Below are 132,065 nucleotides of genomic sequence, written 5' to 3' on the forward strand. Positions count from 1 at the left end.
TCTGACTTGTGTTCATTACAGCGCATTTCATATCACGGTCGCAAATTAAAATCGCGACTTTTCTAAAATATTTAAAATATGAATCAAGTTGTAAGGGCTTCTAACATTTAAAGACAAGCACGGAACAACTCCCAGTATTCTCGTCGTGCTAACTGCGATAAAAAAAAATATTTTTAAATGTTAATGAAGTACACCGGCGTTTTCTTTATTGTCCGCGATTTGTCTGAACATTTACTAAATACACAAGCACATCATCGCTGAAATAGTACCCCAAACTTAGGCCAAAATATGTTTCCACGAAGCTATAGAATTCACAATTTTGGTTCTCATCGTGTTTTTTAAACTGAACGTGTAGTTGCAACAACACAAAAGTGACGCCAGTAACAAGCAGGGGTTCACTCTTGGAACTGTAAGATCTGTTTCCAACTGAGAGCAAGCAGTTCCATGATAACAAATAAATCCTTTGAAAGCTCGCTCCAGCACCGGCACAGCAGCACGAAATAAATACGCGTAAAGTCCATCTTTCAGATTGCCCGCTCAACTGTTGAGCCTCCCTGAGGCTGCCACTGACCTCACAGTACTCAAAAGCGCGGGTTTATTTTAATGTAGGTGACTTAAAAGGTTAAAAGCGCAAAACAAGACAAGCACGAGGAAGAAAACGCACGCGACACAGAGAGGCGTTACTTTGTAACTTATATTTTATCAGTTGCAAGTCTGACTGGGACAGAATATACGTTGTAACATAGCATCTCTCTGTGTCGTGTGTGTTTTCTTCTTCGTCCCCTTCTTGCGTGGCGCGTTTAACCTTTTAAGTCACCATGAACCAACCAGCTCAAACCAAGGTCTTAATTCAGCTGAATGGCGGTTTTCGCATCGTTTTCATCTGCCGATTTCAGATTAACAATTCTGAATTTCGCGAGGGTTGCAGATTCAGAAAATATAGTTAGTTGGGGTAGCTCAAGAAATCGCCGGTGTATCCCACTAAGGCACTATCTAAACATTCTTCAAGATCTTTGACAAGAGCAAAGGGGCTTCACTGGCATGCTATCAAGATAACATGTGTAGTCTACAACACTGTGAAGTCGGTACAACGAAGTCACTTTTCTTTTTACGGGTTCAGCTGGAAGTCACTGTGTTGGCACCGTAAAAACATGCATGACACATCGCTTTGCGATATATTTCAATCTATTAGGGACCGAAATTAATTTCAACTTAATATTAACAGCCAAAATGGAGCACCCCGGAACGTTAAATTCATGCTTGTATACCATTCAAAACGTTTAAAAATAAAAGGGGGTCCTGAACTTAACTCTGAGAAACGCAAGAGTTTTAGGCAATGCTCTGGGACAAACTTTTGAGAACGCAATCTGTGTTCGTACGCAGTAACATAAAGGATAGCAACAAGCACCAATAAAGTTTTAATTAGCATTTCAGAAACACGCAAAACACTAAAAAGATAGCAGGGGTGCTAGCTCAAATTAGGCAAATCTGTTTAACCTAGATTTTTTTGTGTGAAATGTTTTTAAATGGTGAGCTAACTGGGTTTGTTTCCGCATGTGATATCGATTTTTTCCGTGTATTGGAGGACCCAATTGTCCACCATTTTCTCATTAAAACTTGAAGGACGCTTGAGCAACGGTTTTAAGACTGAAATGTGATAGCGTTATGCAGGCCCTGTTAACCCGCGCTTCTTCCCAAGCCTTGCAAGTTTGTGTGCATGGCCTAGTCGGTAGCGTCACCTGTCACGTGACGTCACACGTAGCTGTCACGTCATGATTCTTTCGACCCGCTATATTTGGCATAAACAGTCTCCGCTAAATTTTTCGGGAGACTTTTAAGGAAAATTTTGCCGCAATATTTTGTGCTATATTTAGGGGAAGCTTTTTCAGCCAAATTTAGCACGTCAGTATGGACATCACGTCACAACCACGTATGACGTCACACGTGACTGTGCGCGTTGCATTATGGGATTTTTCGGTTCAACCGACGCCGACGCCGGATTTTTTGCGATACGAGCTCCTAAACGCTTTCGCCTTAAAAATTCTTCAATACTGCATTTAACTTTTGAATTAGAATACAAAAAAATGATTTGTGGCATATGGTCTGGACCGTTAGCGCTATATGTAGGTGGAACTGGCAATTGAAAAGTTATCTAAATCAACATTTGAGTTTATTTCCGTCACCATCCTTATATTATATCCTCGTATTCAAGCTCTAACAATCTATACGAAAGACACTTCGTATTCACAAGCACTCAACGCATTACTAATAAATCGAACAGGAAACACACGAAAGCAGAGGAAACAATTGTATGCAAAACTATAGCTTCTTTCTAGTTGTATGGTGCCTGGAACGCGTCTCCGACTGGAGTGTTTACCGCGTCCAAAAAAGTGGTCCCTCAATTTCCGCCTGATAACGTCATACAAGTGTCATGCTGTCGCCGGTCGGGATCCTGGCGGCGTCCCAACAGTTGTGGTGTATACGGCAGACGCCTGGTTCTGCTGCAGATCGCTCTCCACTGTGACAGTCCACGGAAGGTAGAGCAGCCGGAAGTTGGGACGCCTAAAGGGACGCCGTGACGACAGCGACACTCGCGTTCGATCGTGCTTATCGCCAGCATTTCTACGCCCAACCGCCTGGATCGCGACAGGCAACAGCATGACACTCCAGTTTCTGTGACGTCATTTGTCGCCACTTGGGGACCGCTTTTGACGTATGGGTCGGATAGGACGTTAAACACACCAGTCAGAGACGCGATCCAGGCACCACAGTAGTAGTAACAGAAAGGACACCTTCTTCCTTCCATCGAAACGATAAGAGTAGAATATTACTGTAACGATTCCAAAATATGTGCACGTTATTGAAATAGAGTAACTAAATACCGTTACTCGTTACGCACCCAAAACGTAACAAACTATGTTGCACGTTGCGGCAATTCACAACGAAGCGTTACCCAGCTCGAAGGTAATTCCTTGTTTGTCTTAATGTGCCCCTTTTCTGAAAGCAATAGCTGCTTCCAATTTTTGTTGTCATTAATATTGCCATGTTTTTTTTTCATTTAGACAGAACTGTGGATATACTGGCATAACTTGCACATATCTTTGTATAATCTATCCAGTGTTTTCTTGTAATGTAAACTAGAGGCGCGAGCTGGGGTGAGAACTAGCCTGGTTTTGCTGTATTCGTTTCCCTAAAGAAGTAACTAAATACAATTACTTGTTACTTCATCAAAACGAAATGAAAATGCGTTACTCATTCCTTTTCTTAAAAGTGGTTTCATCGTTAGCTGAAGATTAACTAGCTACAAATAGTGCGTTACTTGTAATCCACAAGTCTGCTCTTGGTGCATTAGTAGAAGTCTGGTAGCGGCATAAAAATAGCATTACAAAAAACAACCGGGTACCCCGTTTTTTTTTCGAATCTGCACGAGTATCATATGAGACCTTACTCCAAATTGCGCACGCATCCAGGTCATGGTTTAAGCACCCGGCCTTTGGAAGCTGGAATTCCAATTTGTGTTTTCAGGCAAAAAGTGTGAACCGAATATTATTTTTCACCAGCCGTTTATTTACGCACCGATATGTTTCAGATTGCGTGGCCAACAAGCTATGGATTTCTAAAAAATTAGCACACATTAATTTCCCTGTCACTTGGCGTTTGACTACCTGGTTCTTATTGGCGACATCAACAAAAGTTTCCACCAATACAAAATAATGCATTTTATTTATCATTGCGTTGGATACAGCGAAACTGTGAGAACATAACTCTGAATATAAATGTATTAAATTTGTTTGTTGACGCAAACGGCTTCCCACGCAAAACTTTAAATGACCGGTTAGTAACCGGGAAGTTCAGTCAGGAACGTTTTAACAAATACATCAAGAAAACAAATCTGATTATTTACCGCCCACGAGAGTTGACGTGGAGTAGAAAAGGTTAAAAACATAAGTCATTTCATCTACGTCAAGGCTCCGCAGATATTGCAGCTTGAGCTATGACGAACACAACCGGAATCGCGCTTTTGATGACGTCAATCGCTTTTCTTGAAATATCTGATATTTCTCTATGTGTTCACAAATAATTGTCCTGGTATTTACACGCATATGGAACCAAGTAGTCCTTGCGTTTGTTAAGAAAACCATGATGGAAATATTTTGCTTCATTGACTTATCGCATTCAAAAATGTTATTTGATATAAGGGCTGTACACAAGAAGATTCGCCAAATAAAATTGAATAAACGCACAGTGAAAATATTATAAAAACATGTTTTAATCTTTAATGCGTCCGATATAAGTGGCGCTACACAAGAGAATTCACCAAATAAAATTGAATCAGTGCACATTGAAACTATTATATGAACATGTTCTAATCTATAATGCGTCCGATATAAGGGGTACTACACAAAGGATTCAATAAATAAAATAAATGTGTGCACGCTCAAACTGTTATATAAACATTTTGTAGTCTTTATGTAACGTGCCCAGAAACATATTATGATAAGGGTGGTACATAAGAAGATTCACATTGTAAAATAGAATTCAAGCACAGTAATAATATGAAAAAAATATTTTGGAATATTTATTTAACGGGTCCACAAACATAGTACGTTTAAAGGGGTGTAAAGTACAACAAGCTTCACTAAGTAAAGCAGAATAAATCAATGAGCACACATGAGAAACAATTCTGTTATCGGCAATTGAGAGTTAGGTAAAGACCCTTGATAAGTTGCAGCTGGCAATTTCAACCACTGCTTGTCTTTTTTAAAGAGATAATTAGATTTGTTTGGTGTGAATAACTATTAATTTGTTTGTTCTTGACTGTTATCTAAATGTAAATATTTGAGACACCTCGTCTGCTTCGTCGCGACCTCACGACGCCTATAGTAGTAGCGGGTTTTCCAATGTCATTTCGCGTCCCACTAGAATCACACATCCTACATCAGCTGTCGTTTGTGTTTTCATTACAAATACAAACACTGTTGTTGTTAGGGCAGGTACAATAAGTATAGTGTCTCATAAGCGACCATTTACCTAAATTTTTATGTTTTAAAACTTACCAATTATCCGGCGGCGCTAGTAAACATTTCAATTTTCAACCTGCGACCGACCGCGGAGCATCGTATTTTTTTAAACAGTGCGTGAACAACGCATATGGCGAGTTCATAAGTTCGTTTAACTCTGTTTATGTTGCGTCATTTTCGTAGAAGACGGTCAAGGTTAAAAAGCAAATAAGGAAAGCTACACCAAATATTTTAGCAATGACATGAAAAAACAATCGCTTGTATCAGACCTACCTTTCTTCTAGAGCTGACCGCGATATTACTGCCTTCAAGAAATATTGTAATCAACTTACATCTACACTTAAAAAAGTTGGGGCTTCAATCCACGCTCTGAAGATGGTTAGACAGCGAAGCTGTGGTATCACCAGCAACGATTGCCCCCTGCGCTACAGACTCTTTTTATGGCAAATGCCACCAGGTGGTGCTCCAGCCTTTGACGTCCCAGATAACTTCCGGTTTATAAAGAGAAGCAACAAAGGCGAGTTAACACCGCTGCTTAAAAGGTAGATCAAACCTTTAACCACCTACTCGTCAGGTGAACGTCAAAAGAACGAAGGAGCGCGAGATCTGCTACGAGTATTCTTGTAAACCAACTTGCCTCCTTCATGGTGTAACTGTACAGCCGCAGGCCCTCGTCAAATCTCCAACTTTGTTGCTCTGTAGTATTTTTTTTTTCAGCACTAGTGACATAAAGAAGCTCAACAGGCTTTCATAGACGGTACGGCCGGAGATCGCTTGGGACGCAGGGGACAGTTCATGCTTGAAGACAGCAAAAGGTTCTATAGGCCCTTTTTATGGCAAACGCCACAAGGTGGTGCTCCAGTTTTTGACGTCCCAGAGAACTTCCGGTTTATAAAAGAAATTAACAAAGCCCACCTTAACACTGCTGTTTGAAACGTAGATGAAACGCGTAGCCACCAATTCTCCAGGTGAGCACCAAAAGAACGAGGGAGAGCGAGATATGCTTCGAGCACTCTTGTAAACCAACTTGCCACCTTCAAGATGTAATATCGTACAGCCGATGGCCCTCGTTAAATCTCCAGCTTTGTTGCCTGTGTAGGATTTATGCTTTCTAGCACTGGTGACACAAGCAGGCTCAACAGGCTTGCAAAGGCGGTGCGTCCGGAGCTCGCTTGCCGCAGTTCATGTTTGTAAAAGCAAAAGGGTCTATACGAAATGATTGACAAAAGTGAAGTAAATTCACTGTACCAAAACTATATTATATATAAAAGGCTAGTGACGTCTCTCCCCTCGTCGCAAGCTACCGTCACCCCGGCACCTTGTGCAACAGTAATCTTTAACGGGAAACATTTGCGGTGAGCGCTACGTTCTTAGGATTGTTACCAGGAGCGCATTATCATCAATTATCTAGTCCGCATTCTTGTTTTGTGCTGCTACTTATTGAAACGAATTCTGTCCTCTATGTTGTATGCATGATATGCACTTTTAGCTTCAACCGCTGAAGGTTTTCTTTTCCGTGAGGGCAACCACTCTAAAAGTCCAGATATCCAACCAAGGAGTATTGTACAACTTCGCTGTAAAAATCAATATGAAATTAGCACAAATGTCTTTTTCATCACACACACAAGACGCGCCCCACCATTGTATGGCAGTCCCTAAACAAAGTTTTTCAACGCACCCATCTAACGGAATCTCTATATACGATTTTAATATCAGTTGACAGAGTGTGAGGAATACCGATTTCCTTGTTTTTTTAACAGCCACTTCACCAACGTATATTCCAGTGCTCACTATGAGTCTGCTTTCTAGTTTCTCTCTAGTCTAGAAGACGAATCAGTTTTTCTGGCCCCTATGGACGAATCAGAAGTGTTTAATGTATTTATGGGACTTAGTAATAGCAGAAGTTATGAAACTTATGCCATACAAAAAAGCCCGTTAAATTTGTGATTGCTGTGATTGCCCCAATGTTAGTAAACATATTTAACCTTGCCTTGCCAAATGACAAGTTCCCAAATACCATGAAATGCGCAAACGTTTCCGTTTTGCATAAGGTAGGTGAAACAAACGTAGTCACAAATTATAGACTATAATATCTGTACTAACCATATAGGGCTAGAAAAATTATTTTGTGTCGTTTAGAAGATGTTTTTTTTATTAAACATTCAATGTTAACTGACTTCGAGTTTGGTGTCCGCATGGGAGAGTCCACAGAATACGCTTTGTTATTTTAAAATGAAATAATATTAAGAAATACAAAGAAATGACAGGGGACTTTTCATGGACTTTAGCAAAGCTTTCAATTCTCTTGACCATAAAACGCTGACTGATAAACTTTCCCCTTATGGTGTACTGGGCACGTCACTAGGACTTATTCATTCGTACCAAGAACATCGCAAGCAGTGTGTCTTAATAAATGGTTTTATTTCTTCGTTGCAACTATTGAAGTCTGGTGTTCCACAGGGGAGTCTACTTGACCCACTTCTGTTCAATGTGCATATTAATGACATCGTAGACATCTTTCAACACTCACGTTTCGTATTGTAGGCAGATGATTCTAGTATTTTTATTACTGGCACAAATATTGCTGACAGAATAATTAAAGGTAATGCTGTCTTGTAAAAGTTTTCCTATGGTAAGAAAAAAAAACGCCCTTGAAATAACTACTGTTTAAACGAAAGCGATTGTATTTAGACCAGTAACTAAGCGTATTAATACTTTCCAACCGGATCTCGCCTTCTCCTCTCCCTCGGTTTCTGTCCGCATATGTGAACGCCGTAGCTTAATTTCTTCCGAAAACATTAAAATCTACAAATTGTGTGTGGCGACAAATACAGCCCAAATGAATTGCGTGTTACGCGGCACCATCATTTTCTTCTTACAGTTTCCGAAGTTTAAAAAAACTTTAGTGCATACACAAAAAGTATGTATCAATTGGAAACAAAACCACTCTATGCATATGAAAGAAAAAAAAACTACTCTCCTATTTCCTCAGCGGTCAAAGCTAGCGTCAATCTCTTTTCTCTAAAAGAGAAACTAAAAAACAGCCCGATTTTGTTTTTTTACGTTGCATGTTATACCGATTTCCATTTATCACAATTTATTGATTCTTTGCCATATTTTGATCATTTAGATGATGTTTTTTTCTTCAAGATAGAACCATATGAGTGCAGCAGCTTGCAAAATTTACATGGTTCTATTAAGATATTTTATAATAAAAGCTACTGAATAAATGAAAAGTTTAGTATATCATTCCTATCTCTCTGTTAACGATATGAATGATATACTATATGTCAGCGCTGTGTGAGTGTATTTTTTGTGTGTTTGGATTTTTGAATAACTGCCTACGTGTGCGCTGGTTTGTAATGCTGTTAATCACGTTCGAAAGCGATACAGTGCATCTGCAAGGGTTCTCACGCAGTATTGGGTTTGTTATAGTAGTAATAAAAATGATCTACTAAAATTTCTTTTGAAAAAAGTGAACTGGCTATTTGGGCTAGTTGGTTCATAGTGATATTTAAAAGCTCTAAAAAAAATTCCAAAGACCGAGACGAGCGTAGAGAAACACAAGGCGCACTTGCAACTGCAAAAAAAAAAAATATATAAAAAATGACATTATATAGCAGCCAGCCAAAAAAATATACAGTCATCTTGACGTCGGTTTAAACCGTTTTGAATATAATCATACTGTTTCCCTGATCGAGCGATAGAGGCTACGCGTACCTCTCTGCAAATGTGGTGTTAATATAAAACCAAACTTCTGATCTCAAGCAGAGCGGGTGTGCACGGGAATCTGCTTTAATGGCGAGATTACCAAAAGGACTGACTCGCGTGGCTACTGCATGCTCACGGGCACGATCATTGGCCCAACTGCCTGTCTGGCCAATGTACACAGAACCGCAGGCCCCTGTAGAACCGCTGTAGCACACTTAAAAAATTTAATGTGGTGCTTTTTATACTCTTCCTTGTCATGTGTGGAGGTATTTATTTTACTGCACAACCCCACCATCTTGTTAGCGGCTGAGAATGACACATATTTGAGGTAACTGCTCACAGCGCATGCCCGGAAAGAGTTTCCGGTCAGCTCTCGGGCAACCGCAAGAGAAGAGGGGAAGAAGAAATCCTCTTATCACCGGGACTCTCCTTTGTGGGTCCCAGGCTTCCCCAAACGTCGCTATTCTCCCTCTAGAAGATTATAGAAGATTAACTTGCCTCTCAAAATTCGTACAAAAGCATCTTTCCCCTCTCTCTCTTCCCCCGTGGTCAGGAAGCAGCAGCGAGCTCAGCTATGACGGCCAGTGAATACTCCCTATATTTAACCGGTGGGTCACTTTCTTTAAGCTATAAGAAACTGCTGTAATTACAGAATTACTGCCGGTCTCACATTTGGCATTTCCCATGCTCCGTGGTTGGCCCCTTTACACTATTTTTAAAAGATCTTCTGCAATCTCAGTCAAACATCAGTGTCGAATGGTCTTATTTGTAGTTCAAAGATTTTATGTACCGAGTGTTTGCAAGACTTTTCTGGAGAATCCTCAAGGCTCGTGTGAGCGATGCCCCTTTTTAATATCTTAGAGTGGGAAGCTCCGAGAGACCACATGCCCTTTTTTGATCTAGGCCCATACGCCCAACCGATGTGGTCCTCGAGCAGACTATGTTTGAGCTCTAAGAAACTACAGGCTCCCTTCAGATGGCTTCTCGCGCGTGAACCTCAAACCGTTGGGGCACGTGAGATTAAGGCCAAAGGAAAATATTCTGTCAGTGAAGCCTTCATTGACCTGTCAGGAAAACACTACATACGATTATATTTAAAGGCTTCGAACCGACGTTATAGTGACTAGATATTTTTGGGTGACCTATCTATTGTGTGTTCTTTTAAGCAAACCTTCAGATGCTAGAGCACTTTTTCTTTTTTTTCTTCCTTCGTTTCGGCGTTTTTGCAATTTCGGCACTTTTCAATACACATATTTTTCAATACCTATCCCACAAGTTGTTATCTTTATATTATGAAATAACTTTTAAATTTGTATGTCCGAATATCACTTTTTGTCAACTTTCCTAAACCTTTTACCGATGCAACCTAATAAACCACACTCAAGTTTTGATTATTCGTGTTTGTCTTTTTTTATTTGTTTTTTCGTACGAGTTATGATAATGATCATGTTCATTTGTCTGGCGCCCCAAAACGACCAGACGACCAGACAACGAAAATACAAAACAGAAAAAGCAATCGGGCACTTGCTTTATTCACACAACCCCAATTCGAAAAAGAACTATTAACAAACTAAGAACTTGAGGATGTGAGCACAAGCTCACTCAGCGTATGGCAATACCTTGAATTGTAAGTCCATATGTCAGTGCGAGATGGCACAATTCTGTTATATGTAGTGTCTGTATACCAGAGAATGGTGAGGGTATATATGACGAACGAACATCGAAACAAGTAAAATGCCTTATAGGGCGAAAAGTAACGGGGAAATTAACGCTGGTAAGAAGCTGAGCTGTCACCTATATCAAGGAATTCTAGTAGACCGTACGTTAAGATTGCGGGCCTAGCAGGGGTGTGCTCAATTCACGCTTTAATCTGTCGACAGGCTATCAATGCAGTTCTAGCGTACAAGGCTTCTAAAATATACTAGTATCACGTTTGCCGACCATGAATTTCTGGATGGTAATCTGGTTTCACTAGTTCCTGATTCTATTTTTTAATATTTTCTTATAAATTAAATTATCTGTTTACTACATTTCTTCAATCCCCTCTCTTGTAATGCACCCTCCGGATGCGCTCGATGTAAATTAAACTGGATCTGTCTTGAAAGCAATAAAAGATTTGAAAAAAAGTTCGGAATATACCCATGTTGAAGTTGCCTGTTTACGCAGCATTCATCAAACTCTGAAATGAAAGGTTAACAATGCGGAAGCTAGGAAGCTAATGAGGCGATTTTTGCAAGAAGAATTACGCCCAGAAATGTGAATAACCAGCGTGTACGGAAACAGACGCCAAGTAGGAATAGTTAAAAGCTTAATAACTACGTCTATTTCATCCGGGTTGCAGAAACGGCATCTGGCGCTACATCAGACGCAATAAAGACATGCGTCATTTAGGAAGCGAGTCCTGTTGCTTCCCCTAGTCGGTGTTTTGAAATTCAGTCATCAATTTTCATTCTCGTAACACCCTTAATATTCTGGGCAAACAATTCCTGCGTTTAAGAAAAAGGAACATTATAATACTAGTGCTGAGACTGTGGTGCAGAGAAGGAAAAACGTTAAGTTGGAGGAACAGGCACGAAAGGAAAAGTTTCGAAGTCAGCTAACTTGTTTATTTCTCAAGCACCCCATACATTCCCACACAGCCACTCTCAACCACCTTCTGAACTTCGTTCATCCCTAACATTAATAAAAAAACATCTACACCTGTACAACTAATCACTGATGATCAGCTGCCATTAAACGGTGATCAAAACACGAACAGTCTTAATGATTATTTCACCTCAGGCTTCACAACAGATGACCAGAGTAGCACCACGTTCACGTACGCTCTGAATATCTAGGTGCTTTGTGTGTTTGAGTTTCAAGATCGCGACCCAATTTGAAAAAAAAAAAAGCTGGGCTGAGGACAAGGTACCTGCTGGGAACGTTCCCCAGAGAAAACGTTACGAAATACCGTTACTCGGCCGAAAGGTCATTATTTTACGCCATTCCTGTGTTCTCAAATGGTTACCTTGGTAACAAAAATATATTAATGTGCTAGAAACGCGTTCCTCCTGATGCTTTGAGTACATGTATATGTTCCAACTTTCTTCAAAGTGCATGTATATGTACCAATTATACTTGTATCTCTCTGACTTGCAGATTTATACACTTCTTCGCATATTGTTATCTTTACAGTCGATTTATACACTTCTTCGCATATTGTTATCTTTACAGTCGATTTATACACTTCTTCGCATATTGTTATCTTTACAGGTTGGGATGATGTGTGCTACTAACCTCTGCCGAGGTTAGTAGCACACATCGCCCCCAACCTCGGTGGCAAATTGTGTATGTCAAAATCGTGGGAAAAAACAAGAAATAACCAAGTGTGATCCAAAACGGTATTCAAGAAATTCCACCGTAAAAGAGCGGACAGATAGATTTCCGTACCATTTTTTTTTTTCAGGAATGAGTACTACTGAGGATAGAGCACTCTTAATGGCTGTAACAATCCAGCCTTATGATGAAACACTAAACCTTACCAAGCTCACATGTGGGCAGAAACAAAATGCTAACATGTGTATGCCGTGTTTTATTTTCGAAATGCAGATTCGAGTCAGTCATTGCAATCTTTAGCATATCATGTCAAAATAAAAATAACGAATTCAGAAAATGGTGAATATGTAATTCAAAACTTTAGTGTGTTTACGTTATTCTGCGCGTAAAACAGCATGCTCAATTCTAGAGCGCTGTTATATCTTTGGGAAGAATTTTTTGCATTATTTTTTAGGGTGTATTACACTGTAATGACTAGCACTCCACATATTTTAATAAAAAGTTTTTATCCACCAGAATTGGTCGGTGGTTCATGTTATATTCAAATACAAACAAGAAAAGCCCGGAACGACAAAAATAGCCTTCAAGAGTTGCCACTTAGACCGCGGTGCTCCAACGTGGGTCAATGATATGTTAGCAGATAGATGCATTCACGTTCATTTATATTCCACTAATCAACTATACCAAGGCAGTACTACTGGCCAGAAACAAGGAGCCTGCTGGTAAGAAATGAAATGATATTTCGTTAAAAAAAATAAACTGCAGGGCGAACAAACCAGATTGATCAGATGACTGTCATGGAGCATAAGGCGACCTAGATTTGTAACCTACGCAATAGCAAACTTGGAATGGCGAAATGTGTACTTAAAAAAAAACTGCGTGGGTATTTTTGGCTGTGAAACCTGTTTAAATTAGTAGTGTTAATATGTTTATGCGCATTGGTTACTGCTCAGTTTCTGAAACTGTCCATGTTGTGTAAATTTTAGATAGAACAAAATTGAAAACATCCCGTGAATCATTACTTTACCGTACTGAAGAATGAAGCATGTGTGCGTGTGACTTTCTTTGTGTTCTAATTATCAATATTGCTGTTGTTTAAGAAACATTAGATTGATACGATTCTTTCTTTGTGTGTGTGTAATAAATGCGTTATGGAATGTTTTACTTTGTATCATTAAATTTAGTATCCTTCTCCCATAAAGCCCTAACCAAATAATTTAAAGTATGTAAAATTAGAAAAAAAAAAGATATCTAATACTTTTTTGGCTATTTTGTACATTGAAATAATTCACCATATTCATGCTTTGATCAAAAGTATATTCTTCAGCCTCTGTGGGGTGTGCACGTTAAAATTGAACGCAGTTTGTTAATTCCTGGGCCTATAGTGGGTGCGATCACAGATGTATTTACAGTTATATTAAATTTCGTATAACAAATACCGATTCTACCCATCCAAAACCGGTTAAATTGATGAACATTCCAATCATAATGATAAGCACTAAACGCATAAACCGTAACTGCAGAGCAAACGAGCAAGATTGGTTTGTTGAATGTAGTTTCATTTGAGCCGAGTATCCAGCCTGAAATATATAGAAGGCATCTAAGTCCCAGAAAATATTTCGTCCCGAAAGAGTTATTAAATTCTACCATGCAGCAATTCTTGAATACATTTCTTATTTCTCGAGTTCCGATTTCTCTTTGTTTACATTATCGATGATTTTCTTGGCTCATGTTGCATATTGATATGATCTGTCCCCTGCATGCTCTGATGAAGAGCATATTTGCCTCAGCGTGTTGACTGTGCACAGTAATAACGAATGAAAACAGACATCGTCCAAAAACACGAACGGAGGATAGAAGTGCACTCCCTACCTTATTTTCTGAAGCATCGGGTTTAGATCATTCAAATCAAAACATGCATTCGCATTGATTTCCGTTCCAGAAAACAATACCGAGCTTGAACCGGTCCCATCGATTGGGGGTGGCGATATTGCTAGTCAGTAATAAATCAAAAAGGCAAATTAAAACATGCGTACCAAACAGACCAACAGTATTAATTCGTTGGCTTTTATATTGGGCGTGCCAAAAACCAATCCCACAAATCTATGGAAGGAACCTAGCAAAATGTGAATTTAAAAGAAATGTTCGTTGCAATAGCGTTAGTTGCCGCTGCATTGGAACATATCAAACAGAAATCTTAATTTTATTTATATTGCCCCCCTAAATAAACTATAATTTACTATCTTGGGTAATCAAATGAAATTAAATGATGTCTCATCTACATGCTTTTTTAAATAAAATATTTGGCCGCTTTGGTCTGCTGTGAAAATAATATGGAGCACCAACAATAAAACGTCGAGCCCACAGTATCAGATTTTATTGGTTACAATTTTTATGGCAGTCCTTGAACGTCTGTGCCGACACTATTCTAATTTACAAAAGTATTCGCATAAATTTTATTTCAGAAAATGATTCTGCCGGACCTGCAGAGTTTCAGCTATCCCCTGAAAACGCAAATGGTAAGCAATGGTTATACAGCATTAAAACCTAATTTAAATTCCTCATAGTTACCTTAAATAAAATGTGATTGTGGCCGATTATATGACAAAGGAAAGTTAGGAAAAACATATCTGCTGCAAGCATTGTTTTTTATTGAAAAAATATTAATATGTATTTATTTCAACATAATCGTAGAAAACTGTTAGTTGAAAATAATTAAGCGGGTGCTCAACCTCTCAATAACACACGCAGGCAGAACGAACGAAAATAATGTGTCCATCTACATTCACATAGACTATGCTAAGAGCCAAGGTTGCCAATACACTGAAATTGCGATTTTCAAAAATAGTTTCCTTGCAAAATTAATATTTGTCGCTGCTTGTGCATTTCAAGAGCTCTGTTTCAGTTGGGAGTTTTTATTTTAGTTTTAGCTTATTATGCTTTATGACTTCATATGATTTATTTATGGAGTTGGATGATCGCAATCATTAGAATTATACCTTCGAGCAAACGACCAACCGTTTCTGGCCGTATGCTGTTTAGGTTTCCATCTTGCAAAGCATCCTGAACATCATAAAACGACAGCCCAAAGACTAGGTTATATAAACTTATCTTTCAACAGCAGCCTATAAAAGTTTGTTCTTGATGTACACTAAATATGGATGGAACAGACGAAATTGCTAGCATAATTAAACATTTAAGAAGCTGTATAAAGGTTGGGAAGTGTTTTTACTCGCCCAGTAACATATATACATTTTTACGCAATTTGTAGATTATACGTATGTCAGCTAACAAACGTATTCATATTCATTTTTATTCCAGATTCTGATATCGATGACGATGTCAGGTTTTATGGTAAGCAACTATATTGCACTTTGCTAAATCAAACATTCTGGTAACATACGGCACTTTTGGAGTGCGTAAGCGGCCCTTGTGACGGAAAAAATGGACAATTGATTAGGAATCGCTAAATGTGTGTCAGGTATCTTCAGAACTTCGAGTGAAGCTTGCATTCCTTACATGGACTTCCTCCGCACAGATACGTGAGAGCGAATAAAATTCCTCATGTGAAGCCAGAAAGTCTGATATTGTAAAAAAAACATTTGCAATTTGTATATTTACTCATACTAGTTGGTATTATAGTTTGACAAAATGTATTCAGAACGTTGCGATGACGTCTAGGGACGTATTAAAATAACTAAACTAGTGCATTTTTTTCTAGTTAAGTTGCTGAAAAAAAACAAGAAATAAAAAAAAAGATTATAATTTCTGTTTTGGTTACTATGTTTAATTTTTATTCCTTGAATGCCCCCTGGGCCTTCAAAGAATAATAAATGATGATGATGATGATGATAGTTGTTACGTGCTCTGGAAACGTTTTATAAAAAAATATTTTTTTATATTAACCATTTTCAGCACATTTATTACACACGCGCAGGCACTGTTGTGTACTTTACTTTTGAAAACAAATCACGAAATAATATTAGTGCAGCTGTGTGCTCCCTCAACGCAAACAGGACTCAAAACATTTTATTTGTATGTTGCATAAAAAAGAATATGGCTACTTTCATATACGTCATGATGAAAACAAAAAAGCTTAAAGTGACAGTGTTCTGCGCCTGCGCTAGTGCGATTTCTATAATATAAATACTCCTGCACTTCGTTGCAGGAGACATCTTCGGCCTTTTACGTTTCGAGGCTTCAAAAAGTCGAGTTACTTGTCACCGGCAAGCATGATGCAGAAAATGATGCAGTTTATTTTTGTGGTGTGTTTCCTCATTATGGCCTGCAGAGCGTTGAGCTATGACGGTAAAGTACAATCCTATTTTATTTTACGTTTATTCGTGAGCTCCTGTAATAAGCTATCTTCCAATGATGCTCTAGTATTGGGAACATACAATTTTTCGAAGTATTTTGTTTAGCTTGTTTAAGCAACTGCATCAGTAAATTTAAAACACGTATGCTTATCCCTGCAGTTAAAAAGCTCGGAAGTTTCTGATGAAGAATAGTATCCAAAATCAAGTACTTTACAAGCTATCTTTTTTTTATTTTGATTAAAATCATCTTGGAAACAAAAATATTTTTTGTTGGGTCGAAGTTGTTATAGAAGATAACTCTACTTCCAATTCTGCATAAAAATGTGATGAAAAAGCACAAACAAAAAAAATCATATTTTGATGAAAATTTGTTGTTCCGGAAGAAACCATTGGCGTCGCAGCCACGGCATCTTAATACTGGCTCCCTGAATGACTCTTCCATAATTATTAGTTCATAAAAATAACATTGCAATATTAAGTTGCCACATCGAATAAAAATTGTTTTTATTTAATTTACAAATTATTCGTTACAACAACCTTCTGACCTACTTGGAAAAGAATATTACATACGGAGTGCGCTACGTCGGGTCCAGGGAAGTGGCTGCGGCATAGAGATGCTTCAACAAACACTACCCTCACTATTGCAGTTTTTAGACGAGTAGGGCGCTCGCTTTGCAGTTGCGAAGAGAAAAGCGTTGTAATAATTGTTTTTCTTTTTAACTGCGTATTATTTTATGCCGATAACGTAATAATTCCTGTTTAAATATTTTGTTGCTAAGTCTGCCCACCAAGCTTGAAAATGTAAGGGACAGTGGCCCTGTCAAGCTACAGCATTACAGATTTTCCACCGTCCCCTTGCCCTTTCTTCTACACTGGGTGTAGAATACATTAAATTTAATTTAATTGACAGTAATGTGTTTCAGTTTTTTACGCTTATATTGGCATTTAATTTTATACTCACATTAAAGTCTTAAAAGCAAAATGTCTATGGTCTGAAGAAAAAAAATATAAACACGTATGTAATTGCCCGCTGAGCATTTTGAGGAAAGTGAATCAATGTGATATATGAAGAAAACAAGCACGACAACGAGACTGCAAAGTAAACTTGTCTCAACGGTTTTGTTGGTTTAATATTAAAAGAAGTACCAAAACCACAGCTATAAGCATTTCGCTCCCTTGTTGTGTAGTACCTTTTGCCTTTCTTATTCAATATTTTTTTTTAAGTTTCTTCTTTTTTCAAACATGAGTTACTCGCTCACGGTTCATTCGTTCTAAAAGAAAACTTTTACGCGGAATAGCAAAATATACAACATCTTGAAGTGTCACACCTGCTCAGAATGACTCAATAAAAACCTTTATAACTGAGTTAGGTTCTTTCTCGCTTTCAACTGCGGAAAAAGAACTGCTATCAACTCCGGCCCGTTGTCTTAGAGATTCCATACTTGCTTCACATCGAAAAGGGCTTCCGCGCCAATCTTCGCGAATTCGATTGCATAATTGCTAATTCGCCGGATTTACGGACAAATTTAGAAACACATCTACCAGAACACCGCTTAGTTGCGGGAATTCTCATAAAAAGGGAAGTCTTAAAATACAGCTGTCTTTCACTCTAAACACATAACCTCACTACTGATATTAAAAATATTTATAATGAAATTTATCTTGCTAGTAAATGGATACCTAGGATTATCTGTGCACTTTGTGGCTTCGGTGCAAAAACGAATTTTATATATATTTACCAGTTTATTTCTAAAAATCTGTAAAAAAAACTTAATTTTGCACACATTTTGTGTTAAACAAAGTAAAGGTCCGAATATACTTACTGAGGTGGACTTTAGTTCATAGGCCTATGAGAGAAGACTCTCACTTGTCCTACCTGGTTGAATTCTTTTATGTATAAGGGTCGATTTCTAATTAAATGTGTATGTGTCAATGTTAAGTTAATAAACCTTTAAAATATGTTTGTGGTACTGCATGATTTGTCTTACCTAAGAGTATTACGCATAACATTCTTTTGGGCTATTGCATGTGCTTTAGCATGCGAATCATGGACAACTTTTAGAATTGCGCTCTAAGAGAATTCTTTCTTAACTCGTGTTTATCGGGAAAAGGGAAATCCCTTTCATTATAACGTGCTGCATATTTCTAGAAAGTGCATGTTTCATTTGATTGCCTTTGTTAAGGAATTAGAACATTTTGAAGAAGTACATAAATTGTCAGTAGTTTATATTAGTAGCAAAAACGCAAATAAGCAAGAAAAAAAGGGGAACACACATAGAAAGGCAAACACAGCGCTGAATATCAACTCATGTTTCTTATAATTCTTTGTATAAAGCAGGGTCAGTGTATAAAAAAACAGCTAAAAAGCACCCTGAAATCTTCGCTTATTACACTGACTACTTCGCCGAATAGTATAGGTGTTTGCTTGGTAACGAAATGGAAGTAACGCTGACGTGCCAGTAGGGATTAGAGTTCAATTGATATGACTGTACCTGTGACAGCAATATGTTAACATGTAATATGACAGTGTTTGATCGTAGATTTCCAAAAATCGCTAAAAATAGGGTGATTGAGGAAAAAACAAGAAACTTCCGAGAACACACTGCCAGCCAGGGCGGAGGCCAGGAATTAAAAAAATAAAACACATACAAATTAGATAAATATCGAACAAACATTTACTAATCAATTTTTAATTACTGAAGCTGGACTTATGGTTTCTAAATAGAATCCTGCTGAGCTTCATCAAAAACCACTATATCAACTCATTTAGAAAGATATAAGGCAGGTACAGCCTTTTACGGCGTTCCGAAAGCATGCTCAATTTAAATGCGTTACTGGGTTTCAGTTTTTTTTTTTTTTTTTTTGAGCGGATATTTTTGCGAGTGGTCCTCTATCCCGGTAGCCGAGGTGCGAAACGCACGTATGCGCCGTACTTTCTTTCATCCTACAAGGGAGGCGAGGCGGTAGCTTTGCGCCTCCGTCACATGGAGGCAGAACCGCTTGCGCATAGATGCACGCTGATAAAAATCCAAGAGCTACAAAGAATTGAGCATTTTTTTATCGCTGTAAAATGCTGTACCTGTCTATATCTTTCTAAATTTAGTTGACTTAGTTCTTTTGGTGATGCCCAGAAAGTGTGTAATTAGAACCCTATGTTTATTTGCCCTTATTCAAAAGTTAATTAGTAAATTTAGGTACTTATTTAGCAAATTAGTATTTTTCTTGAAGTCCCTAACCTAGCCTAGGCTGGCTAATTGTTCCCGGAAATAAGTTGCTTTCCTCGACCACCCTACTTTTCTCGATGTACGAGTTTTTCCTGAAGCCCCCGTTATTCAAAACCTACAGCAATGGCTAGTAAACCGCTCCACATTACTTATCAAAGGCCGAGATGTGGCATATAATTTATTTTAGTCTATTTACCGGCACCACGGCCTTGGCATATAATTTATTTTAGTCTATTTACCGGCACCACGGCCTCGGCGTTATTACTTGTCTCATTTTGAGTGTGAACGAATATTAGTTTAGAAAGCAATTCAACTGCATGAGGAAGATGACATCCTTATTTAGAATTTACATTTCGTATTGAGCACGTTTAAAGTTTACGTCAGTCCGTCCGTATGTGTTCTCTCCTCTGATGCGTAAATTCCCTATCTACATTTCGCAAATAAAACCTAGTAACTTTACGCGTAGAGGTTAACGGGGATCGTAAAAACAGAGCTGCGTTCTGCCTTTTAATATGTGCGAGCGATTAACTGCGAAGCAAATATTGATTAAACCATTATGAGCACGTCCAGGGTTAGATTGGGGCAGCAGTAGTACTTTCGCGGGTGCGTGTAATCACAACTCTGAGTCACGCTACGAGCTGTGGCTCAGAGGAATTCGGTACTGCAGTGTTTTTGTTTCTTTGTGGGGCAACTATGCGGTATATCTGTTTATCGCCACCGATTTTATTCTACCGACACCAATCTGCGGCAACCAAATATATAGACTCCTTTTGAAAGACTTCCCTCTGTTGGCAGCTGTGGAACCCCTGCAAAATGGCGGAGTAAAACCGCAACGTCACGGCAAACTTTATGCCTTTACCTGAGTTATAAGGCAAGGAGAGACGCACAGAGAAAGGTGATGAGCGCATGACGTTGTTCTTTCGACGCTGTTTTTTGGCTCGTCGCCTCCTGGCGTTGGCCGCGTTCCGACGTTCGCTATCTTATGGAATGATTTGCACGTTCCTCGATGTCGGTTGTACCGCCATTGTGCAGTGGTTCCGACCTTCTAATAATCGGCACGTGACTTTCCAAAGGGGTCTATTATTCGATACTACAAATACACGCAAATGTTTGATGAGCAAGCGGCCGTGATTAAACTATACTGTGCAGATATTGTGGCACGCATTTTTTAATGAACCACTGGTATTTTTGTAGATTTGCCAGAGAGATGCTTTGGTCCTGAAGAAGACCCACGATGCAGAGCATATAGCGGGCGTTACATCTACGACCCGAGCAGCAATGGTTGTGTGAAGGAATATACTTGCTGGGACACCGAGCACGGATATTTTGATGAGAGCGACTGCCTCCGCGATTGCAAGGTAACAATTATCAAGCAATTTATAGATAAGCCGTCAATCAAATATGCATAATTTGCACCACTGCTGTCAAAATTATGGCATGATTTGCGTATAAAAAACTTTACTCTCATTCTAAAGGAAGTAAGTAGAGCATAGCTTTTTTAATCTGAAAGAATTAGCATTCCATAGTTACACGATATAAAATGTCACAAATAAACTCTCTGTTTTAGTGAACATCGACGAGCTGGCTTTGCTTAAAAGAAGCCGACATAAATATTGCAAATACTGTATAATGTTGAATAATTATTCAAATAATTAAGCCATCAGTAATTGATTAATTACTTAATTGACATTATTATGGTTAGTTACGCAAATAATATTAAATAGTTAATTACTTAAATTTATACTATGTTATTATAGGCCTGGCGCTGAGCTGGTTGGTTTGACATGCTTCCGAAGGTTTCCGGCTGAACATAGAAGGAAAAACGAAGGGGAGAAAAAAAAACACTGCTCGACTATTACTTATTTACTAAAAATATTTTCTTTTTCTTTTTATCGGCATGCATGCATTAAAACGTAGCGTTCCCAACATAACTCCTTTTTATCCTTCTTCGGTGTGATCCGCCCCTGATAGATAGCTTTCAATTACTCCCGACTTTGTTGCTTACATGGGGCGCTCATGCAGATACGGCTTTTCTTTGGGAAACAACGTAACGGAGGCGGCGCTTACGCAGTCTTTTCCTTTCGCCTCAATCGCCAAAAACTTTTTCTTTCTTTTTTTCCCCTTTTTTGCTTTTCCCTCTACGTTCAGCTGAAAACGTTCAGAAGCCCAGATCGCGTCGTATGCAAACCTAGTCTGTTGTCCCCGGTCCAACAGCAATTTCGGTCTTGACCAAGCAGCTTCCTTTCCTCGCACTGTTCCTCGGTGTGCCACGTCATAGTAGCTTTTCGGCCCCCAGGATTGCGCTCCCATAAAAAAGACGCAATTCACGTGTTCCGGATAAGTTTGGTGGCTACTGCACATTTTCTTTCTAAAATGTTGCATAATGCTGAGCAACGCGAGAATTAAAAATAACAAAAACAACTTTGCAGTTTACAGTTAAAAACATTTCATTGGAAGCAAAGATTATGTGCCTTTTTTAAGTATCTTGATGAGGCGAAAGTAGATCTCTCTATTTCACCTGAATTTTTTTTTTCTCAAGTTCCATGCAATTGCTACAAGCACAGTTCTAGTTTCTGAGTAGGAGGCTGTATCTAAACTACAAGTTGTTGACGTGAATACAACTGGATCAAGGAATTGATCAGATTTTTATAAATTGGAGAACAAGGAGATATTTTTTTCTTTATATCACGTGTAAAAGGCCACAAAGAAAGAAACTTACCCTATCACCCTCAATTCCTCCTTTCTATTCGAGAAAGAGGAAGTCCCATCTTCTTTCTGCGTCTTTAACTCAGAGAACCGCTCCCGTGCAGAGAAGAGGACAGAAGAGTGAGAGAGGGAATGGAGAGAAGGAAACTGGAAACCGGTTTTCTGCCCGACCAAAGATGATTCTGCAAGTCGGCCTTTAACTAGGAAAAAAGGAAAAAACAAACGCCGGGATAGAAGGCAGGAAAGCAGAAATTTACATTTTGTAGCATATTGATTATAATTATAATTCCATCTTTCTGTAATTCTTCTTTTGGGAAAATTCGGAGGAGCTTTTATTGAACTTAATTCTTTACCATCATATTGGTGCTTCTCTGATTTTACTTTTCTTAGACTCCCAATTATTAAAAGTACAAAGGTTAATTTTGATCTATTGGAGACTTCCGTGAAATCGATGGCACCTAGTGGTTAGAGCAAAAAGCTGTCACGGCAAGTTCACTCTATAGCTTTCTCGAGCTAATCGTACTTTCAAAGCGCTGACGGTGTGAAGGCAAAGTTGTGAAAGTAGGTAAAATAAACACCTAAAAAAAATTGCCATTACCCAAAGTTTCAAGCTCATACATAAATTAAAATTCAGGGATTAGATGTCAAGTTCCTTAAAAATATCCATGCCTTTAATTGGTACATACCAAAGTTCATTATATTCATGGGTCGCCTGAGCTGTACCTTTGACACATGGGAAGATGGGAACTGCAGGAGTGCGTTAAAGTTACCGCTTATGCGACCGGCAGAAGGCTAGAAAAATACAGTTGATAATCTCATTATCCGCGCTTTTGCACCGAATTCCTTGCGTCTCTTCCACGAGTCGTACTTTTAGCGCTCCCCGCGCTTCCCACGTACTTGAAGTATTTTTATGATATACTAATTTAGTGCTATTGTATGACTCTCAGCGAGCTTCTAATTGGAGCCATATTTCTATTTTCACCAATGAAAAAGTTATGTAAAATGTTTTAGTTAATTATTTGACTTATCTCTACGATAATCCTACTATATTCTTCCCCCTTCGGCGTAACTCACGATCAGCGTACCTATGATCTTTTTTTTTTTTTCTGATGTGTTAGAATTAAAATCGAACATCGTATATATTTTACTAGAACGTACGCGTCCATGGTCAACTTGACAGAACACGCGGCTACCACGTGGATGGACCCGGTTCGAGTACCGCGAGCCTAATTTTTATTTTGAGACTCGTTTCACTACAGTTGAAATTAATTATCTTCGGTTATGTTGCCCTAGCTTAGAACCGTTTGGGGTCAAGAGCATGCATAAAAGCATTTCTAGCACGCTGCATCGTGTTTGTGTGTCTCCCAAGTTCGATCCTGCTTTTACGCTGCCATTGGCGTCCGCGACGCCAATTTTTTTAAAATTGTTTTAGCAAAAGTTCGACTCATTATACGCTGAGCTGTTTCAGTAATTTCATTCCTCGTCGTACGTCATTCGTGACAAACAACAAGAGAGGAATTATCGGAAACAACTAAACCAGAATGTCAAGAAATGAAAGACGCTTACAAAAGCTGTGTTCAGTTTATTGGGATTACAATATTTATATTATGACATTTTCCCTTCCGCAGGTTGATGAAAAATAACGAAGCTCAAAAGGATGAACCTCTAATATACTACGAAGAGGTCTGCGTTTCGCCAAATATTCATATTTGAAATAAAGAGCTCGTTGACAATGATACCGCTTATTATTTATGCTCACTGCCCACTATCCCAGCTCGTTGCTGGCCCTTCCGCGGCGGAAAGAGGAAGCGCTCTAGTGAGGGTCCCCCGGTTCTCCTACTCAGCGGGCACGACGGAACTGCTCGCGATCATGCCTCGCGAAATGTCATTTCCGAATGAAAACAACATACTTAACTTCCCAATGTTGTGCTGCTGCCTGTATGGGTTTGTGCCTTGTTAAAGAGTTTTATCATTGTGTACAGAAGAAAACTCAAGCGCTGTGCGCTTGCGTTATATCATATACGATACAGCTTCGCCAATACTGGAAACTTCTCCGTAAACCTATGGGAGCGGCGGCGAACGTGACAGTAGCGCCTCTAGCGGACTCGGAGTCTACGGAAGCAGACGACGCAATGGAAAAGTATAGGCTCTGTGACGTCCTCGATCTTTGCAAGCCCCGTTCTTTCCCCAAACAGCTGAAACAATTCATGACGGTCGGTCCGTTTGCACAGCGGAATACACTGATCGCAACTACAACGACAAACAAATAACAACGCGCTCATAAACAAAGACAGAGCAGTTTATTTTGAGGTCTCAAAAGCAACTTAGGGGGATCACGCGCGTTTGAAGCGCATCTGGGAAGCGGAAATTGGCGTTTAGCTGCTGGAACTACGTCGTAAGAAGTTACTGTTTATCTGTCACAAACTGCGTTGTAACAACATCTTACCTGAATAGGCGCTTATCAAAACGTGCGCAAACAATATGTTAAAATTACCAGAGCAGGCGCACCAGCCTCTGCAGCATTACAAAAACAAAAAGTAACGAGAAAAATGAACGTGCAAACACTTTCCAAACTTTGCAGAAATGATGGGGTCGCCATCCCACACGGAAATAAAAAGAAATGGGGAACAGTCGCGAACAACGGCGAATGAAACGAAGAAGTTAGCAGACGATAACGACGACGATCGCACGGAGCGTCGATCGGAGCATTGAAAATGAGCAGGTGGTGCTCGCCGTTGGTGTTGACTCCACAACAAACAAAGCAAAAGCAACACGACGAAACTATTAAAAAAATAGCTTATACTTTTTTTTTTCTTTTTAGCTGCACGTTATACGTTTGTTTATTTGCTTTCGCGGCGTTGGTAGGAAGTAAGAACAAAAGAAAAGAAAGGAATAACATAGTCCCCAGCTCACACTGCCCGGTAAATAAGAGTCGAACGCTGCAATCTGTTTCGTGCTAGCAGTATGTGACCTGCATTTTGCTTTTGCATTTCATTTCCCAGTGACTTGGCAGGTTTTGCTCGCTTGCTCGCCTGGCGCAGTAGTCCAAAAGTACATTCCAGTACTTGTTGGTGTACATGTCCAGGCAATCTTGCACACCGTGCTTTTATTTTGAGTGTCGATCAGCGGCCTCAAGTGCGTTTTCAGCTGAACTCTTGTTTTGCAAAATTGTCAGTGGCGATTTTGAAGCCAGACTTGGATAGCTCTTCCAGTTTAATTTGAAGTAACTTAATTACTCACGTTTGTTCGGTCTTTGGGAAGCGAAAGATGGATTCTAAACCACATCACAAAACTTGTGTCTGTAGTAGAGATGGCAGGCACATGACATGCCTGCTATCTCCAAGTATATGCGCTGGTGTATGCCCGAAGGCGGCCGGTTGATCAATCAACGATGGCCCATATCATGACGTGACCGCGTACTCAAATGCGATACGAATAGAAATGTATAACGATTTGTAGAAATAAATGAACTGCGCAAAGGACGAGGACAGAGGCAGAAACGAGTACGACACACGGAGCGCAGACTTCCAACTGTATATTTGGCGCAGACACAGCATTATATATAACAGCAGCAATCAGTTTGCGGCGAAGCAAGGTTTAAACATGACCATCCAAAAACGAGAATTCCTTGTCTGATAGTGAAACAGATTGCATGCTTATGCAGTCGTGACCTTTCTTTTTAATGAAGTAGGCTTCTACGAGTTTTCTTTCCGTTGCTTCATTTGCTCTTGCGAGAACACGTGTCCTTTGCAAATCACGATGACAACCGCATTTCAAACAACGAACTGGCAGATGTCCGCCTGTGTTGTTTTTTATCGACAGAAAGTGTTCACGTTCCCTCAGGCTGAAACAAGGTCCAGTTTCGCCAATGTATACTCGCCCAGGAGAAAGCGGAATTTCATAGATAACACCGGATGCGCATTCCGTGTAGCGCGTGCTGTGCTCCTTTTTGCATTTGTTGATGGTCATTCTTGGCTTCATCATAGGGCACACTTTACTGAGTTTGCAGGGCGCTGAAAAGACGACCGAAAGACCATACCTGGCCGCCACCTTTTTCAGGTTATGGGACAGGTCGTGGTGGTACGGGATGACATGCACGCGCATTTTTTCTTTTCGCCTCTGCTCATTACTACCAGTTTTCTGCTTCTGTAGCAAGCGCACACATACAGCAGAGACCAAGTGTTGGGGGTACCCTGCGGCAGTAAGGCGGTCACACTGATCGCGGAAACTGGACGCCATTTCGTGAACACATGATTTTCTAATGCTGATGTACAGCTAGACATAATGATGGCTCTTTTAACAAGCTTTGAGTGAGCACTGTCATAGGGCAAAAGGCCCTTCTTGGTATAGGGTGGTGTGACCAGCAGATGTGGTTGTCATTAAACGTTATTTTTAGATCTAAAAACTGGATGGAAGCGTTAGCGATCAATTCGTTGGTAAAATTGAGGCCATCGGATGCTGATACGAGGATGGATAGAATGCTAGAAACAGCCTTGTGAATACAATCAGAACCTTCGATATCTAAAAGCACAAGGTAGTCATCGACGTATCTAAAAACGCGCACTACATGCTGGTCGCAAAGGTGTTGCTGCAAGCGCCTGTCAAAGAAGGACAAATACATATCACATAGCACGGGGGCAACCACTGATCTCAATGACAATTGCTGGATCGCGCTTGCCGCTCCCGCAAGTGAAGCCACTGGACGCAACCCCGCTGGGATACGATTTCCCGTTTTGCTAGCCTTTTGCTGCGGTTTTCCAGCGTGCTGTAGACACGTTTTCTACTCGTTCGTCGTCATTCGCCGAGGAAGTTTTTTGAGACTCTGTGTATTGTTGAGACTTTGCCGTTGTAAACACGTGGAAAATTTTACGAAAGTGCAGTGTCGCAGGAAAAAGGCACAACGCGCCGAAAGGAAGGGCTGGCAGCGTGTTCAAAGCTTCCTTGGCACGCCGAAGTGCCGTGTCTCTGTGCCTTCGCGCGCTTGGATACCGACCAAGAACCGACGCCGTGTGAATGTGTATAGCGAGTGCAATGTGCGTGAAGCCGTATCAAAAGGTACAACTCGTCGAAAACGTGTCGCCGGTGTCGCGGCGTGATCAAAGCTTCCTTGGCACGCCGAGTGATGCATCTTTGTGCCTTCGCACGCTTGGATACCGGTCAAGAATTGACGCCGCGCCAAAGTTCTGAACGTGTGTCGCGCGTAGATGCCTTTAGATCATTTATATATATCGGCCACGGAGTTCTGGATCGTCCAGCTCTTCCGGTGAGTTGCTATTAATAAAAGGGGGAGATCTGTACGTGTTCTTATGTACTATGTTAACCATGGCTATGTCCCAAATCTACTCTAATAGATTCCGTGGGAGCACGAATAGGGCAACGTTGTGGAGCCAGGGGGGTTTTCGAAAGCAAAAGTACAAGACGGCGAGAATGAAAATCTTTGAAGCGCGGCCGATATGGTCGTGTGCAATCTGTTGACCAATTACAATTAGGCGAGCCGCGCTCAAACGTCAAGTGCAATTAAGTAGGTTGATAATAAGCCAGCACTGATCAGTGATGAGGAGCTGTTGTGCACGGTATTGTGTAAATCGTCTCAGGACGAAAAAAAGACGTACCTTCCCCCCATCTTCCGTCGCTAGTGGACGCTGGATTAAGCTCGTTCCTAAACCGCGAGGGGAAAATACGCTGATCCAGAGGCACGAACAGCTTCACGCACATTGCACTTGCTAAACACATACACACGGCGTCGGTTCTTGGTCGGTATCCAAGCGTGCGAAGGCACAGAGACACGGCACTTCGGCGTGCCAAGGAAGCTTTAAACACGCCGCCAGCCCTTCCTTTCGACGCGTTGTGCCTTTTTCCTGCGACACTGCACTTTCGTAAAATTGTCCACGTGTTCACAACGGCAAGTCTCAACAATACACACAGTCTTCAAAAAACCTCTTCGGCGAATGACGACGAACGAGTAGAAAACGTGTCTACAGCACGCTGGAAAACCGCAGCAAAGGCTAGCAAAAACGGCAAATCGTATCCCAAGCGAGTGAAGTCCGGTGGCTTCACTTGCGCTGCAGCGAACAAGCGGGGAAGCGCGATCCAGCAATTGTCATAGAGATCAGTGGGGGCAACCGCGGACCCGATACAAATGCCGGTCTTTTGAACATAAAACCTCTCCTCGTGCGCAATTACTGTAGAGCTCAAGTAAAACCGCAACAGTTCAAGGAAACTCTCAGTGCTAATACCGCTTGCACTCTGAAAACTAATTTCACCAAACTCCTCGATGCTGTCCCTGACGGCTGCAAGCAAGCCCTCATGTGGCACCGAATAAAACAGGTCCTGAATGTCCACAGAGAAGGCAGTCTTTGCAGACGGAAAACCGCTCTCCGACTCACGAACCACTTCACTGGAACTTCGAACCAGGTAAAGGTCCATTCCCACAATCTTGTTAAGATGGCTTTGGAGGTACGAGTCAATAACTTTTTGCCAACAACCCTTCTCGGAAACAATCGCGCGAAGGGGGTAATCATGTTTGTGGGTTTTTCCCGTGAAGAAGACCTCCAGATGGTCAACTTCTGTTTTCTTTACACCCTTACACAGTGCCTCTAGGTTCTGGTCCCTCAGGAGCCTTAAAGCTATCCCTTAGCGAAAAGTCGCTCAAAATAAGTATACTGAAAGTATACTAATAGTGAATTTAGGGTGTGTACTGAAATCGTACTAGTTTCACACTTTTATGAAACAAAATAGCATAGTTTTAGTACACCCCAAGCACATATGTAGCATACCATAAGTGCACCTTGAGTGTACACCTTGCATAGTATAAGTGTACAGTTAGTACACTACATGTATGCTTTTAGTGCACTATTTGTACACTACCAGTACATATACAGGGGTGTCCCAGATAAATTGCACCAAACTTAAAAAAAAAAACCGGAGCGTTCTGCGGGAGTGAAACCAACTGTACGCTTTTAGCAAGTCTCTTGCGACAGTGCTCGAAATTGTTTTAGTGCGCCTAGTTATTTAATTAAGACTAACAAGCTAACTTTTGAAATCTTCGTTTAAAAGCCGAGGTGTGAATTGGAAAGTTGTAGAGCGCATTAAAAAACACCCAATTAAACTATTTTCAACAAGGTGCACTTTGCAGGCTCCTTTTTCCTAGCCTTCAAAAAACGCCCGCGAAATACAAAAAAAAGAAAAACCGCGTCACCACTCGCTTCCCCAATCACGGCTCGCGGGGCGCCCGTGAATGTGCGTTTTTTGAAGGCCGGAAAAATCACGAAAGCGTATTGTGTTTAAAACACCTTAATTGGGTGTTTCTCTGTGCGCCCTGCAACTTTACAATTGACATCATGTCCGTTAAAAGAATATTTGAAAGGTTAGCTGATTAATCTTAGTTATTTAGATAACCAGGCGCATTAAAAAAATCTGGGCGCTTTCGCAAGACGCTTGCTAACGACAGTTGATTTCACTCCTGTAGAGCGCTCCGGTGTCTTTTAAGTATGGCGCAAGTTATCTGGGACGCCGTGTATGTCGGGCGTTCTGAATGGAAAGAACGGTCTAAAATTGGCCAGAGAAATCGGCGCCTGCACTTAAAAAGCTGACTTTTCAAAGGAGTTTCTTTGAACGGCTGGATTCCAACTTGTGAAATTTCCTGACATATAGCTCCATTCTCGTGGAACGTTAAGAAACACCGTTGACAACTTAGTTGATAATGCAGAGGCGCCACCATCGAGAGATGCACTCCTAAAAATGAGTCAGGAAATTTACGAGGAAAGTATTGGCAGCTGTATTTCCAAACATTCCTCGTCGAAATAACGTACAATCATGTTACAAACTTACGTGGGAAAAGTTGTAAAAAAAAGAGGCACTGCATTTTTAAGTTGCGAGCATGGACGTGAAAATGACAATTGAATCATTTCCAAATCTTCTCTCGTGAAAATAATGTACTGCCGTTTTCCAACATTGACTAGGAGAGACGTCCTTTTGATTTGTGGCTATGTACGTGAAAATTACAAGGAAATCTTTGGCAGCTCTATTTCCAAACATTCCTCGTGGAAATGACGTACCAGAGTCTTCTGACACTGAGTGAGAAAAGCCATAAAAAAGGTGCATTGCATTTTCAACTGAAAGTATGTATGTGTAACATACAAACATTATGATCAGTGTTCTTCACGTAATTGATAAGACAGAAATTGAAATCCTACTTATCACTTTATTCAAGTTTCCGAGCCTGCCTCACTGTACACTCTTCTTTGTGATGATGGTGTGCCCTTACATCCTGCGTAAAAAGAGAAGAGAAAATTACCCAATGCCACCCTATGATATAACATGACATAACTCGCTCAAAGGACCACTATGTGACGAAGGCAAGATGGTACCAACTTCATCCTGACACAAGAGTGAGGAAAATCGAATAATAGCATTTCTGAAAGCCTGATATGTCAGACATTGGTGGTGTGCCTTCTTCACATGCCCAGGGCTATGCTACAGGTAATAGTGTTCACTGCAGGGCACAACAATTATTACCTCAAATCTTAGGCACCATAAAGAAAAGGTGTGTCAAACAATAGGCTTTTCCAGATTGAGGGTTGCAGCTGCTACATTTTAAGTACTTATGTATTGATGAAGGCCACAACGAAAACAGTTGAGAATGGCCATTTTCAAGACTGATAATATTAAAATTTCATTTCAGAAGTTTAGTATAATACCATATTCGATATTGGTTTCGTGATTAATTGTGCTACTGTAAACGACTTAATGTTTGTGAAGGCTTAGTTTTAGCGAGTTTATCGAAATTGTTTAACATTGGTCATGCAAAAAGTAACCCCAGGAATACCAATGCATTGAACATTATTCCTGATTGCAGAACTTTGTACCTGCAAAGTATCCCCAACACTAACACTTCATAAATCGTATGAAATATTGAGCTCGCGATAAAAAAGTTGTTTATGCCATTCAAACCTTTCAAAGCGCTCGCAAAGTCCCCATTGCGATAGATTTGCTTTGTTCAGTGCGCTTCTCCGCGTGTGCCAGTGCGCTGCAGAAATTAGTTCTGGATGAAATCCTAAAAATAAGACATTTGAACGTGGGACATACATACTTTTTGATAAAAAAGAATCTCAAAATTTTTTCATTGAATGGCTTCCCAGTAGACTTCTCGGGTCCGCATTCTTACTCCGCAAAAAGCAGGCTCTCTTGGGATGGCAAAAAAAACCCAGCGCCCTCAACGTTGTTCGAACCAGCATTCGGGAGTGTTAAAAAGCCTGTCAAGCGCTCGCTATCGGGACAGGCCGCTTACTTCCCGTGGCTTCATACCTGTCTGCTCGATGCATCATCCAGCCACCCATAATAGAGATCAGTGGGCAGACGTCACTTTTACTCCTGTGATGCAGTTCCGTGCAGGTTTCCATAGGTTGCAAACTGCTAGCCAAACTGAGTCAGGCCTGCAGCCCTGCGGGAAATGTCAATTCCACTCTTTCAGACACCCACATTTTGCGTCCGCCTGAAAGAAGCTACAACACAGAGGAAACAAAATTATTGGCCCTTTTTGAATGCATCCTTTTCTTTTTCTGAGAACATACATACAAGTCCCACGCTATTACACATTCAGTGGTGCGGCTTAATTTATCATGAGCACTTTCTTTTATACAACTTCGGGCTTTTCGATAAATTATTCAATATAATAGGTCGGACATAAATGGTTGCCATGAACTATCCTATGCATTTACACATTACGTGATATCATCAAAGCACTAGAGCAGGGTAGGGCTGTACTGCATCAATTACAAATTTGTATCTAATTAAAAGTTGGCATTTATTTAATTTATTATTATTGGGTATTATTCTTTGACAAAGAATAACTGGGCGAGTTGGCAGTCTTTCAACCCCAACAAATATTCAGGTCCTTTTCCCATTTTTTTTCTTGCTTTGCTTTTTAGTACCGGCTTTCGCCGCCACTAAAAAACGTGATATCCAAACACACTTTATTTACATCACACAATCGTAAACTCGGAAAGCGTGCCGCTTCGGCATACGCAAAGAAACCGCGCGTCTCTACGGCACAGGCATCAGCACGGGCAAGAGATCATGCTGCTCGCTCTTGTAACGTTTTTCTCGCTCCCGCTTTATGAAACAAATCGTTGGCGAGCTGTTGGGACCACACATCAGAACTAGCATAACCTGCGGTTGCTTGAACTGCCGTCAGACTGAACTTGAACGCTCCGCAAAAGCGTCGTCTGGCGACCGTCGTAGGGACGGCGCCCAGAACAGGCCCTCGGTTCCGCCGCGCGCGAATCATTCTCACTCTGCGAAAAGAGCCATAAATTTTGAAGATACGCACTTTTAGAATAACAAAATAAAACCGGCTAGAGCATAGTTAGAATCAAGCATAGCTTAGCAAGCACACGGTACAAGACAAAGTTTGAAACAGCGGCGCACTTCGCAGAAACAAAAGGAACTTCCTCACCTTCGCTTGCACCAGTCGGCCTTGACTGTCCGCCACTTGCGACGCTGCGTCTCACAGCTCTCAGTAATCGCTTGCTATTCTTGAACACGGTATTCGTAAGTAGGATATCTAAATTATTCGCTAAAACGGCTAAAACGTAAAAAGGAAGCGATGCCCGAAGCCTCCGGAGCTCAATCGGCCCCGAACGGAACCTGATTGCAATAGCGATGGTCTTGCGCAGTTTTCAAAAATCTATTCTTTTGTTCTTCTTTTTTTTTTTTTTTTTTTTTTTGAGGACGAAACTAAGCAAATTAATATATATATATATATATATATATTATTAATAATAATGCCTCTAAATTTATTTTGTTAAAATTTAAGAAATATTTAGTCAATCTTATGTTTTATTTAAACTTTAGGTTTTCTTTTTCAGTGCAAAACCGAAACTATCTCAAGCAATTTCTCCTTCGTCGCCAAGGCTATTGTGGTTCATGTGCGCATGCTTGCACTCCTGGAATTTCGGCTTTTCTGGAAGGCGCGGATCTCGCGGCAAATAAATAATGAGGGCAACCTCGTATTTTGAAACAATGAGCGTGCCCGTCTTTATTTGGCGAGGGAAAGACACGTAAAATTTACATCGATTTTTCACAGTGTGGAACTCTCAATCGACTGGGTTGGCGTGTTCGTTGTTGCAATTGTCAAGTTTTTTTCACGTAAATTGAGATGTCTTAGAGTTTTGCAAGTTAAGTCTACACCGCGAAACACTTTCGGTGAAAGCTTGAGGTTGTTACATGAAGGCGCCAATTTCTCCAGCCAATTTCAGAGCGAGCTTACATTCATAACAACACTTCACTTATGCGGTTCAGAACTTGATTTGCGCTGCATGTGACTATGCAAGGTGGAGAATCTTATGTCCCAATTATTAGCCGTTGTTTCCTTTGCCTCGTGAACTTTTGCTTGCTGTGGATGCAGTTATCTGAAACAGCGTATAGTACGCTGAGACCTGCATTACAAAAACACTGGGTAATCCTGCAAACGTAATTTGTCTACTAGACTATGAGGCAGCACGGAAGTGGCGGTGCACTTTGAAAACAAAGACATGTGCATGCTTTTGCATCAGCAGCATCAAACACTTGGTGCGATTGCCCTCGATCGTTTATAGCTTCCGAATAGAGCTAACAGTTTTTTACAGTAAACTTTGATTCTACAATAAGGCCACAAATACAGTTCAGGGAAAATAAAATATATTTTTGCACTAAAAGTAGACTTTTCAATTGATAAATATAGTATATATGACTAGCTAAAATAATTATTGACAAGTTAGGTAACGCTACTTTCCGTGGCGTACAATGCAGCTAATTTTTCTATTTGTGTTTTTTTAAGCCGTATAGTTCATGTCGCATTTGCGACGTAAGTATGCTATGACAGTGCCGGTCGTTTCCCCGTTAAACTTTTGAACCACATGGTCTGCACTGAAATGAGAAATGAAGCATCCCTTTGTCACAATATGTCAGTTATATCCGGTGCTATTTTTTAATCACCAGGTTTTTAGAAAAAGGGGGCTCACTGCCAACGTTGATTCACTCTTCACTGTGTCGTGCGACTCGGCGGACATTACATGGGTGAATAACCGTGGCAACATTTTTATTAATAACTAAAAGCCGTAAACTACCTTTTTTACTATTGCTGTTTTAGAGGCAGTCATTATTAGAGCCTAACTTAATCAAAACTGTTCACGAAACAGCAAGGGGCTTTCAAATATTTATTTATCAAATTTCGCACTTTTTCCCTCGATTCAAGAACCACGCGCGGGATAGGCGGGGAAAGTGGAGAGTGACTTAGCGGTTTTGACATGGCATGTCGGTGATGGCACGTTTGTTTGTGTTAGCGAGAACTTCTCATATTGGAGTTCCATGCATTATTTAATTTCTTAGTGAAGTTACAAACCTCATAAAGTGCTGTCGCATTCAGGATGAACAAACTTGCACACTTTCGACAGCGTGCCTTTGATGGGTGCTCCAGCATCACACCTCCAACGGTGCGTCCGAAGCGACTTCGTAAGCATAACATCCTGCACTCTGTACAGCGCACTGTTTTTTAATCAGGCGACGAAAGGCAGACTTTTATTTATAAATAACCCAAAACTCGTCGCCTTTTCGCAAACTGCTTCAGTTGGGCTAGAGTTTATTCATAGCACTTTCAAAATTGAAAGTTCAACATGGTCAATTACGCTGTAAATTAAAAAAGTTAATTAGACAACGTACTGTGACGTTTATTTACTCATCTAATGTTCGCTGAGCCCCGCAAATATTTTGTGAAAATGGCATCGGCCTATCTATCGCGTTTTTAATGTGTTGATGTTAACAATCGCACTATATATATATATATATATATATATATATATATATATATATATATATATATATATATATATATATACCAGGGTGTCGAACCGGAACCGAACCGAACCGAAAACCGGAACCGAACCGGTATTTTTTCCGGAACTGAACCCGAACCCGAACCGTTATATTGTTATCGCGATGAACCCGAACCGGAACTGAACCGGAAAAAAAATAACGGTTACCGGCTCATGTCAAAACGGTTCGGCCACGCGCTGTTTACAATGAATGTGCTATCGATGCCATTTGTTTTTGAAGTACCGTCAACTGACACACACCTCGCTTACATATTTTTCTTCTCCACTCAGTCTTAGGAATATAAACGCTGCATCCATGAATCTTGACATAGGAACCAGTATTGCGCTGGTCGCGGCTTGCACGGAAAAAAAATTGGAAGGCTGTGCAAAAAAAAACAAAAAAAACAATCGCGTCACGGGATTTTATTTTCCTACAATCTCGTAAAACCTAAATGCTGCTGTGTGCTCATTTCATAACACGTTTCTAGAACGCGCGAGTTCTTGAAGCTTGCTTCCATCGGAATGAGAAAAGAAAAGGCTGTGGAGTTTGATAATAATGATTCCGGTTTCGTATAGGCACTTAGAAGCTAACATATTTGTGAGACAGCGAACTCTTCTTTTTTAATATTTATTCTATTACGTCCTTCTGGCGTTGCGTTCGGTGAAGTGTTTTTTATATTCCGTATCTTGTTTAATGAAAACTTCTGTAAGGGTCTAATTTGAGTTACCGAAGGCTAGTTCAAATAAAGAAAGCTGTATTTTCTGCCAACTGTTCCTTCATTGCTTACACGCCGAGGTGGCGGGATAGTTAGCGAGTTCTACTTGTAAGTGGGTTTGTAAGGAGGTCGCGGATTTTACAGCTACTGCGTCGGACCCAATTAGATGAAGCCCGAATGCGTAAACGTCGGTGAGGTAACCTTCGAGTGCACATAAAGAAACCATTCCTGGTAGAAATCCCAGAGCCTTACACTACGATGTATCCCGTTTCGTATGTGCTGATTTCAGATGTTTTATTTGTAATTTATTTTGATGTTGCAATTTGTCATTTATAATTTCCGAACCGGTTCGCGAACCGGTTCAGCGCCCCGAACCGGTTCGCGAACCGGTTCGCGGATCAAATTAATCGAACCGGAACTGAACCGGAACAAAATTAATTTACGTGAACCTGAACCGTAACCGAGCCCGTATTTTTTTCGGTTCGACACACTGATATATACCCATTACTATAATTTGAGTACGCCGGCTGCAAGCACTGAAAGTAGACCTTTAGTATACTTGAGTGTACTTCTTGTATACTGATTTTGAACTACTTTTTACCGTGAGCACTACGATTCTACTACATGTACTAGTTTTGTACGGACGAGTATACTTTCAGTCCACCGCCATTTTTACTGGAAGTATACTTTAAGTACACTTAAAGTATACAATCAGTACAAAGACCGTACTGAAAGTATACTTTTAGTATACTTCAGTACACTTCGAGTGTACTGTCTTTGAACGACTTTTCGCTAAGGGTAATTTCTTTTGTTTTTTCGGAGAAAATTCCACCTGCTTAAAGTGCTTCTGAACAGCTTCGGTGGCCTTAACATCGAACATCCCAGAGGGCATGACGACAAATCCTCCTTCCTTATCTGATAAGGAAGGAGGATTTACATGCTACTGGCTTACATGGTATTTGGTTGTATGCTCCACTCTGCGGATGCGCGTCGTCGCCATGCATGAACCCGAAACCCCAATTTTAGGCTTGGCGCACGCAAAGCGTCGAACACGCATCGGTAACTTGAACACACAGTTCTTGTGTTTCCTCGTATGCGTAATACTAAAACTCATGACGGTTTCACCGGTTTCCAACGCCAATGAAATATGCTGCAGTGAGCAGACGTGCAAGTGGTTGGGCGTTCCTTCGCTGGAAAGGCTTACCTTCGCAAAACAACGACGCGTAAAAAATTTAAGAAAATAAATGTTCTGGGAAGGTTTGCAATTAAAGAAAACCAGAACGGAATCAGTTTTTTTCTTTTATTTTTTTTATATATATACATACTTGTCAGGGAGTGTGGGGGGGGGGGGGGTATTTCGTCGGAAGGATTGACGGAGACTTTGAATGTTTAAAGAATTGTCAAAATTAACGACTTTTACTCTTTACCGACAATACCATATGCTTTTCCCACAATAAATGTAATTTTACATGGAATTTACGGATTAGCTAGTGTTTTCATTGCTTTTAGACTATTTTGATTTTAAACATTAAATAAAAAAGCCGATTCGCGCCAGCGACGATCATTTTGACAGTTTTGGTTGGAATACCTATTTGCGCATTTGAAATTAGATGAAAAGCAACAAATTATATAAAAGCTTGAAAAACTATGTAATCAAATATCTCAGTTCTATTATTAATATTAATGCAAATTGCGGCAATGTAGGCCCACAATAAACACCACGATCACAAAAATACGCCATTTAACCATAATAGTATTTCCAGAAAGGCCTAATTTTGTTTTCTTTTCAGAATATGAGAAGCTCTAACCTCGTTATCAAGACCTATAATCAGACAAACACTGTATGCAAATTAGTCCTATTCGTCACGAGTTGCTTTAAAAAACGCACATTTCTGCTGTCTGACTCAGATTCCGTCTTTGGGATTTTGTAGCGAGAACAGCGTTTCTTAATCTGTACATTTCGTAAAAATATTCTCAACTCATCACCCGTGGAAATATTTGTGAAATTTTGATTGATTCTTGCATTCTTGTGCTGGGAATAATGTTAAAGCAATTAATCATGTAAACACCAAAAAACCCACTAAAAGACCCACAGTTCACAATTATCTGAGCGAGAAAAGTTAGCAGAAACATGCAAATACCAGCTCTGATTTTTTTAAACAAATAAAATATTATATGTTACCTCTAAGGCGTATGAAAACGCTGTCTTTAAGGGGACACTGAACTCTCCCAATATTTTGAAGTGCCTGGATCGTACACCCCTAATAAAAAACAAAATTTCCGAGAACAAGTTTTTATATCTCAATAATTACACTGTGAGACATATCTTGAGTTGTAAAATAATCCGAAATATACACCTATTACGAGAAATTAAATCCAAAATAAAAGTTAGTTTCGGTTTAGAATTAAAACATGCCTCCTGGCATAAATACTACGCAAAACACTGTTTTGTTTTCAGGATAAAGTGGTGACCGGTGCTCAGTGTTGACGGTAATGCGTTACAAGCAACGTCGCCACCGGTAACGCGTTACTTTTTTCGCTAACGTAGTAACGTACCCCTTACATTTTCAAAACAGTAATGGGTAACGTACTTACATTACTTCTTTCGAGTAACAAGTTACTTCGTTCCAAATTTAAAAAAAAAAAATACTTCAATTTCTTTTTTTTTTCTTCTTGGCGCCAAGCCACGTGAATTTTTTAGGTTTTTTTTGCGTTTCTCTTTGCGTTTCTTTTTGTGAGTATTTAGGTGAAACCGTAAAAAACGATAAAATAAATTTGCTCAGTTTCTGCATGAACATGTTTCTTGAAATATTCCGCTTATGCATACCTGTACCGACAAAACAGTAGATCGTGTTAATTCGTCATTTAAAAAAGTGACGCAAAAGTAACGTGCCTTACATTTTATCAGTAGCAGTAACACGTTCCTGTTATTTTGAGGTAACGTAGGTCGGTGACGCGATCCTTTGACTTGCAAGTAGCGAGCAACGTACTTCGTTACCATTTTACGGTATCACTTAGAACACTGCCTGTGCTAATAACACCCTAGCTTCCTCGTATGAGTAGGAATGATTTGTGCCGCTCAGTGAAGCTAGCACAGTAGACAAGCTCAGCAACTGGCATCCCGGCACGGATCTACTACCCGTACTATTACCGCTATTTTTGAAAACGAGTGGCGCCACCTATATTGAATTGGAGTGGTGAATAGGCCTTCTAGCTGGGAAGCATACATACTTAAAACTTAACGTGCAAACTCTTCCTTGAGAGCCTAGATCTCCTTGGTCTGTCCATGCTTATGGCCTCTATGTTCTATCACCTCAGCCCTGACCTCATGAATGGCTTGGTCATTAGCCGTGACGCTGCCAAAAGATTGTCGTATTCTTCAGAGAAAAAATCCATTGAGGCGTGGACTTCCCCGATCATCACTTTCATCCCCTCAACGACGGGCCTCAATGCCAAAAGGCTGCCCATTTTCGAGGGAAGCTGCTGGAGCGAGTCCATGCTAGCCCTCATCAGCTGGAGCTCCTCCAGAATGGGGAGAGCTGTAACGCCGATACGCCACCGCCTACCACTGCGGATTTCCACAAATTCGGTGTCCCCGGTGTGGTTTTTCCTGCAGCACGACAGAAACGACATTGCCATGGCCCCCGCTTTGTCTCTCTCATGCCCGTAAGTGTGCAGTGCACGATACCCGAACGTGTCTTCCAAATGTGAAACAGGCCGAGGAGGAGGCGACCCTCATTATCCTGCCATCGCTCGGAAGGGCCTTCGAGCACGCTGAACATTCTCAATTTCCAGACATGCTGGACGTTGACAGAAACATAAGAACGTAAAACAACCCAAAGTCAAACAAAACCAGACCGGCCAGCTGGTTAGTGCCCCTGTGAGAAACAGAAATCAACAGATGGCCAGCAAACAAAACAAAAAAAAAAAGGCATTCGGCCACCTGGATTTACTTTACCCCGTGTGAGAAACAGGCAGCGCTTATGTGCGCCGGTGCAACAAGATAGTCCACGCGCTCCTGCGCGCTTCTACACGGACCGCGCGGCCCTCACTGCGCGGCGCGCGTGTTCCGAGGCGAAGAGGCCGCCGTAGACCGTAAGATGCGAAGGGTCCGGCCGAGTAGCGCGTCACTCACGACAGCCACTGCGTCGATTGATCCCCGAGGCGTGCGCCTCATGTGGCTCTCGCGGGCTCCTTTCGCCTCAGTGGTATCCACCAGCGCCGTCGGTAGATTCCCGAAATGCCGTACTCGTGACGAATCCTAACCGCTGGCTCCGCCGATCACCGTTGGTCGCGATGCGTCCGGTCGAGCCCTTTTACGTTGCCGCCGATTCAAAGAAGGCACGGGACGATGCGCCAGCTGCGGGACCCGCGTGGCTAACAATTTGTCCTTCTTTCGCACTTCGTGATTTCTTTTTGGACCGTGATGAGTCAAGTGCTGCTTGAATTCGCACTTTCGGGAACGACTTTTAGTTTCCCGAATGGCTTACCACTCCTCTCTTACGTGCGATGCTAACAAGGGAAATGTGTCGCGGTTAATTGCAAAGGCGAGACGTGACGTGCATGTTATGTCCGGGTTCCGGTTGTCTGCGTTTAACATCGCAGTGATGAAAACAAGACGACTGAGGGGCTGCTTTCGAAACGCGTTTCCTTACCTGGTCGTAAATCCGCCTACGGCAATAAACACAGTTCGTGTAAAGCTCGCGTTTTGTTTTCATTTTATACAGCTCTCGCTCGGAAGGCAGAGACTTACATGGATGAGTGCGAAGCGGTTCAGTGTGTTTCTTGCGATAGCTGCTTAGCAGTCCTGGGGGGCCGCCGGTTGTGTCAGGTAAATTGCTTGTCCGAAAACTATACCAACTCTTTTTGGTTGAATCGCGGCAGCGTTCAGCGTAAAAACCGACGCTATGCGTAGCGTCCTGAAGTCCTCGTTAAGCAGTACTCAGCTCGATTCACGAAATTTGGAGCCGCCATATTGCTACGCAGACGAGGCAGGAACTTTTCTCCCTCTTCGCAGGGACGAACGTTGCTCCGTTTCTAAAGGAACATAAAGGACAAGATCGTTCCTCCCATTATGGAGGAATACATATACCCTTTCCTAAGAGTGTATTGATAACCACGCGCAAACACAGAATTTATCAAAAACACCGACTATTGAAAGAAGCATAATTGAAACATTTCAAGCAGTCTACCATAGCTGAGTAGGGAATCCGTCCAAGCTATCGGTAAATGCAAATGACGATATAGCTCTTTCGAGCACGTTCTATTAAAACAGTGGTTCTCAACCATCCATGTTTCGCAGACCCCTTGTGGATCGGCGGTGATGATGGAGGACCCCGTTCGTGGTGAGAGGAGAAGAGAGGTATAGGTTTAATATAATAATGATTTGATAAATGGATATAACTAAGGGCTAGTGTGAAGAAGGCGTCTCTTATTGACGTACATACAAGAAAACTCGCCCCAAAACTGAAACATTTCTTCTCGACCTGAAAAAATACAACTTGTATTGAAGGGCTTGACTGATGAGGAAGGGCTTCGCGGACCCGTAGAATACCTTCGCGGGCCCCCATTTGAGAACCGCTGTGTTAAAAGATTAATTTATGATTACGTGTTCTCGGAAAGATTAAAAACAATGGAACGGAAAGCACTCGCCTGTTAAGGTTTTCGTTAATTCGAATTAATTCAAAAACAAATTTTTTGTGTGTGTGTTCATAATGAGAAAAGAAAAATAAAGAAAAATCCAGTATATTTTACAAATATTTTGGTCAGAGTGCCGGATCAGGAGTTCTGAGCTTGCTTTCAAAGCTGTGACAATTCACGAAGAGAAGCTTTATTTTGGCAACAGCAGGTCAGGACAGCAGCTTACTGTAGTTCTGAGTATTTTGCAATGGCTATACGCTTTGTAGTTTTTATTATGACATTTCTGATTGTTACAGGTAAGGGGGAGAATAATTCATAGTTAGTCTCCAACTTAAGACAGCTGGATATAAAACACACGCTTGCCAGCCACTGCGTCCGTGAGTTGAACAGAACAAAACTTAACGTCTTGTGAAGCAACCATTTATGCAGAGCTGAAGTTTGTTTCTTCTTCCGCAGGGGTTGCGGCGACGCCATATCGCCGGGCTCTGATTGGCTCTGATTGGAAGGAAAGTGGGTAGACCTCAATGCTAGCTGCCTTGAGGCCTACCCACTATCCTTCCAATCGGAGTCAACCAGAGCTTGGCGTTTTGATATCACCGGAATCCAAGCCCAAGTAGCAGACGAGCTTACCCATTCCATTGCATTGTCAACACCACATCTAGCTAGACTATAATTATTCTAGCTATGCACTGGGGTTTGCACTTTGCGTTTTAATTGTATATACAGTCTGCGGAATACGCAGACTTTACGTAGCGTAAAAACTGATAAACTTCAGAATAATATAAATTACGAATAAAATTATATTGAATGAAAGGCAGACATCGAATTTCACAAAACATTGATTCCGCGAACACAAAACCGCAAATATACGGCAGAGTAACTATAACTTTTATACTACAGATACAAACGAGTTTTGTACAAACAAGGTAACAAAGGAAGCGAGCACGACATGCATGAAATAAACTTGTTTTGGTGACATTGCTCTCAAAGTTCGAAGGTGGAGCAAACGCGTCGGGATTAAAAATCAATCTTCTATCTACCAAAACTATACAAGATCACGGATAAAGCTTCTACGAGAAATTGAATTTCTACCTATACAGCGTAGTCAAAATGGATTGAACGCAATTTAAACTGACTGTGTATATCGGTTTCTAAACTTATCACGCTGAGATTTACTACGGAGGCCCCTGAAGGTGGTGGAAGCTTTTGCTAAAATTGTGGAAAGATTGGCTCACCTGAATAAATCCAGTAAAATGAAAATATATGTTTTTCCCTATACTTTGCATGTGCTCTAAAACAGTATGTTATTATGGCACTTATTTGGGTAAAATGTGGTGAACAATTGGTAAGCCAATTCTATATTTTTTTTTTCCATTTCACAAATTCTGTAATCGCAGTAAACGTCAGGATAACCCACAGTGATGTTCTGATGACTTTAGAATAAAAGTCTTAGCGATATTTTTCAATAGACATAACCAGTTTTTATATCATTTATTATGACTCCGGAGGTTTCATGTATTCGTAGTCTCAATTAATGAATGCACCATCTTCGATCACATCTGTATTAAATCCCAGCGCGATAAACTAAGAAACCGATTTATGCGGTCAGTTTAAAGTGTGTTCAATTCATTTCTCTCACGCTGTAGAACATAACTGAGCGTAAGTCGCCCCCGCGTCCTCTCTCTATATTTATAGTAAAAAATGTCACAATAAAATATTAAAAAAAAAACTACAGGCTAAAATGGTTTGCAAAAATAAAAGAAAAAATAAAAAAGCTTGACGGATCTTGTAGCAACCTTTCTCGAAAATTTCTTTTACTGGTCACATTGTTGTGCTAAAATGTTTACTGGGCGCTAAGTGAACGCGCGGAGTGAAAAAAGCTCACTTTTTCACTCGGTGCGTTCAGTCAGCGTTTATTGAATCCGTGGCGCCATCTCTGGATGAGGCAAAGAAACATGGCCGTCTTCTCGGTGTCTCCCCGAAGCTGCCGCTCCGCCGTTGAAAAAATAACTTTTTATTTTCTTGTTTTCTTTTTTACTCTGAGAACCGACTTGACATTTTAGCACAACAATGGGACCACTTAAGACATTTTCCATAAAAGTTGCTATGAGACTCGGCAAGTTTTGTTGTTGTTGTTGTTGTTTTTTGCGAGCTACTTTAGCTTTAATTTTTTTTTCTTTTTTGTGACGCCCTGTATTTATTTTAAATGTATTAAGCTGAATGTCCACTTTCTTCTTAATAAATTTAGCCATACCCCTATTAGGAAGTGAGCACTCAAAGTGAAAAGCAACTGAACGAAACAGTTTTATTTCATCGAAAAATATAAGCACCTGAGAAATTTAAAGCGAAACTAAAAAGTTATTCAAAATTTTGGAAGCGAAAGTAAGCCCAAACTTCTCACCTGTGTACGCTAGGGCTCTAGAATATATATTCATGTAGAAATTTCAGAATCGACACATTTTTTACTTCACTAAAACATAGGCCAATATGTAGTGTAGAACCCATGGTCTTTGGTGAACAAGCTTTCTTTACTGTAGAAAGCCTGTTTTGCAACAAGAAGTCAAAGGTTAAGCTACTGCGCTACAGTAACTGGCAGCCATTTCGGGCATCAGCGAAAATTTGCAGAGTCGCATATATTGCCGCGCGCGCAGCTGGCCAAGTAGGCAGCGCGCGAGTGGCCTAACGGTTATCGCGCTTGCTTTCCAAGCTGAAAGCCAGAGTTCCATTCCTGGCCGCGGAGGCACATTTTTTGTTGACTCTGTAAAGTAATGTTCTGGTAAATTCAAGAACCATCTTGCTGATTCGAGGATAGAATGTTCTACACACCGAACCTTCCACGCCGATTAATCCAGAAACCCACGAGAGTACATAAGGGATTCCGCAAGGCGAGAGGAGTCAGTCTCGCCCCAGCGATCGACCCTGCTGCCACGCCGACTTCGACGCCCGCGACGCTTTGTTATTATCTTTTGTACTCTTATATTCTTGGCACAAGTTCGACGCATTAAACGTTTATTTCTTCCTGTTCATCTATTGTTTTTGGTCACCACCCGTGACATATTGGTGGAGGTGCGGGGTACCGCATGCCCGTGCAGCGTTCCCCTCCGAGGGTTCGCAGTGCAAGTCCGACGCCAAGCCCACGAAGAACCGACGAAGGCACTACCGAGATCCGGTTCAGTCGTCGCACCCAAGGCCTACACCCGGAATTCGGACTTCTGCCGCCCAGGACCAAGCAGCCAACGAAGCCGACGATGGCCGACCAGTCGCCGACCCCCGCCGCTCCTGCCGTCGTCTACCTGCCCGCCGCTCCCCGTACGCCGACTCCCTTCCACGGCGAGATCCATGAGGATGTCGAAGACTGGATCAAGCACTACGAGCGTGTGGCGCGGCACAACGGATGGACTGCGGAGCAGTGCCTCCAGAACCTCTACTTTTCGCTGGAGGGTACTGCGAGGCATTGGTTCGAGAATCACGAGGCTTCGCTTACGTCGTGGGACATCTGTGTGGCCGAGTTGCAGCGGACGTTCGCCACCCTACACCGACGGAAGAAGGCAGAAGATCTCCGAATTCGAACGCAGGGCCCCGACGAAAGCGTCATAAGCTTCGTAGAAGATGTCCTCCGCCTGAGCGCCCGTGCCGACCCACGAGCCACAGACGACAAGAAGCTGCGGGTCCTCATGCGCGGGGTGAGAGACGACATCTTTGGAGGCCTCGTGCGCAACCCGCCGGGCACCGTCGAAGCCTTCGTCACCGAGGCGACAAACATCGAGCGCGCCCTCCAAGCGCGCGCTTCCCACTAGCAGCGACATCCAAGTGTCGCTGCAACCGCGCTGCTTGGCGGCGAGAACGCTCCCGGTACGGACATCCGCGAAATTATCCGGGAGGTCGTCCGGGAGGAACTCCGCCAGTTGCTGCCAGCCGCAAGTCGTCCAGTGACACTCTCCATTGCCGAGGCTGTGCGCGAGGAAGTACAACGGGCGCTCCAACCAGAGGTTCCCGTCACCACGGTGGCACCGGAGGAACCGACGTTGAGCTACGCTGCCATAGCCCGACGACCGCCACAAGCTCCCCGCCAAGCCGCGGCGCCACCCCGAAGAGACGCCCCAACGCCGCAGTATCCCCGACGACAGGAAGATCAGGCGCACGTTCACCCAGACCGACCTGCGCCGAGGAAGACAGACGTCTGGAGGACGGCCGACCGACGCCCGCTGTGTTACCACTGCGGGGAAGCTGACCATGTGTACCGCCGATGCCCATACCGACGACTCGGGCTGCGCGGATTCCACCCAAGCGACCCGCGCCCCAGGTATGGTGAACGCCCTCGGGAGATCGACGAGTACTTGCGACGACCCCAGTCCCCCGAGCCTGCGTCCCGCCGAGAGTTCCGATCGCCTTCACCACGACGTCCAGCTTCGCCGATGCACCGACCCCGACGTGAAAGCCTGTCGCCCCTCGCTCCAAGCCGGGGAAACTAGGCGCGGCAACCCCTGGAGGTGGAGTTGCCGAAGACGACCGACGTCAAGATCCTCCACGAACGTCGGAGGGCCCCCACTCGAACGCTACCGGAGACCGAAACGACGCTCCTGAAATGGTGTCCAACAACCTAAACGTCATCATCGACGGCCACGACGCATCGGCACTCGTGGACACCGGAGCAGACTACTCAGTCTTGAGTGGGAGGCTCTCCCGCCGCCTTCGAAAAGTCACGACGCCGTGGGATGGACCTCAAATACGAACCGCCGGAGGGCACCTCATCACACCAGTCGGGAGGTGCACTGCTCGCGTCGAGATCCTTGGTGAGACGTGCCCTGTGAAGCTCGTCGTTCTGCAAGACTGTTCAAGAGACGTTATCCTCGGAATGGACTTTCTCTGCGAGTATGGCGCCGTCATCGACCTCGCTGCAAACCAGTTGACGCTTCGAAAGCCCGTCGTGCCGCCGGTGGAGATCAACATGACGTCAACCGCGATCCGTGTTATCACCGACCATGTGAACCTACCGCCGCGGTCGAGTGTTTTCGTCACCGTTATAACCGACGCAGCCATGCACGGTGAAGCTCTTCTGGAAGGCAGCGTCCAACTGCTCCTCGAAAAAGGAAATGGTGTCGCAAGAGGCGTGACGGATCTCCAAGAAAGACGTACAACTGTTCTTGTGACGAACTTTCGAGATGAGCCGCAGCACCTAACGAAGGGTACCACCGTGGGCCACATCGAGGAGCTTCAGGCGCCAGCCGTGGTCACCGCAATCTCCGAGGAAACCTCGTCGCCACAGCAGAAGAGTATGACGCCGCCGCCGCTAGACATCGACCCCGAGCTCCCAGCTCCGAAGCGCCGGCAACTGGTTGACCTCCTCGCCGAATACAGTGACTGTTTTGCCACGACATCGAAAGTTCGCCAAACACCAATGGCGAAACATCGCATTATTACTGACGACGACGCACTCCCTGTCCACCAGTCACCGTATCGAGTCTCCTTAAAGGAAAGGAAAGTGATTCAAGATCAAGTCCAGGAGATGCTCGACGACGACATCATTCAACCCTCAAGAAGTCCATGGGCGTCCCCAGTCGTCCTTGTAAAGAAGAAGGATGGGACCCTGCGGTTCTGCGTGGACTATCGTCGACTGAACGCTGTGACGAAGAAGGACGTCTATCCGCTCCCCCGCATCGACGATACGTTAGACCGACTGCGCCACTCCCAATATTTTTCGTCGATGGACCTGAAGAGTGGTTACTGGCAGATTGAAGTCGACGAACGTGACCGAGAGAAAACTGCCTTCGTCACTCCCGACGGACTGTACGAATTCAAAGTGATGCCGTTCGGACTTTGTACAGCACCAGCCACCTTTCAGCGCGTCATGGACACCGTGCTGGCAGGTCTGAAATGGCAGAGCCGCCTCGTCTACCTGGACGATGTCGTAGTATTCTCACGAAATTCCGACGAACACCTCAGACGACTTCGAGCCGTGCTTCAAGCCATCAAGACCGCCGGCCTGTCACTCAAGCCAACAAACTGTCGGTTCGCCTATGGGGAACTAAAGTTCCTCGGCTACGTCGTGAACAACAAAGGTGTTCTACCTGACCCCGAGAAAACCCGCGCCGTAGCTGCATTTGCGCCGCCGTCTGACAAAAAGGCAGTAAGAAGATTTCTCGGACTCTGTGCCTATTACAGGCGCTTTGTTCGCGACTTCGCCAAACTATCCGCACCGCTGACACACCTCACGAAGGACGCCGTAAAGTTCGAGTGGACAGAAGAACACCAAAGGTCATTCGACGAGCTCAAACGAAGACTCCAGACGCCCCCGATTCTCGGCCATTTCGACCAGTTTGCTGAAACCGAGATCCACACCGACGCCAGTAACACCGGACTGGGTGCGGTACTAGTCCAAGTGCAGGACGGTGCAGAGCGAGTTATCGCATACGCAAGTCGGACGCTGTCTAACGCGGAGACGAACTATTCAACGACTGAAAAGGAGTGCCTTGCTGTCGTCTGGGCAATAACAAAGTTTCGCCCATATTTGTATGGCAGTCCTTTTCGCGTGGTCACAGACCACCACTCACTCTGCTGGCTGGCGAATCTGAAAGACCCCTCCGGACGCCTCGCTCGGTGGAGCCTACGACTGCAGGAGTTCGACATGACCGTGGTGTACAAGTCCGGCCGGAACCACAATGATGCCGACTGCCTGTCGAGGGCCCCAGTCGAGGTCGGTCCTTCCTGCACCAAAGAAGACGGCGATGAGTGTTTTCTCGGCGCTCTGAATGTCAACGACATGGCAGCACTCCAGCAAGACGACCCTGAGCTGCGAGCACTCATCGAGCACCTAGAGGGACAAGGAAACACCGTTCCGCGCGGTTTTGTACGAACACTGCCAACCTTCTCCATCCGACAAGGTGTGCTCTACAAGGAGAACTTCAGCGACAACAGCACGGCGTGGCTGTTGGTGGTCCCTTTCAGTCTTCAAGAAGAAATTTTTCAAGCCTGCCACGATGACCCGACGGCGGGACACCTTGGTTACAGCAGGACTTTTGCCAGGATACGCGAAAAGTACTACTGGCGCAAGCTTGCGAAGACTGTGCACCATTACACCCGATCTTGCCACGAGTGTCAACGACGGAAGAAGCCACCGACGAGACCGGCAGGACTTCTTCAGCCTATTGCGCCGCCATTTGCCCCATTCCAGCAAATCGGTATGGATTTACTCAGACCTTTCCCACCGTTGACGCAAGGAAACCGATGGATCATCGTCGCAACGGATTATCTCACGCGGTACGCCGAGACCAAAGCCCTTCCATCAGGAACGGCTGTTGAAGTCGCTAAGTTTTTCATCGAGTCCATCGTCCTCCGGCACGGCGCTCCCGAAGTACTGATCTCAGACCGTGGATCATCATTCATGGCCCAGCTGACGCAGGAAGTCCTTCGTCTAGCCACACCAGCCATCGTCGCACCACGGCGTACCACCCGCAGACCAACGGGCTAACGGAGAGACTCAACAAGACCATCGCCGACATGATCTCCATGTACGTCGACGTGGAGCACAAGACATGGGACGAGGTGTTGCCGTACGTCAGATTTGCCTATAACACGGCCGTACAAGAGACCACCGGAGTGACAACCTTTCAACTGGTGCATGGGCGCAAGGTAACGACAATGCTGGACGCTATGTTACCCCACGAACCGGCAGTCGACGCAAGCGACGACGCCCAGGTGGTTGCCCAAAGGGCAGAAGAAGTCCGTCAGCTCGCCAGACTCCGGATTAAGGCTCAACAACGTGTTGACACTGGCCGCTACAACCTTCGACGTTGGGACGTCCACTTCCAGCCCGGAGAGAGGGTGTGGGTATGGACACCGATCCGCCGCCGTGGTCTCAGCGAGGAACTCCTTAAGCGCTACTTTGGACCCTACAAAGTGCTTCGTCGACTCGGGGATCTGAACTACGAGATGATGCCCGACGGAACACGGACTTCCTCACACCGCCCTCCACGACCGGAAGTCGTCCACGTCGTGCGACTGAAGCCGTACTACGCTCGATAGGACTGTGGACCCTAGGTGTTCCAAATGACTCTTTAGTTTACCGTCCTTTTTATTTGCTTTGTTTTGTTTTTGGGTTGCATCGGGACGATGCACTTTTTTAAAGGGGGGAGTAATGCCGCGCGCGCAGCTGGCCAAGTAGGCAGCGCGCGCGTGGCTTAACGGTTATCGCGCTTGCTTTCCAAGCTGAAAGCCAGGGTTCGATTCCTGGCCGCGGAGGCACATTTTTTTGTTGTAATGTTCTGGTAAATTCGAGGACCATCTTGCTGATTCGAGGTTAGAATGTTCTACACGCCGAACCTTCCACGCCGATTAATCCAGAAACCCACGAGGGTACATAAGGGATTCCGCAAGGCGAGCGGAGTCAGTCTCGCCCCAGCGTTCGACTCTGCTGCCACGCCGACTTCGACGCCCGCGACGCTTTGTTATTATCTTTTGTACTCTTTTATTTTTGGCACAAGTACGCCACATTAAACGTTTATTTCTTCCTGTTCATCTATTGTTTTTGGTCACCACCCGTGACAATCTCGTGACTTCGATTTGCCAGTGCGCTGATTATTGTTCCCAACTAAGGATCTCAGATAGATCTGTCGAATATAAGCCAAGAAAACAAACCCGATAAGATATTTGTGCGTCACAAATCAAAAATGAGCCGTAAATAAATATTAAATTTTAGTTGATTGGCCCATTAAGCTCAGAGGAAATGCAAGCAACGCGTTTCATTGGAAAAAGCGCGGTGCGTACTCGGACGTTGTGAGTACTCTTTTTTCACGTAAAACCCACGGCCGTGTCTCCGACAAAGCCACAGACCGACCGTTTTGTGCTTTTTGTTTTCCATGGTCTTCAGTTATTGGAATGTTTGCAATGCGTCGGCTCGGCGGCGCACTCAATCGTTTTTTTTTTTTTTTCTTTCTTGATGTTTTGAATATAAACATGTCTTTTTGTCGCGCTTCAACAATCTCTTTTTATTTTGGCTTGATAATGCGTAAGGCAGAAGCATAGCGGTATGATGGAGGCGGCCAGCTCACTTTAAGACGAAGCGAACGTACTTGACAATCGAAAATCAACAAAATGCGTGTAATCCAATAAGCCTGGCTTGCCTCCTCCCCCCCCCCCCCCCCCCCCCCCCCCCACCCCGCCCTCCCACTCACTCTCACCGTCCCGGTCAGATGCTTGAACGTGCGCGCACTCGTCCGTATCTTACCTCTATTTCTAACACAAAATTCATTTTATAATCCGAATTCCACACGAACACCGTCACAAAGAAGAGTCACGTCAATTTTTTTTCCTTAGATTTAGCGGGAAATTTCGGGCATTTGTGCTCAACGATGTTCCAGGAAATTACTATAAAAAGCTTCAGCTCATCATGTTTAAGGTTCGGAGTGTCAAACGTTGGCATCAGTCACAGCTTGGGGCTTGGGGGGCTTGGGCTACGGGATCTTATATGCAGGTAATATTAACTTCTGCAAAGAATTAATTTTAGAGGCCACTAATTACTTGTACCAGAAAGAGCGCTGTGGTATATTAGTAGGAAAGCGCAATATCTAATACCTTGGTCGAACGGGCACATACATGGCCTTCGAAACGGACTCCTAGTCGCCGAATTAGCTCGCGGTCTTGCGCTGATCAGTGTGCGCGCTGGGTCGCCGACCCTTTAAAGAAGTTCGTTCTGAAGGTCTTTGACGTGTGCCCGTCTGACCGAGGTATAAATGTCGCTTGGTTTGCTCTCGAGGCTTGACCCAAGCACAAAAAACGTGGTTAGCTTCACGAAAATTCCCACGTCACCCGCGATTTCAAAGTTACTCTGTCCCATGTTCACATTCAAACTAAGAAACATGTAATCCATTTTAATTCTACGGATAACGTCGGGAGAAATAGTGTGCAGTGGAAGCCACGTGCGTGTTTCTCTTATCTTAGTTTATTAATTATGATTATTTATATGATCATTCGAAAAGATATGCATACTAAATTTACATAACTCGAGGGGCCTTTGCATACATCCCGCTGAATGTACCGGCCGTGTTACGGTTTCTTTTAAACCTCTTTTGCAGCGTTTCACTAATTTCATGGTAGCTAGCCTATCTGCTAATGCGTCGATAGCGCAGTATGCATAGCACGATAATACAACAAATTGAATGAGGACTCAAATCCGAGAACTTACAATATTTAAGGCAACCTTTTTGAACAGCGTGGCAGTTCTTGTTTAACAGTACCTCAACGGAGCCAATTCAAATGAAATTTAATACACCCGATCAAAAATAGAGCCGCGGTTTTAAAACAAGCACTAGGTTGGACCTGTGAAACCAGATGGCGCGCCCTACCTCAATTTCGGAATCGTTAACACGACGCTCAACAGATGGCGCCTCTGCCCCAAGCCGGCAGAAATATATCGACGTATTTGAGAGCAATCGGGTACTGATCCTCTTAGTGATGCTAAAGAATAAAAAAAAAAAGTACTATCGATATTTTCAATAGTTTTCCGAGAAGTATCGATAGTGGACTATCGATAGTACAATTGATAGTCGGATATCCATGGTACTATATAGTGTACCATCGATAGTATTTTTGATAGTTGACTACCGATAGTACTAGAGATAGTGCAATCGGTTGTTGGCTTTTAGTCGACTCTCAATATCATCGAAAGGCAGCTTTCAGGAAACTATTGCGTTGGGAAAATTAAAGCACCACTCAAAAAGCGAATGAAGACAGATATATACGGGCAGATAACATGTGATTTTGGGAAAAACATGAAATTGAAAGGAAACAAAGCATAACTGCATTCTTGTACAATTAATATAGACGTAAAACAGAAATGGCGGCTTGCTAGTTGTGCTGAGGACATGCTTTGTACATTCATCTTTTTCAGATATCAAGCTTCACACGCTAGCATGTCCGCATTTTAAAACTATTCAGTATATTCAGTATTTTTTAGTTTGTCTTGGGGTTAAGAAAAACACTCGCTGAAGAAATTTAGAATCAGGGTTTTCACAAGTTGGTTTCCCGCTTGCGTTTCCTTTACTGTTCAATTGACACATCCCTTTTCATTGCCTTGACCACTGACAGGTGAAAATAAGCACTCTGCCGGGGATCCTTTTTTTGTTTTTTTCTCCTGATGACCATTTATAGCAAGTTCCCGAAAATCGAGAATAGCGGTTGACGAAAGCCCTTCGGCTTGTATGGCATAATATGTTGCAACTTCATGTAGGTTTTTTTTTTGTTTTTTTTTTTTTGGCAGCGTTTAATAACGGTGGCTTGGAAACCATTTAACGGTTGGTATAAAAACCAACTTCATTATACAGAAACCGTCACATAATCTATAAATATATATATTTGAATTAATAAATGTAACAGAGATTTTGTTGTGCAGACTTCAAATTGAACATTACAAGATAAAAAGCTTATACAAAGAAAACATAGTTTCTGATGCTTATAGTTTTTCCCCCCATTCCTCAAATACAATAAGTTCGAGAGAATTACTTTAACTGGATAAAAAAGAAATAATAAAAATAAAACTTTCTTGTGATCCGAGTAACAATATTGTGTTGGTAATTAGAAATATTTCCGTGAAAAAGTTTGTGAGTACGAAAGGCAATATTGTTTTCTTTCTTTCTCCCCCCAACCGGTTTGTTTCAGAAAAACGCCCCATTCGTCTTTTACTACGCGCAAAGTCATGTTCCCATACATGGGCGTCTATTTTGACCGACTAATCATATGTCTCTGGTATTACAGTTTAAAGCCTAGCCGATCCTGTTTGGACGGTAACCATTGACACAAGGGATTCCCATCTTGTACGCTTCAAAACGCAGAGGCGGTGTACAATTTGTAAAGGCCGGTTCACGCATGCATCGCAGGGCTGATATAACGCAAATTCAACGCTGCATTTGCACTAGTGTCTGCGCTCACCCAGTGCTGACCCAGCGCTGCGTTAGAGCTGCATTGTACGCCGGAGCAAAAAGAGGAAGGGCCAGATGTAGCGAAGCGCTGATGCATTACTGATTTGTGTTTTTGGTGTTGGTTTAGCGCGGCGTTGTATGTGTAAAGAGGTCTTAAGGCTACTTATGGTTGCTAGGATAGCAGTTCGATTAGAAGGAGCCAGTGTTCATGTGTGGACCTTGTATTTGTTTATCGATTTTGTTTAGATGTACGTTTACATATCACGCACTCTAACAAAAAGAGTGCGTGATACATAAAGCACTATATACAAGCACCTACACACCCATAGAGTGTGTAAGTGCTTGTCACATATACTCTACCCTTTGGGGGAATATTTATACACTTAAAAGATGGGTGTTGTGTACACCCGTTGGTGTGGTGATCACGTACACCTTTTTCTACACAAATCTCACTCGAAGGAAACACAGGTGCACCGCATTCAATAATGCACGGCTACACGTCTTTCTACACCCAATTAATTGAAAGGGAACACAGATGCCCCCCATTCGAAGTTGTACCATTGCACCGCTTCAAAAACCCGCCTCACTCATAGGGAACACAGATGCATCCCGCTCAATAGTGAGCCATTACTCCCCTTTCTACACCTACTGCCTTTGAAGAAAACACAGGAGCACCCTATAAAATGGTGCACTGTACACCTCTTTCTATACCAACTGAATTCAAAGGGAACACGAATGCACCCCTTTTAAAGGTACACTGTCACACCACTTTATGCACCCGCTCCATATCTAACTTCATAAACCTATATAAGACGTCAAAGAAACCCTTTAAAAGATTATGTGCGTAGGTGATTGCAAAAAGGCAGATAAACGGACACAGGGGATTGTTTTCACATCTCCTACGAAGTTTATTAGATAGCTTATTCCGTAAACAAGTACAAACGTGCAAGCAATTCGTGATATGTGTAAATGTTCGAAGAAGCGGTTACACAACGGAGGAGATTACTAAGCCAACAAGAACCGCGGTATTTCTTAGGTAGTGTATCATCTCCCAGCAGCCGGCAGAATTATTTCTCCGAAATTCTATCGGCAGTCGCCACCTATTGGCGGTACAATCACTTCATTGAGCCACGTTTCAGCGAGACGCGATGTTTCATTGACAGCTCAGATTTTGCTTTCTTATATTAGCTTATCTTTGTCTTTTCTTGTCATGAGCCGCCCCAGACTGTATCCGCAAAGCAGACTTGTACGTAATTCGTTACAGGTTACGCAATTACTTCTAATCCCTTACATTTATCAGTAATTTAGTAACGGGATAATTACATATTTTCTAGAGCAATTTTAAAGCAATTCCCTTACATTTTTTACGTAACGGATTCCTTGTAATCCGTTACTTTTTTTTTAAACCAACCCCCCCCCCCCCCCACCCCCCTTTTTAAAGGAAGGGTTGCCTTTATTTTGGTAAAGTCGAGCGCAGTGACTGTCATGCGCATAGGGAGGCTTGGCACCCTTCAGTTCCGCAAAGCCTTTTTGTTTGCAACACCAAGCCCCTAAATCTATTTTTTTGGACCTTGACAACAATGTAAAAAAAAAAACAAATAAACATTTCTAAAATAAAAAAAGGGGGGGGGGTCATATCCGCTTTTTTAGTCCTTTTCTTTTTTGTGATCGACAACGGGAAGAGGAGGACGCGAAGTGATCGTGTACCTCTTCGAGAAGCTCCAGATGGTAAGTGCACCGACAAGAATTAACAATGTCCTTCTTGTTTATAATGACTACGACCATTTTTCATTATGTCACAACACCAGACGACGCTCCGTATACCCTAAAATCTACTAAAAGAGATGTGATAATATGTGACATTGCTATAGCCACAAGCATCCTCGTCCGTAGCTGCATACTTACCATCTTCTCGAAAACGGGATGCATTTTTTTCTGGTTCTTTTACCTTATTTTTTTCCTCTTTTAAAAGCTACTTACTTTTTTGTAGTCCAACTTCTAGAATTGGCCCACTTTATGTGTGAATTCCAGCCAGGTTATCTGCCTCTCAGTCACGCTTTTTGTGAGCCAGCTTTTTGCGAGCACTTTGAAAATGGTAATAGTCTTCCTTTCTTTTTCTGCCTGTTTTTCCCCCAGCAGGACGCATGTTATGTGAAGCAGATATTTTTACAAATAAACATAATAGTGGCTGCCATAGACTTGATATTTTGGGCTTGGGGAGAGAGTGAAACTCGAGAGTGGGGTCATAGCGCGGCTTACTTATAGTGCTCTGCCCTTCGCTGCCCGTGGCATCAGCGGACGTCTATCTGGAGAACACCGATGTCGATTCGTGGTCCGTGCGTTTTTGAACGGCACCAAGAAAGGTACACACGGCAAACGTGCGTTTACATTTCATTTTTTTTAACCGACGTTCTAATTAATTGCTGTTATGAGTGCCCTTTTTTTTCGATTACAACTATATTTATTTACTGTAAACTTTTTTTTTATTCACCAACGTTTCAACCGAGGCTTGACCTGTTCAGAACCAAAAGAAGAAGAACATCGAGCCGAACCTTATTTACTGTTTAATTACTACCTTACTGTTACAACTATTTTTTGCTATTGTCTGGCTATATAGGCCGGTATAGCAAGATGGACGTAAACCAAATATTATTCTAGTTTTGGCTAGATGTATGATGACTTCTACAGCTTTGCGATTTCAAGAATGGAGAATTTTAGTCGATCGGTCCGGTGACTCCATTAACGATACCCGATACTGCGCCGCCACCTGTGCGCAAATGTAATAGTTTGCAACAATAAGAACTTGAATAACCCTCTTCCTTTTGCTTCTTAATTGAAAACAATATTGTTGAAAGTAACCCCACGAAAGTAACGGATTAATTTGTGGGGTAACGGTCACTTACTTTCATAGAAGGGTAATTGTACTTGTAATAAATTGCAATTTAGCCTTGACTAATTGTAAATGTAATTCCTTACTATTTTTCAGTAACGCGTACAAGTCTGCCGCAAAGTGACGTGTAAGGGTGGTTTAGGTGGGTTAGCATTTTTGTAATGAGCCGCCGCAGACGGTCGCCCCGAAGCGGCGTGAACGGGAGGGCTGGTTCGGTGAGCACGCGCCTCAGAGACACACGCGCGACGAGATGTCCCTACAGCGTGCATTTCGCATAACGAGTGACGATGAAAAGTTAATTAGTGCCGACAAAACGTGTCTACAAAACGTGTATCAACGAAAAGGTCTCCATAAAACGTGTTTTCGCAAAACGCCGGGAAAATAAGAAAATCAGTACTCTACCTGCAGTACTCACATGATTATAGACAGCTAATGGCAGGCGACTGCTGCTAGAATTTCGGGGAAATTATTCTCCCGGCTGCTAGGAAATGGACACTGCCTAATTCTAGAGGTCATCCGGAAGGGAATGGTCAATTGTTGCAGAGGAATAGGTTGCAGCGCACTTAGGATGAAAATACCGAACTTGAAATATGTTATCCGAAATATTTATTTATTTATTTATTTATTTATTTATTTATTTCAAAATACTGCCAATCCCGGAAGGGATTATTGCAGGCATTGGTACATAATAAAAAGATACATGTGAGGCACTTAACAACGAATGAACAACACTTCTCGTCATTTAAAACATCCAATAATTACGAAAAAAGTTCATCTTCGACTGCATTGATAAATGATTCAACAGTGCCGTGACTGAACACGTGTGGATCAAGGCTATTCCAGATTCTAATGGCAGAGGGAAAAAATGAGTGTTTAAAAGTGTTATTATGAAACGAGTAGTCAACAAGTGTATGGCTGTGCTTGTGTCTAGTCGGTCTTGTGTTAGACAATTGAACGTACTTGGATGAGTCAATCTTAAAGGCGCCTTGTAAAAGAAGGTAGAGAAATTTCAGACGATTTAATGTTGCGCGGTCAGTAATGGTCTGTAAACCTGCTCTTTTCAGAAGCTCTGTGGGGGAGTCAGAACGACCATACTTGTGGTAAACAAACCTAATTGCCTTTCTCTGAAGGCTTTCAAGTGTGTTTATGTTTATATTCGTGTGAGGGAACCAAGCAATATTTGCGTATTCAAGCACTGGACGTATAAGGGTTTTATATGCTAGGAGTTTTGTTTCACAAGACGAACATTTTAAGGTTTTCTTCAGAAGGAATAATTTCGTGAGAGCTTTATTAAATACATATTTAACATGTGCGTTCCAGTTAAGATCAGATGTTATCAAGACTCCTAGGTACTTATACTCGGTGACTCTATGCAAGGGTTCATCTTTAAGGCTATATTGAAGCTGGGAGACATTCTTTTTCTTTCTCGTGAAACTCATGGAGACTGTTTTTTCTTTGTTAATCACCATTTGCCAGTCATCGCACCAGTCGGAAATCTTTTTAAGAGATTTGTTTAGTAGGATGTGATCGTCTTGGTTCTTAATTTCTTGATATATGATACAATCGTCAGCGAATAATCTTATGTTAACATCAATGCCATCGGCTATGTCATTTATGAAAAGAAGAAATAAAAATGGAGCTAAAACGGAACCTTGTGGGACGCCGGATACTACAGCAACTGGTCGCCTACTTTGTCCCTCGTGATAAACAAATTGGAAACGATTTTTTAAGTAGTCTTCAATCCATGCAATTATCGGTCCTTCGCCCATAACATGTTTAAGTTTTATTATCACTTTGTCGTGGGAAACGCGATCAAACGCTTTCGAGAGATCCAAGAACACTGCATCTACCTGACTTCTGTTGTTTATGCACATCGTGAAATCGTGAAGAATCTCAATTAGCTGTGTAACGGTCGATAGTCCACTTCTAAAACCATGCTGATGTGGGAATAAGATATTGGTATTTTCTACAAATGATGTCATGACTTTGAGAATAATATGCTCGAGAAGTTTGCAGCAGGTGCAAGTAAGTGATATGGGCCTAAAATTTGAGGCTAGAGTCTTATCGCCAGATTTATGTATAGGGATTACTTTCGCAACTTTCCATTCGGCGGGTACCGAAGAAAGGAAGAGACACTTGTTAAAAATTAACACTAAATACTTGCTAACCCATTCAGCGTATCTTTTAAGAACCATATTCGGAATTTCGTCAGGACCGTTACCTTTTTTGGTGTCTAAATTGAGTAAAAGTGCAAATATGCCTGGTTCCGTAACTATTAGGCTTCCAAGTTTTTAAGCAGTGTTGCATTGCGGTAAAGTTAAACCGTCATTGCCATCATCAGCTGTAAATACCGACTTAAAGTAATTGTTAAATTCATCTGCCATTTTTTGTTCCTCTATGGAGCTCATACAATTCATTTGAGACTTTTTTGGGTTAAAGTGGTTCCAAAATTTCCGAGGTGACGTTTTCATGAACTCGTGGAGGGTCACGTTATAGTACTTATGTTTGGCTTCTTTAATTTTTAATTTAAGAAGTTTAGAGTGCTCTGAAATCTTTGCTTTGTAGTCGGTGTTATCCTGGATGGAGTGTATTTTAGATGACTTCCTTAGCCGCTTGAGTTTGCGTTTCAGGTGGATAATTTCTCGCGTGATCCATGGGTTGTGCTTTCTTGTTATTTTTTGTTTTTTTGGGATGAACTGTGTAACACAGTGCGTGATAATTGATTTAAACTCGTTCCATATGTCGTCAATACTGACATCTATCTCGTCACAAAGTTCACGGAAATCATAAAATCTATGAGCAAGGTACTTAATATACACGCGTCATCGGCACTGTTGAAATCAAGTACAGTTTTGATGGTACCATATGAGAACCTAGATGTTCGTATAGGTATGGTGCATATAACTGCTTTATGGTCGGATATGCCCGTTACTACTTCAACACCGACTTGGCTCTGGGGGAAGTGGTCACTAAGAAATACAAGGTCAAGCAGACTGCTGGACGTTCCCTGCACCCGTGTTGGCTCTCTGACGATTTGTGACAGATTAAACGCAAATAAAATGTGTAATATTGCATCGGAGGTAACAGTGCCAAGTTGTAGCGAATTCCAGTTTACCTCAGGTATATTAAAATCGCCAGCCATAATAATCCTTTGATTTTTAATGTGTTGTTGCATGTAATCATATAAGTTGTACAGACACTTGTGGTCGGAGTTTGGAGGCCGATAAACGACACCTACAACAACAGAATAATAATCGAATGACACTTTGCGCCATAAAGATTCAACATCTTTCACATCAGGCATATGTTCGTAGGGGATCCCTCGTTTTAGAAGTATTGCTACTCCGCCACCTCTAGTCGTTCTGTCTTTTCTCAGAATAATGTAATTTGGTGGGACAATTTCGCTATCAAGTATTAAGGGATCGATGTAACCACGTTTCTGTGATTGTAACTATGTGTGGATTAAATTCTAAGAGAAAGGACTCCAAGGAATATGCTTTATTTTGAAAACTCCTTGCATTTATATTACGACTCTAAGGTTTGATGGCAGATATATGTCGACACGGGCACTGCGGAAAAGACACACAAACTAAAAAACGAAAAGAAAGGGTTTAATGAAGATTCAACACGATATTGCAGAAGCAGTCATTTGCCGAACCGCATCATATGCATTCCTTGCACTTTTTTTAAGAAATCGCTTGTGGCCGATATACGACTTTTCAAACACAGGAAGCCTTGGTGCGCTCGAATACGTTGTCGCGGACGAAATCTACGGCAGCCCCGCTGGTCGCAGCACAACACAAAAGGAACTAGGCCGGGAAACAAACATTTCGGGATAGGAAAGAGCTACTCCGTCATCCGTGAAACCTTTACCAAATGATCACGCTCCTGCCGTTACCCGCGCCTAGAGAGTGGAGTCAACGGATAGAAAAAGACACCGGTTGATTAGTCCGGCGACTGCGCACCTTCTTCCATGATTTAAGCTTAGGGAGAAATAAAAAGAGAGGAGTAGGAAAAGAGCAGCTTCTTCAAGGCCAATTGTCACTTATATGCTATTGAAGGTTCGACCCAAAGTTAGCAATGCAGTGGACGCTATCTATGGCCATCGCCTTCAGGCATGTGCCGTGCTCTGCCTTATCTCTAGCTTAGAGACTGTAGTCACGTGATCCCACACGGAGACCCGATTGGCCTAAAACAAGCATAGCATCTACTTTGCTGTCAATACGGAGTGAACAGGACAGCTTCATACTTCCAAAGAAACTGCCCAACCCAAAAGGGACACCAAAAATGGGAAGTTTGAAGATACTATGTTTTACGCCGTTTGTTCGCATTGTAATATAAAATGAAGAATTAATCGCGACTATGTTGACTTACCGCGTTCGCTATTCTAAAATTTGAGCGTGGGACTCTCGGGCAGCGTTAGCTTGCTCATGATGCAGAACGCTGCTTTATCGTTGAGAATCCTTTGCCGTGCGAACGCGAAAACGTTCTGGTGTTCGGCTTGCCCTCCACATCACCGCCTGTCAGCAACCGCCCGCGCAGCATCGCCAACCTTTTTGGCGCCTGTTGGCAGTCTACGAGCGCCGGCATTTCATTGTCGTGACTTGAATACCAGCATTTTGCTCACTCTAGTACACCGAGCATCACTGACGTCAATCGCTACGATAGCGTCAAAAGCGTCAAGGCGCTGCCCGCCATCCGCCAACAACCACAGTGCTAACAACAAAACCAGCGCTCTGCAGATCTACGTCGCCATGTTAACTTCTCTCTTCTAGTACGCGTGGTTTGATTTCGAACGATTCCGCTTCGGTTTTAACCGAAGCTATTAGCTTTCGTGCGCACAGAAATAATTATCCTAGCACATATTTAAAACATTTCTGAGACAATCCTAATTCTAATCAATATATAAAAGCTGTCATGTTTGGGGTCCACCAAAACAAAAAGCCCTAAAAGATCCAACCTTATCCGATCCAAGCTCAAGCTGATCGGGGAGCGTGGATAGCGTGGCGGTGTACTAAGCTGGGTGCACTAATACACCTAGAGGTTTTTAAGGGAGAGGAGGATGCTCATTGTCGGTGTACAAGTACACTGGCTGGGTAACGGAGGGTACATCTTCAAGGAAAAGGGTGCATGTGCGCCTGATGCACCCGACTACACCCTTTTTTTTAAAGTGCGACTTCTTCAAATGTCTTGCTTTCACTTTCATATAATGCATGGTTAGATTCCCTTCGAGGTGACACAAATTGAATTAAATGTAATCCTGCGCTGACTACGCACCCAAACTTCTTACCTTGCTGAATGCCACCTATTCCACCCACCAATGGACTCTTAACAAACGACAGCGCAAACTGCTGGTAAGTGGTTAGTGACAAGTAATTATTGCAGCTTACATTAAGCCATCACACTCCTTTGAACTAATATTGTTATATATAAAGAAAACTTCACAAACATTATAACGTTAGAATGAGCTGAATAAAATGAATCAGCTACTGTAATAAACACCTAGCCCCACGCGTGTTCTGGACAGACATTCACCAAAATAAAAACGTATGCATACGCGGCTCTTCAGGAACTTCAAGGGAATGTTTCCGTTAGGCATTGTGATATCCCAACAGATGGATGTGGTCTTTCGTGCAACCGAAACACTAGTAAATGTGCACTATACAGTGACTCAGACAAGAATGGGGGTTCTCCTGGATAAAAATAACGACTTTAATAGTACATACAAAGAACAACAAATTCGGACACTTCACTTTCATTATTTTGATGTGAGACCTGTGACGCACGATGCCACTGGCACTGCTGCTAAACGTGTGCTTTCAGTCCTTGCTGAGTTTTCGTAGTGTAAAAACACTTTTGTTCCGTCGCCTCATAATACATAATACTGTTCAAACCAGGGGCTGGATAGAAAACGCGTACTAAATGAGAGCTGTAATATAACGGCATCTCTTTCCAGCTTCTTTTGATATAGACGGCTGCTCACATCAATGTACATGATGTGACAGACACTTTTATTTTGAAGATTCTGCCATTTTTATGCGCTCCGATTTGCATGATAATTTTCTTGTCAAGACTTTCTTGTCAAGAAAAGATGCGTTTGTTCACAGAAAACACACGCCTCTTTTGTTCTCTGTGCTATTGCCAGCTTATGCAACTCCCAATCACGAAGTTCTCGATTCCAACCATAAGTATATGCTAGTCCACTTTAGACCATCCTAATTTACCTCAGAATGCCCGCTTCCTCATGGCCACACTTCCGCAGACCTCCGCATTGTCAATGTCTCTAAAGACAGGGTATCCTTTGCTCAAGGCAATGAGGTAAGCTCCGTTAAACACGAAGTGTGAAAGCAATGCACATTCTGTGTAAAACGGCATTTGTTGTAGCTCTTTCTTTAAGAAAAAAGTGATATGATGTTTTGCTCTGGTGCAGAAATAGTTTCATGTGGTTTCTCTTCTTGAGACTTGGCACAAACTTGTCAGTGCTTCAAAGTCGATCTTCATTAGTACCACAAATATTTTATTACTTTCGTCTTCAATATCAGAAAATGTGGGGTTGTATGGTTCGGAGAGCTCCGAAAACGTACTTGTGCGTGATTTTATATCTAATGCTCATGAATGACGATTCTTATTCTCGCTTAGTTTTATTTTTCCCCATCTGTACATTTGCCGGAAGGCAACGAAACCATCCTGCTACCTTATTGTGTATTTGACCACACCGAAGGAAAGCACTTCCATGCGGTCAAAAATTTAAAGCATCTTAAAAAAAAAAAAAAAACTTTGCAGGGCCCAGCCGGAACCCAAGCCTTACTTCAACCTATGGTGTTATTTGCAACTGCAACTACTGAGGTTTGTTTTCGTGGTATAAAATTGACAAGCTGCACCCTCAAACATTTGAAACTTATTTTCTTTTTGTGTCATTAATCTGCACAAAAATGTTTCCTCCTTGCCGAACTGTTCCTCTGTTCACTGTGACTTCGATATATATCGCTAAAATTTGTATCTTTTCCCTTCAGCAATGGGCATCAAATATTAGTTTCGATTCACACTTCTTGATGCTGCAGAATCTTTCTAACCTCCGCACCTCCGTCACGCTCGTTGTCTTGCAGCGGATGAGCGCTTGCAGACCGCGAGAGCTTAGTTCTTTTGTGGCTATCTAGTAGAAGTCCAGAAGCCTGCAGCACAAAAGGCCAGCACAGCCCACTTCGTCTTCAGGCTGTCTCGGTCGCAGCTCGTGTCCGTGCTGCTGATGCCAGCGCTGGACGTGCCTGCTGAGTCCCGGCATGGGCGGCTGCCGACGCACGGGAGGACTCTGCGGGGGACTGCGGCCTGGTGCTGAGCGGCTTCTGGCGCTGACTCCTGCACTAGAGCAAGGCACTGCTAAGAAACCACGCCCGCTGAACCAAAGCGCTAATCTTGGTAAACTATCGCATAAGATATGAACGTATTTGAAAACAAGGGTATCTAAATAGAGTTTGTCATCTGTTCACTGATAATTTAGTATCATAACGCATGTTGTAGAGCTTTGCACCTGATAGTCTCCTCTTCCTTTATTATCTTTAAAGTGATTTTTGTTTTGTTCCTTGTAAATTAAAGCTACAAAAATGTACTTCATGTATTTTAATTTATATGTCAAGACTGTGCTCTCGTCGTTTTGCGGTGTAGTGTTTCAAAAGTTTGACAGAGGGTTGGATACGTGCATCGAAGTAGTCTTGTAGTGGCGACTGATTGCACCAAGCAGCGTGTCATGCTGTCAGGTGTTGCGATCCTGGCAGATGATCGTAGTAACATTATCAACACTAGAAAAGACGAATGAACTCAAATTCACAAATAAATTTATATATTACACGGAGTTTTTCTAGGATGTACACTTTTTTTTTTTAAAAGCCGTGAAAGCTACACTTATGCGGTTTATCTAGGTGAGCTATACGGCCAGGTGGACACAGTACACGGGGCTAATCATAACGATCCGTTGGCTACTGATGTAAAATTTGTTAATGAACTCTTTAATTAGTGACAATAGACCTATATTCCCGACTAGAAATTTGGTGAGCGTCATTCAAAACCACCAAAGTAATAACTTTTAGACGCACTTTGCACGCGTGGGGAGCGTAGCAGTGTGCTAAAGGCTCTGCTTTACTCCAACGTTGAGCACAGCAAATGTAGTGAAGCACAGAACGCGGGCCTTTGATTGACCGGCGACCAGGAAATCGATATCTGCGATCAATCAGTATCTCTGTGCGCTGCGCTACGCCGCGTTTGCTACGCTCGACGTCGGAGTATCACAGAGCCTTAAATGTACCACTGGTTCAACAGGCACAAGGCTGGGGCTATAAGAGACGGAAAAATCGCGCGGGCGCCTTATTGCACTACTGCACTCTGTGCATGAGCGTCTACTTACCGGCAGAACACTCAAAGAGTCAATGTTTCCGATCAACGAAATCAGCTTAGCGAATTATGGGGTGAAACATCCATTTAGACCTCAAAATTAAGTCTGCGCTGTGGTACTACGCAATGCAATTGAGCGTCATGCTTGCATTGCGTAATGCCACCGCGCATACTTAATTTTGAGGTCTAAATAGATGTTCCGCCTCATCCGCTGAGCTGATTTCGTAGATAACAGAGGTTGGTTCTTCGAGTGTTTTTGCGGGTAAGGAGACGCGCAGGCAATTCTTAAAGTGTAGCCTTGCTCCAGCTGCACGAGTGGTAACTTTAGCGCAGAACTGCGCTTCTTAAGTGCTCAGATCGAGTCTTCCTGAAAAGTACTGATTTGGTGGTTTTCGATGACGCTCAGCAAGTTTTGGATTGAAACCATATGCATATGTTTACTACTTAAAAGGTTCATTGACAAATTCTACTTAATTAGCCGACTGATCGTTACAATTAGCCACTTACACTATGTCTCCCTGGCCGTATAACCCATCTGCACAAACCACATAACCCTATTGGAAAAACGTACAAGAAACAAACCTGCTGCTTGTACAGTCCTGGTATGACACCACCATAATTTATTGTTATTATACATGCAGCTAGTTTGGTTTTGCGTTCTCCATAACTGGAGATACCGGCACCGCTATGGCTCCGGGTCTGTCTATACTGGCAGCCGGTTTGCTCGCCGATATGACTCGGTATGGCTGGTATGATTTTGCGTCCGATGACGTAGGCGACCGCCATCTTTCCAACGAAACGCCTATACCACAAGACCACCGGTATAACTAAACCATACATGCAGAAAGACGACCGCCATCTTCCAACAAAAACGTCCATCGTTTACCACCGGTATCGTTACATACATCATACATGTCGAAAAATAACATAAGCCGCGTTTACATGAATGCGACTTAGTCGCATTGAATCCAGTTGCCGCATTCAATATGCGGTCATGTAAACGGCATAATGCGCAAAGCGCATCGCATTAAAGTCGCTAGACAGAGGTGGATCGAGATGGCGAGTGCGCATTCATTCAGCCCATGTAAACGAAGATCGCATCGCATTTTGGAACGGGGAGGATTATCGGAAGGCGCTCGCTGCGGGAGCGAGTGAACAGCTGAGAACATGGTGGCGGCCAACCTCGTCGGCGGCGCGGAGAGCGGTCCCGCAATTTTTTTTCCCGAGAACAAACGCAAGCTTTTATTGCGATCATAAGTAAGCGGAATTTAGCGGAGCTGCTCGGTGAGGGCGGCCCCGTCCAAACCTTTGCGAAGTACGACTTGCGCGTCCGAAGGGGTCACAAAGGCTTCGGTGCAAGCACGCATGACACCGAGAGCTCCGATCACTGTAGAGCACTGCATGGTTGCGCAGAACGAGCAGCTCCTACCTCGCTGCCGTTCCTGGCTGCGCAAGAGCCTCTCGGACTCGGGGTCTGGTCGCGATCGGCGAGGTCTGGCGCGGCGAAACGTGGAGGCTTCCTCAAAGCGTGCACACACACGTCGCCTCTCGTTCAGAGTGGACCGGCGGCCCGGACTGGAGTCCTAAACGCCTTGGTTTTGATGCTTCTTCCGTCTCCCAACTTCTTCCACAGCACCGAAGACAGCGGGCGCGATCTTTACGTTCACTGAATGCGTCGAAAGGCCTCCACGTGCGATGCACCGGAAAACGTGGTGCGGCTGGTGCCGGAACGGAACTGACGGAACTGCATAACTTCGAGCTTTGAGTCAACGTGCACGGCAACAAACCGATCGTGACACTAAGCCGCGGATACCGCATCGCCGGTCGACAGGGGCAAATGGCCCGTTGCTCGTATCGTGGGCCGTGACTCGTACTCGGCCAACTCGGCGTCTTTTCGTGGCCCCTCGCGTCGTCGCAACCAACCGCAAACATACCAGCCCGCGACCGTGGCCGATGTCGGAGAAAAGCGAAACCGAAACGTAAAGCTTCCGCCCAGTGGCTTCCGCTGCCGCGCCTTTTCTAACTTCCCGGCCAGTCCCGGTTTACACACTTCCGGTCGTCGCGGAGATGGCGACGCAGCCAGACGTAGCGGTTTTGGCGCTGGCTCCTTCTGCGTTTTACGGGACAGATGTTTTACGGTCCGTTTCTACTGCGTCTCTGGCTCTCAACTCGACGACGCCTCTCATGGTTCAACCAGGCGTGGTCAGCCGGGGTCAGCACAGCGCGGCCGGCTCAACTCGTCCGATCGCCGGACCGCAGGCGACTTCTGATTTCGGCCGTTAGGCCTAGGATCCGAAGGACTGTTTCCGTGAAGCGGTAAGCGAATCTCGTCCCGTTTTCGTTCTACTTTTAAATTACGTTAGGTGCGCTACAGTGTAAGCATGCGTGCCAAGTGTTCGTGACAATTTTGAACTAGAATAATTGTGCTTCATTGCGGTTTGTCATTTACGAAAAAGTAAATCGAGCAATGAACGAGGAGCCATGCTTGAAAACGATGTATGTATGTACGATGTTAACTTCTACCTGGGCGGCTTAAAAAAAAAGTCAAGACTGGTTACGGTTGGATGCGAGGCTGGTCCCAATGCAATGGTAACCACTTAGAGCACCTTTCTGAACAGCATGTAAGCAATATAGCGATCAACGAGACGAGCGACGACGAGAAGCTACGAGTGCCGGCGCCGAGCGACGAAGATTTCTCACTCTCGCTGCTTGCGCCGCTCGGTTCCTGGGCTTCTAGAAAACGTCGCTCATCACCTTGATCGCTCGCACCAATCGCTTTCATAATGTGTGTCTCGTCGCGCAGCTGACTACCGTGTTTATTCAAATATATGTCGACCTTTTTTTTTTCTTTTCTTTTATTTATTTTTTTTTTTTTCGGAAATCGTGACTAAAGAATTTCGACCTACATTCGCGACCAAATTTTGCGACCGTACCGGAGGCATGAAGCTATCGAGTCACCGAGCCGGCGTTGCCGTAGAGCTGCGCCGCTTCTTGTTTCCAAAAGCTTTTGTTAAACAACCGAAAACAACAGCGGTGGCCGATGCCGCTATCGCGCGCACCTCTTGGGGCATTGGATTTCGCCATCGCACCTCTAGCGTTCCCCTTGCTGGGCAATGGGGAAGGAGAGGAACGCGATGCGCCATGCACTTTGTCCTCCATCCTCGCAAACGCGCACAAAAAAAGAAAAAAAGAAAGATGTTACTTTTGTTAGTTGCTTGAGGCGGCTCGGCTCGCGTGTTGCTCATGGCGACACGGCGGCTTTGTTTGCGTCTTTGTAGTTTGTCTTCCGTCGCTTCGCACCTTCTTTCGTTTCTTGTCGTCATTTTACAACGGTGTCAGTGAAGTATTGTGGCGGATTTGCGAGGATGTCTACCAAGCTGTGAAGTGATGTAAATAAAGGTTTCTTTCTTTTGCCCAAAATTTCCCCTGTTCTTAAAAATAAAAAAAAAGTCGACCTATATTTGAATTTTTTTCTTTTTTTTTTTTTTTTTTTATTCTCGGTGGGTCCAACAAATAGAGTTCGACCTATTTTCGAGTAAATACGGTAACTTTAATTTTTATTTTGGGTTACGTCGGACGTAACTCGAATGCTTGACAGTTACGTTGGGCGTAACTTAAATTTTTATTTCGGGTTCCGTCGGACGTAACGTTAGACACTGCGTTACACTTAAGAAAAATAGGGGCTGATGGTTCATCATATAAACCAACCATTTGTGTTTAAATAAAGCGAGTCACTGGCCTAAAAAAAATACTGCTGTCCTATAGGAATGTAGCGCTTCAGATAAATTTGTTAATTTTTGCTTTTAGTCTCTGCCCCACCAGATACAACATCTGGCCTAAAGCAGTGTTCCAGATCTCCTTCCAAGACCTCAGGCGGGTCGTCATTCAATCCAGGAGGCGGCGGCGTCTCATGGGCGTGTTGCTGGTGCTTCTTACTGGATGGTGCTACCGAGGGAAAAGTGGTCGTGCTTGGGAAAGGCAAGTATGGCCGCCGTAAGTATAGATATTGTTTTTACCTTTGCTCGGACCCACCTTTAAGAAATGCACAGTTCGCATGTGTGCATCTCTCAATGCTTCTACAGTCGGCTGTTAATATTTGGAGTGCTCCAACTCTGTCAGCGCTAGTTTCTCTAGATTATGCAAATGGGATGCAACACTAAACCACATATGCTCTCGCAACAAACAGTGCTCTGCTGAAGCACGCACTGTGGAATCTACTCTGGCTTTATAATGCAGCACAAAATAGTTGACGCCAAGTATAGCTACTTTTGTGACTCCGTTTTACCAAAAGCTCTGCCGAAATAAACTTGCCACCTTATAGGTAGTGCAAAAGAACCTCGCGTGCCTAACCTGGAGAAGGGCATTTTTTTCATAGGTCAATTTTTTCTTAAACCAATACCTTCAGCCTCCTTGAAATGTTAACATCATGTGACACTCAGAAGAACAGTAAACCCCTTAATGTTGGCGAACCTTTACTTTTCGCGGCCTTTAATTTTGCGGAATTCAGTGACTGCGATTATGTCCTCTGTGACCGATTCGAGAAGAAATAGGGGCCACCAAGATAAGGGGGTTTTACTGTCCATGGAGGAGAGAGGAAGTCACCTTTGTTTGTATGCAAGAGTAAAACCAACAACAACAATCATGGTGCCGACACTTTGTGAGCCTATCTGTGTCTATTGAATGATATCAATTTTGTTTTTGTTCGTTAAAAATTGTTGCCTGTCCACTGTGGGATGTCGTCTTCAACACGAGCAGTGGTTTTCCTCTGAAGCAGGCAGCAAGGACGCGTGCCGCAGCACTACATAGTTTATTTGCAGGTGGTACCGCAGTTTGAAGGATGGTTCGCACAATATGGGGGAATCGCAATTCAATGTTCTACCTCGGGCGTAGACAAGATTTGCTCATTCTAAATCATTTTGTCTACAAATCGGGAACTTGCAACGAATGTACCCGCATGGTTGGAAGGGCCAGACAAGCCTTGCGAGCGCTTCGTTTTCTAGCCTCTCAGTCCTGAACCTACTCACGCACCACATGTGTAGATGTTCCGGTACGTGGGAGCACTTATTCGGAAAATGGTGAATGGCAACTGTTGTTATCTTTAAGGTGGACTGCATATTTGCAGTACTTTTCCTCACTTAAAAATATGTCTTACTAAAAATATGTAGTATAGCCGATGACAAAAAGAGAATGGCTGGGCGTCCTCCAGCACATGCTTGTGCTTTTCACCCCGCTTTAGACAGATGTGCTCGCTCCAGGCTCATCAGGCGCTGAAACGTCATCGAAGGTAGCAGACGGGCTGGAGGTCGAACAACGGAGACTTCTCCCTGCCTTTCTGATGGTGTCAGTGAGCATGTACTTCTATTATCTAACTTAGCTCAACCTGCACAGAGCTGAGTAGAATAGGCTTGGCAAGTGCCCTTATTGCATATGCATTTGTACAGCTGAGGCACTTTCTAAATCAAGAACATTGTGTACCTTACCTTCAAAAACACATCATTTTGGGGGTGCAAAAGGAATTCTAAGGCATATTTTTGTTTGTATTGTCCTATTACGCATCGACTCCTTCAACTTAATGCGGAGTCGACCCAGCCTCTTGAAAAATTTAATGCTTGCCAGGTAATTGTTTTGCATTTAGTTGATATATCAGTATTCAGTTAGGTATCCCAAGTCATTAGTCGTTGAGGTGGAGTCTCTCTGTAAGTCAGTCATGTTTAACAGTCATAGAAATGCTTGTCAAATAATGGCACTGTCGAGGACATGTATTCAGCTCGAACAATCGCTGGGCACAAGCTGGTCGTGTGGTTACAGGCAGCAAACATCCCGGTTGGAACGTCCTATTTCGCAATGTAGCTGCAGACTAAATGAGGGCCCCACTCATAAACGTCTATACTTTTAGTCTCTTTAAGCTGGACCACTTTTGAAACTACAAGCCTTTGCAGCAAAAACAGCATGACGCATGATTATAAGCTCGACGTACCATGGCGTCCAACTAGGTCACATGGCTTGCTTTGTGCACTGAATTTGCAAGGATGGCTTGAAGCTTCTGTCGTGGTTAACTTTAAGCTGAGATAGTTTAAAATAATGCTCTCAGTTTTTAGTGTTGCCCGGCATGGTTAACAAGTTGGTGATATAGCGCTGCATTGAAAAGTCTGTGCATTCATGACTGTATCACCTTATGAATGCAAGCTACCTATTAAACTCTTCGTTTTTCAGAGAAATGAAATGCACTTTGCTTCCAATTGCACCCGCTTCTGTAACTTCATGGTATGAAGCACCTTATGGCTGCAAGCTCTGACCGATCTTGTTCTACGTGGTCTGCACAGGCCCATATGAGGGAGTCACTCCGAGAGCCTCACCAGAGTTTCCTGCCCGTGGTCGTTCTAAATGTTTTTGTTGTAGGTATGCATCCTTTCTGTCTTTCCCTTAATTGTACTCAAACGTCTTCTTTTCATTGTCGCCGATTTGCCTCAAAATTGGTTAAGCACACAAATGCACGCTGTACAACTGTATTGTACATATTTTTTCCAAGGTAACTTTTCTTTGCCAAAGTTAGATTTTTTTATGAAGGTTAGTCTTTTTTGTTTTTATTTTCAAATTTATGTGAGTTTCCATGGGCAACACTAAGACGTTATGCCAGAAGCAAGGACAAGTTCACTGCTCTAATTTGTTCTCAACTGATTGCAAGAAATTTCGTTAATGTCGTGAAACCTCCTTCCAGCGCTTGCTTTGCAGCATAAAAAAAAATTATACATAGGACATACTCTGTTTCTCAAACTGCTTGCTCATTCTGCAGGTCTGCCTGCCATAGATGTCCTGCTACTGGAGAGCAGGCGAATTCAATTGCTGGTTTTGCCATTGCTTTTTTTTTTAGACGTTGTCTTAGTAGTTTTTGTAAATTTGGAGATTTTCCTAAAAAGCAAGCCGGGAAGAATATTTAGTTTAGTTAGGAAGCTGAAAATAATGATTTAGTACCCCTTTGTCACTAAAATAGATACTGTGTGCCGCTGTTAGTGTCAAGCCGAGATCCACGCTTTTTTGGCATTTTGCTCAGAGTGGTACCCATTCTGATTCGTTAGCCTCTTGGTGTGCCAACTAAACTCTTTGTATACAGACACCTGCCCTCTGCTGGTACACTCTACCCTCATGTTCAGCCAGTGTATGAACCGGAGTTGTATCCACAGTCGACACTCGCTGAGCACGAGGGTAGGAAAATCTTTCCATTGCAGCAGAGCCATATATGGGGAGAGTCTGGCAGTCTATGATTTCGCTGCCGTAACGTCTCCCTTCCGAGTGAGCTGATCAGCCCGCGGCACAGAGCAAGAGGTGTGAGCGCATGCGCGTGAACTCTAGGCTGCTCCCAGCTGAGCGGGGAGGCCCGCCATTTTCATTCATTCGCCCGGCATGGGATCGATATTCAAATTTCGGTTCTTTCCTTTTATTTGGCAGGCTCTGGCAATAAAATGATATAGTGTTATTCCTCGGTGGCTTAAAAACCTAAAGAAAGAAGTTCCTCCATGTTTGAACGCACTTTTATTTAGGCAAAAAAAATAAATAAGCCCGTAGCAGACGACACGTAGCCTCAACAGTGCTCCGTGCAGACAGCTTTGCGTCAAAATGGTGGTCGTCTCCTCTTTGTTTCTCTGCTGCCTTCTCTCTCCCTCCTTCGGCGTTTTCCTCCCTTTCCTCCTCTCCGGCGCCTTCGTTGCCACACCCGCTGGCTAAACTCTCCCACTATACGGCTTTGCATTGCAGTAGTAGTTTTATTTGTAGTCTTTACAGTTGAATGTGAATATTTGACAGAAGTCTCAGGTTGGGGCGAAAGGGGGTTAAATGAATGCATTTGATCATTCACCTAAATTCGGTACCCATCATTTTAACGCCTACGTAGCTTTGTCCTGGGGGGTGACTATGACTAAAATAAGAGGATCTATGTGCTGATCACGAAAGAATATGCTAGCCATTCTAATGTAGCTCTGCCAAGTACTTGATTGTGATTTGTTTTTATTTTCAGCTACTTGGGTGCCTCAAGATCTGGAGATCCTAGTGGCCACAAGCTTGGACTCAATCTTTTTCTGTGGTCTGGGCAGGACCATGGGGGAGGTAATCCCAGCAACAAGAGCATCGCAGTATCTCCCTGGCTGTGACTTTCGGTCTGCGTCACGACAGGGAAGTCCTCGTGCCACCAGGTGTTAGGTATGCCACTTGAAATAAGCATTTTTCTTACCTATTAATAGAACAGCAAAAGCACTACTAAGCCTAAAATGAAAAAAAAAAAACATATTCAAATCTTGGGTTGGATGAAATTCCAATTACAAAAAGGAGTCTGCAGACATGATTAACATGTGAACTTAAAGCCCGCGGATGTAGGTTCGACGGTGTCACAGAAATAACTTCCCGCAGATCTCCTTGCTCGTGCTATACCCAAACAAATTCTTAAAATAATCATTGTGTTTCGTTGGTGTCATCAATCTTATGTCCCTACCACACTCACCAGTCGGGACATGTGAAATATAAAAAAACAGGAACTTGCACATTGTCAGCTCTGCAAAGATTTATATAGTAAACAGAGCATAGCACGTTCAGCTTAAGAAAAAAATTCAGTGCAGGCCTATATTCATGGTTCACATATGTGTAATTGCTCTTTATAATGAAGTGAAAACTGCTTAAGTTGTGGCCCACTACAGGCTTTCTATTAGTGTTAAAAAGTGCGGTAGAAAATATGATTGCGCTTGGAAGACGGGGACATATGAAGGACAGACACAACAGAGCGCTAACTTTCAACTGATTTAATTCAAGAACCTCAGCGTAGAAACGGACTGTGTCACCGCACCACATCTCAACCAATCCGTGGCCCTGCCACGGACCGCAAGTACGCCAAATCCTTATCCGCCAAGTCAATTGACGCCACACTGACACAACTTGTGCCGGAACTATTTATAGTGTCAGCCTCCATAATCTCGCTAACAGTCCTATCTTTGTGCCTCTCAAGAACAATAGACAAAACAAATAATGGTTTGCACCCGCAGTCATGACAGTGACACGACAGATCATGACTGCGAGTGCAAACCATCTGAGCCACTGACTCATACATGACTATGTGGCAAACATTAATTTTCATGTGGATTATAGTTTACAAGGTCTAGTCTGCATTGACTTATTGCATTCATGCTGAAACTGGGAGGTGTTCTCTGGGTATGAATAAAGAGATAAACATTTCTTGAAATCAAAACATTTGAGAACGGACAAAAGGAAGGATCTGAGAACGGTATCTTAGATTCTCTTCTTTTTCTTACAGTATCTCTAATGTTCACTTTATTTCACCTGATGCATTTAGTTTTTAGCGCAGCTCTTAGCACCCGTTTCCGCGTTTTGCGGCGTCGCTGTCGGCGTAACCACCCAACTAAACTTGGCAGGAAATTGAATTAATGTTGTGGTCATGTGACGTTAATATTTCCGCTAAGTCTAGCTGAGAAACTGAATTTTTTTATGGCTGACGTGACACGGTCATGCGACGTCATTTTCCCTGCTACTTTTAGCGGAAAAACTGCATTTGTGTTGAGGTCATGTGACATCAATTTCTGCGCTAAATTTAGTGGGAAACTTAACCAGCTAAATTTAGTGGGGAAATTTTCCCGCTAAATTCAGGGAAGTTTCCTGCTAAATGGGAGGGAGCAGAAGAGGAGGAGGGGAGGGGGAGGAGGGGCATACCTTCCCATCCTCCTCTTCAAGATCTGTGCTCTAATTTCACGTTACAGAGAATTGTAAACGTCTCATATTTCATCTCATGTTTATTCAACTTTTATATTGCAGGTGCGCTCGCAGCACAAATCTGGGTTGTGCTGATCCTCTACGCACAAGTTAGGAACTCCTGAGTGGCAAGAGTGGGAGTTTGGTCTGACAGCTCAAGGGACACCATTGTTCAGTATTGAATTTTTAATAATCTTCTTTTAAGCAAAGTTAAGCTTTGCTGCATGCAGTTCTTGTAAAAATAAATACCTGCAACCAAATTTACCAGGTCACGACATTTCGCCTCTGCTCTTAGTGGTCCTGGTGAGCCTCGGATAAGAGCTTACTGGTGTGCAAACACCATGCTTGTTTGAAACCACTCACTGATGTAGAGACTCGCTGACATCCAGCATTCCAATGAAACGCTGGATGTCCACAAGTCTTTCTTGAACAATGCAAGCGGGGAAGGAACCATACAATCGTATCGTATTGGGGGACATTCTACAGTTTTTTTTCAATGTTTTACAGATTTTTTTTAAAAAAGCCGTAAAAGCTACATTTACGCAGTCTGTGCACGTGAGTTATATGGCCAGGGCGGCATAGTATAAAAGGCTAATTTGTAATGATCCGTCGGCTTATTACAGAGATGTGCCAGACTTCTTTCAGAAAACTAGATGGAGGTTCATTCTAGCGTAGTTTTATCCCGCGAATCTGAATGTCCCGTTCGTTTTCCTCAAAGATATAACTAAACGTGAGAAAACACAAAAAACATCCCACCAACAGTGACATCGTAAGAAGACCTTTCGGCCGCCAAGCGTGTGTCGCTTAAGGGCCGCGCGTCCAATCGCAAGTTTTCTAGGTATATTCTCCGGCACTGGCACCAGTCGTGACACATTTTTCTGCCCTTTTAAAAAATAGCATGTGCGTGCATAGCTTTGATAGGCGCTGAAGATGCGTGAACAAAGATTTTGAAAGCTGCTGTTGTGACGTCGCTCTCTAGGGAGGTGCTTTCACAGCGCTTTAAAAATGACTATGCAGCCTTGATTAATTAAATTAGCAAATAATTTTGATATTTGAGATTCTGGAGGTCGAATGAAGGAGACTTAAAAGTGTTTTCTCAAATACAAAACTGCTTCAGCCTCTCTCTAAGTATAGTATGTTCGTGAAATTTTTAATAAGTGAAAATAGACCCATGGTTCCAATTAGAAACCTGCTAAGCATCATCAAAACACACTAAATCAATTTTCTTTGTAAAGATATAAGACGAGTAGCATTTTATGGCGTTATAAAAAAATGGTCAATTTGGACGCATTTCCAGACTTCGGTTTCTTACCAGAGCACATCTTTGCACCTGCGGTCCAGCTGCCCGGTGACCGCAGTGCGAAGCCGCCCCCTCGCCTCCCTCGTAGGATGAAGGGAAGCAAGGCGCATGTGTGTTGCGTGTCTATGCCCCTGGGGAACAGGACCGTGGGCGCAGAGATGAGCTCTGATAAGAAACTGAAACCTAGAAACTCGTCCAAATAAAGCTTCTTACAGAATGCATAAAACGCTACCCCTGAATTATATCCTTTTAAAAAGACTTGATTTTGTGGTTTTCAATGACTCAGCAAGTTTCTAATTGAAACCATATTTTCATTTTCACTAATTAAAAAGTTGATTAACAAATTGTATTTAATTATCTGACTGATCGTTACGACTAGGTCCCTATACTACGTACGCCTGGCCGTATAACTCGCCTGCACAAACCGCATTAATATAGCTTTCACGACCTTTCTAAACATATATGTAAAGCTTAAAACTAAATCGCCCTGTACAACAGTGAAAAGGCGAAACCAACACGCTGGAGCCATATGGCTCCACCATGCTGGTATCGCCTTTTTGCTGGTATAGGATGTCCCATATTACGTTATGCATGTATGGTTCCGTCTGCCTACATGGTTCCGCCTATATCCACTACGCTGGTATAGGATGTCCCATAATACGACACGCTTGTATGGTTCCGCCCACCTGTATCGTTCCGCCTTATTCCACTATACTGGAGCCGCCTTTTTCGCTTGTATAGGATGTCCCATATTACGGTTACGCTTGTATGAGCCTTTTCCGTCATCTTTCCATCATCGAGATTTTCCAATAGGGAAGTGCAGCTTTCACAGCTTTTTTTTTTTCATGTTATATTCTTAGAAAAAGAAAACACCCTGTTTTATTTTCATAAAGAAGTATTGAATGTGCCTAAATACCTCTTTTTTTGTGGCGCCACAACGCTCAGTAGTTCTTCTTTCTCGTGGTTCAGTGCTCGCAATCCCTCATGCTAGGTGCATTAGCTCTAGAGCTTCAAGCACTCGATAATTGACCCTCTTACGAAGCTGCAGGTCAAGGTTCCAGAGACTTCAAGAAACAAACCTTACCTTGCACGCCTTTGCGAGACCCCTTGCGTCCCCTGCAGTCCTTGTGGCCTTTTTCACTGCCCGAATCTTGGCTGGAGGACGCGGGCGTGCTGTCCCTCATGATGATGCTCTCGTAGCCACTGCTGGTTCCGGAACACTGTACCACCTGGATCGTTTTCATAACGCCCTTAAAGCTGCTTGAGTCGCTGCTTCCATGACCGCTGCTGGATTCCCGCACTGTCGGCCTGGCTTGAGTGACAGTCGCATAAGGGGACGGCAAAGCGTCCGGTTCCAAGGTCTTGGCTCTCTGGATGTCGTTAGGTTTTGTGTCCGCACAACACGGAGTGCTTGGAGTAGAAACACTGCGGTACAATGGATTGTCGCTGCTTTCGCCGTTGTTAGGCGCTGCGGTTGTCTTATGCCCCTTGCGATTTTTTGTCTCGCAGTGCTTGCCATTTGCGCATGGTCCCTTCGTAATTACGGGAGGCCTCGCGTTCTTCGCACCGGACCGGCTACGCGTTGGACTACAGCATCCAGTGAGCGTACCACAGGAACTGCTCGTGGGGCTGGCTATTGCGCGCGCAACAGGCTGAATGTGCGATTTCAGGTTGGCAGGCGCCGCTGGAACGGAATTATTACTCGCTGTTTTCCGGGAAAGCTTTGGACTGGATACAACCGCTCGTTTGGGCGACGAGTGTTCTGACTTTGGATGCTGATTTGGGCTACCGCGGGAGGTACTAACCATCCTGTTCAGCCTCATGCTGGGCTTTTCCGTTAAGCCCGGAGCGTGGTCCTCTTTTTGACACGTCTTCGCGCCTTCTTCGTCGGGTCCTTCTCTGCTTAGCCGCCTCTGCTGTCTGACAGAGGAACAGACAGCGGGCGAAACACAGTCCCCCGAAGCGTCTACGGAAGAATCCGAAAAGCCGTCGGGGTACAAGAGGACCTTTTGACTCGTTACAACGGCTGGTGTTTCGGCGCAAGCTATGTTGGCGTTTCCGAGTGAAAACCGCCTCTGTGGCTGCACGTCTATCACAGCTGGCTCGAGTTTGTTGGGGAACACTCCAAAGTCCTTCGCCAAGAGGTCCAACTTGTCGGAGTAGGACTGAAATAGTGCGTCGCCATGAGGTGAGAGTTTTGGAGGAGACAGCTCCTGGCTGCCCATCAACGAAGTGTTGGACTTCTGAATGCTGTTGTAAAACGCTTCCAGTTTGAGGCCGTTCATCGGCTTTATGTTTAGCCGCTGGATGTCGTACTTGTCTAAGTCAAACTCAGCAGGCTCACTTTTTGTACTGGTGACATCTGCGCAGTCGCTTCCATCCGTTGAACCGTCATTATCGTCACAGAACGAATTCCGCAACGGTCTCTGTTTCCGATTGGGCAAGCTTCCATAACGCCCTGCAGTAGGACTGGAAGCCCCACTGCGCATCACGAGGAGTGAGGGAATTCCTTCATTGTTGTTGTCAAAATAAGGCGACGTCAGCTTTCTGAGCCTTGCAATCCGCTCCAGTTTCTCAGCAAGCACATCTCCCTTCACGGCCGTGCTAAGGTCGTCACCGTAAAGTCTTCTGCGCCGTTCCTTCCGGCGCTGCAATAGCGTCCCTTGCAAGAGTCTCCAGGTGAGTCCCCCGTAGACGTGTCCCAAGAAGTCAGTGTCGTCTCCGACGCCAACGCGGTTCAGGTCCACGCTTACGGACCTGGAGTCTGTGAAGGACGATGGCAGATTAAGCCCGTCATCACTGAGAACCCTGAGAGGATGACTTCCCTGACTTCCGCCGTTGGAGCTGCCTTGATCTACCTCGGGCAACGGATTCTCGTCACCTGCCGATGGCCAGCCACATGTGGCAGCCAGGATCTCCTCTTCCGTAACCTGAAGACAAGAGTCTTGCATCTGCACAGATTCCAGCTGCTCCTCTTCGGATGAAACCATGTGCACATCTTGTTTCTTCTCCTGAACCGAAGAAGCCTTGTTTCCTTCGAGGTTGTGACGACTGGCCTGAGATGATCCCGCTCCTTTAACGTGTTTCGTGCTTTGCTTGTCCTCTGTGCGAGCAACAGACTCCCTGCCACATAACCTCTCTGGAGAGTTCTTTCTTTTGTGCTCCTGGTGCGCCCTTGCTTTTCTGTGCTCTGGCGTTGAATTAGCACTCGATTCGGCGTCCGCTTGAGGTACTTTGCCAGATTTCGAACTCCTCAGCTTTTTGCTACCTCCGGGACTCTGCACGTAGCGGGAATGTTCGTGCACCCAACGCTCCACCATGTTCTTTTTGTGATCGTCCATGTAACCATACAGAGCAGTCGCGGCCGCTGCCGCCGCCGCGGGTCCATCCACCCACTGTTCTTTCTGGAGCTGCTGCAGAGTCCTAGAGTCGAAACGTGGCTTCGAGAACCGCGGGCCGTCGATCCAGAGCTCGTCACTCGTTCGTTTCTCATTGCTGACGGTTTCTTTAGCTGCGTCCTTGGCGGGACTTCGATGCACCTTCTTCAAAGAGTTATGCTGGCTCGTTTTATGCGGACTCTCGTTAACGGTAGGTGAGGAACTGTTGTCTTGCCGCACGGCCTTGGGGCTAGCTACGCTCTCCGCTTTACCAGCTGCTGATGAACTTGGTCGGCTCGTAGTGGTTCCAACGGTGCCGTTACAGCTCCGCGCCGGAGAGTCGGGGGTCTTTGAGAGGATAGTCCGGGCGGGCGAGTTATGTGGCGTGGGTGCCGAAAGCACAGCATGCAGCGATGATGGGCCTCCCACCGGTGGACCTTCGTTGTCGGTGAAGTCTTGGTGTCGTCCCACATAGATGACCGTGTCGCAGGATTGTTCGCTGCTGGATGTGTACTCAGGGTCCGAGCTGCCAGATCGGGGACCGCCGTCCTCGTTGAGCGCGTGAGTGCGCATGAAGGGGCGGCAAACTCCTTCAACGCCGTCGCCACAGGCACCGCTGGCTGCGGACGCGTACTGCGAAGAGACAAGGAAGAACGTGGCTTATTTTAGCAGCGGTCTCGTAGATTCGTCGTATTTAGTTACATACGATAACTCGCTGTATGTGGTGGCGGTGGCTGGCTTATCGCAAAGCGTGGAGATGACGATCGCCATTTGTAGGTCAGTTTTCAAGGGTCTCAAGACCCCTTATCATCTCGTGGAAAGTAGACTCGTTAATTAGGTTAAAATAAGTTATTAATTTTTTAGTATAAACCAAGCTCAGCATGTAGATCTAAACGCAATCCCAGAAATAATAAATTTTGAGAATTGTTTTATTTTGTAATTTTCAGTGTAGTGACATACCCAAATTGTTTGAGTGGACGTTCGGTAAATTAAATTTTCATTTTGTCTACGCTAATCGTACCTCTGAGAGCTTAATGAAGTGTATGGCCAGTTTCAAAGTTCCTGTTGGGTACCGTACTTAATGTAACATAGGAACATAAATATGACCACGGAAAACTATTTCTGAATAGAAAGAGGAAAATATTAGCTGCGTCCTAAGCTATTTTTGTCTAGAATCATACTGAATTGATCACTAGGAGCTTGTCAGTCAATTAATACTATTTATAATCCGCTCGAGCAAGAAGTTATTCGCTGTAAAAACAGAGGCAGTCGAATCCCTTTCAACAGAAATCAAGATCGCTTTTTTTTTAAGACGCGAATGGCAATAATTTGTTTATAAATTCTGATCTATGGCTAGATTCTGGGCCCTTATCTGTAGAAGGCAGAATTAAAGAAAAAAAAAAAAAAAAAAAAAACAAGCCGGGCCATTTCGTTAGATGGATTATATTTTTGCCTTCAATGAATTCCTATTACAAGGAACTACAATGTGATTTTTCAGCATGAACCATGAATTCCGGTACTAAAACGTTATGTTCATGGGCAAATGTGAAATATCGCAAATAAATACTACAAATCAAGAAGGGTAAAGGGAAGTGAGAAATTCCCCAGTGGAGTACCAGAACTTCTGGTACCCCACAGGCGTAGGGCTACAGGAAACTCTTCTGGTCCAGAAGAGTTTCCTGTAACCCTGCGCCAACTATGAGCTGAGACCTTTTCGTCAGTCACATCGAGTAACATCAACAAGAAGATTCTAAAAAAAAAGAATAAAGAATTGATGAACATGACCTATTATACGGAGATAGGAGGGGATGAGACCATGCAGTGGCGTCAGAGTCCCAAGCTCTGATTGGAAGGATTAGGAGGTAGACGGAAAAGATGGCTGTCTGCGTCTCTACACTGTCTTTCTCCAATAAAAGCGAACAAGAGCGTCGTTTGCTCCTTGCGCAGTGTCTCGTCTTCGAACGCCGAGCGCTGGCGTTCAGCGTTAGGCCGCGTTCGAAGACTGAGTAGAAACGAAAGCGGCTAGTTTTGCGTCTTAACCCCCTAGCCTTCCAATCGGAGCTCGGCAATCTGGCGCCCCGCGCGTCCTCATCTCCTCCTCTCCTTCAGTTTCTCCCAATGTAAGTTACTTCAAAAGGGTGGAAAAACAACGAACGTAAAAAAAAATGACTTCCGCAGTGAAACCAGAAAAAAAGGGCGACTACAAGGAACTGTACCAGCACATCTGTAGGATATGGTTTGCAAATACTTGTAATTTAATGCGTAATTCTTAAACTCCGCTGCTCGGTATGCTGGCACGCTTTAATGAGCGGCACAAGGTCGCACCTTGAGCTTCTTCCTGCGCATCCGATGCACCCTCGACGCGAGCTGCACCGTGGCCAGGGTCTCCGCATAGCTGGACGGCAGCGGCGAGACGTGCGCAATCATGGCGGCCCTGCACGTAACACTGCCCAGGGCCTCCTTCAACAGCTGCGTCACCTTGGACTCCCTGGAAGGCAAAAAAAAAATTATGTACACCTTTTTTTTTTTTTTTTTAAACCGCCGTACGGAGGCGCCGTTGGCAATTTACGTCCCCGCGAACTTCCGGCCAAATGAGAGGACAAACAACCACCACCATAGCACCGCTCCTTAGTACGTTCGTCAAAGATTTGATGAGCCCAGGTGGTTAGCTAAATGAGCGTTTAGCGAAAGACTTCTTGGAGTGTTTTAGGGTGCAGCTTTTAGGCGCCCGTTTACGGCTTGAGCAACGTCGCCGTCGGCGTGGCCCTCGGCGTCGGCGTAACCGCCCGTTGCATTATGGGAAACGACCCATAATGCAACGCGCGGGTCTCACTCGTGACCCACGCGTTACATTATGGGACGTTTCCCGTAATGCAACGCGCCGGACCCTTGTGACGTCACGAGGGTTCCGCGCGTTCCATTATGGGAAACGTCCCATGATGCAACGCGCGGGTCTCGAGTTATGGGACAACTCCCATAACGACGTCACCGTGACGTCACGAGTGACGTCACTAGGATCCCGCGCGTCGTATCATGGGACGTTTCCATCGTTCCTCCTCCTCCCTCCTCCCCCTCCTCCCTCCTTCCCCTCCTCCCTACTTCTGCACCTCTCCTCCTCTTTTCTCATTCTCCCTCCTCCTCCTCCCTCCTCCTCCTCTCTCCTCCTCCTCCCGTCCGTACCCTCCCCACCCCTCTTCCTTCTCAAGAGATGCGCTCTAATTCGGCATTAGAGGGAGTTGTAAACGTCTTTCATTTTGTATTACTCCGGTATGACGACCAATACCCCTTTGTATGCTAAGTAGCACAGCATAAACACCTCGCTAAATTCCCAACTTCGTGTTTTCCTTAAAACTTCATCATCCCAATAATTTTGACATCAACAGGTGTGGAAGGCCTGTCTAAACGGGACCACAGGAAGTATCATGAGGGGAAAGAGGCGGCTGACTGAAATTCTCACATTCCGTTTGTCGAAGAACGTACTGCGTGATTGATTCAGTAGGTTATAACAAACGCACTAAAATGACGAGCAAGGTGGCGCAAGCTACCGACCGTTATCAACGGTGCAGCCGTTAGCATCCATCTATCTAGTGACGATCCCCTATCGGTGCTGCTTGATTGGCTCCATCGAATTGTAGCGCCAACTGCGCTCGGACTTAGGGTTAAACAAGGTATATACCCACTCAAGACTCTCACGTCACGCCACTGCGGTGGCGCTGCTGTCGTCGCTGCGCATGCGCAGATGCTACCCCTCAGACGAATTTGGCTTCTGCTCACGCGCAGTGCCAACACCCAGTGTAACAAAACAAGGGCTTGTTTATATACAGTGTGTTGCTCGGTAGCACGATCTCAACCACCTGCCTGTATACTTTCTTTACCCATAGGTTGGAGCACGGCCGACACTAAAAGCCGATGTGACCTGTCAATTACATCACGGCGTATGTCGTCTTTTATCTGGTTTCTGCGCGCTGCGCGTTTTATGAGCGGCTAAACAAATAGAGCGCAATGCGAATGCGCTTTGATCTTACTACCTTAGTCAGTGCGTCTGTTTCTTCATCTGCTAGTCTTGGACCACTCTCTGACGTATACAGTGGAACAAAGTTTAGCAACCAAGAATCGCTCCTAACGTCTTAACTTGAGAGGAAACTTGCGCAACGTAACGGCACCTAATGGGGTATTTGGAGAGAACAACCAAATCACCGTACCAACTCAACCGTCCCAGGAGGACCAAACGCCTGACCGCTTCCCGCAGTTAACTGAACGGCCAATTTTACTAATTAATTTAAGCGATGAACCAAGTAGAGGCAATCTCGACGTTTTGGATCATTAGTTAGCTGATTTTCTTCACGTTCCGCTACGATGCGCTGACGCAACGGAATCGTCCAATTTGTTAGCCACATCCAGGCTCCTGCCTCTTCAAACTCCTCACCATTGTGGACGCAGAATTCGTTCCCTATTGATCAAGGTCTTCATCGAACCGCGGGCACCTTTCTGTGTTGGTTGCAGAATAAGATGCAATCCGAACACTCCTGCGACCATTCCGTATACCGCAATCGAAGTTGGGCGGACCGTGAAAGGGGCCCGGTTTTAATGAGACGACCTGGTAGCTGGACGATGAATGTTACACCGAACACTCGAGCACCGCGTACGAGTACACCCTTGGGGCACTTCGGTCTTAAGAAAGTCGTACCTATACCCGGTTTAACCGTAAGCTGACAGTGCGGTGGAAGCTACATGCTCGTTGGACAAGTTCTAGGTCTATCTTTCGCAATGCGATCGCGCTCCCGCCCACACTCACGCGCGGAGAGTAGGATCAGGTGATGGAAAAGAAAGCGGTTGATTAGCCCGGAGAACGAATAGCTCCTGCCGCATTGTCAGGTTAGAGTTGAACGGGGAACATAAATAGTGGCTTTCAGACTAAATACTTCAAAGACGGTGTAAGAAGAAAGAACACAAGCTGAATGGACGTATTACTGCTGAGCTGAATGAAGCCGTCAGGCCGGTTCGTCGATCTCTCTATGTCTCTGTAACTGAGCTGTATCTTTGCTCCGTGTGTGTATTTTTGTGCTGTATGCGCGCTGAGCCCTTCTTTTTTATTTATATTTTATAAGTTCACTGCGTGCCAGATTAGAGATTATTTGAAACCAGGCATATTAATATCTAGAATATGCGGAGCGCTCATCGATCCAAGTTCGCATCAATTTCTAGCGGTCACGTGAGTCGATCAAGGCTAGTGTCGGCAATGTTCCTCACCTACAAACGCACTGACTTTGCAATGCAAAGAAACAACGATACGACGGTAATGCCTTAAAAGTTTTGGCATCATTATTGTTGTGAATAAAGTAATTGAACGCATTGCTGAACGCACTAGCGTCCGCCATTGCATTGATCGTATCCCAACGGAAGATTGCCCTTTTATTTTTTTTATCCAAACTCGAGAGGACGACACATCAAACGGCTTTAGTCAGAGCAGCACTTCAATTCGGCTCCTTTGTCAGCTTTTCAAAGCGCCTCTTTGCGGACTATTCCGCCGTCCCTCCAAGGCGCATCTCTGAGGCGCATTTCGCGGTCCCGAAGACGACCGGAAGACAAGAAGACACAAAGTCGGAAGCCGAGACATATCCGTGCTGCTCTGCACGGGGCTACACGGTCCCATAGTGAGCGCGGTCGCACGGAACGGTGCATCCAGCGGCAGCGGAGACCTCGAACGACAACAAGCAACGTAGCAATACAAAAAAGCAAGCATAAAAACAAACAAAAAAAAAAACTTCGGAACCAAGTGAAACAAAGAAAAAAATCTTCCACCAGAGACAAAGTAGCATCAAGGGCGTCAAGAGCCGAGGGACTTGCAGCTTCCACACGGCGGAAAGAATCAAAGAGAAAGCCTGCTGCGGCTGATGCTGAGGCGACGTGATTGTAATTGGATAGGGACTCTGGGGAGGCGCTGCGCAGGAAAGAGGGAAAGGGGGAATGAAGCCAGCGTTCGGGTCGCATGCCGTCTCTCCCTCAATCAAAGCTGATCGGACACATCGGAGACAGCGGCCGGAACAGACCCCATGTTATTTTTTTTTTTTTCGCTTTTGGGAGAGGGACGACGAGAGTTCGAGAGCGAGGCGTATGCATGTTTGCCAGCATCCATGCTTCGAAGACGGGTCTGGCCACCGTGGATGGGAAGAAAGATTTGCTGGAGCAAGAATTCGGCGGCTATGCATCCGAAACTACGGTCGCACAATCAAGTGAGCTTAACCTTAAGCATCCAGCAATCTGTATAGAAAGCCGGACGATTTTCACACATCTGCCGTAAAGGCATGTCTCAGTGACCTTCATGAATTTGTGTAACGGCAATGTTTAATGCCCAGAGAGTGTTTTTCAAGGAATAAGCATATGCTGAATTTTAAGTAACGGCCTTCAGCACTCAAGATATTGGCACTAGTGCGCTGCAATTACGCCAAGTTGATTTTGCATACCGGTGTCCCCCGTAATGTTAGAAAACAATAGGCATTGAAAGGGCTATTACAATGTACTCAGTGTAATAAATTCCCCTTTTTTTTGTCATATAATAAAGAAAGAAAGAAAGTACTAAAGTTCATATTGTCGACCAATTACAATCTTTTTTTCTTCCTTTACTTCCGTGTGGTGTAAAAAAATTGTATAACACTTTTTTACTTACTCTTGAATCCCTTGAATATTTTATAAAATGTGGCATCCTTGTTGTCAATGCGTTTGTCGAGAGAACATGCATCAGAAATATGCAGGTGGTTAAGTACAATTAAAATTAAAACGGAGGACTTGAATACACCAGTAACGTTAGGCTGACATAATCGTTTATCATAAACTTCCCATTGGCATCTGTTTGTTTAACTTTGTTTATCTACGAAGTAACACTTTATATTTATTATATAAACTCACAGTTCCATTTTTTTTGCTACCAAATTATCATATAAACGACTACGCAAGCAGAGGTACGTTAAAATCATATTTAATATAGGACACATGTGTAAATGTATCGGTTGACTGATAGAACTGACCAGTCTCCAAGACGCCAAACCCCTTCTTGTAATAAAAACTATACGAAACAAACAGCTACGCAGTAACGTAATGTTACAACAAAACTACGAGAGCGGAAATAATCCCTATCCATAAAATAAAAAAAAAAAGCCCGGTGGAGGGAAGCAGAATCACAGTTCCACAAGCGTACGTACAAGGCATTCCTTAATCAGTAGGAGCGCAATAAATAATAATAATAAACGAAAGCACGAACGTTGGCGGTCTTACGTTTCCTACACGTCCGATTCCATTAGTGCCAAAAGTCGCGCGAGCCGACCGTCCAACCCCTAAAAAACACATACACAGTGGAGCCAAAACGCAATGCCGTCAAAATTTGTGTAACCTTACGATGGACCGTAGAGGACGCTACAACTATCCAAGCCAATCCAAAGCCTCGTGAGTTTCACGTGACCCTCAGGAGGCGTACGGCGACGTGCGGTTCACCCAGTCACGTGACATTGGTTTACAGCGTTGTATTGGCTGGGATCGGCTTGTAGCGTTCGCTACGGATCATCGTAAGCTGACGTGAAGTGTGTGTTTGTGTATGTATATTTATATCCGTACTGCTTCAAAGAGAAGAAGAATGCAACGCAACATCCTATACCCGATGAAATAACTACAATCGTAGCGCAAACAAGACGAAAAGAGGGGGAGAAAAAAGGAACGCCAAGGTACCGCGATACGAATCGACGGCTTGGAACTAATAACGGTCATACTGTTTTACTTATCGCGCCGTTCGTTTTGGGGCCGGCGCCGTTCCTTTCCCGCGTTCCTTAGGGAACAACTATTCCCGGGTGCCTTTCTTTTGCTCCTTCTCAATTTTCCCCTTTTCCCCCTTTTTTAACGTTTATTTTTGCCCTGCCATTCCCTGTTTGATCGTGCTACATTTCGTCGTGTTTAGTATAAGTTGTTTTAATAAATTCCGATGAAAAACAAATATATTGCTACAAGTTATCAGCCATTTGGGGTTTTTGTGTGTTTGTGTGTATTATTTTTACCTGTGTCTCGTTTCTGAGTTGCGAGTTTCATAGATTCACGTTATTCTAGGAGATGAAATAGAAATATCTAATGGTGCATACTCTTTCCCCGGCTGTTGATTAGATCCAAATCACGCTTTATTTTAATACGGGCGTTATGCTTCAACCGTAAATTTCTTGTTTTGCTTTTATTGCCTTTTTTTTCTCTTTTATGGACTATAGCCCGCTCCCGATGTACAGTCCGCAGGTGGATATAGCAGTTGAAAAGAGCCTTTCCTGAGATAATCCGCACCCGGTGTACATAGTCTGCACATGATGCGTAGTCCGCGCCTGGAAAACAATTCTCCAACTTCTCCAACACAGCTAAAAAAAAAAAAATTCTGCTTTCCCTACTGAAAAAAACCATTTGAAATTCAAACGGGTGGCAAACTGGTCGCCCGTTTGAAATCAAACCTGTCGATCCGTTTGGATGAAACGTGATTATGGGAAACGGGTACCCGTTTGGAAACGGTACCCGTTTGATACAGGTGCCCGTTTGATACGGGTGCCGTATGGTACGAGTACCCGTTCGACATGGCACGTGACCACACGTTTGAACGTGCCCTTCGAAATGGCAAATTATGCGCTAGCCCTAAATGGGTATCGTCTGGGAGGTTGGTTATTTTAAACATATTTAAGACGTCCCGAAACTCAAAAACGTATTTATAACATGGAGAAAACACGTAGAACAAATGCACTCGCGTAGGTGCTTCTAAGTGGACAGGAAAACCGACACAAAAGATTGTTTTCAATTCTCCTCGAAGTTTATTACCTCTTCTGTAGACAAGTACAAACGTGCAAGCGATCTGTGAACACTATACAGGTAGACTTTCGGGGAAATTATTCTCCTGGCTGCCGCGCGAATAGGCGCTGCATAATTCTTTAGATAATTTAGAAGAGTACGCGTAGAATAACGGTCAATCGTTGCCAACACGTAGGTTGCAGTGCACTTACCATAACAATAGCGGACTTGAAAGAGGTAATCCGTGATATTTGTCGACACGGTCAAAGCAGGACAACCACACAAACACAAACGAGAGGGAACGGCTCCTTGGAAGTTTCAACACGATGCCGCGCACAAGCTGTCATTTGCCGAACCCAGCCAAACCGCGAGAATTTGCGACTTCTTTGAAGACTCGCTCGTTGCCGACATACACGTGGGTCTTTTCGAACACTGATAGCTTTGGTGCACATCCAATACGTTGTCGAGAGACATCCCAATAAGACCGCAGGGTTAGGCGACAGATTGAAGCAGGTAGGCCGAGCGAACTTCGAGCAGCAACTGACAACAAGCAGACAAAGAAAAAAGCGGCTGCAAGGCGCGCCCTTCCGGATCTCGATGCTTATCAGCGTGTAGCTCGCGCGCTGCTGTGGGTCACGTGACAGGGGTGACAAGAGAGGAGGGAGGGGGCGAGGTCAAGGCGCTGGGACCACCGGGACAGCCCCTCTCCCTCTCCCCAGGCATTCCAGGGAGATGCGTTTTTGTAGTCCCGAAGAACAAACGCGCGCGCGCTCGAACTTTGGAAATGGCGGCGGGGCTGCCAGAAGCTCGGCTTGCGCCCGAGCGAAGAAAGAGCTCAGCGCAAGCTCGTAGTTTGAGTGCTGCAACGGCGGGCGTGCTCTCGCAATGCTCGATGTTCTTGCAGCCGCGTGTACGCGTGCTACCTTCGCTGCGTCTTGAATTAAAGTGAAACGGAGTCTAGACGTACATTCTTTCACGCGATCGCGTCTTCTGCGAGAGAGATTCGAGCTGAATAAGTAAATTGAGGCAACAAAGATGGACAAAGTTAAAGGTCTGTCAAAAATATCGGCTCACCAACGTCGCGCGTTTACGTAAAAAAAAAAAAAGGTGTTAGTTTTCGTTGCAGTATAATCGAAAATCAGCGCAATTGAAATATAAATATAATTACTTGCATTACGCGGACGATCTGAAATCGATGAACCGGCGCTCCCAGCCTTCCGGAAAACATTGGCTGCCACGGCTGAAACGCTAGGCGTGCCCACGCCGCCGATCTGTACGTTCAATATCAAACGGGCTCCGGAGAGCCGTTTGATTAAACCGGTGCAGTTTGCAACATGGTCGCCGGTTTGAGCAAACGTGCGACAACTTTTCCCAAACGAGTCGCCCATTTGCCCAGACGAGCGACCCGTTTGCCAAATAGGTGACCGTTATGGCTCATACGGGGGACCTCTTTGAGCCATACGGGCGACCCCTTTGACAAACTGGTGACCCGTATGGTTAAACGGTTACCGGTATGGACCCGTTTATTTTCATATGGGCGCCAAATGGTTTTTTTCAGTAGGGTTATTAGCGCGCAAAAGTAAAAGCTTGTTTCATACAGGGACCATCATTAGCACAAATATGTCATTCACAAATTCTTGACGCCTCGTCCTAATGAGCCATCTTTAAAGGAAAACAAACCCCTATATAGTGTGCATCTGTAGAGAGGTCATACCGGGAAGAATTTCAACTTTTAAACATGTAGAGCTCGCGGTCAATAGTTCCGGAAGAATGTATTTCGGGTGAAATAAATTGGAAGAGTCGTTGATAAAGTGCGCGTATAATAAACAGCAACAGGCACAGTGGACCAGAAGTCGGCATTCTAGGTCGCCATCACTCACACTCACCCTCACAGCCACACTCACCTTCAGCCCCTCACTCACCCTCACACTCACAGGTACACTCACCTTCAGCCCCTCACCCACCCTCATCCTCACAGTCACACTCACCTGCAGCCCTTCACTCACCCTCACTGAACATCACGACCCTCACGCACACATGGCCCTCACTCACTCACGCCCCTCGCGCACTCACGGCCCTCATACCCGTCACGCCCCTCAGGCACTCATGGTCCTCACGCCCCTCACGCACTCACGGCCCTCACGCACTTGTGGCCCTCACACCCCCCACGCACTGACCGCCCCCACGGTCCTCACGCACCTATACCCTTCACGCCCCTCACGCACTCATGGCCCTCACGCCACTCAGGCCCACCTCAGAGGGGGCAATGTTGCCCGGAAACTTGACGTCGCTACAACAACGACACGAACCGCCGCGTTCACACGCAGCAACCAATTTCTGCAATTTGCCATCATCATCATGAAATTTTATTTTTCATGCACTATTTAGACACACAATTACGTGCTATAAACGTGTTTTTATGCATTCAAATCTTGTTGAGAATACTAATGCATCCTTCTGAAACAGTTGATTTCCAAAACGATCACTTTCAAACCAGAACCAAGTCTTTTGTTGTCATCATCACCGGTACGAGGTATCACGCGAAAATATCGTGTCCCTGATTAGATGCAGCCGCTTCAAACGTGTTAGAATTGCTCCGTGTCGCTCGCTTGTTTCGAGCCGGACCCGATCTCAGCAATTCGTATCGATCTAGGGAAAGCTAGGGAACAACCTGCCAGAAACACCAAAATTGCTGAGAAAGTTGCTCCGTCTGAAGGAGGCCTCACGCACTCACCGCTCACGCACTCATGGCCCTCACATTCCTCACGGCCCTCACGCCACTCATACCCCTCACTCCCCTCACGCACTTCACGGCCCTCATGCGACTCATACACTCACCGCCCTCACGCACTCATGGCCCTAACACCCCTCACGCGCTCACCACCCTCACGGCTCTCACGCACTCATACCCCTCACGCCCGCCCTCACGCACTCATGGCCCTCACACCCCTGACGCACTCACCGCCCTTACGGCCCTCACGCACTCACAGTCCTCACGAGCCTCACTCACCCTCACGAATTTTCCTGGTTCAGAAACTCACTCACCCTGACCTCACCCGTGAAGATGAGGGTGAGTGAGGTTGAGTGAGGGCTCTCATGAGTCAGGTTTGCCGAGGTATGCAATAGACCATTCAACGTCACGAGTCCTAAATAAGAATAGAAAAACACGAACAGGCAAGGATAAGTACGTCGAGTAAATATGAGACAACATAGCTACAATACTGTCAATAAATAGTATCATGATATAACGCACTTGCATCCAGGAAAGCAAATATCCCACAGATTGCCTTTTCATCCGCAGACTTGGCGTCTTCCGAAAGCGGCTTCAAACGGTAACTCGTGTAGACAAAAGGCGGAGCGCAGAATGAATTCTACCTTTTCGAGGTGCCTCTTTTCCGACCCCACTGGCACGATGTACCCCGTACAGGCTTTTTCTTTTATTTTTTTTTCTTGTTTTTTATCTGAGCCTTTCCTAGAAACAAAGTAAAAAAGGTAAAAAAAAACAGCATGTTTTAAAATCCAAGTACTGGCAGGTTTCCAGACATCGTCTTAGACAGCCTTAAAGTACAGACAACAAAAGGCTGAAAACCGAAAGCGAAAGAATATGCCCCCTTCGTCAGAAACGCTAAAAAGAGGCGGGAAAATACAAACAAAAAGCGCGGGAAAAACGCGCACTTTCCCGCACTGGTGCGCCGCATGCAGATGACTGTATACGGGCCGATTGGAAATATGAGTTAGACGTTAAGGGAAAGAAGTGAAAAACCACCCATAGCGAAAATCTAAACCTCGACAACAAAATGAAGAGTGACGCACGATATGTATAGAAAAAGCGTCGTAGTGTTTTTTTTTCTTGTTTTTTATATATATACAAAAAAAAAGTAGCGCGTTACAAACGGAGCCAACTGCCAGCGAGTATAGACTTGCTCGTCTCAATAAACAGCCAGACCAGAAGCGTTTCGAGACCAAATCAATTCCCGCCAGATGTCGTCCTCCCCACGCCTGCTACGCGGAGACACACAGCGCCTAGGCGTCTGTGTCGCTGGCGTCGCTTCCAAGTCAAGTATACGCATCAGAGCCAATAAAGTCGAAACCAGCGCACCAGCGGAAAGTGGCGGGGAAAAAAAGACGGGAAAAAGAGTATAAAAAAATTAGGAAACAAAAAAAGAGAGAAAGATACAACAAAAACCAAAGACGCGCGGGAAAGTGTCGAAAAACGGCGAGCGCGCGTCCGCATTGACAAACTAGAAGCAAGAAAAGTGACACTTTGAGTTTTGGAGCAGAGAAACCACTCCGAAATGTTTCTGGGAAAGCCGTTGAACAAAATTAACACTTCGTAAGATAGGAATGACAAGATGTCTTTTTTTCGGTGTATCAGTTTGACATCGGCGTTGACAAGAAAGTCAATACGAATTGTCCGCGTTTCATTTCAACACGCTTACCTCATCGTAAGTTATCGCGAAAAAAAAAAAAAGAAGATATTCGGAGGCAGAGAGAAACGAACGAAACTGTACGTCACTTTTTGAGAAAAACACAGCACTCGCAATTCTACTCTTAAAAAAAAAGTTTTTCTAACAGTGCACGGTATGTGAATAACCATATGGATGTGTGACATGATTCGAATCGTACAGCGCTGCGCCATTCGTGGGTTTCACAGTGTTAGAAAGATTCTCGGCATACCGGTTCTCTTTGCAGGGTTGACGCAACAGGGAGGGAACGCCACTATACGATCCAAAGCGGCATTCGCAGATCTGTCAGCTAAAGTGAGTGGTTGTACAGCATGTTAAACTAACGCTTGTAATGCACTTCAGATGGCCCGCAAAAATCGGTTTCTCAACGTATCGCGCTGCGATTTACTAATCTTGCGAGCAGGTGGTGGAAGTTTACAGTGAAGAAACAACGAACGAACGGACTTCGTTCCAAAGAAAAAAAAAAGGAGAAACAGAAACCTGTTTTGGGCAATCTACGCCGTCACTTCGCAGACGATGCACGCGTAGTGAGATGTGCTGCCGACAGATGGCGTACGCCGCGTCGGGGGAGCGGCGGCCGATTCCGGTTACGATAGCAGACGGTCCCTCAAAAATAAAGTCTGCAATGGGACGTTAAGCATGACGGACGTAAGACGTGAAACGTGACGCTCATTGCCACTTCACTCGCAAACCACGCTTTTAAGCCTAAGCCTATTTCCAGCTTCGTAATTTACCCAGTCCTGTTCGACGAAAGTATGTGATTGTTCCTCTGTCTGTCTGGACGGACCGAGACAGACTACTCACAGACCTGCCAAATACACCTTTTTATTATTATAAACGGCTATCTAAGTTCAAGAGACCAAGCCTGCACACAATATAAATTGTTCGCAACCAGACGGCAGTGCTAAGAAGGGTGAAGGGGTTTTGAGCCTAGATTTGAGAGTGAAGAGCAACTGCTCCTCACTCTCAAATCAAAGCTCGGCAACGTGCGCATGCGTACGTTGCCGAGCGGAGAGGGGGATAGCAGGTGGAGAGCCTAAGAAAAAGTGTGTTGCTTTCGTTACATTTAAATGAAAGTTTGGTTCTTAGCAGCTCTCTGTTGTATTTGGTTTATATAAAAAAGAAATTGAGCATTACTTTACGCGCGACGTATGCAGACACCGGAACCTATACTTTCCTTACAAACTAAGCCGAGAACATCAGCCGCGATTATTACAAGGAACCAGAAACCTTGTCCCTCAAATACCAGCGTATGTTTGAAGCTCAAACTGAACGGGAAATTGATCCGATGTCTCGATTACAAAAATTTTGCAACCTTATTTCTCAAATATCCTTATGCCTCAAATATCCATATATCCGAATTTCCGAATACAACCGCCGTCTCAATTACAAGGAATCCAAAACCTATAAGTTATTCCTCATGTAACCTTAGAGTACCTCAAACCCTATGCCTCAAATACAAACTGGGCCCAAGACACCCGCCGTTTCGATTACAAGAAATCATATCTCAAATAACCTTATACCGTAAACAGCCCTATACTTCAAATACCTACCTATATCTCAAGCTCCAAATGCAGAAAAACCATAAGCCGCCACGACAAAAAAAAAAAAAAAAAAAGCATTACCTTATACTTAAACTAGCCTTACACCTCAAACCTTATACCTCAGATACAAGCTCAACCGAAGACATACGCCGTCTTGACTACAAAATATACGAAACCTTACACCTCAATGGCTTTATACATATATTACCTTTACCAAATACCTTCATACATCGAATACCAGCTTATATCTCGAATACAAACTGAGCCGCAAGCATTAGTCGTCTCTATAGCGAGAAATCTAAACCCTTGTACCTCAGATAGCGAAGAGATAAACAAAAGACCGAACGGCACCACCAGTCGTTCCAGCTCAGAGACGCGCAGTACCGATCGCGCACTCGGAGAGAAAGTTTTTGACACGGTCACCAAGGGACCAAGTCCGGGAGGCTCGGGCCAATATGTTTCCCCGACGGAAATGTGCATGAGCGTGACCGTTTCCGATGGGAAAGGAGAGAAAAAAAAAAAGCGAATGAGAGTGGCGAAGTCCCTCCGGATTGCCTTCATATGGACCGAAGTTGAGGCACGGTTGCACGTTGTCAAGATGTCACGAGTCTGCCGAGGGTCCAGTTCGACCATCTTGGACTTCATCGAAATTCTAACGCGGATCCGGAGAAAAGGTTTCGACTAATATTCGACTTTTGTGCGCATGCGCGCGAATTTGAAAACGAGGTGACGTCACGTGGAGGAGAAGTCGGATATTTGGTCGGTACACCGTTTTAATGTTTCGCCCTATTAGAGTGATAAAGCGATAAAATTAGGTATTTTCGTTTTTAGAATGCGAAAACATTGGTAATATTTTTAATACAAATTAAGCTACTTTATAAATTCTTGTGTAGAAGTACGATCTACAATGTCCATAAGTCGAAGTTCGTCGAACTTTGCTAAATGGTCGAACGTTCGCCAAGTCAGGTCGACTTCATGTTCGACACAAGTTCGCGAGATTCCTAATCGTATCACGTATTCTTCGTAAAGCTGCCACGGCTTTTTGACGCGACGGGATTAGCTCTGCCGTCTCGCTGTGGCGATGACGTGTGTCATCATTGTTGTCTGATTGGTCCAACGAGTTGAATATCGCAGTCACGCGGAAGGTGCCCTAGCTGAGGGATTAGATCATCCGGGCTGTAGCCTTCGCTATGGTCCAGCTTGTGCCTAAACGAAGGATAAGGGGTAGTGGACATCGTACTTCGAAAGGAGGAGGGTTTGGGAGAGCTGCGTCGAGCCGAAACGTCCCCAACGAGAATAAGATGGGCTTCATTCTGTCACGTCGGACAGGCGGGGGCAGCAGCCGGTGCTCTCTGATGGACGTGGCCGGGGGAGGGAAAAAGACACGGGGAAAGGGAGGCAGCGAGAATCGACGACGTAGGGAAGTTGTGCGAGTCTGTGTGCTGAAGATGCTGCTTTAGGCATTTGCCAACTCACAGAAAGGTCGCGACTTGGAGTCGGACACCAAAGCGGAATATCGAACTTTTAATTTAGAATAAAACGCACTGTTCGGGTAACCTCGGACTATGGATGAGAGAAAAAATAAAGTTTCATAATAACCTGCTGCTCATGTAGCGGAATGTTCCAATCTCGATTCCCGAAAACCTCTACGAAGTGAAAGAAACCAAATATTATTAGAAGACTACAAGAAAGAGATGTGGTGGCATCTCTTCTTTCCTTATATTACCTATTTCGATTATAGTTCTAAATATAAGATGTGAGAGGCTATAGCCACTAAACTACGTGTCCTCAGTTCCACATGCTGTTTATTCTAGTCAACTTGTATCCCCTATCCTATTTCGCAGTTTGTTCGCTCTATATCGCTGACTGGTTGGTAGTCTATAAAGACCGGACGCAGGCAACGTCATTAGACTAGATGGCACTTCTGCACACGTAAAACCCTTCGTTACAACACGCTCTACGATGTTTACGCTTGCTAAGTTAAAATTTCTGGCGAAATCTCCATACTATGGGTTTTGTGGGTTTAATCCAAAGCTAGTAATTTAGGTCGAACAAATCATTATGCCTCTCCGATTCTGTTTTTTTCAAAACCGAATTTAATGTCTAAAACGAACTACATGAAAAAGACGGTCACGCTGGTTAAAGGTTTTGGGCGTATGAGCCAGCAAATAAACGCTCACAATCAATGCTTTCAACTAGGTACGTAATGCACGACCGGGTCGAGGATCCACCAACGATGACGTCTTCCGCCGGCCTTCTTATCTGAGCGGCATGCTCCTCGCGTGCCACCTAGCATCCTCCCAAAGCTTGGCCTTCTCTCCTCCTTGAGCTCCAAACTGCAACTACGCTCTGTTCCCCCTAAGCTGACAACGCGGAGGAAGCTACGTGCAGTTCGGGCCAATCCTACGTCCACCTTTCGCCCCGTGATCAAGCTCCCCCCCGCCCATACCCACTCTGAGAGAGCTGGGTCAGATGACGAGAAGGAGGCGGTCGATTCGTCCTGGGAGTGCGTAGCTCCCACCGCATTATCACCTTAGGAGCCAACGGAGTTGGATCCTAAGGTGAGTTGGCTCCTAAGGCTGACGAGCGGAACAAACGGGCATCTCCCAAAGACCTCTGGTCAAGATTGTTCCAACTTCGAATTCGGCATAAAACACTGCTCTCCCTGACCCAACAACCCTCCGATCTTCCAAGCACTCGCAATAACGGACCTTAGAGGGCGCCGGGAGCTCAGGGATGCCTGAAAGGGTCGTGCCCTAACTGCATTAACAAGCAAGCTCCTGGACCTTTTCTGCATAAAAAGGGGCGGAGGGGCGACTTCTTAAACCGCACAACTGCGCCATCCAGCAGTTTGAGCGTGGTGCGTCCCCGGTTATACTATAATTGCATTATGAACAGCGTTCCCCAAGTTTACTCTCCTACGAGGTGGAGTTGTTGCTAGGGTTTATGGCGTCCAGAACTCTTTGGTGAGTTGGGTAGGAATTCGTTCAGAGTTTTCGCGCTTTGAGAGGAGAACCAATGGCTTTACCGAAGGACCCAAACTACTTTACCTAATTTATAAGGAGAAAATTTATGCTAGGAAGGGTTTATCTAGTAAGCATGCAGTCGGGGTGACCTAATTAAGTAAAAGTTTTCGTTTTACTTTATTTTCAGTTTAACTATTTTTTGTTTTAATCGTAACAATAAGGTTGACTAAAATTCGCATGAAGAAAGATGGAAAGATTTGACCAAATGAAGAAAAGATCTTAGATTGTATCTAGCATGAATGTTGTGCCGTTCTTTTTTGCATTTTCCCATCACACTCCATGAAGCTCAGATATGCGTTTTGCAATATTATAACTCTCTGAGCAAACAACAATTATTCGAATGTTTTGACGTTGACCCAAATGAAGTGAAACATCTACTCAGCCTGAAATGCGGGTGTTATTAAAGCTGAACCTAATGTAAAAATGAAGAACGCCCGATAGGTATACTGTTTACTCCACGTACGGAACACTCGCAAAAACTCTGCAAATACTCGAACATAACACCAAATTGTGTTATAACAAAATCCTTCAATTGATCTTCGTGAAATTTAAAGATAATTCTGCAAGTTTTCGATAGTCGTTTAAGCATTGTGGTTTTTGTCGCATGTTTTGCGAGTCTAGACTTTCAGTTTATCCATCGATAAGTACGCTTCAACTGAATTCGGGTTGTTGCAAGATTGATGATGATTCAAAATCATACAAAATACAAACATATGATAATAACTTGATATAGAAATCGATTACCCTGTGACTCTACTTTCCCAATCAAAAGACACACGTAATCTTCGCTCTCAAAACTGATAACACAAAATTTAGGCTCCTGAGAGAATGACCAAAACCAACTACAAACGACAAAAGAGCCGCCCTGTGATGGACATTTTGACGAACGCCACAAGAAAAAAAAAAGGACTGGATTAAAAGAGGATAGAAATAATTGACCATCAAACCTAAGAAAGAGCCCAGGTGATTTTTCTCCCGAGTCGCGGTCGCAATATTCGCTCGGAGCCTGCGCTCATTAATCCCAGCTCCGTCCAACGGAGCGACGTTGGCCGTCCGACGGCGCCCCCTGGCGTTAATTGCGTCCCCACCACACTTCCCGACATAGGTTGCCAGCCGAGGCGGACGCGTCTCCAGAGAGGGCCCGTTTTTAAACAGCTCGCGATTAATTATTTAATTACCGTGACCAGGGCGAAACGAGCCGAGCGCGAGAACTCTTCCGGAGAACTGGGGCGCAGCAATGGCTTCCGGTCCGCCGGCTTTGCAGGGCCTGAGTAGTCCTAGAGCCGGCTTAATGCCGGACCCGACTCCGCCATATATAATGAGGGCGCGAAGACGGATTCCGTAGTTTGGTGACGTCATTGGTTTAAAGATCGGGGTATCTGGTCATCCGTTGTCAACAGCGCTCATGTAATGCTTGATTATGTTCTCTACCATGCATAAAATAGATATTTAAGCTACGCTTCAGGGCAACTCCGCTTCGGCCATTTTGTGGCAGAGGACCAGTGTTGCTAACTGTAATGAGCGCAACGGAAAACGCAAGGAGTGCTTTCCGTCATTCTGCTTGCATTAAACAAAAATTTCTCTGCTGTGTCTACTATAATGTTATGTAAAAAGAATCAAAACGTCTAATTTAGGAATTACGAATGACTCATACGGCCGTAAGGCCTTCGCAATTAAAATGGCTGCGCCCACGAGTCGCTGGCACAAGTTTGGATTAGCTTGATTTGTTAAATTGACGATTCGTTCACGTAATTCCAGAAATGCTCTCAATCGTGCACTAATACTAGCCACCTATTTGTGTTTTGCCCGGCGTGTTTGCCTACCCTAACTTTTCAGATTCGTGCATTGGCCAAAAGGTGGCGAGAGAGTGAGAAATGCTGAGGCACTCTATCGAACAGTACTTAACTAGCGTGATGTCCGGATCATTCCAGCGCGGAAAACTATTATTAACAAAGCAGATTTAGCGCGTTTGCCAATGGTGTTTCTTGTTTCTTTCTACGGAGGGGGATGAAGCCATTAAGCACGAATATTTGGCGAAAAACAACAAATTTGTGGGCAAGGGACAAGAAGAAAAATGTTATAAATACGTGGCAACAAAAGCAAGAGCAATACGAACACAACAGGCTCCAAATTGTTCGGATCGTCAAGAAGCTGCCTTCGTGATATCAGACACCTGACCTGGTAGAAGCAGGATACATTTGCGAGAACAGACAAATGCTTTTGCAGTATTTATTTGGAGACCTCCGGAGACTGGGGTGAACAGATGAAAGAGAACGTAGAAAGGATAAGAAAAATGTCTTGACTTTTCATTCAGCTTCTTAGTGGGAACCTCATCGACGCTGACCATCCAGCCGCAAAATGTCGAGCCACGGGGCATGCGGTGCGGCACTTGATATTTCGCAGAAAATAGCGATTACGCATGTTCAGAAAGTGTCTCACAGCCCAGTAGAAAAAGATGGCGGAGTACAGAGGATGGTTATTGGAATGGTTCGTACAACAAAGTTTTAGTAGATGGTTCCGATACATCCCATTGCCAAACTCACTACTTCGCCGACACTCCTTTTTTTTTCTTTTTTTTGCACATGCATATTATCATTATCGGGTATTGTTATCGGAGGTAGCGGAACGATATTCTAAAACTCTCTATATTAGCCACCGAGAGGTAATGCGTTTCTCGTTTTTTCAGCTTACCGAAACGGTAGTCTTTTCTGCGCGTTAAAGAGTGCCAGGATGACGTTTCCCAGGGCGGACAAGCTGAGGGGACCAGCACCAGGCCCTGCCTTGCTGCCTTTCTCGCAGCTTCCAAGGTCGAAGAGATGCAGCCGACTCCGTCCGCCGGCCACTAAAACAAAACAAAAAACAAAAGAAGGAGCAGACAGGATTAGGAGTGAGAACATTTTTATGCAGAAGCTTTTGTTTCGGGAATGTCTCGTTGATTTTACTTCGCTAAGCATTTTACAGGTACCCAGCATGATAGTTATCAAGAGCGCCAGCCAATATTCGTAAATTTTTATTTCATTCTGTTATACCAAAAGCCCACCCACTTCTAAAGACTAACTTGCTCTTCCGAATTTGGTTGTATAGTACATCGAAGGTATCAGAATTACATAAATAATTACAAAAAACAATTAATCTCGTAACAGTGTTTGCAAAAAAGCGGCTGGATATTTATACCGCATTTCGCCATCGTATTGAGTCTCTCAGCTCAAAAATAATGTTCATCATTTTACTGTAGAAAACAGACTCGCGAAAAGGAATAAATTGGTCTTGTTTATGCATAACCCTTTTTAATGTTTTAAAGAAGGCATTTTTCTTTTATCAGTCCATATTATATATGAATCAAATATCGGTGCACCTCAAATAGTCCACATACAATGAAATACGAGCGGTCACAGCAACATTTCGCTGAAGCAGTTGGACCATTGACTTGGCATCTGCATGCACCATCTGTCGAACGATATCGGCAGCTTCAATTGTAAAAAAAAGAAAAAAGAAAAAAAAATTATATCGAGACCCACCTCCTCCCCGACCACTCTTGTCCACCCGATATTGGTAAACGTGGAGTGTGAACAGGAAGTGCGTGTTGCGGCCGTCCTCCTCGGATCCTGCACATTGGCACATAACACATAATTAGAACAACAACAAAAAGGCGTAGTTTTTCTAGGTTCAAAGAGAAATTGAGGAAGATAAGAAGATAGCACGCGGGGTCGTCGGAACCCCGAGCTCTAGTCGGGATGATAAGATGCCAGCCGTGTATGCTTAAAGAACAAAAGTGTACAGCGTAAATGGGCATACTCTCCTGATATGTGGTAATGTATGATTGTCAACTCGAAAATATCCGAGAACATGAGACAAAAGGAGCACGTTAGAGTGTTCAAAAGGCAGGTTTTGTTTTCAGTGTTTTGAGAGGCTTTAAAAGTATGTCGCATTCCAGCGCGTCCGTCAAAATATGACGTGAAAAAGGAAAGGGGAAAGCGGGGGGTGGGGGGGGGGGGGGCTAATATTTAGTAGTAGTAGATAGTAGATTGGGGTTTTGTGGCGCAAAAGCAACTAAGGCTATGATGCAGAATTACAGTAACGGTCACAATCAAATCAATATGATACAGTAACCTCTTGATACACAAGGCAAACACTAAACAAACTCTTAAAAAAAATTTTTTTAGTGGGGGTGGATTACAGATTTTGGCGGCAATTCGGTGTTACCGTGAGAAAATGCGCTACGCTTTGTGGCAAGGTCTCCACAAATTTACAGTTCGTATGTCTGAAACCAAAGTGCTTTCTGCACGGTGCTCGTAAAAAAAAAAAATCAGATATCCACAATATACCATCGTACTGTGCGGATTTTAGCAAACCGGATGCGAGTCACTTCATATGAGCGCTACACGATAAGTATGCGACATTTTTTATTTGGGAAGGCTGACACAGATCTGGTTATATATATAGAAGACCAAAAGGGCTACTGCATGACGCACGCTGATTGGCCGCGGCGGCGGCAGCGATGGCGGCGTCCAATAGGAAGGCTGCCTTCTCAGCAGTCGGAGCCCGCAGTTCGCTGTAGTTCATCAGCTTGGTTCCCAGCACAGGATCATCCCGTAGGTACAGGCCGGGAGCGGTACCCGATCCCTCCGTGCCTGTGAGCGAAAGAAACAAAAAACAACAGCAGACTATTTTATAAACACATGAACTGAATTTCGAGCCTCAGACGGAAACAATTGCTGGACACGATAACGCCAGAACCAAACTTATATTCAGTACAATGGTTCCCTCTGAATTATGAATTACCTTTAAACCAAGTAATCAGCTTCTGATATTTTCCCGTGTATCAACAGCACTGTGTTTTCAATCCCGAATACATTACTGTTTTTTTTTTTTTTGCGTGTGTGTATATACAAGAAAACATGTCATGGTAAAACTGCATTTATCAAAGGCGTAACGTCTTCAACAAAGTGAAATGTGGAGGGTTTACGTGCCAAAACAAACAAATGGCATCTGGCAAGGCCCAGCGGAGTGCTAAGGATTAATTTTGACAATTTAGGAACCTTTCGACGCGCAACCCCAAACGCAGTTACATGGTGCGTTCTACGCAAAAAAAGAAAAGGTTTACAGCGCACGTTTTTAACAAAATTACATGCTCGGTGCGCAAATTAACTAATTCGCGCAACATGACGAATTGATGGCGCAATCGCAACAAATCAGCGGTTCTCTCATTTGTGGGGAGAGGCCCATCATTAAAAGGAACTATGGTTTACTCCAAGTGCCATTCTCCACACACCTACATATAATGCGATTGCGCCTGTCCGATACAACCCTGATAGCACGGTTCACATAGACGCGCTTGAGGATAAAGGAAAGAGGCCTAAAAAAAAAAAAGAGAGAAGAAGACTTTGGCTTAACGTAGCTGAAAGGTTTGGAGAAAAAAAACTTCGGAAAATGTTTCTCCTTTCTTTCTTTCGATGCATGTTCAACCCGCGTACCCAGGCAGCACGCCAGACTCTCAGAAATAGAAGGTATTACACCCCCTGTCCTAAATATAACACCCCAAAAACTACAATTCGACGTCAATGAACTGCAAGTCGAATTGAAGTTTTGGGGTGTTATATATGGGACAAGGGGTGTAAGTACTACACCCCCTATTTCTGAGGGTGCGGAGAAACGCACAAGCTTGTCAATCCTATAGGTGTCTAACCTGGACCTAATGCGATTTTGCTCCAAGGCGTTAGTTAGTGCCTGATAATGTCTATTTGGCCTTTCTATGACTTTTCTCTGGCTCACCACATGGTTGTGAAACTGCCAGACTTGATCGAACGATGCCACGTACGAAACAAAGATCCAAGCCGAGAAGCCTAAATTTGGCACTTGTTTCGCAATTTAAGCCAAAAGCTGCCACATAAAATCCAAACAACCAGGCGTGAAGCCTATATTTACCACGTGTTTGGCGAGTTATGCCCACAATGGCCAGATAACAATCGAACTACCGGCACTAAAACCTCACTTTGGTACTTGTTTGGTGAGTTAGGCGGACACAGAATCTGGCCAAAGAAGGTCAAGTTTGGCTCTAACCGGACTTCTTCGGGCTTTTTACGGCCTGAGATTGCCAGAAAAAAAAGTCAATTTTGGTCCTAAAGACTGTGATACGTGGTTGTAGTACTCTGCCCAGTACATAAACTACAACCTGCCAAAACACAAAACAATATTTTGTAGCGTTTTATAATGAGTTGCTTGATTGGGACGAACAAAACGGCGAGAGACAAATTTATCGCGTTTTCCATGTCATGCATCCAGGATAAAGCTAAGGGTTTTCTGCTCTCTTTACGCAGCCGTAGCTATGGGGTCGAATTACCCGCGCACAAAACCTACGACACTGCAAGCTGCGGCAAAAAAAAAAAGGATGTGGTAGAAAAATGCAACACGTTTGTTAAAGCGTTTAAAAAGGTTCACTCGTGAAAATGTCAATTTTAATTTCGAACACAAAGTACCTTAGTGCTGGTCGAAGAGACCCCTGATTGATTAGAAACAACTGTGATGAGTGATGATCAAAGTCAGAATTGCAATGCCTCTGCGGGAAAAGAAATAATTATTTGTTTACTGATATTTGGGTTGCTAGGATTCGTGCCAGGTAAAGAATGCAGTAAAAGTTCCACTTCCAGCACGTGCTGGTTGCCTTCCATCGTGCTTTGCTTCCGCGTGCTCACGAGGCACCGAAGTACCTTAGAAGGTAGAGTGCCCGAGGCGTAGGTGGAGCTTCTAATGCATTATTTACCTGACGTGCATTCTTTTTCAGATTTTTGCATATTCAGATTTCTGTACCTATTCGTCCGCTCAGCTCGTTCTGAGGCTAAGTGGTATCTTTCAAGGTGATACCACGCCTAAAATGGTATCCTTTAAGCTGGTACCATGCCTAAAGTGGTACCTTTTAGGCGTCGGTTCAAAATGCACGCGGCTGGGAGGTACTACCCGAGATGCTGCCAATGCCACAAGCACGAGAGCTGCAGGCCGCTGCTTTGAAGCGTACTTCCGCACAACGAGCACTCTCACTAAAAATGCATGTCTCAAAGCCAGGAGCGCGGGCTCGCTCGAGCTTGTAGTTTTAGCTGCAGTCTCACCTTAAGGGTGAACACAGTATTGGCGAAGTGAGCGATCGAAAGCGTTGCTGTGGTCGGCCCACCGCACTAGACCTATTGCTATGTTTCCCAAGCATCAACGAGAATGCAGGGATTGGTGTTCCACGCGCCGCACGTGCTGGCCACAGCAGTATAGTAACTTTTCTGAAGCAAAAACCTAATACAAATTGTATCTTGCACGCGCGTTCGTCAACGCTTTATTTTGGTTATTTACTTCGAATCTTTCATACGGGGAAGGCGTGCGCGTCTGGCGCGTGGAACACCAATCCCTGCATTCTCCTTGATGCTTGGATTAGCTTGGATAATATTGCAAATGGTCTATTGGCCGAATGCTGACTATGACGTCAGCAAAGGATGTCTCACCGACGGAAATAAGAGGAATGTAAGAACGTCAATTTCGACGGTGTTGGCATTGTTGCTTTGAGAGCGCTATGATTTCAGGCTTCCAACATACCCATTACAAACGCCATCGAACTTGTTGTTCACAAGCTAATGACGTCACGAAAGGTAACCGAACGAGGGCGCCACCGAAGCATCTCGCCTAAAGCCCCTCGATATGTTTGCGCTTGTTGTGCAAGTAGCGCCAAATGCGCGAGTGCACGAGACCCACGTCTCGAGCGGCCCTTGGAAGCGAATGGCGGCGCATCACTGAAATGAGCGGCCCTGGAAGCGAATGGCCGCGGAGCACCCGCTCGTGGCACGTGTCTCGCGCGTTTCCGCAACAATGGTTGGCGGCACTTGTAAAAAAACGCCTTTATCAAGGGGCTTTAATCTCGCCGCTAATAGGAGGTATTCACTGGCAGCAATAGCTGCGTGCGCGACTGGTTAGCGCGTGCTGATATCAAGCTTCCACTGTTCGTTTGCGACGTGCTTTCGACACCATCAAGATTGCCGGTCTTAGCAGCCTATTTATGTGAGCTCGTTCTGAGCATGCGCTCTAAACAGCGCCTTCAAATATAGCATCTAGTGAATACCACCTATTAGCGGCGAGATGTTTTGGTGGCGCCCTCGTTTCCTCTCTTGACATCATTACCTTGCAAACAACAAGCTCGATGCTGCTTGTAAAGGTGTATCCACACGACGGACCGGGCCGCGGACCGATTGATCACGTGATGCGCGGCCCGCGGGCCGCCCGGCTGCAATGAGCATCCACACGGCGGACCAAAAGAACAGACGACAGAGTGAACGGGCCGGTCTAACCCTCGACCTCACAGCTCCGCCAAACGCATGCAACGAGCTGCTTTGAGGCTATTTGTAAGGAGCCAAGATGGAGGTTGAACGGAAGTGACTTTTGGCCGCGGTGGCCTTGGCGTTGACTATTGAGGAGTTCCAGCGACGGTGTCACCGCCCTGGCGGCCGGTCGCCGAAGGAGAACGAGGGAAATAGGTTCGCTGGGCGTCGGGCGTCGGCTTGGTGTAAATACGTTGGCCGCGAACGTGGGCTTATAAACTTCGGCAGCAGGAATATTACGCGGCTCTAGTGTTCCGGTACGAGCAACAGAGCTGGCACGATCTGCTACCACCAGCTACGACCACCCGCCGCAGCGATGCAGGCGTCGAAGGAGCGCAACCTGTGTACTACGCAGTCAGTCGCCGTCGCCCGACGCAGGTCGTTTGGCATTCAGGGCTTTCCGCCCCGGGTTCTTCGCTTGTACTTGGAACCGAGCATTATTTCCTGTGATTGTGTATGTGTTCAGTGGCTGGATATGGACCTCATAGAGCAGTTCTTCAGACTCAACGGCGACTCAAAGTTGACGGCGGAGGGGCTCGCAGCAACGCTTTCGGTTGGTGCACAGGTGCGACGACTACACAGATAAATTTTAAGATTGCTGCTAGCAAGGTGGGCCATAGTCGCTTTATGGTGACACGATTTTGAGTGTAAGTACTTCGTGCAAAGCCGAATCTATCGCGCTTCTAATCCACCTTTGTTTTTGTTGTTTTTCGCACGCACGACCGACTGCTAAGCAAATGCTTCTGTACCGATCACGGAGTGAATGTCTTCAGCCTTATAATGCGGAACGCCCAATAAAAAATCATATTTGTTCAGCGAGAAAACTTCCCTTTCGAGTGACCTTCTTTGATTGATAATTTCTCCCGTACTTAAGTGCTTTAATCAACAGGATCGATTAAGTTTGCTTCCCTAGTTAGGACATTTCTGTGCCACATGCGGCACTAATGCTTGGCTCGATGTATGCCACTGGTGGTATTGTGAATCGATTTACTTCAAAGCTGACAGTGTGACAGGTGGGACCATTCAATTTGCTAAAAATGTGATATGGGAATATCGTTGCATAACTAGCGTTTTACGTTTAAGATTGATAAGAAACGTGCTCATGTGATGATGCATGTCTACAGCATAAGCTTTGCAGATCCAGAATGGACGTGCTATAGGCTACAGCCTCAAGATGTTTAATGGACCAAATTGGTGATTACACGGCAATAAATATTGTGGTGGAAAACTGCCCATTGACTCAGTGAGTTTTGATCTTGACCATTGGTGTGCTGTTGGCAAATTAGGTAATGGCACACCTTTTCCCTGATCATCTGGCTTCAAGGGACATTGCATCTAGATGTGCTTAAATAGGTAACTTTATTTCAAGGTTCAGTGGACCCCTCTGCATCATTACAGCAAGGCAGTCTCAAGCCACAAGAAACAGCAGTGAATATACAATGCATAATAACAGGCACCAGTGTCCAGGCGTATAGTCCGCAGAAGCCAATTTGAGCCTAAAAATGTTTGCTTTGTTTAGATAGTTTGCATTTGGTGTATAAACCGCAGGGACCGATTTCCGCGCCCAGTGCATAGTCCGCCAAGTTGGTGCGTTGCGTCTTCATGCTTTTTTTCCTGGGTGTTATTTTCTTCAGAAGCTCTTCGGCCAACACTATTGAGCCTGAAGAACTGCTCTTGAGGCCCATATCCAGCCACTGAGCACACACAAGCACAGAAAATAACACTCGGTGCCAAGTACAAACGAAGCACCTGGGCGGAAGGCCGTGAATGCCAAACGAGCAGCGTTGGGTGACGGCGACTGATTGCGTTGCGCCCTTTCGATGCCTGCATCGCTGCGGTGGGTGGTCGTAGCTAGTCGTAGCGAGAGGATCTTCACTTCAAGCAAGAAATCTTTCCATACCATAGTCAAGATATGCGTGCAAGTGTTCGATGACGTGGGCTCTCTCACGTTGGTGCAGTTTTCATCAAGAAAGGTACATGTCAACAATGTTGCGTGTTTGAGGCTGAAACTATGACGCATACTTATCTAAACCTAAATTTATCGGTCTGCGGCTACAAACATTTTCGTTGACGTTGCTTAGATGACGTAACCGTTCAGGCCTCGGAATAAATGGTGTTGCGAACTCCTCGGTTGTGTATGAAAACCTATTTTTGCCCTAAAAGAAGACATTTTCAAAAGGACACGTGTGTTCTGCGGATACATATCTCCCAATTTACAATGCAGAGGCAAACAGAAAATCAACTGCGTACATCTACCTCTTAGCATAAGCACCTTTTGCCATTCATTCTTGAGCACACTCAAATATCAGCTTAGGTTGCTCTTGTTTTAGAAGCTTTGCCCTGTTCTGTAAAAAGAAAACTGTTAAAAAAACTTTACCTTCGTTTTCCTTCTCGCATTTAATACAGACTTGTTTGTCAGCAGAACACACACACAGGAGATTTCACCGTGGCACATACAACTCGAATAACAGATGAGACTATTGCTATTACAATGAAGCTTTCCACAAGAGCCAAAACGAGGCTTGTAGGAGTGCACAAGCACATCGAAATGAGATTGGCGCTTCCGGGGCTTGTTTACATTATGCGTAAAAACAGGACGATCAGCGACCAGCTGATCGCAATATAACACCAAGGATACCGATGCTTCGATACGTAGAACGCGGGATAAAGACCTCAATCGTCCCTTGTATGCTGTAGCTGTCATACTTCCCATCCAACCGCTTTTTAGCACAATTAACTAGAACAACCGAAGAGTTCGCAACACCTTTTAATGCGAGGCCTGAATGGTTACATCATCTAAGCAACGTCAACGAAAATGTTTGTCTTCACAGACCGATAAGTTTAGTTTTAGATAAAGTACTCGTCATAGTTCCAACGCGCGAACATTGTTGATATGTACCTCTCTTTGGACCCGCGTACATTCGGTTCAACTTGATGACAGCTGCACCAGCGTGAGAGCTCACGTCGAACACTTGCACACATATCTTGACTATGGCAAGATTTCTTGCCTTCGACTGGCTTGAACACTTCATCTGTAGCATCACGGTAGGTCCTGGTTGAAACGATGATCGTCTCGCACACGGCAACAAACAGAGAACGACAGGCTTTGTTTAATTTATACGCTACCGGTCTACGGGCGTCGCAAATCTATCCCCCTCTCGTCCGCCATGTTGGATCGATCGGAGCGCCCCCTATATTCGCTGAAACTCCTCAATTGAGGACGAGGAGGACATAGGTGAACCGAAAAGGGCATGCATCTATTGTCCCACAGAGCGGGGAATGGCTCCACGAGCGCGATGAAGTAAAAAGTTGCATCGTCGCACCATGCCGCCATCGTCGCACAACAAAGGGTTCGTCTTCTTTGTCTTCAACAGTTGGCGCCAAAAGAACACTACTTTGGATTTGGATTCCAATCTAAACAACAAAAGTCAGCTTGTTGCCAGACTTAGCACTCAATTATACTAAAAACGCCGCGGTCCGCCGCCAAGGTCCGGGCAAGAAAAGCGCTTGGCATTTCTCACAAGCGCGGACCGCGGACCGGTGGCGGACCTCGAAAAGCGGTGACGTATGATCACGTGATGCGCGGCCCGCGGACCAAAACAGCAATTTGGTCCGTCGTGTAGATACACCTTTAATGAGCATAACTGAAGCTTTCGATCATAGCGCCCTGAACACATTACTGCCAACACCATCGAAGTTGAAGTTCTTACATTACCCTTATTTCTGTCGATGAGAAATCCTTTGCTGACGCCATAGCCAGCATTCGGCCAATCGTGGAAGGCCGACCACTGCGAAGCTTTCGATCGCGCAAGTCGCCTACAGAAGCGTGTATTGTGTATGATTGTGTACAAGCTGTCCTTCCTAAACATAGAATGCCCGGTTCATTTAGATCTGATAATAAATGAAGTGGTTACGCCTGCTAAGAGTATTCTTCATATTAATAAATAACGATATAAATATTGTTCACGCCTTTTAAACCTTCAGAAGATCACGTGTTGCTGTTGTTTTTCGATATATTTTGACGAAACCGCCAACCAAGAGCCGCTTTCGCTTGCATTTGAGTAAATCAGTCACGCCTCAACCCGTCGAAGCAAGTTACAATAAAAGGAATCCGTCGTACGCGAATATCAGCAGCGAGCAAAAGCCGGCAGGTCTTGAATCGAGTAACGTCAAGTAAAAACAAACAAAAAAGGTTAAAAAAAAGACGAGGCGCAGCACACTCTTTGGATGCGATCTGTGTTTCTCGGCCGTCGCCCTCCCCTTACACTCCCTGTTTTTCTTCCCCCTTTACCTCACGATCCCTATTTCTTCCGCGTTTCGGAACAAGGAGAGCTTTCTTTTCTTTTTTGTTTTTCGAGAAGAAGGGTTTACGGAAGCATTTTCTACCCGTTCGGCTCCGTTAGGAAGCGTGGCTGAATCGACTGGAATTCTTCTTTCCTCCCTCCCTCATCCCCTTTTGTTCCCCATTCTTTCACCCTCCCTTTCCGTTCGCCTCCTCCTCCTCCCTCTCTTACAATTCCCCAATGCAGAGGGCATCGAGAGTGAAATGAGCTACGCTTCGCCTTCCTCCGCCGTACGACGTGGAACAAAGTGAAGGCCGCGCGCTCGAGCCGAGCTGAAACTTGTGAAGCGAACACGACGCCGCCTTGCAAAGTATTTTCTTCGTCCGAGTACTCGAATGTAATGCTGAGAATCCGTCACGTGACTCCGGTTTTTCGCCCGTACAACGAAGGTCTTGCACTATAGGAAGTATTCACTGGACGCCATATTTGTGGGTGCTGTTTAGAGCGCATGCTCAGAACGAGCTCACATCAATAGGCTGCAAAGACCGGCACTCTTGATGGTGCGGAATGCACGTTGCAAAAGAACTGTGGAAGCTCGCCATCAGCACGCGCTCAGCAGTCTCGCACACAGCTATGGCCGCCAGCGAATACTCTCTATACTCCCTTTCACCTCTCCGATGGACCGCAGATGACGTCATGAGCCATCGAAGCAAATCCAAATCCACGTGATTGTCACGTGAACTTCGATAATGTCACGTGAATCAGGTAGACACGTAATACTAACCATTATGGTAACCTTGAGACTTGGGGAGAGCAGAGTTAAAACAGTGAAAGGACAGGGGGGAAAAGTGGACAAACAGCGTATTCAATGCGGAATCCCTTCTATCAGACATGTTTCACTATCATGTTCAATATACACCTGCTCCCTGCACTCAGTATTTTGTTTGTGCAAGTGATATGTTCACATTGCCTAGATGGCTGATGGCGTCCGTTGTGGCCCATCCTAAGGTGAAACGAAGTATATAGAATGATAGAATAAAGGCGGTCTTGCACTCTGCGATGCTCAAATAGTTATCCGCGTGCGCGCGTATTCAATTCGGTTCAACCTGGAATGAAACGGACCATACTCCATGTTAGAGACACTGGATGGAAAGTAGCTCCATCGCCTTTCCTGCGTGCAGACGAACAACACCTCGCAAGGCGATTGGCGAATCGGTCTCCGTTCCTATGGTGACCACCATTTCGGCCCCTCCAAATCTTCGAAACTTCGAAAGGGTCAATCTAATCTAGTCAGCCCAAGATCACCATGCAGCATCATCGTAATGAATGCGTTCGTCGCCAATACAAGCGTCTTTGGCACTCTGTGTGCAATCCACTTATGAATCATGCCCAGGTCCACGGATCTCTTATAATTACATTGTTCTGTTTGCGTATTTTAAAACAGAAAAATTATTTTTCAGTGTCTCCAAGCACCGACACCGCACATGCGGTGGCACGAAGATGTACGCTTGTTTCGTCGGTGTGTGGATAGCAAACTCTCGGTATACAAGAAAAGTCATCCGTAACCGGCGAATTTAGATCGGCTTCCTTACAACGGGGAGGTCAAGGAGAAATTGCTCATTTCCGGGACCAAAATGGCGACCACACGGGGAGCTTGGCGCTACTTTCCACGATCCAGTTACTTTACTCTTAGTCACTATACAATGGATGGAACGCAGAGGGTACTACGACCTAAAGTCACTGGAGCTCGAGAACCTAGAACCAAGCCGCCAAGCTCGCTGTATGGTCGCCATTTCGGTCCCTGGAATGAGCGGTATCTCCTCGAATTCTCCATTCTGGGTGATCCGATCCAAAGTCCCGGTGATGAGTTGCTTTATAAGGACATTTCTCGAACTCCCACCGAGCTTTTCTTATTCACACACAGGCAAAACGAGCAGCGCACACCTTCCCATCGCCCCCAAATGCGGCCTTGGCGCCTGGCAACTTCGAAAAATAATTCTCCTGCCTTGAAATACGCGAAAATAACAAACACTGTCACGAGAGAATTGTGGAGACAAGCATTGCTTCATGAGTTGTTTTCATGCACAGTGCCAAAGACGCTTATGTTGGCGAGGGACGCTTTCCGTACGATGATTCCCCGTGGCGATCTTGGCGCGACTGGCTCGGAGCGAGCCTTTTGGAGCTTCGAAGATTTAAATAGACCGAAATGGCGATTGTCATGGTAACTGAGACCGACCGGCCAAGCACCATCCGAGGTTTGGTCGTCTGTATGTTCGTATCTGTTTGTGTCCGGCTAGCAGGCAAGGAAGGCAACGGCGGTACTTTTCCAAAATCCAGTGACTTTACTATACGAGACCCTTTGAAGTCGTTCCGATGCGCCGTGGATATCACGTGACCTTCGAGAGCGTCGCGGCGACGAGTGGGTGAGCGTAGTCACTTGATTGATTCACAACACTGGATTGGCTGGGATGTGTCGTATCATCCGCTGTGGTATATCGTAAGAAACAGCGGATTATATAGATTTTTTTCTCTCATATTTATTTCGTTTCTTTTTAGTCCAGCGCCATAGGTAGCCAAATCATTCCCATCTAAAAGAAGCCTTTGTTTTCGAAGAAAGGGTAAAAAACAAGCTAGTTCCGTGTGTCCGGTTACTATGGAAGACCTTTTTTTTCTTTCTTTTTTATTACAATCAACTGTTCGTCATTTTGCTGTTATTTGTGATGAATATTGTTTTTACTTGCCTTCTTTTTTAGAGAAACTTGTCAGAAACAATGAACGGAACGAACGACAAGTCGAAACATCAGGAACGGAAATGGAAGGGGTGGAACGCATCACGAACTACTGGCAAGTCGGAATGGAAATAGAAATAAAGTAAAAAGAAAGGATAGCGAAAAACGAAACGAAAGCAAATATGGGGGAAGTAACTGAGAGCAAATGTTCTTGAAATTCAGAGTGATAGAGTAAGGTACAAAGTCCTGCTTTGTACTGAAAGGAAAGCTCCGCATTCCCTGCCGTTTTACCACTTTCCTCTTCTTTATTTTCCTTGCATGTTCTATCATAAACAGGTTGACATTGCACAGCTCTCACTTTCTGATGATCTTTAACGTCGGGTGCCTTACTTAATGTGGGCCTTTTTTTGTTGCGTTTTTCTTTCCTCGTGAGAGCACTGAGTGACCAATGCGTCTATAAACTGAGCGTGTGTTCACACTTGATAACCTTGCAAGGTTTTAAAATTGCACCAAAAGATCGAAGGAGTGGTGCAAGCCCACAATACACATAACAAAACATTTTATACTACCAACTTCTCGGCTTCGGATGTCGATAAGATCGCTAATACCACTATTTCACAAGCGTCCCATTTGAACCCTTTAAAACCGAAACTTTCGTACGATCTAGCTATCACTTTTTTGTTTTTTTGTTTTTTTTTTGTTCGCAACATCACGAAACTCGTTGAGACCTTCATTGTCGCCACCCAAGCGAGTCGCAATCCTCGCGCAAGATCAGCTCAAGTCAGCACTTTTTATATATTTCGCCCCCCCCCCCCCCCCCTCTCCTTTAGGCGTGAACGCTTTCGGGTCTGCTATACAGTTTTGGGAGAATTGAGCGGGCCTTACGCAAGAGATTGAAGACTGCAAGACCCCAGGGTTGCGACGTTAGGGCTGTTCCGATAACGCCAAAATCGAAAGTCCCACGCAGCCCGAGAAACTAGTTTGGAAGCGGAGAACAATTGATGACCGTTCGCTGAACACGGCACGCTCGATTGAGCTTATGTGTCGTAACTCGAACTGACCAAGCAAACCCATGGGCTTATTTAGTCGCGCGTGTGCCCAGCTGGCTCCCTTTTAATAAGGAAAGGAAAAGAAAGTTGAAGGCTTGAAGGCTATATAGTCTGGGCGCCTGTATGCTGGGGAAGCAGGGAGGTAGAAACGTGATCCTTGACGTGTAGTAGGAGAAACTGAACATTGAAATCCAGAGCCTTTTCTCAACGCGGGTGTATTGCTTCAGTTGTGTGGCGAAACATTCCATGTATTTTTTGCGATATTGAGGTTTTTCCAAACTTTGGCAAGGGTCATTTCGGAATGTTACGCCATATCGCCACGTTATACAGTAGCTTGCTGTTGAAATGAAGCCGAAAAACGTGACGGACGCAGTCTGAACTTCTTTGCCAAGGTAATGAGTACTACTGAATAATGTCAACTAATTCAAATAAAATCCCGTTGTCGAAGACAAGATAACGGAAAGCGACAGAGTATTCTGTTTTCTTCACCACTACGCCAATGGTCACGTGCGCAATATCTTTCTTCCTTCTTTCTTTCTTTATTTATTTATCTCTTGCGGTGCTTCTAAACAGCCCGTAGGCCTACCGAAGGTTGGCCCATGACGTAAAACCAACAGCTGCACTCCGGTGGTGACACCCTCTCCCATGGCCTTGTTATGGTTCGACCAAGGACCCTGCTTGCACGAGCAAGCAAGGCCTGTTTAGATTTTTCATCTAAAGCGGTTGCTTTAGAGGAAAGCTGAACCACTTTTTAAGAAATCTGAGTTAAGAGGGACCTTCTATAGCTTCTTCACCCATGAATTCAGCTATCGCACTTTACTTTGACAGAAGTAAACGTACACTGCCTGTATTTTGAAAAAAAAATATGTGCAGCGAATGCCGCATGGGCCTTCGACGAGATCCTGTTACGCCGGTTATCTATCCAAAGCGCCGTGACGTCAACATCGGCATCCCCGAGCCAGTTTAGTGGCGAGTAAAGGGTGATTCGCGCAATTGCGCCAAGTCCGACCATGTGCAACTGCAACGGCTTGCGATTACGCGTTGCTATGGCAACAGTGGCGTCGGCTTCAACAAAACGGGATGAAAACCGGTTTTGTTGGAGCCAACAAGGGTGGTGCCATAGCAACCGGTACGTCGCGAGCCGTTGCAGTTGCACACGGTCGGACTTGACGCAAGTGTGTGCATTGCCATCAAGGGCCACGTGTCTTGGAGTTCGTGAGGGGAGCACATAGATGGACCCACCGTTGGCGTGTTCGGCCAGCAGGTCTCGGAGGTTCTCTGAGCGTCCGGCCACCTGGACGGCTGAGACCCTGACCGAGAAGCGGGCCCCGGTCCGCTGCTTGTGTTCGTTGATGAGGCGGAAGAGCCAGGCAATGGCGCACGGCACCACGCCCAGTTCCTGAGTGCTGCCGCTGCCACCGAGCATCGTCCACGTCTTGCCTGCAAAGAAAAAACAAAAAGAAGGTAAAAAAAAACCTGTTAGAAAGGCGGGAAAAGTATTTATGCTAACATATTATCTTGTATGATCGCCCTTCCTCGAAACATCGCCCAATCAATATTTCTCATCATTTATCTCGTTTATCCCCAAAAGCGTTGCAGTGAAAACATTTTTTCAGGCTTCAGAACTTCCTCCGTAATTTAGCGATGAAGATTCGGGAGCCAAATCTAGATGCCGGTGTTTAAAGTGATTTGGCCGTCTATGCATTACAAAGAGTCCCACATGAACTAACCATGTAAGAATCGCTATTCATGAATTCCTGAGCTGTTGGTTTTAATACATGGGGCACATGTATTACTACAATATTGTAACTGTTTAATGTCAGACTTTCATTAATGACACTGTCGCTTGTATTGATTTATTGTGTTGCAGTACGTAAAGCCATTTTGTGAAGGAAGATTGAGTCAATTTCATGTGCTTGCTCAGTATATTTATGAATTATCTACAATTAATAATGATATTTTATTGCCGTGATTGCTTAAAATAATGACAAAGACCCGTGAAATGGAGACGTAACTTATAGCGATAAGTTTCGCATCTATTTTACTGTAATATAAGGTGCCCTTTACCGAAGTAATAATTAGAAGCTATCGTTTCTTGTCACGTCCTCAGAAAGCAGACATCACTCATATTCTCAGCAGCACACGTTTCATCGACACAAAGGAGGCCAATCAATCAAAGTCGATTTCCAGATGACAGCTCTTTCATCCGACTGTCGTTCTCTTCAAAAAAGCATTCCGACTGAAACACAAACAGAAAACGGAAATAACGCACACATCAGTCCAAAGACAAGAAGCCGGCCATCGGTCCTCTGACATACCATTCTCCATCCAGTTTTTGACCCGCACAATTCATCCCGTCGTACGATCTACCGCAAAAAAAACACTACAACCATCAACCAGGATACTGCAGGAAACAAAGATAATCTGAGACAAAAGAAATGCCGATTGGCGCACGCGCCTCTACACACCTACAAACAAATCAAACCCACACCGAGCCATAACAAAACCAAAGACTGATGCGTAAAGCAAACGAAGATGGCGCCGAAACGTGGAACGTATCGTCTCTTCACCACCCCCCGTTTCCAAAAGAGGCGGCAAACCCTCGAAGGATTCATTTGGAACCCCAGTGGCGAGCAATTTGTCAGCCGCTGGTCATCGGGAACATCTGCCTCGAAACGGAGTCCTACCACCCCCCCCCCCTCTTTTTTTTTTCCTTTCCTCACTACAACGCATCTACGTGAAAGAGAAACCGAAACTTGGCCGTTCCCAAGCCAACTCAAAGCCGGGAAGCTAGCCAAGACGAGCCCCTTGGAGCAGCAGACGACGAGACGTTGGGGTCTCAGCTCGAAGAACGATTCATCCATCTAGCGCGTTTGGTGGACGTGGCTTATTCTTCACGTGCGTCTATCTGGCTCCCTTTGTAGTTTCTTTGCTGGTTTTTATATGATGAGGGGACGACAGCCTCGGCATTATAGGGCACGGTGGAGCGTGCGAGGACGTTAAGTAGCGTTAATTCCTGCCGCAACGTGATGGACTTCGTGGATCGCGTATATTGTTTCGATGTTCTGGTTGTATTGGTTTCCTTTTATTTCACGCCACCTAAAGTCAAGAAAGCCATCAACAATGGTTTAGTAATCGAAGTTTTGATTAGAAAAGAATCCAAACTTGGGCGTCGCAAGATCTTTTGATGAGCAATAAAACAAAACTACCATAGATCCAAAGCAAAGCCGCGAAATCAAAGCGCGTTTCGGTCAGATGACTTGGGTCATTTGTCTTAGCCGTAATCCGAAAGAAATTGCAGAATATCCAAGAACGATGTTTATTTTATATTTAAGGTTGTTAGTTATGACCATCTCAATAATGTAGGTATTCGAAGGAACATCAGGACGCAAAGGAGCTTGCACTCGGGAGTTGGACAACTTTTTGATCATATTTGCATATTGAACCAGTGTCAATAACCGTCGGGTTAAAAGTGTCAATTGTCATTTGTACCTCAGTTCATTTGCTTGTTAAGCATACCATGTTGATAAAGTACCCCATTAGATGACTTGTTTATGTCAATCTATCGCAATTCGCGCCTCTTTATCATGACATAACTTGGTTCGCACCTTCCCCGTTGTGTCCAAATAGTAAATGAGATATAAAATAAAAAATTAAAATTTATTTGGTTGCCTTAAACGTTTAACACAATTAAAACGAAAAATGAGTAAATCGAAAAAAAAGTAATGCATCATCAAAGAAATCAGCGATTATTTAGCAAGTGCCACGTGCGTGGAATCAACACTGATTTACTACTCCAGACGTAGAATACATCAACACCCATACAATGTAATAGAAAGAAAAAAGCAATTTATGAATAGCAAAAGTAAAAAAGGACCTAGTCATCTTGCGAGATATAAATGACCCCGACTTTGAAAGGATGCTTTCCATTTCATCGCCACCTCTAAAAATCTCGTCTATTTCATCTTTTTTTTTTTTTTTTGCTGATGCGTCTTTTTTTTTATAGTTTAGGAATCTTTTAACTCAGTAACAAGCAAGCAATGCACGGTCAGAACCCCTACCTCAAGGCACAACCTCGACTTGGAACACACCTAAAACTATACAAAGGAAAAGAAATGAGGGCGTACGTTTTATTCCAGAACCTGACACCGCAAGCCTCTACCCATATATTAACACCAGCACGTAACCCGAAACGCCTATACCTTTTCTTCGCCCTCTCCGAAGAACCGCAAATCAAACCGCAAGAGCAGTTGCAGCCCTGGACGACAGTTCAACTGAACCCTTCTACAGAAACTGATTTCTTTCTCCAATTACCAATTTATCATTACGACTCCAACACCCCCTTTGGAAGACCGAGGGGTGGGACCTCTTATTCGTAAAAATAAAAGAATCCTAAAAAAATACTTAGATAAGAATGAAAGCTACGATATCATCAGAAAGTAAGCCAGGACAAGCTGAAAACCTTCCCATGTCTTAATTACGTTGACGAGCCAGTGTTACCGCCCTTTTCTGGCCAATAATAATCAGAATGACATATAGATCGCCAAGAAATAGGCGAGAGTCTTCAGAAATCCGAAAGACGGCAAGAACACATCACCAGAATTAAAATAAAATATATACAAAGAGAGAGAGTCGAGTTCAAGTTTCCATTTTTCTTTTCTAGATTATGTCGGGTACAGCTGTTTCACCGAGCTCCTCATCTTTTTTGTTAGTTATCTCTTTACTCTCCCACCATCCACGACTTTTTCTCCTAAAGATACGGAGACAAAAATAGAAGAAAAAAAAACACGAAAGAACAAAGAGATCAAGTAAGGGCTATAAATGTAACATAATGCTACCAGAAACAAAAAAAAAAAAAAAAAGAAAAACATTAAGGAAGAAAAGAATCGCTAAGGTCAGACTCCGAAATCATCGCAAGAAGCGCCTGGGTATGAGTAGACAGTCTGGCCACGGAGTCCAACGCATAAATCAGGGGGCCTTACGGGATTCAGAAGAAGGAGATGACAGTGCCAGAAGGGGACCACACAATTCCCAGAGGCCGTTTAGATCACCCTAACTTATTTCCCATTGCTCCCCCCTCCCCTTCCTTACACTTCCCCACTACGTCATCTAACCTCAATCTTTCTCCCTCATTCCATTTGGTTTCTATACTTTTGCTCGCTTTTAAAAGAAGGGATGCAGGCGACCCCAACGCCTGTTGTCTCGACATCCAAGGAATGGAGATGCCTAGCCTCACTGACACCTTCAGCAACGTGGAGGGGGGTGATTTCTGAGCGTGTCGTCAATACTCTGCACCCGATGGGATTGCGACATTGGCCTATATAAACACCTAAGAACAAAGTGCGTAAGTAGAAGTGTGAACATAACTGAGACCTTCCGATTACAAAGGCCCTGCATTGATTTGCCTCAATGCCTTAAACAGAGTGTTTAAAAAATGTATTAATATTTTTCGCAAAACATTGGAAATGTCAATCACTGCAATAAAATATTCGTAAAAAAAATTCGGACATTGCGAGGTTAGCAAAAAAAATTAACAAAATGAAGTAAAAGAATACGTGTCGCCTTATTTTGCCGCGGCCTCCTAGATACAGTCTTGTTTAAAATGAAACGAATATTTTTATTATTAATAATATTATCTAAACGTATTCTTTCCAGGAAATGAAAACGCGTTTCTTTACGGTCTCGTTAAAGCGAGATATTTGTGTGGAAAGGGCAAAGACCGTCCGAGAAATTCTCGTAAATATCAAGAAAGGTTCCCTTTTCGAAAAGTTGGCTTTCCCCTGAGCTCGAAAGCAAGAGGAGAAGCTGCATCTGCCTCTCCCGCGGTGGGGCGGGAGCGGTGTCGGTCGGAATTTGCGATATTACTGCTCAAAAAGGGAGCGCGTGGAACAATCCGTGGACAGTGAACAGTTTCTTAACCTGTTGAAACGTATCGAAAATTCAAATAACACTGTGTCCCTGAAATGTGGGCAACGTGCGAATGTGTGTACTCGATGCTGTTACTAGTTGTCGTTTTTTGCGCTCTCTGTTTACATTAATGCGTTCAATTATTCTTGCCTTTCATGTATTTCGCATTTATTCGTTTTCTTGTTATTTATACTATGTACCTACGTTGCCGCAAAGATGCCGATTAGTATGCCTGAGTTTTGGGACTTTCAGCTGAATGAATCTTTTTTTTTTTTTCCGGCTACGCAGGTACTCATGCGAACTGTAAATCCGCGGGCGAACCGCTAATACAGCATACAAAATACTGTCTAAAAACATTGTCTGACGCGTTTTTTTTTTTGTTTTTTTTTTAATTCTTATGACGTTTTTGTTGGAGTGGTCATACAAAAACTGCCTGCAAACATGTTCGAAGCACACATGTGTATGAAGCGGACGTGCTTCGAATTGGCGCTTCAGGCGTCTCCGCAGGTTATTCTGAATACATTTCTGCAGAGAAAACTCCTTGTATTTTCTATTATGCATATGAGCAGTGTAAGTGGGGCTTATAAAACAGTTTGTTTTTTGTGCCTTTTTAGAAGTTTCTTTCTTAAGCCCTCCACGAAAAAAACAAAAAAAAACAGCACGAAATAAATAAAAGTTTGGATCTTTTCCCGCAAGTGCCCCTCCGTGGCACGCTTTCGTGCCAGCGCACTCTTGGTATAGGGCTGATGCCAATGACACGTCCACATATGTGCGCCAACTCGAATCTCTGACGACACGCCACTGCGGCTGCGCTGCTGTAGGCAATGTGCAGACGCGGAACGTTTCATTTCACGCGAATCTAGACTTCTGCGCACGCGCATCCCCCTCCCTAATGAAAACGAAGACGCGCACCTTTTTTTTTTCGTAAGTCGCGTGTTTGTGTATACCTAAGACAAGGTGAAATAATATTCGGAAAGTTTCCGAAGCGCCGTTAGCAGCTTAGTATTCACCCCGTCTCTCGTTTCATCAAAAATATGCCCCTCTCCCGCACTATTCGTAACTTTTGCCTAATCAAATCACAGCCGTATTTTTTTTTTCTTTATTCGGCTACTGTTAGTTTGTTATTTCTGTTAACTCGTATGTGTTGATTTCTGTGTAATGATTTCTACCCCTGTAAAAGGCCTCACGGGTGCAGTAAGAATGAAGGAATAGACTTGTCGGTGACAGGCTAGAAATGCAGTACATGCAACAACATTAACAAATATCAATCTGGATAACGGACTGCGGTTGTACCATAGAGTTATTACAATGTACGCTAGAGGTTCAAATCGTGCTAGTCGGCGCCGTTTCGCACGGGACACACGAGATGGTGCAACGAACGCCGCCAACGAACGAGCATACGGCGCCGAGAGCTAGCGTCTTTAGCAGACAAACTTTTCGACTCAAAAGCGGCGCGCGTTCGGCCGGCGGCGACAGTAGCAGAAACAAAAACAGGCGCGGTAACAACAAGGAACTGCAGTTCCCTGTCTGCTAAATACGCCGGCTCTCGGCGTCGTCTGCTCGTTCGTAGGCAACAGTTGGCGTCGCGACCGCTTGCGCCATCTCTTGTCTCCCGTGCGAAACGGCGCCGTGTTGTTTGAAGACCGGTGGCGTCGCTGCATTTCCATAGGAGCTAAGCCTTTTTTATTTCTTTACTTTTTCCTCAAATAAGTTCGCCCTTTGCAAATTTTACAAAAAAAAAAAAAAAAAAAAAGCACCATCTCTGGGCAACGCTGCACAAAGTCGTAGCGCGATAGGTTAAGAAACCGAATTTTCCAGTCAATTTAAAGAGCCTGCCGTCTCCTTGAATCACCCGGTATAACGGTGCTAAAAAGGCCTGGTACATGCATTTATGTGCACTTTCGCACACTTGGCGCGGACATCATGTCGGCGCATTTTAGCATGGGGATATACGTGCCAAACGAACGAGGGAAATCTGGAAAGGTAAGGAAGACGGGAAGAACTACGCAGTTACACTGGATCACTAACTCCCTGTGCATACAAGATCAAAATTTAATTGAAGGCCACGTAATATAGTTCAATTTTCAATAACTAAGTACTGATATACTCTTTCTGCTCTGCGAAGATACTTGTTTTACGTTCGAAACATCACACGTACGCTCGAAATATTTGAAAACAAGTGCCTCATAGAAGCTGCCCGGCAGAGAAAACAATACGAAGAGACACTTTTCATAGCCCACGGACTTTATTCTTCACGTTCTTGGAATGTTTTTGTCCTCTCATAGAAATGCACGATGGGGGCATTTTTATATAGTGACAGGACGGGCATATTACTGATATATAAGCGCCACCGGAATGCTGGCCAACCTTGAAACACTCTACATTCCTTTCGAGTGTTTTGTTTTGCTTAGAATCGTCGCCTGTTTTTACACACCTGCTGCGGAACACGCGTTTGGGACTGAAATGTAGTGAAGTTAAACATCGTTCACTGATTAATAAAAATGCGCTAACTAAAGCAATTACACTTTTACAATGTTAATCAAGGTGCATACTACACGGTATGACCCAAATAACCAAAGTTTTCCGTGTTATTTCCCGTCGAAGAGACAAAATGCACCCGCGTTTTCCCATAGGAATGCACAGGAGCACCGCAAAAGTAGACTGGTTGCTGTCTGCTTCAATTCGCGTTACGAAGTCGCATAGACACTAGCGCCAGTTGAACCTCTAGCGCACATTATAATAACTCTACGGTTAAACCCCTCACGTACATTATAATAACGTTATGGGTAGTACGGCATACCTAACCAATTGCCCCAAACTAGCGAGGAATAGTAATAAAATGACTAGGGACATTATCGAAGTTGAAAAAAAAAATAGAGCGGCAGCTAAACGATTAGTGCTTTAGCACCCAGTATTTAACTTCGTCAATGATAGAGTTATGTTATGTTACTTAGTCACAAGTGCAAGAACAGTGTAGCAGGGATTCTGAATTGTTTCTTTTAATGCGTCAAAGAAGAGCAGCGAACGACGACGAAAAAACCACAGGGTTGTTAGTCAGCATGGTTGTTAGTCTCCCTTTTATGACGGAGCTGATAAGGGTTAGTTTCCCAGGATCGTGTTCCCCAAAAAGAAATGAAGACACCAAACTCTGGACACCTACCGCCATCTATGAGCGACGACGACAACCCACGTATCTGGTTGCCGCCGTCGCTCATAGATGGCGGCAGCCTCTCCACTCTGGCTTGCCGACTTGCGGCCGGCCATTACTCTCCATTGTACAGCTCCGCTGGTCTTCCTTCTTCACCAGAGTGGAAAGGCTGAAAGTTTTGCGTCTCAGCGGGGAATTTTCGTGTCTGATTCTGTGCGTTGCAACTTTGGAGGTAGCAGATTCTCAGCCTCCAGCCAAGCTTTCTGCTTTTGATAATTCCTCGGAGCACGCGCTGCCAAAGCCCAACGGAAGGAATTGAGCGCGTGCAGGAGGCGGTGCTTCTACTTAATTCTTAACCTATCACCGACAGTAGTGTTCAAGACGAATTCTAGAATTCTTAACCATCGCACATTTTTCCTCGCAACGCTTCATTTCAGATTAAGCCCAGACGCAGCCGACGCTACGAGCTAATGGTTTCAATGAAGCAGCGGCGAAAGTGCAAGTCATTAAACTGTTTCGGTTTATGATTGGTTCAGCGATGATGGAACAGGCACATGAACATTACGAGCACCATGACGTTGCGCTTTTGACGCTAATTGATTGGTCCCATCAATTCGTAGCGTCGGCAGCGTCTTCACTTAAGGCGAAACAAAGTGTAGTACTTTTTGTTTCCCGCTGATCAGCCGCCCGATAAAGTGCGAGTAACAAAAATTTCGACCGTGCGTTGGCGCTCATTGAACCAAAACCTGCATACCTCTGTTCTTTTTTATTTCTTCTATACTCACCCTTGACTTAAACAAGCTATAAGAACTTCCCATCAAGTTTAAATTTATTTAAAGCTAGGTTTCGTCGGTGGAAACAGAGAAACACAATACAAAACGTAAAAAAAAAGATTAAAAGAGAAAATTTAAGTTTATATCTTGCATTTATGAAGCAATGCCGTCACGCTGTTTCGAATCGACCGCATTCTAACCGACCGACCGACCGAGTGCGGCCGAGTTTAAACGGAACCTGGGACGCGCACTGTTTCAACCCCGCCAGCCGTTAGCAATGAGCGAAACGCGCATTTGCCAGAAGCAATTAGGCGGTGCAACTCTCCTCGGTACGATCACGAAAACGCGGAAACGAAAAAAAAAGAAATGCTTAATTCGAGTTCGTCGCCTTCTTTCTCGTTATTCTAGTATCGCAGACCGTTCTCGGACTGACTTCCTGAAACCAAAAGTTGCGCCGGCATCCTTTTCTGAAGCAACGCAGAAAAACGTAAAAATAAAAACCAAACCCGCTGATAATTCTCTTCCTTAAATCTTAGGTCGAGCTCTAGGTTGATGTTGTTATTGATGCTGCTGTTTTTTTTTTCTTATTTCCATCCGTATATTCTATATTATATTTTACATTGACTACCAAGTCCATGTTATATAAATTTATGTATTTCTCGTTGCAATTGATTGCCGGCAGCAAAATGCCGTTGCATCACGAACAACCCGAAAGCGATTTTGGGCGTCAAAGATAAACAACAAAATGAGATGCGCAGTACACAAAGTAAGGAAGAGGAAGATTGAGGCACTTGAGCTAGAGATTCAAATAAACAACAATAACAACACAAATGTACTAGGTTGTGGCAAGAACTCCCCCGAGGTAACGGTTCAAGAGGGGCTTTCATTAATTATCCGAAACCGGCGTTACCATTGTGTCTGAACAATGACCTCGTTGGAAGCGAGGCAACGCGCCGTAGCACTTGTAATTAACGCATCCATCAGCGAGGAATTAACGTTCGTTTTCCGGATTCGGCTCTCGCATTCTCCTAGTCTTTTAACAGTTGTTTATGTGTGTATGTTCGTGAAACAAGATTGTGGTTTTCCCTAGATGCCACCGGCATTGGAAGTTGTTTCGTTTGCATACAAGTTTGCAGAGCCCGTGAAATCGTGCGGCCTAAAAATTGTCTTCTTTTTTTCTCTAGGAGTCGATGGGTGAGCTCGTTACCCTAGTTCTAGCTTACGAGAACAAAGCTCGAATGAGGCTAGTGCATTTAATAAGCTCGAGTGTTGTTACACGTGTTAATGAATACATTATTAAACGCTACAAAAACTGTCTGCGTTTTTTTTTTTAAGGCGTTAGCATTATAACGCTTGTTTTGACGAAAACCCAGCGCTGTCTTCCGTTCGTCAACGCCAGAAAGACAAGGAGAAGGAGGGGAAGGGGGTGACGCTTGCGACGCTCTCATTGGTCCGAACCGCTGACGTCAGTACGACTCAACCTCTCCTTCTCTCCCGGGAGTTGACAAACTGACAGACACCGCCATGTTTTCGTCAAAACGAGCACCTTCGATTTCGTCAGTCATTCGCACCGCTGGCGCGGAGCCAGAGAGGGGAGGCGGCGCCGCGCAACACCTCCTAGGTAACAAAGCCGTAGTGCTAAATGAGACGGCATCCTCAGAGAAGGCCAACGCTGCAGCACACAGATTGGAAACGAGTGCTCCGTCGGCGCTCGGCTTCGAGTCCGATTTGAGCCGAACGTCGACGCAATTGTCGTGCCCAATCTATGTCCACCGTTGGCCTTCTCTGATGACGCCATCTCATTCAGCACAATGGCTATGTTACCTATTTTGTGTTGCGCCGGGGCGCGGTGCAATGCGGGCGTGCTCCGTTGCCGCTCTGCCGTCGCGGGTTGTTCTTCACTCTTGGTTTCCATAGTAGCGGTGCTTGGTCTGTGATGCAGGAGTATAGTTAAAACGATGGATACGGTTCCTTCCACGAGGGGTATGGATAGAGTTCTTTCCACGAATGATATGGATGACCCTGTCCAAGGGGGACGACGTCCTCTGACAAGCAGAGTACGAAAAAGGGGTGAAACTAATTAGAGAAAGATTATTTGGTGAATTCTTAAAGAATCCGTTGGAATGACCCAGGAGAAACGACACATACGTCCTTTTGAAAAAAGCTAACACTGACACCGTAACCAGGATAAAAAGAGGCAGCAGGAAATAAAGGAAGCAAAAGAAAAACCAAAAGGAGAAACGTAAAGGGGTCAGTGTTAGCATTTCCCAAAGTGTGACATGTGTGGCGTTCCGAAAGGTTCATCCTAACGCATTCCCTAGGAACCCCCCATTGGATCTTCCTGTAATTTTTCCTTCTTTAGTTTCATTTGTAGTCATTAATGCTTCACAAATAACGAAAGGGAACGATAAGCCTCAATAATTTCGATATGGTCTACCTGCGAGTGAGATAGAGGCGCCTTTTCTGGGAAACGTCATAAACCAACCGCCAAGCCTCGAATTACGTGTCAAATTTATAATCAGACACGACTTGTTGATAGATGTATTAATGACTAATCCAGCATATTTTTAATTGGGCGCCAATCAAGACTGTCAGTGCGTAGATCAGTACCTATAGATTGCCCTTAGCCAGCCAGCAGTCATTCAGTCGCCACCTTTCTAACGGAAGCCATGTACTGCTGTGAAACTACGCTCTTCTTTCGGTGTACTACTCTGAAATAAAATAACGCTTTAGTAACTAGTAAAACAGTGCCTGAGCGTCTACTTCCTCATTGAAGATGTAAAGGGGCGTACGGCCCAATTTAAAGCGCACGTAAAGTAAATGGCAAGACTAAACAAAAATATGCGTCACTCATAATTTCAATTCGCACAGTGAGAATGTGCGACCGAAACAAAATGTTTGTTTGTTTCTTTATCCAAAACGAGTTTGTTATTACCTCGGCATTCTTTTTTCACTTCGCAGTGATTACACGCGCAGGCGTATTCTGCAGCAAAGGACAGCTCTTAAAATGCCTTCAAGCCCATGTACACTCCCCACGATGCACTCAAACCTTTATCAAATAAAAGTTATACTATTAAACCCTTAACCTTGATTAACGAGTTAAGGGCTATAGTGGTACCTTGCTTCGAAGATCGTTACGTCTCGGTGGAAAAAATGGCGCCGCCTCTTTTTTTTTTTCTTTGGCTTCATAAGCGTTGGAGCTCAACTCGCTGTCTAAGCTAATCATAGACTGATCAACGATCGGCATTCCAAGTACAAGTGAAACTAGCGTATGCCACAGGCATTTCTCAAAGTTGATACATGCAGGCAGCTTTATTTTTAATCGTAAGTAGACCTCATTTTTCTACGTAAAAACGCAGTAACGTTTTCTTCTGTGTTTTTAATGACAATGAGCACAGAGCTAGGATGAGTGTCTTCAAACGTTTGTCCAACAAGTTTCGAACCCGGAACGAGACGGGGGCAACAAGATACCTGCGCTCCGAAAAGCCAGAGTCAAAGACGGCACGCCTGGCAATTCCCAAGCTGACTGAATTCCCAGAAACAACATACGCTTGCGGCGGACGACTGAGAACGCGGAATGGAAGAGGAAGGACGTAAGTTGATAGGCCATGAAGAAACACTGCACACACGCACTTCAACCCCTGTTCCTGCACAATCCTGCTCCAATCCCCCCCCCCTTTCCACCCCACTCCCCAACCCCAACTCTAGCCCAAATATCAAACCGACGTACGATATGGGGAACTTAAGAGAGGCATTTTGTTCCCCCTCCGAAAATTCCTGGAACTCTCGGAAACCCGGCGAAACGTGTATCTTTAAAAGCACTCGATGCCTGTAATACGTCCCGCGGACCCGGGCACCGCATGAACGAACAGAAAATAGAAAAGAAAAACGTTCATATAACGAAACGAACAGCGGCCCGTTGCAACGACAAAAGATTGAGAGCGCCGGGTGCGCGGTTCGGGATATCGTCGAGGGTGGGGAGAGTGCGCCCCCTAACGAGGTTATGCCGCACTGCTCCGTTTCACCGCACGATAGACCGCACAGCGGACCCCACGGGGCGTCTCAACCAATCGAGTGATGTTAAATTATCACGTGACTACGTGCCGTCACGCGTTGTTGCTTGGTCGCTGCGTGCATTTTTACAAGGTCACGTGACACTGGCGGTTTTTCGGGATGGCTGGGATGGCTCGTGGCGCCCCCTACGCTCCACCGTGAGGTCAAACCGGGTATAGCCGAAACGAGCTCCTTACAGAAATGCCGAGCGAGAAGGACACTCGGCGGGAAAATGCGCATAGCCAGGAGCTGCCATTTTGTGTTCGAGTGGACGATTCGCTCGTGCCGTGTAGGTGTACTTTTTAATACGAAATTCGTGGAGGTGATATTGCGGTCGATTAATTATCCGCAATTCGTGCGTATTCAATATTTATTTGGTTTTAAAGCATAGGATGGGGGGCCTTTTAACGGCGCACCCCCCCCCCCCCCCCCCCCTTGACCTCGTAAATGTGTCCGTCCCTCCGTCCGTTCATTCCCCCGCTTAATTAAGCGGGGAAATTGACATCAGGTGACCTGACGCTAGTCTCCCTAGACTCTCAGGACAAAATGTACATTCTTACACCCCTTGTCCCATATAAGACACCAGAAAATTTCAGCTCGAAGTACAGCTCACTGACGTTGAACCGACGGCACCAAGTTTCACGACTGGATTGATAGCCGAGCGGTAAAACTTATTAAAATAGCTCATGTACGTTTTACTGAATACAAAGAAAAAAGTATTCATGTTTTTTTTTTGGTTTTCTTGGCCCTACTGCAAATCCTCAGTGCCTTTTTCTTCTGTAGTCTTTGATACATACTTTAGCTGTTTAATGAGGTAGATTTCACCTTTAGCAAGCCCATCGAAAAAGTTGGGGCTGTCTGTTTATCGTCAAACTAAAGCTTTGGGGTGCATCATATGGGACAAAAGAGTGTAAGACGACACTTTTTTTTTTTTTTTTTAGAGCGTCTCGTGGGTGACAGCTTACGAGTAAAGTGGGAGCTACCCATTCTTTTTTTTTTTTTACTTTGACAGACCGAACGCTGTAGAGGAGCCGACCTCATCTCCAGTGGTCGCTCTGCTAAAGTGGAAAGAGGTGGGACGAGCTTCCAAAGAATTCTTAAAATGTCACCGACTATATGCACTAATATAGTTTCCCGCCTAAAGCTCGCTGGAAAATTCACGTGACGTGATCTCTGAAGCGAGTCCATTTCCTCGCTAAATTTAGCACGGAAACTGACGTCAGGTGACCGAAACTTATACACCAAATTAGTCTCCCAGCTAAATACGGTGGAAAATGGATTTCAAGCCTCTGGTCCAAGTCAGCTCCACGCAATTTTTTTTTTTTTTGCGGGAAATCTGAAGTCATGTGATGTGACCTGATGTCAGGTGACGTAAACTTTTCAGCTGAATTTTGCTGGAGAAATAAGAGCAATTGGTTCTTCTTTACTATCCCAAAAGACTGGTATTCTAAAAAAGTTAAACAATAGCTCCTAATATTCTGCATTTCGTGCATTGCAGGGCAAGATACAAAATTACTGCCAATTTATCTTCCCTTCTAAAGATCGCGTCATCATTAAGCACACGCGCCGATAATAGGAGCCGGCCATTGCTTTGGCGTGTACGGTTGCGAACGAAAGGAAAGAGTTCACGCTAGCGCGTCGCTTCAACACTTCCAGCGCTACCTAACGGAAGTAAGCTGAGCTATCATTGAGGCTATTCTGTGCACAAGAGGCCTTTCTGTGGCTGTTCCATATTTGTCGTTACACACACTTGGTCGGCACACGACTGCTGAGTCAACACCGATTTCGGCGGAGTTGTTTGGATCAACTTGCGGCGTTCCACCGGAAAGGGCAGGAGCAAGAGATCGTAGAGTTCCGAGTGCAATGTTTCTGCGTTGTGTGACGAGGTTTTTAAATAAAATATGGTAACTGGATTTTAGTTCATTTCGCAGAATACTACCTGTCATATTTTGTCCCTCGAACTGATTATCAACGCCCGAAATCTGATCAGTCAACTTGCCTAGTCGGTGGTTTCAGCAGCACTTGAGTTCGAATTTTGTAGCAGCACGACAAAACAATCGCCGCCAAGATAAACATTAAGTATAATGTCAGATTCAAAGAATGAACCGAATCGGGATTTTCGTAATTTCCGCTTGGTCACGTGTATCACCTGACCATTATGTCACCAATTTCTGCGATTCGCCCGTCATCCTTGGACGCAAAAGACTGAAATAGCCGAGCGCGTTTTCACTAACGGATGTTTGACGAGGGATTGAACTAAAATCCATTTTATCTGACAACCACACAACTTTGTTTTTGTTGTTTTTTCACGAGCAGAACAAACCTTGCGCACAGTTGTGTTTTGTCCGTCGACTGGCTCAATTCGTCTCGCTATTTTTGGTTCCACACGGGAAAGCCTGTTCCCGGCCGACGCGCTGCAGGTTCACGTACTTCTCCGGCTCCGTGTCAAGAAGTTTCTCTAAAAATTCGTCTAGCACGCCGTTATCTTTCCTGCATATTCATCCAGCCTCTCATGCAACGAGGGCGTTTTGCGCCTGTGTTGTACCGAAGTGTTGTGAGTGAGTGCGCGGGAACATGGATAACGGCAAACGTCCCTACGCGAGCCCAGGACTTCTTCGCTTCTACGCCGAGCCATCTCAAGCAGGACCATGATACGCCATGGGTGAGTTAAGCTAGCGGCGTTTTACGCTAAGCCTATCAAGGTGTTACTCGGTACGTAGCAGCAGCACGCAACTACGTCTTTGGTCGTAATGCGATGACACCGCGGCCGTAGCGAATACACGTCGCTTTCGCTCTTGGGCGAGAGTGTCATGCTGTTTGCGTGCCGCGGCACTATGTTGTCGCAATAAGTTCGGTCCATCCTCGCCGTCCTCTTTTTATCTCCCCCTCAGTGTAAACTCTCTCGCGAGGCGGACCATCCTCCGCGGACGTGTCGTCACTCGTCCTCGAATCGGTTTGTCGTGTGAATCGGCCATAAGCGCCAGAGAGTCAAGCGGGGAGTGACGAGAAAAATTAAACAGCCGGTGAAGCCTCGATAATCGTCGAACTTTCTTTTCGTAGATGGCGCACCACAGGGCTTCGAAGCAGAGCCGTATATTGGGAGTTTGGCCAATGGGCGGAGCAAAGGCCGCAGTCAGCGCCGAATCCTCCCCCCGCGGTTAGAGCGTAAACAAAAAGGGCGAAAAAGGGTCGGCCAATCGGCAGACCGCGACTTCACAATATTGGAAACGACATTTAAAGCAGCGTGATATAGAAGCGTTCACTGTAGGCGTCTCGGTGACAGTTTGCTCTGGGACCGGTTTCCAGAAGCCTAGAACAGCGTCTCAGCTGAGACTGCCTGAAAGAAAACAATGCAAACCGGAGTGTGGCGCGCGACCCTCTTGAGACACGGCTTGAGTCCCGCTCAGCTTGTCTGCTAACTTTGGCACTGCTTTCTTTCCCTCAGACTCAGCTGAGACGCTGTTTCGAGCAAGTTGGCCCTGGTTCGGAGCGCACGTTTGTTTATTCTACCGTTGAATATGGAACTGACGAAAACCTCATATACGCTTAGTTTTCAGTCACAGAGATTTATACATTTATACTCGAGCGCCGACAAAACGGCTTAAATTAGTCGAGTCGTATTTTTAGAGCTCATTACCACCGCAAGGGGCTGTTTCGCGGCTTGTTGTTAGCCCTGAGATGCTCGCCTATTCAAAGCAGTGAATGGCCAAACTCTCCCAATACAGCTCTGCTTCTAAGCAGAGCCGTGTACGGAGAGAGTGTGGTCGATTGGAGGAGCCGGCGGGAGCTGGGGTGGAGCGGCGAAAACGGCGGTGCCGCCAGCGCCGGATATTCCCCCATGGTGAACTTGCGAAGTAAGAATGTGCTGGGATGACCCTGAGAGGTTCACGTATCGCGGCGAAGGTATTTTTTGTTTTGTTTCTGGATGATGCTGAAAGTAGATGGAGGAATGTATAATTGCAGGCGATTGGTGGATAAAAGGAGTTACACGGTGCTGAGTCCGTATTTTGAGCCAGGAAAGGTGACATTGACGAGAAAGAACTTTCTGAAACATAAGGCCCCACTGCGAATGGGGGGGTGCACATTCAAGGTTTGATCAACACTCGCACAGAACGGAATCCGCATTTTTTTTTTTTTTTTTTTTTTTGTATGGTACACTTTTTCGTGGCCTTAGCAGCGGCCGCCACGTCGATTGCAATGAAAACGAAGATTGAGCACCTTCCGAATGTCGCCGTTACGACAACGTCACGTGCGTTTCTCTTTCAGTTACGAAGAGTCGCAAATTTTAACTCTAGCTTGCTGAAATGAAATACTTGAATACATCCTTACCTAGAAATTGTTATTGGAGGGTATTTGTTAAGCTCATTGCCTCCGCTAGGGGAATATTTTTGGCAAATGGTTGGTCACAAGAGCTGCCAATCATCGCGCCCACAGTCATAAAAACAATTTCAGCCAATGATGTGCCCTTATTTTCGACCTATTCTTACCAGTTAATGACGAAACTCTCTGCGTATACGGCTTTGCATCTATCCAGAGTTTGACCTTCTTAAAGGGGTACACCGGCGAGTTTTAGGTACCCCAACTAACTATAGTTTCTGAATCTCCGGCGGTGTTTAGCCTTCCTGGCATGCTATTTAAATTCATAGTAGTTCTTGTGAAATCGGCAAACGAAAATGTGCAGAAGCCGACATTCAAATATACCCGAAACTTTCAGTGCTGTGAGGACAGTGGAAGGCAGGCTTGCCAGCCAAGCAAACAGTCTTAAAATAGACAATGCCAATAATTTGTTTCCTGCTGGTGCGTGGGTGCTGGAGCGAGCTTCC

General features: G+C 44.3%; 1 protein-coding gene across 2 annotated transcripts; it reads right to left on the reverse strand.

Moving 5' to 3' along the window:
- Positions 1–61,990: 61,990 nt before the first annotated feature.
- Positions 61,991–101,560, reverse strand: LOC8029628. 2 transcript variants are annotated; one of them, XM_040211400.2, is made up of 6 exons: positions 101,422–101,560; positions 100,468–100,554; positions 99,641–99,791; positions 81,437–81,599; positions 76,819–79,744; positions 61,991–63,658 (listed from the first exon to the last, which is right to left on the reverse strand). In XM_040211400.2, the coding sequence occupies exons 1-6, from the start codon at positions 101,510–101,512 to the stop codon at positions 63,456–63,458; spliced, it is 3,621 nt and encodes a 1,206-aa protein (XP_040067334.2). In that variant the 5' UTR covers positions 101,513–101,560; the 3' UTR covers positions 61,991–63,455. The 2 variants fall into 2 exon arrangements, with proteins under 2 accessions (XP_040067334.2, XP_042143992.1); XM_042288058.1 differs by having other exon boundaries at positions 61,991–63,663.
- Between the last annotated feature and the right edge of the window lie 30,505 nt (positions 101,561–132,065).

The sequence above is a fragment of the Ixodes scapularis genome, unplaced genomic scaffold (genome assembly GCF_016920785.2).
Source record: "Ixodes scapularis isolate PalLabHiFi unplaced genomic scaffold, ASM1692078v2 PGA_scaffold10__122_contigs__length_95168666, whole genome shotgun sequence".
NCBI lineage: Eukaryota > Metazoa > Arthropoda > Arachnida > Ixodida > Ixodidae > Ixodes > Ixodes scapularis.

What these genes read in the sequence shown, in the direction of transcription:
- LOC8029628 (XM_042288058.1), bottom strand. Translation starts at nt 101,512, where the DNA reads ATGAACTACAGCGAACTGCGGGCTCCGACTGCTGAGAAGGCAGCCTTC. An exon ending in CGCCGCCGCGGCCAATCAGC is followed by an intron (nt 100,555 to 101,421) that starts GTGCGTCATGCA and finishes GCCAATGTGCAG; the next exon opens with GATCCGAGGAGGACGGCCGC. An exon ending in CAGAAAAGACTACCGTTTCG is followed by an intron (nt 81,600 to 99,640) that starts GTAAGCTGAAAA and finishes TTTGCCTTCCAG; the next exon opens with GGAGTCCAAGGTGACGCAGC.